Genomic DNA, 143,809 nt, shown 5'->3' on the forward strand with positions numbered 1-143,809 from the left:
CTTCAGATGGCTGGTTTTAGGCTTAATCTATTGGTATTTACAAAATATTTTCAGATTCTTATATAAATATTCTTATGAAACACTTTGCTGTAGTTAAGTATTGGAGGGGTAGCAGTGTTAGTCTGGATCTGTAACAGCAACTAAGGGTCCTGTGGCACCTTATAGACTAACAGAAAAGTTTTGAGCATGAGCTTTCGTGAGTCTGTGCTCAAAACTTTTCTGTTAGTCTATAAGGTGCCACAGGACCCTTCGTTGCTGTTTGCTGTAGTTGAGTTCCCTCGGAATGATGTACAAGGTCCTAACCAGAGAACCACATCAACTTGTCATTATTAATTTCATGGGAGAGAGAAGGACATTGGCCTCATCAGAAACACTTAAAAATCACTCTTAGACATGGAAGCCTGTATAAGGCATGACATTTTAGTGCCATTTGGTAAGACATAGAATCATAGGACTGAAAAGAACCTCAAGATATCATCTAGTCCAGTCTCCTGCACTCATGGCAGGATTAAGTACTGCCTAACTCTTACTCCTTTGACATGTGTTTGACTAACCTGCTCTCCAAAAGGCTGTGTTTAGACTGTGGGGAACTGTTGGCAAAAGATATACAGATTATGCACCACAATTTGCATATTTTTTGCCAACAGTTCTGTAGGGAGAGGCTTTTCCAACATTTGGCCAGTCTAAACATGGCCAAATGCTGGAAACCCCTGCTCTGTTGAGACATCCCTTCTGCCCCATGGAACCAGGTGTACAGGGATGTCAACAGAATTCTCCCGACCAGCAGATCTCTTCCAACAAATCTGCAGTCTGGACATGCACTCTGTCAACAAAACATCTGTTTTGAAGTTTTGTCGATAGAAGCCTGCAGTCTAGACATAGCCCAATAATGGAGATGCCATGATCTCCCCAGGCAATTTAGTCCAATGCTTAACCACCCTGACAACAGATAGGAAGTTTTCCCTAATATCCACCCTAAATCTCCCTTGCTATATTTTAAGCCCATTGCATCATCTCCTATCCTCAGAGGCTAAGACGAACAATTTTTCTCCCTCCTGTTTGTAATAGCCTTTTAGGCACTTGAAAACTCTTATACTCCTTCTCAGTTTTCTCTTTTCCACACTAAACGAATCCAACTTTTTTCAATCTTCCCTCATAAGTCATGTTTTCTAGACCTTTAATCATATTTATTGCTATTCCCTGGACATTCTCCACTTGGTTCACATCTTTCCTACACTGTGGCACTCAGAACTGGACACAGTACTCTGGAGGAGGCCTAATCAGCATGGAGCAGAGTGGAAGAATTGCTTCTTGGGTCTTTCTTACAAGACTCCTGTTAATACATCTCAGAATGATATTTGCTATTTTTTTCAACAGCGTTGCCCTTTTGGCTCATATTTAGTTTGTGGTCCTCTGTGACCTCCGAATGGCTTTCTGCAGTTCTGTTTCCTAGGCATAATGGGCCTACCTGTGGATGCAGCCGTGAATGGACTTAGAAACTTTGACAAACATAGATTTTCAATATCTTCTGCTTCTGTGAGTTGCTACGAAAGTCAGGACATTTTTCTTTTATTACGTCAAGTCCTCAAACAGGAAAACACAAGAATAATGGGAGTACATGTTGGTCATCAAACAATATATAAAGATGCTTTCCATAGTGGCTTAGTTGTTTTCATCTTAAATTACAGAGACATCAGTCCAATGATGATATGTCTGCAGTGAGGCCTGTTAATTAAGATTTGCTCAGCAAAAACTAACTCAGACCAAGTTAATTATTAAAATCTGATATTACTCTTTCTTTTGCTCTACATGATCTGTATGAGCACTACCACCATCCATTCTAGACCAACTTAAATACTGTGCTTGCATCCTCAAAACATTTTTTCCTCATTTTTATAATAGTTTCTGATACTTATTAATGGCAGGCATGGCATTAGGCTCCATAAAAGGACTTAGAAATTGTATCTAACTTCTAGGCATGTGGAAAAATCACTAGAATCCAGAAATCCTGGGGTAGGTGGCCAGGCTCCCTGTACAGTGAACAGAAAGAGATATGCATCTGAGTATGGATACAAAAAAGCCAGTGTATTAGGTGGCGAGTCAGCTAAACCAGCCAATGGGAAATGCTGATGAGAGGGCTATGTCATAAGCCCTGCCGCTTTCCCAGAATAAGGGGCCTAAATTATTTTGTGGATGAAAGTCCAAGTCTGCGGTGCCCAATAGATTCACCACTTGCCACATGTGGTGAACAGAATACCACATTGTGATGAATAAGGCTCTGGAGCTGCATGTGGCTCTTGGAGCCTTTAAATGCAGCTCCTTCTGAGAGCTGCACATGGGGAGTACTGTCTGCTCAGTCCATGCATGCACCCCACCATTTGGTAGGTGCATGGTGGCCCCGGTGGCAGCTGTAGTGAGTCATTGGCATTAAATTAAAAAGGTGGGGTTTGGAAAGCCTGGCTCTGGGGGAGGGCATTCAGTTAGAGTAGGTAGGAAGGGATGTGGCGAATATGGAAAGACGACAACCACAAGTGTGGTGATCTTTGAATTCTTACTGGACACAGCTGGTCTAAGTGTTTGCAAACTTGGAAGAATTAATGTTTGCTGCCTGCTTCAACCTTATTTATAGATTATCAGGTACTTGTTCCTTTTCCCTTCATTATATCCATATCCACGAGAACATTCGTTATTTCTTAGTCCTGTATGGCATATCAGAGAAGACATAGCACTAGGCTGATTAATTGGATAGTCTGTTCCAGAAATCAATGCAGGATCACCCCCATGTCTCAGAAATGTGCTCCAGAAATTAAACTTTCATATATAACATACATATACAACAAAGGTTTCTAACCTTTGTAGTTGCAGAACTGGAGAACAAAGCAGTGATACAGAATTTCAGGCTTTTCAGTTGCCCATTGATTCTCAGTCTTTCTGCATAGTCCAGTATCCTTAGCCCAGTGAGCAAGCTGGCTACTTAAGTCTATGGCTGCTCCTCATCCACTATTCCAAATGGAAAATACATTTTCTTTTTCCCTTTTATTTCTGCACTTGTTATTTTATGCTTTGTTCTTTTGGATGCCATGTGCTATCACTGTTTACCAGTTACCTAAGAACAGCTAATTAACAGTGGAAGTGGGATCCATATTATGCAGACTATTTATATATTTAATTAAATCTCTGTGTCTGATACACAGCAAACATATTAATATTCTGTTGTGGTCATTGCTTTGAACAATCACCATTCACCATTCATCAGAGGGGTAGCCGTGTTAGTCTGGATCTGTAGAGCAACGAAGGGTCCTGTGGCACCTTATAGACTAACAGAAAAGTTTAGAGCATGAGCTTTCGTGAGTTAACTCACTTCTTCAGATGCTGGGCATCTGAAGCATCTGAAGAAGTGAGTTAACTCACGAAAGCTCATGCTCTAAACTTTTCTGTTAGTCTATAAGGTGCCACAGGACCCTTCGTTGCTCTACATTCACCATTGGCATCCCACATCCTCTTCAAATAATAGAACATTTTTATTGTCTTCCTTCTGCCAAGGAATAGGTGATGTCGGGTACATGGAAGTTATTTTTTGTAGGAGCAGAGCTGAACAGAGCATTTATTTTACAGTCACAGCTTGTTTATTTACACTATGTACACCTGTCCCTGAACAGTGATGGCCATAAATGGCATGTAGACAAAACACTCTTTCAGAAATCTCTGCTCAAACACCAATAGCTGCACCCTGTGAGAACGGATTCCAGTTACAGAAAGAGAGGCAGAAAACAAACTCTAGATGTTTGCAACAGCTCCACATAAAATAAATGGATTGTCTCAACTAAAAACAATGCATGATTTCATCAAAGCATAAATGTTAGTCAGTTGCTCAGAAGAGGAACTTTAATAACTATGCATAATAAAGCCATCCCAATAGAACCACATTTTATGCCCTGTATATTTTATATAATATGGGCCAGATGTGGATCCATGCTATGGCCAGAGGAGGGAAAATCCAGTCTCATGCCACCTGATGCAGTCTGCATAATGGTCAGCCAGATTCACAGCACCTACACAGTCACCAACATGCTCCTCCTTGCGAGCAACTCTCCTGAAAGCAGATAGGGAGGAGGCAGGGTCAAGTCTCGGCTGGACTTGTCAATATGATGAGCTCCACAGCCACATATGGGATTATGACGGACCCCTTGAAGGAGCTTTTCTGACTGGGCTTTCCCACAGTGCTATGACAGGACCCTGGAAGGTGCCACTCTACAAAGCTCTTCATTGAGAAGTGTGGGTAATTGCCAAATCCAACCCTGCCTTACCGGGAGCAAGGGGCAGACCAAAGAGGCCATTTTACAATGCAGATCAGCTGATGTTTTCGTCTGAAGAAGTGGGTCTGTCCCACGAAACCTCACCTAATAAACTATTTTGCTAGTCTTTAAAGTGCTACTTGACTGCTTTCTTTTTTTTTTCAGATGTGCAGTTCAACATCAGCAAATTATTTCTGGGGCTATTAAGGGAATAGTCCAGTGCATTTAGAATGTCATAACATGCTTTCACAGTAGCACCACAGTCACCCATTTTTGTTGTGCATTCAGTAAATTAGCCCATTAGCAGTTGAGAGTGTAATAAACTCTAATACATGAATACATACATTAAGCTATAGCCTATCCTGGTAGAGACATGGACCTGATGATCTAAGAGATCTTTTTCAGCTCTGAGCACTACAGTGATATGTATTTCTTCTGGGCAAAGACAGGAAACTGTGGAGAAAATAAACAGAGAAGAGAAATTGGCTTTAATGAGGAGATCAATGAAAGAAGCCAGATCTTGGCCTTGCAAAGCTTCTGGTATGAAACATCTCACTTTATTTATGAGGCTACAGAAGATCACTTTCCCATGACAGAGGGCTGGGGGAAATCAGGTATGAATCTGCCCACAGTGAGGATGCAGAATGGAGCACCAAAATGGGAACGGATGATAAGCTAGTGTGAACTTTGAAGTGGCTGGCATGGATCAGCAATGCTACTTCATTGCTGTAAACAGCTTCCTATGTCTGCCCCACTCCCACCAGGCTCATGCAAAAGAACCCACAACAAAAGAATTTTGTAGAGAGGCAGGATAACACCAGTTTTAATAACCCAAATGATTAGAATCACTGTGCTGCCCTACATTGCAGCCACATACTTGGTTAGTTTGTATAACACCTTATGATTTACTATCAGGGCTGATGAGAGACTTCGCCAGCCCCAAGAAGGGGAGGGGCCTTGTGCAGAAGGGGCAAGGCCTCATGTGGAAGGGGAGGTTAGTCTCCATCAGCCAAGCCTTTGTTGGGGGCTCTGGCTGGTGCTCCCAACTGAGGGAGGTTGCCAGGAGAAACTCTTCAATCAACTTATTCTTTGCAACTGTCTGGAGCACCGGAGTTGACTGGAGGGCCCTCAACATTTGTTTTATTGTGTCCCTACTAGATGCACTAAGTTGAAGCCTTGAAGATCGACCTCCAGCACATCAATCTTCACGTAAATATAGACGCGCCCTCAGTGGGTATGGTCCTTTACACTGTCCCTGCCCATTACTAAGCAGCAGAAGTGTAGCACTTTAAAGACTAATGAAATGATTTATTTGGTGATGGGCTTTCATGGGACAGATCCACTTCTTCAGATCAATTTCATTTCCAATACAGACTGACATATATAAGTACACAGGACCCAAAAAAAAAATTGCAATAAAAACTGCCAAATCAAATAGGATAGAAGGAAGGGGGTGAGAGGTGGGGGGATGTTAATTGTCCTGTCCGAGATAATTACGAGAATCAAAGAAGGGGAAGCAGTCTTCGTAACGCATGAAGTGGTTGATGTGTCTGTTCATACCATGTGTTAGTGTGTCGAATTTGAACATGTGCTCTAACTCAGAAGTCTCACACTCTAATATGTTGTTAAATTGTCTGATGCAGGACACAGATTACTGTGTTACAGTGTAATATAATCTTGCCTTTAGGTAAATACACATCAAAGTTGCCCAGATTCTGCAGCAATAAAGACCTCACTAGCAAGAGTCCAAAAGCCTGAACGTGGCACCCAATTTGTAGCTAAACATACATAACTTCCTTAATATGGCTTAAAGGTTTGACTCAAAGCAGTCAATAGAGTGATTCTTCTCCCACTGTTGACCGAGGGGCCCCCCCCGCACTTCCAGACAGGCTTTTTGTGGACAGAGATCTGTGCACATCTGTCTGACACCAGCGTTCTTCCTCGTGGTGAGTTGACAAGGAAGTGCTGCATTCTGTCAACTTACTGTTGACAGAATGCACTTGGGAATCTGGATGCTCCATGGATTTTGTCGACAAAATGGCCATTTTGCCAACAAAACCCTCTGGTCTAGACATAGCTGGAGGGGTGTGGTTCACTATCCCACATAGTAACACTTAGACCACTTACACAGGGAAAGAGTGAGTCTCCTGTACAGCTTTAGCTGAGGGGGCCCTGATTTTTAGGCAAACGAGGGGGGGGCTCCGGCCTCTTACACTGCTCCACTGGTCCTAGGTTTGAGTCTAGTTACACTGGCTGCTGCTGGATAAGTTTCTGAGAGACCCTGCTTACTGTCTCTTTAAGACAGGGAAAGCGAGCCTACTCTGCTGTTTCCCTCCTCACCCATTCTGTAGTCATGGGATTTGGATGCCCGCGGAGTGTATGTGTGTGCGAGGGAGAGAGCTGGTGGGAGAAATCTTAGAAACAGTGCACTGTCTCTTAAGACAGGTACTCACCTCAGTTACTCCCTATACCTCAGAATGGAGCAGGTCTACAGTGTGTGTCCTGACATCTGCTCTGCAGAGATGGGGTTCAGGGGCAGGTGGATGCTCTGACTTCATCACTCCCCTCTTCTTTCTCTTCCCCTGCTACCAGCAAGTTGGAGGGTCCTGGGAGCAGCTGGGTGGCGGGACACAAGTTGCCAGGAGGCTGTGCTAACTGGCTGTCTATATTATCATTATGAACTACTAGGAGATTAACTGGGTGTTTTTTGGGTCCTTAACTCAATACCTTTTAGATAAAATGAAATGAACACGTCCATGCTACAGTGAAATCATCGCTCTGGGGTGGGGCTGGGAATGAGGGGTTCAATATGCGGGCTGCTCTGGCCCTCTCTCACCATGGCATTTGGGGTCTGGATGATTAGCTGTGTTTCATAGGTTCCCTGGAGACTGACTCTGCTGAAGGCCCTGGTCTCTGAGAAGCAGACCATGGTTGCAGGAATCAGCATCACACTATCAGTGTTGCCAGAATACAGGCTGAACTTGTCTGATAATTCCACTTACGCTGCTAATGTGGGGCCTGGTGATATGAGTCTGGCCTTCGTTAGCAGGGTGGCAAAGGTGGCAGCAGTTATTTCTGTGCACTCCCACTAAGGAGCAGGATTAAAATGAGCACACAGCACGTCTGTTTTGCACTTAGCTGAGCACCACCCGACACTGCAGACAGCAACAGCTCATGGAGATTCCAGGGTGCAGAACAAATCTAGGTATAATCCTTACATGTGGGCTGGGTTTTTGAAGTAAAACATATTTTAGAGTGTTCAGATGCTTTACCTAGGGCTGGCCAGCACCTGGAATTCCTGTTCTGCGGGAAATACAGAAATTTTAAAAAAGTCATTCTATGTCGAAACCAAACCTCGAGGGTTCAAACTGCCAGGCAGCATGGGAGACCCAAAACTGCACATCAGGAAACAAACCACATGGGTGAGTCCCACCTGAAATCTGGCAGCACAGCTTTGAATCTCCCTACTGCACAGCCAGGAGTTTGGCTGCCCTTGAACTCCTGGGACCCCTGAGTTAAGCTGGACTCTTGTGGCTTCTAGACGCTCTGCTTGGGGGAAGCCTGTGTCATCTGTGCTCAACTAGCATTTTCCAACAGAAGACTACTTAGCTGGAAAACTTCTGAACAGCGCCAGTCTGAACACCTCAAAATGCAATTCTGCCAATGAGCTAAGAGGAGGGAAGGGCTAGGAAAGTGGAAGGTTAAAGAAGATACAAAGAGTGGATAGGCAGACGGAGAGAATGAAAAAAACAGCCCAGAGGGATAAATGGCCAATTTGCCATAAATGTTCTGACTGTGCTGTTCACAGGCCCCGTAGGCAAAGTACCCGGGGAACCAATGGTTGAGACCATAAGTTGAGTCTCTTAGGGTACGGCTACACTGTGGTTGCTACTTCAGAATACATTTGTATCTCAAAATAGCAACCCAGAGGCTAAAAACTGTGCTTGAAAGAGGTAGTGAGCACCATTTCCAGAGACTGAGAAATGATGAAGTCAGGAACAGCTGTTATAGGCCCACAAAGCCTGTGTATCGGCATTCCCCTAGCTCAGGGTGGGCAGTAATTTTCTGTTATGGGGCCATGCCAAGATTTTGGTAAGTCTCAAGGGCCACAAATTTCCTTAGGGAGGATATAGGATCTGGGACGGAGGTTGGGTGCTGAAGGGAGCTTGGTGTAGGGATAGGGGTGCAGGAGAGATTGTGGGGTCTGAGAGAGAGTTTGGGTGACGGGGGGGTTATGACCTGGGTTGGGTATTGGGGTGCGGGGTCTGAGAGGCGGTGTGGGTGTAGGAGAGGATTCTGGCCTTGGGGGAGTGTAGGAGGGGGTGCAGACTCTGAGAGGGGGTTGTGACCTGGGGCAGGGGGTGGTGCAGAGGGTTTGAGTGGTGGCCTGGGGTAGGGAGTACGGGGGAGGCAGGGGCTGGGATGCCAGAGGTAGGCTCTGGCCTGGAGGTGTTTACCTAGGCGTCTCTCGCCAGCAGCCCTCTGAGGCTGGCTCCCTGCCTCCTGCAGCTCCGGAACAGTCAAGCCATCTCCATGTGGCTCTCTGCTCCAGATACTGCGGGGAGGGTGAGGCTTCGTGTGCTGTCTCCACCCCTCAGTAAAATCTCTAAGCTCCTACTGGGGCTGAGCGATTTTTGCTGGGGGGGGGGGGGGGGGCGCTTGGGAAGTGCTAAGCCTCCCCTGCCCCTAGGGCCTGGATTAGAGTTCTACATGGAGCAGGAACCTGCTTAAAGCTGCTTCCTTCCTGCTGTATGCCTGAGGGTCCCGGCGCTGAGGCCCATGGGCCAGATCCAGCCCATGGTCCATATCTTGCCACCCCTCCCTTAGCTGTTCCTAAATGTGGCTCTCCAGGGTACAAGGGCAGTAAACAGAACAGTCAGGGCCCACCCTCCATCCCCACTAGGCATCCCCATGTCACCAGGCCACTGCTGCATTGGTGTAGTCGGCTTAGCAGCACGTAAACAAAAGGTTAAACTCTACCACATAGCACAAAAATGCTTGCAGATTAAAAACACACTAAGTATAACTAAAGGGAAGTACAGAGGCTGGGGATAAGGTGCTTATGGTAAGAGGTTGTAAGCACTGAACTCAAGTGAAAAGCAATGAAGAGAAGCAGAACATCTGCTTATTTGTTGTGGCCTCTGTTAAGAACAGCTGCAGCATGTTCCCCAGCAAGTCTCATCTCTATGAAGCAATCACTAGGGAGATTAGTCTGACAAGTAGGGAGAATTCAGCTAACTGGGTTCTAGGTCCAGTCAGTTCCTATGGCTCTTTTCTGCTGGAGGGGATCAGGCCAAAATGTGTACTTTTTGCTTGCTTTCCATCCAGCACTTGCTTTAGAGCAGGGGTCGGCAACCAAAATAGCAAGAAGAGCCATTTTTCAAATTCGACAAAAATTCAATAATTGAAGAGCCACAATGCATGTGAATACGAGATGGTCCTTAATAAATAACCTCAAACTGTACTTTTTGTAACCCCCTATTTTAAGAACAGCCACACACAAGGGCTACGTCCACACTAGGAGAAATCTTTGTAATAGCCGTGCTAATGGCGATTTTGAAGAATATGAATGAGGCACTGAAATGCATATTCAGCACCTCATTAGCATGCTGCTGGCCATGGCACTTCAAAATTGCTGCTTTTTGCTCCCACATGGCTCGTCTGGACAGGGATCTTTTTGAAAGGACCCCGCCAACTTCAAAATCCCCTTATTCCTACCTGCAGTTAGGGACTTGAATTCAGCAACAAATCAGTTAGAAACCGAGTTCCCAGTTCTCCACACAGAAGTTCAGTGAGCCTAGAGCATGCAAGGCCAGCCTCCAGGAATCTATGGGATGTAGGCACATGGGCTCAAGAGAACGGCAAGGGACAGGGAGAAGCTGCATGAGGAAGGAAGTTGAAGGAATAGCAAGGAGTCCAGGGGCAGAAAGAAAGATCTTCCAGCAGAATGGAAACCCCCCCCACATTATGGTGACTCTGGTCCTGCTTTGACCTCAATCCACCCCACAACCATTGCTCACAGCAATTTTTCTGTATATTGCTATAATGTGGTTTGGCAGAAGCGGACATCTTCACTGAAAATTAATTTTCATGGCATTTTTGGATGTGAGAAGGGGACTGGGACTCCACATTCACTCACAGCCACTATTTCTGTCTGCCGAAGACTAGCTGCACACTTGAAAATAACTGAAAAGGACAATACAGATGGCTGCTGGCACTAAATCAACAGGTCTCTTTGGAACAGCCCTGCTGGTCCTTTTTTTCCCTGCCTGTTTTTTTCCTTCCTCTGATTCACAAAGAAGTCTTGGCCCCCAAAGCCATGCTTCTTTCTTTTTCCAGGCAGCTCCCAGCCAGCAGCCCTCTGCTTTTTTTAGCAAAGCCTCAAGTGAGAAATGTCACAGCTCTCTCATTTTCCCCTGCTTTGTTCACAGCCCTTCCTTTTGGGACCCGATGTGCAGAGCGTTCCCAGACACTGCTGTAAGAGAGAGGCACTCAACAGGCCTGACGAGCTGCACCATCCAGGCCAGGCCTTTCAACAGCTGCCCCAAGCAAGCCCAGCCCCTGTGCATGTCTCTTGCCAAACACTTCAAGGTAGGGAATGAATAGGGGCCTGCCTCCTTGCAACACAGGTCAGCTGTTGGAAAGAGCTGCAGAGGCTGCGGTGATGTCACAGGGAGACGCTAGCTCCACCCCTTGCTGGGCTGCCCACGTGGCCCGGGACGTCAGATTTGCATGGCAGCCTCCTGGAAGCCTGGCTGGGGGAATTTCAGGTGAGGCCATTGTGGGGCACAGAGCTCAGTGGCGTCCTTCGCAGGCTGCCCAGTGCGCTGCGCCACGTGCACGGGGAGGGGGAGCTCAGAGGCCTGCAGGGGAGAACCTTAGGGTGCTAAATAGGGCGATGAGCCAGGGAACAATGAAGATACAGTGGAGGGTATGTGTGAGAGAGAGACAGACAGACACATACATGTATGGGGGTGTCTGGGGTTTGCATAGCTGGCTAGCTAAATCCAGCTTCTCCCTCGGTAAGTCCCTTACCCAAGCAGAGCTGACTTCAGACTGCAGGGAAGTGGCAGTGTTTCCTGTGCCTTTGCCCAGGCACTGGAAAGAGGAGCTGAAGCATAACGACTTTCTGTGGGGGAGCTCCCGCCTGGGTTAGGAAAGCACATGCTGTGCCTGGGGAACTCTGGGATACGTCTGTGTTTAGAGGGTTTATGTGGGGGAGGGACAACTTAGCCAGTTTTAGCTCTTACCCCTTTTTTTGTTTTCACAGCCTGTTCTAGAATTGATAAGTGATGTGGCATTTTTTGTGTTTTAAAAGAGATAGTTACACTGATTTTATTAATATCTAGCCCACTTCTGTACCAAAGTTTTGGACTTCACATGTTCATGTGGGTGTGAAAGCAAATTTTAGGCTTAGTTGTGCAATCTGATGCATATACCTCTCCGATATGCATGTTTATATGTTGTAAATTGAGCGATAGGGGTTTTCTTTAAAATCAGTGCAGATCCCAGGTGTGTTCGGCCCACAGGGGATGAACAGCAGCCCTCCATTTGTGATAACGGTGTCCCTGAGGCTCATGGAGATGAATGTGGTGTTAGTTATTATTATGATTTATTTACTATTTGTTTACCTTCATGTGTAGGGGCCCCACTTGTGCAGGGGGGCTATACACAGAACAAAAGGACAGACTATCTAGGACATGGACTACGTACACCATTTGAAGTAATGATAGCGATAGTCCCGGAATTATTGCTTTTTTTTTTAGCCTGTGTCTGCTGTAGAATCTGAATGTCAATGTTTGTGCTCAGGTTATACTGTGTTTTATCAATAATCCTAACCCTCTTCCATGCCCCAGCTACTCACAGCAATTAATTAACTTAATATTGCTACTTATGAAAAAACATATACATTGGTAAGAGTGGAGTGTTTGTCTTATGCCAATGCATATGAAATTAAAAACAATACCAATGTAGGTAGTGTGGGGTGCATTTTCAAAAGTGACTAGTCATTTTGGGGTGCTTACCTTTCTGAGTGCACAACTTGAGATTAGAGGCTGAAACGGTTTTGTTAAAGGGGGTGCTTGGAAGTCCTACATTTTGTTGCTGCTTGAGATGGTCTAAAGCAGGCTGATTTTCAGAGGGCTGGTGACCAGTGCTTTCTGAAAATCTGGCACCTGTAGAGCGGTCTTAAGTAATTCACCACAAAATCACTTCTCATTAGGCCCAGCTATAACCTGTAAGGTGTCTTGTAGACATGTGAGAACTTAGCTTTTGCTCCTACAAGCCAGTGAGTAGTCATTAACTTCAAGGGAGTTACTTGCATGTTTAAAGTGTGGACAAAAGTGTCTATGGGATCAGAACCATAGCAACAGAGCCCCAGCTGTATCATATGCTTTTGTGGAAACAAATAATGTTACACTTTTTTCTTGCACACAGAAGATACTTGGCAAGTCAAGAGTTGCTGAATAGAAATTAAAAACAAATGTTGAGTAATTGCAGATTTATTACGAAACTGATACATTGGGGCTAGACATGCACAACTGGAATTCAAACATTACCTGCTTGATGTGATAGGATAAGTTACTTTTGCACAATAAAACCATTGGGCGATGCCTCTGATTTTATGAAAGGTTTCTGGGGCCTTGTCGTATAAGCTCATTTTGTCATGATACAGAAAGGCTATAGGGACTTGACCAAGGATAATACTACACTAAAATCTTTTATGACAAAAATATGATTTGTCCAAGTTTTCTTCCTTCCTTTTATCCAGAATGAGTTATTTCCAGCGGAAATTGGTATGGCACATCCCTCCCTAGAGAACAAGTGCCTGATCTGCCATTTTCCTACACTGAAACTTGCTTGTATGTTTAAGCTGTCAGTGCATATTCAAGCCACTGACTTACATTCTAAACAACAGTAGGCTTAAAAAAGCAGAAATCTATGGCTGCGCATAGAGACTTGCTTGGTATTTGGACAAAAGAAATGTGAGTCCATTTGGTGATTTAAATTAGAAGAACACATACTGCATTGGGCACTAGGAAGTCCTGAGGTTTAGTCCTGACTGCTACTGGCCCTACTGATGTTACTGCAACTCTGGCTCAGTTTCTCCATTGTGCAACTGGGAAGGAACACTGATCTACCTCACGGGCTTGCTGTGAAGCTTAATGTTTCTAGTATGCAGTGCTTTGAATGTGGAAAGCTATCTGTGAATGGTGAGGATTAAATGATTATAGCTTGGTGACTGAATATATTATCTGTGAGGTCACTGACACACCATGCTGCACCAGCAATTTACACTGTATCCGTCAGCAGATTAACAGGAGAGAAGTGTAAGAGAGACAGCTAGCACAGGGTATGTCATATTTTTCTTAGTGTGGAGACTATCTTAATAGAGCTCTTGTGTTATAGATCTGAACTTCCTACCACTCATAATCACCTAACATCTGTGTAAAAAAACAAACAAACAAAAAAAAACAATTACCTATATGGAAACGGGCTATGAAGAAAGAAAGAGCTGAAGCTGAGACTAAAATTCAGTGGGTGTTGGGTGTCTGTTTCATTGAACAGACACCTTTTAAAATCCTAGATCGGGTCTACACTAGACCTTAAAGTTGATTGTAGATACTCAGTTCCAGCCATCGCAATTGCGTAGCTGGAATCGACTGATCTACAGTCGACTTACCTGACTGTCCTCACTGAGGGAGGTCAACAGGCAAAACTTAAACTCTCCCATTGACCTTGCTTACTCCTCGCGAGATTGAGGCGTACAAGGGTCAACTATTGACCCCCCGATAGTTCTATTTTGCACTTCCCCACTAGGGCTACGTCTATGCTAGCACACTATGTTGAAGCAGCCTATTTTGACATAAGAACATCGAAATAGGCTACTTCAACGTGTATCGTCTACACATCCTCCAGGGCTGGCGCCATCGACATTCATCCTCGAAGCAGCAATGGAGAACGTTGAAAGGAGCCGCCCCAGAAGGAAATGCGGAGTGTCCACACGCACAAGCGCTCCCCATCGAAATAAGGGGCCAGCAAAGCCCCGAGCCGCTCCTTTAAAGGGCCCCTCCCAGATACACTCGACCTGCACAGCACGAGATCCACAGAGCCGACAACCAGTTGCAGACCCTGTGCACGCAGCATGGACCCCCAGCTGCAGCAGCAGCTGCCAGAAGCCCTGGGCTAAGGGCTGCTGCACACGGTGACCATAGAGCCCTGCAGGGGCTGGACAGAGCGTCTCTCAACCCCTCAGCTGATGGCCACCATGGAGGACCCCGCTATTTCATCGTAGGGGGATGCGGATTGTCTACACACGCCCTACTTTGACGTTGAATGTTGAAGTAGGGCGCTATTCCCATCTTCGGGTAGGAATAGCAATTTCGACCTCTCACCGCCTAACAGCGATTTCAACATCAAAATAGCTCACAGCACATGTAGACACGACACGTACTATTTCGACGTTGTGCCAGCTACTTCGAAGTAGCTGGCTAGTGTAGACGCAGCCTAGGTGTGTGAAATTGAACCCCAGAAGATCGACCCTGACCAGGTCAATCTCCCAGGTAGTATAGATGTACCCCCCAGAGTTACTGTACTTTTAGCAGATTTTCTTGCAGTGCATTAGAAGCTAGAGGTAAAGGAGATGCGCTGTGTGAGCTGCCCGTTTCTCCATGGACCACCATCAAGTACTATGCAGACCGCTGGTTGCATGTAACACATGGAGCATCTCTGTTCTAGAATCTTAGGTGGAAGTTTTCTGTGCTGTATCGTTAGTGCCTTTGAAGTTGTGCGTTGTGCAGTATGAAAGTTTATCATGGCCAAAGTCTGGTCGACCATTAATATTTGCCCTTTGCTTCCTCAGGCACGGCTGAACTTGTTAAGGAGAGCAAAGGGCTGACTGGTATTTGTTCCATCAAAAGCAGGAGGAATTAGGACTTGGTGGGGAGCTACAGAGATCAGGTAATGTGGCTGTGGTTATTTGATGGCTTTGAAATGGCAAGGTGCAGGATTTGGGTGCATCTTTCACTACTTGGACAGTTACTTTCAGTGGTTTTTTTGTGTTGCCCCAGGCACAGGATTGGCTGTGTGCGCGCGGGGGGGGAGCTCACTGAGGGCTGGCTCTTCTTTTTTTATTTTTTTAAACAAAAGGAAAATCACTGCTTACTGTAAAACCAAACCCCACTGAAAGTAATCACTGAGTGAGTAAACAATCGCAGAGAAGTGATTTTAACCAAGCACTTGGTTATATTTACTGCTAAGGGGAAAGATCATCTATTCTCTTAAAAATACAAAGGCCAGGCCAAGTGACCCCTGTCTCCCAAGTAAACACAAAAATCAAATCCACTGGAAACCTTAGGGATACTTTAAAACGGTTACTTAGAAAGCAGGAGTTACTGATGGTTGATGGCATCCTTAATACTGGTCTCACTGCTAATAGAGCTCAGAGCTTCTGTTATTGCAGTTGCAGACTTTTTAGGGTCATGTTTGAGGACATTCCTTCCTGCCTTCTTCAATCTTTCACTTGTTGCTTTGGGGAGTCATGGGGGTTAATCAAACCCTTGTTTTTTGCTTTTTGAATCTGTGTCTCAGATCGGTTTCTCTTTCAGGCTCTGGTCCAGGGGGCAAAGCTCTTGCCTAGAGAAAGATTTGTGTCCTTAAGAGTTAAGGAGAGGGCTTTCCTTTCTTTTTCTAACTGACAGTCAGATTGGTTCTGTCTTCTTGTGGGCATTACAGGGAACAGAAGAGAGGAATCTGAGTAAGACTCTGTACACCATGGTGGATAAACAATACACAGGCTTTGAAGCTCGCTGTGGAGCTAGCTCAAAGGTGAAATCCCAGGCCCACTGAAAGTCAATGAGATTTTTGCTGTTGGCTATGTTGGGGGCAGGATTTCATTCTTGGTGCTTGTGAGCATTTGAGGTTTACTTTTTCTTTTTCCCTACCCAAATATATGCATAGAATAAAACTACTGTGGTCTGGTGCAGACAGGCAGAACAATGCAGAAGCAGCACATGTGGCTTGTTCCCACTGGCTCAAAAGGGAAGGATAGTCATGTGGGTAAGGTGTTGTGGTGGGTTCAGAAAATCTTGGGTCATGTCATTACTCTGACACAGACTTCCTGTGTGACTTCTGGCAAATCACTTAATCTACCCCATGACTCAATTCTCCATCTGAAAAATTAGGATAACAACATTTTAATTTCTCCAATCCTTTTCTGTGTCTGTTTACGTAACCTCTAAGCTCTGTAGGGCAGAGACTGTATCCTCATTGCATTTTTGTTTAGTAACAAGCATGGGGCCATGAACTTAGTTGGAGCTTCTAAGTGCTATTTAAGTAGAAATTGCACATTAAAATGATAAGTATTTGGGACTTTAACATATATATAAAGTGTGAGTATCTCTTGTATGCCATGATTTTCCACTTGCTGCATTGGCCCCAGTGAGATGCACCATATGAACTAGGGGAAGTTAGACACACAGATGACAGAAGTCTGTGTGCATTTCATAGGCCAAGTCTTCAGTACCCACTTACCTTGGTGTAACAGGGATGTGAGAAATAGAGTTATGTACTTAATACCAATGATGTAGTTATACCAACATTAGCTCTCCCATGGAGACAGATCTTTGTCAACCAATAATTCCTTCACCAAGCCCATAACTTCTGCCTGAGCTATGTTTATTTTTGCTAACACGTTAAACAGGTAGATAGTAACTGCCTGGCAAATGCTTGTGACACATTGGCAATGGGGCCTTCTGGGCCATAACGGTTGCGTGCCTGTGATGTAAAGACTCCTTGGTGATTATCGGATAATAAAACTTTTAAAAATGTCCTTTAATAGGGAAGCCTGATATAGAATACGAGAGTTGATAATGCACCAATGTGAGTGCTTTGGTGAATAACATTTATATTTGGTGGTCTATATCCTCATCTGCCTCTTACCTGGGGCTGTCAAGATATCATTTCCTCTCCATTGCTCCTGCGTTCTCCATTCGAAACCCTGTTTATAAGTCCATTATGCTTCTGGTTAAGTTAAAACTAGACAGGATTTCCTTCACTGTCCAATGCCACACTCAATCCATTGGGAGAGGCTGAAGACCAGCTCTTCCCACTCTAGGGCTCTAAGTAAATTTCATGTGAATGAACATGCAACAGGCATGTAAGTTTCCCAGGAACTGATTCTCGTCTGCATCCAGGAAAAGTGTCTTCCTCTTTTGTTTGAGCTAGCCCAAGAATCCAGTGATACGAACTGTGATATCACCACTGTGGTGTAGCTGCACTCAGAAAACTGCACCCTTAAGGCTGTGTCTATACTCGCATTCCTCTTTCAAAAGAGGCATGCCAATGAGGGAAATAAAAATGCAAATTAGGTACATATTTTGCATATCTGGCACCTCCTTTGCATATCCTTCTTTTGAAAGAAGAAAAGCAGTGCAGATGCGGCTCTTTCAAAAGTAAACCCTGTCTTTGAAAGAACCTTCTTCCCGTAAAAAAAGCCACGTCTACACTGCTTTTCTTTTTTTTTGAAAGAAGAATATGCAATTAAGGTGCAAATCTGCATTTTTGATTTCCCTCAGTTGCATGCCGCTTTCAAAAGAGGAGTGCAAATGTAGATGTAGCCAAAATGATCCACAAGGGTGCAGCAAATGGAGAGGACAATTCAGTGCTCCTAGAGGGTATAAATAAAAATATCTGTGTACACCAGGGTGAGTTAGGGACTCAGGGCTTTTTCCTGTATATGTAATGAACAGCAGCTGCATGCAGACATCACAGCCCAGAATGAGAATTGTACCTGGAAACTTAGAAATCACAACCAAAGAACTTTACTGCCAGTGCGTGGTGTGGAAGAGGGTATGCAGGAGCTGATGCCAGCCCATAGAAGGAGTGCAGCTCTTACATGTTAGGCTATTGTGTTGCACAATTACACACAAGTAACTTACTGACATGAGCAAAAATTAGCAGAAGTGTTTATGAGATCTGTCCCGAATGGTTTAAGCCTCATCTCTGAGCCCTAATATTGGCCAAAGCACCAGCGTGGAAGAAGACAAGGAAAATCAGAGGGCAAGAAGCTGAACAGCAGAATTATGGGGTCTGATTCTTTCCCTGATGACATCAAAGGGAGTTTTGCCACTGAATATGGTGGGAAATGGAGTAGGCTCTTACAACCCACTGGGGCTGGTGAAGAGGTACTGAGACACAGTGCTTACTTTGTATTGCAGGTGGGAATATGGGTCCTAAGATTACTACAGAGCTGCTCAGGCAGCTGCGACAAGTGATGAAGAGCTCCAAGTACGTCGCGGAGCCCATCCAAGCCTATATTGTGCCATCTGGAGATACACACCAGGTAAAGATTCCAGTATGAAGGAGGTTTCCTTTGAGAGGAACAGTAAGAGCCTGTAGGTGGCCATGGTTGCTTTTTGGTTTGCTCGCTTCGATAATTCCATAGAAGAGCTTTGGTGGGCTGGAGGATGATGCATCTGTGGAAACGGGCTTCTAGAATCTTTTTGCTGATTGTCAGTGTTTATTTTCTGGTATAACATCAGCATTGCTGGTTCTGCTCCCTCCACGGAAGGCCCATGGTCTGCAGAGGGGAGCAAGCCAAAGACATGGTTGCTCCCATCCTGGCCATTGTATTCTGTTTTCCAGAGCTAGAGAGCCCTAACCTGTACTTCTCCTATGGAGGGGCTTCTGGGATGGGCGTGGGTAGAGCAGCATTCTGCACAGATCCAGCTGCCTTTCATCTGTAGACCTGGGACCCCTGCGTCCCCAGTTACTCCTTTCTGTGCCGGTCGGAGGAGGTGGCCATGGGGCCCATTGCTTGTGTATTGGATCACAGTGGTTGTTGTGATACTGGGCTACTGCCGCAATACTAAAATGGTCTTGATCTGCTGTTGTTGTTTAGCTCAAAGTGAAGTTCAAATGCTGAACTTCTTGCATGCCTAAATGTGTATATATGGTATCCGCAGTCTTCACCTGAGCTCTGATTAGAGAACACCAGAGTTCTTGGAAGGCAGGGCAGGATCTTCTTTCCTTAGGCTTAGTCTACACTAGGCAGGTAAGTCAATTGCAGATATGCAATTCTAGCTTCAGCAAATGTGTAGCTGGACTCAGCTTATCTGGAATCGAGTTACCTGGCTGTCTTCACAGAGGGAGGTCAACAGGAGGAGCTCTCTCATTGACCTCCCTTACTCCTCACGATACCCCGGAGTGCAGGGGTCGACTGCCAACCTCAGATAATTCAATCTCGCACATCTCCTCCTGGCACGCAGAATTGAACTCTGGAAAATCGATTCTGACCGGGTTGATGTTCCCGATAATGTAGACGTGCCCTTAGTCACTTTCAGCTGTAGAGCACCCGACTTTTGTCATCTTCCTGCACCTGGGGTTGGCACTTAAACCTCTGCAAAGCAAGTATGAAATGCTGCCGCATCAGAGCGTTTCACAGCCTTTTGGCACAGCTGCACGTGACGATACCAGGTGCAAGGCAGTTGTGAACATAGCTGTGCCCTGGGAATACATGTCACACATTTCCCTTTAAATAGATCAGCGCCTCAGTTTTGTGTGGTGGGTGAAGTGTTACCTGGCACCTCCTGCAGTTTGCTCCTTGCCTGAAGCAACCTCTAACTCCAGATATGTTTTGCTAGATGGGAACTGTGGTCATGTGACTGAAGGAATGTGACCTGAAGGATTCCTGATTTTTTTTCCTTCCCCTTCTCTTTTGGACTTTGCTACAGTGACTGCAGAAGTGCAGTCAGCCCTGCTTCCTGCTGGGCAAGTTCCTCAGGTTTCCACACAGTCTAAATGATTAATGAAAGCTGCTAATTATGCAGCTTCATGGATCACATGTGTCCTGGCGGGTTGCCCCTGTAAGATCTTGTCTGCAGTGGGGAATTGTCCCAAATTTAGACCTTGGTGAGCTTCACCAGTACAAACCTCCAGCGTAGATGCATCCTGGTATGCCGCAGGGGTTCACAGCATCTGTGCAAACTCTACGTTTGCTTGTCTACATTCAGGACCCAGGCTTGCGTGGCACTACCAGAGACTGAAATAGAAGCAAATTCTCACTGCAGGCAAGGGCTAAGATAAGGGGAATTTTATTTCATTTTTTGGTGACTCAAATACCTGCGTTTTTGGTGACGTTTTAGGGCCATGTTATGGTGACATGCTGGGTGCCCTGGCTTTAGTGCAAATGGAGATCACTCAGCAGGTTGCAGTGGCTTGTACATTTCAGCTCTAAAGAGCCCTGCAGTGCTTTTAATGTCAGCTTCCCCAGGTTGGATGGATTTGGCGGCAGCTTTTCCCATGGTATTGTAGATCTGGTCAGATCCCTTAGCTTACCAAGGACAGACTCATAGAAGCATATGAACATAGGGGTAGAAGGAACCACAGGGTCATCTAGTCTATCCACCTGCACTGGTCTTCCCCTCCGATGATCCCGATGTGTGTTTTTCTAACCCCTTCTTAACAACCAGGGATTTCACAACCTCCCTAGGTAACTTGCTCCAGTGCTTAACTATTTTTCAGTTAGAAAGTATATTTATAATACGTAATTTAAATCTCCCTTGCAGCAAACTAAGTTTATTATTCCTTGTCTTGCCCTTGGTGGACATGGTGATCGATTGATAACTATCTTCTTTAAGAGAAATGTTTACATGATTGTGGACTGTTATCTATCTCCCATCAGCTTTCTCTTCTCTGGACTAAACCTGCTCAATTATTTCAGTCTTTCCTCATAAGTCATATTTTCCAAACTAGTTATAATACTAGTTGATCTTTTGGCTTCTCTCCAATTTGTTCATCTCTTTCTTAAAGCGTGATGTCCAAAGCTGGACAGAGACCTCCAGCCACGGCCTCTGCAGTGCTGAATAAAGTACAGTTGTTCCCTGTGTTTTACAGATGATAGGCCTGTTATTACATCCCAGAATGTCATTTGCCTTTTTCACAACAGCATCACATTGCAGTGCTTTTAAACAGAGCCTTCTTTTGCTAGAATCTCCAGACCTAATTTATGTAGTTCCTAGAGACTGCCTGAGTTGTTTCACGTAACCTGTGGCAGGAAGTCAAAGGGAATAGGAGGGCATCTTGTGAACAAGGTAGTGCAGTGGGGTCTGATCTAGAGTTGACTGAAAATCCGCAACAAGATTTCCATTGTCTTGAATCTTAAGGCTGGAGTTTGCAAAGGAGGCAGAGGGCAGGTCTCTGCTAGGCATTAAAATTGACTGCAGATGCATGTAGCTAGAATTGACTTATCTACAGTGGACTTACCTGGATGTCCTCACGGAGGGAGGTTAATGGAAGAAATTCTCTTCTTGACCTCCCGTTGCCCCTTGTGAGATGGAGTAGTGCAGGGGCTGACTACCAACCTGAGTTTGATATTGTGCATCCCTACTCGGCTCACAAAGTCCAACCCCAGAAGATCAACCATGACCAGGTCGATCTTCTGCGTATTGTAGATGTACCGTAAAGAAATGGAACTGGGCACTCAATTCCTCTTGATTCCTTTGAGAATCCCTGTCTAAAATGTCCTGAAGTTCATGTGGCTGGGTGATGAGAGGAGTACAAACCTCTGTGTAGAGCCACAGATTTTACACTGGCCCTTGAGTCAGAGCATGTTCAAGCCAGGTGTTCATATTGTCTCTTCAGCACACTCTGTGGTGCTGGGGATGTTGGGATCTGGGGTTTTGGTACAGACCCCCTCGTGACCTGGTTCTCCAGCTTTTCCTTCACTGCTCTGGCCCTGCCTTAGAGTGAAAGCTGAAATGAGGCTGATCACTTCAGAGAGGCCTCCCACTGCTAGTAGTTGTCTGCCCTACTTGGGGCCACACATTTGGGTGAGCTGGATCACCACCCTCAGCTCGAGACTGGAATAGCTGGGGATGTATTTGCTTAGGACCCAAGAATGGGCAAAATTGTGGAGCAGTGGAAGAGAGGAATTTTATACAGCATCCACCTGACCCATTCCAGCTCTGACCAGAGTGGGTGTTATTGCTGTTGTAGGTCCTGATGCACCTGCTAAGCATGTAGGAGGGCTTGTTTGAAATCTTCAGGGGATCAAGGTCACCCCTGTAAATCAATGAGCTACTCACCTGACTGCTGCAGTATGCTACAGCTGGAATGCACCTTCATTGTTGCCAAATGCACTCAGAACAGTAGATTTGAGTGTTAAGGGGCAAACATTTACTCAGGTGGGTGACACCATTAACTCCAAAGGAGGCTCATGTGATTGAGGGCTGGCAGGATGGGGCCCTGAAATGTCACAGGTTTGGACAGCAGCCCAGTGGATGTGATGGGGAGAAGGTTCAAGTCCAGTTGCAAGAGGAGGCCCAATGAGACGGATTCCTTCAATTGTGCAATGGCTCAGGCGTTGTGCAGCATTCACAGGTGGACAAGGCTAGTTTTAGCACACGTGTGATTGTCACAAAACACTGGGTAAGCTTAGCACAGCAGGGATTGGTGTAAGGAACAACAAGAAGTCCTGTGGCTTAGCCTTACAGACTAATAGATATTTTCAGGCATAAGCTTTCGTAGGCAAAGACAGGTCTTTGCCCACGAAAGCATATGCTTCAAAATACTGTTAGTCTATAAGGTGTCACAGGACTTCTTGTTGCTTTTGAAGATACAGCCTAATTTGGCTATTCCTCTGATACTTGTAAGGAACAGGAGATGAACTGATGCTCAGATACTGTCGTGATGGGGCTCTGTTAGGACCTAAGTAGGCAGGTGGCTACAAAGGGCTTTTGCTTACATCATCTTCTTTCCCATGCTGCTCAGAGCCACTAATTATATAATAATTATTATCTGATGAAGTGAGCCTTTTTGCTCACGAAAGCTCACGCTCAAAACTTTTCTGTTAGTCTATAAGGTGCTACAGGACCCTTTGTTGCTGTACTTATACTTTATGATCTATCTATTCTTTTTTTTAGAGTCAGCCCCTCCTTTACATGTTTTCTGCCTCCTCCTTCTTTCACTGTCAGGGAAGATTTTTCCCCCTCAAATTACGATTTTTATTTTTAAAAAGGTTTTACCAAAGCTAAGACCAATAGATATATTTCCTCAGAGGCAGCAGTTTAGAAAAAAAATCACTGTATTTTTTTAATAAAGCCATTAATTCACCCTGTGCTGTGTTTGTCACCCAGACATTGCAGCACTGTGTTAATGCGGAAGACCCTGAACGTGAAATTAATTAGATGATACTGGCCTATGTACGTGAATTAGACCACTGTCTTTCCTCATCATGGAAGGCTGAGAGCAATAGAGACAAAAGATGTGCTCTTCAGAAGTTTGTGACTTGAAAGCACTTCCAGTTAATGAGACTCATGCTCCTAAATCACTTAGGTAATTTTGGAGTTGCTGTACATAAGTAGAGAGAAAGGTATCCAGATTAAAAAAAAATCTTTTATATGTAGTAACATAGTAAAGGATTTTACATACTGAAACATGGTAAAGGATTTTAAAAATAAGCATATGAGCAGATTTCAAGCAGAGATTGAAAGAGCCACAATCAGCCACTCTGCTGCACGTTCTGGAAGCTGGATGCAATAGAGGATCGGGCCCATCAGCATTTTGACTTTGTTCACAGTGGTTCACTGCTGGAGTAGAATCGAGAAGGCAGACAATAATCCCAGGCAGATCTGTAGACTTTTGGGTTATATGCCTGGTATTCTGTTGAGCCAAGGCTATTAGGGCAGGCCAGAAATAAGCTGATCTGCTGAATTGTGTTGGTAATTAGAGGCATGTTTAGCAATTCTGACCTCCGATCTTGGCTGAACAAGATCCCAGAATAAGATGTGTTGGCCATTTCAAAATGTAGTAACTCCTTGGCTAGCAGTGTTTCTTCCTTTGTTTTAGCAACTGATTTTGCACTTGGCAAGTTTCTGTATTCTCAGTCTGTTCAATTCTTTGGGGTTTTTGCTGAGACTGACACCAAAACAAAGGTGCCAGCTAATGGTGGTTTTATGATGTGGCCACTTCGAGCTTGATGGAAATTACTCTTCTCTCTCCCTTCCCCTCCCGACTTGTTTCACACAGACATATAAGGTCTAATTCAACGTTTCTCAACCTTTTTTATAAAGTGCCCCCAGACTTCTCTTGCATACCCCAAAGGTTACACATACCACAGATTGAGAAACATGGTTCTGTAGTAATCTGAGGTCTTGAAACAAATGCCATTCAACCTTTCCAGATTACTGCAGGGATTACAGTAGTCAGATTTGTTTTGCCCACCACCAAGTTACATCTCATTTAAAAACTACGTACAAAACATGCCAAAAGATCACAGAAGACTCCTACTGAAAACTTGCTGACTTTCTACCCTCTTATTATCAAATAAATGAGTTGGAATAGAAATATTGTAAGTACATTTTAGTATAAGGAATATGAAGCAGTAGAAACAAGTCATTGTCTGAATGAACTTTTAGATTGTACCGACTTTCCTAGTGCTTTTGTGTAGCCTATGGCGAAACTAGGGAAATATCTAGATGAGTTGATGTACCTTCTGGAAGACCTAGGTGTACCCCCAAGGGTACACACATCCCTGGTAGAGAAAAGCTGGTCTAATCCAGTGGTAACCAATAACTTCTGGTTACTTCACCTGGGTTGGATTTAAACAGGTAATATAGAGGTAATAGACTTGATGTCTAATTAATTACAAATCTCCCGAAGGTCTAAAAGTTTTACGGCCTAACAACCTTGACAGTCTCCTTTTAATGGCATCGTTGTAGAGCGGAAATTCTAAAAGGGCTTCTTGTAAACTCTGGGGACATCAATAAATAGAATGGCATTTAGAGATTTAATGGACCGTATACTTCAGTTTCTAAGATCAAGGAATGCTTGTGTGTTCTCCTCTTCTCTCATTTGCAGCTTCAAAGGCAGGATCTGTTTGTTGCCAAATGGAAGGTTGTGTATGAAATAAGTACCAGCAAACTGCAGTACTTCTCTGCTTGCAGAAATTGGTGGGAGAAAAGTGCTGGATGTTTAAAAAAGCAGGCTGATATAAATACAAAGTGATCAGTTACTGTAATGTCCCAAAGGAACACTTTTTAAACACTTGTTAGGACTTCCAAAGGAGCGGTGCCCAATCTTGTAACTTGTTTATTTCTCTTGACAGTGTCCTTCAAGGAAGGCAAAGCTTTTCCGTGTACTTGTCATCAGTGGCTTGTCCATTGCGGATGTCAATAATTAGCTATGTCTTCTGTTTTCCAGAGTGAGTACATCGCACCCTGTGATTGCAGACGGGCTTTCATCTCTGGATTTGATGGCTCTGCAGGTAGATTTCCGGAACCTTTGTGGTTGTCTGAGCCCATATTTCCCCTGAAAGAAGTGGTAATTCACAACATGTATGCTGGATGGACTAAGAAACCCAACCAAAATATTGGGACTGTTCCCTTCCCCTTTCAGCATCTGCAGAATTGTGGTTGGCTACTCGCTGAAAATTATGTCAGTTCCATGCAGTAAGGCACTTTCACAAGAGGCTGACCCTTGAACGAACCCCCATAAAGCAAAATCCTGTTAACTGTTTAATGCAGTGCGCACAGCCTGCTTTCATTTCATCTAACACGAGGCCAGTGTGAACAGATTGTATGCCGCCCAGCAGAGCTGGGATGAACAACAAACAATGTTTGTCAGATGCTTTCAATCGTCTTAGAATGACACTAGCGCCAAAAATACTGAACTGCGATGCTAAGTTTATGGAAAAGTTTGCTTATCTCACAGAGGCACGGGATGTTCTTTTGGCTGAAGCCTAGCTCTGGAAGTTGCGAAGGCAGAGTCCCTGGCTCTGCAGCTTGCTTGCTGTGAAATTGTGGCCGAGTCACTCAACTTCCCTGTGCTTGCCAGCTGGAATTCAGGGTTAATAAAAAATAACTAACATGGGATGGTGTGAAGCTTGGTTGGTCGGATTCTGTAAAGTGCCCTGAGAGCCTTCAGTGGAAAGTGTTCTGTGCAGAAATAGAGAGCAGCGTTATTCTCCATTGCGAATCCTGCATTCAGAAGAGCTGTGCATCCACTGTTACATCTGGGCAGGATTTGCCCAGGCTGAGGCTGAAACAGGATTTGCTGAACGAGAACTGATTTTAAATGGGTTCCGGCTCCAAAGTAAGCATGTGTTTGGCCACTGGAGAGGAGGATGAATTGGAATTTGTGAGCTGTGCGGTAGTAAACTAGACTGGAGTTTCCCATTGTAAGGGAGAAACTAGATCAGGTGATTATGATGCTGGATCAGGACTCAGGAGAGCTGTGCTCAATTCTTGGCTCTGCTACAGATACTCTGCGTGGCCTTGGGCAAGTTGCTAAATCCCTCTGGCCTTGAGTCAGCAAGTCGTGGAAGCACATGCCTAACTGAAGCATGTGACTAGTCCTCTTGAAGTCACTTCCCATTTCTTATGTACTTGGCTGAACCAGGGCTTGGGTGCCTCAGTTTCCCTACTATACAATGGGCATCATCATGCTTCCCTTCTGTCATGTGTTTTCTATTTAGACCATAAGCTTTTTAGGGCAGAGACTGATTTTCTCCATGTTTTTTCATTTCCTTGTGCAATGGGGCTTCTTGGTGTTTTTCTAGGAATGATAATTTGTCAGTCAGGCTTTGGCTCCTCCATGCTAACTGCCTGAGCTGTGTTTAAATTGAATTAGTCTGAGGAGCCTTAAAAGTAATTTCAGCAAACCCTGTTCCTGGTGTAGAATGGCCTGGCCAGAATTGCAAAGGTGTTTGCCTGCTAGTTGGGGGTAACAGTTAGTTTCACCCTAAATACCCAAGTGACATGAGAACCTGAGACTGTCCAGTCTCTGCGTCGATTTCAACCAAGCCTTGTGCAGTCTGTATACCTGTGATGTACCCAATACCTCTGTCTCTGCCCCTTAGCAGTACAATGAACCACAAACCGACTTACCCTTTTTGCTTCCTGACCAGGTACAGCTATTGTAACCGAGCAGAAAGCAGCCATGTGGACAGACGGACGGTACTTCCTTCAGGCAGCACAGCAAATGGATAGCAACTGGATACTCATGAAGATGGGTGGGTGGTTGTCCACTATATTGCTCTGCTGTAATTTAAGGGTCTTCTGTGCTCTGGGAACTACTGTGGACTCCTTTTCCGTTTCCAGGGCTGAAGGATACACCGACTCAGGAGGACTGGCTAGTGAGTGTGCTCCCAGAAGGCTCAAAAGTTGGAGTGGACCCTTTCATCATTCCAGCTGGTAAGTTTATTTGATGCCTGCTGGGTTGGGTTACAAGATTCTGCCTACCCGAATCCTCCCCCAGCTTCAAACGGGCAGAGGATCCTTTCTCACTTCTTTGTTACAGCCTATTACTGCTGCACAGCTGAGAGAGTTCCTTTGCAACGCCAGCATTAGAGGCCTGTGGCTTTGGTGCTGTAGCTTTCCAGTTCATTTTCAACTGGTGACTGTGGTACCCCTTATCTGTTTGTTACCATGGCTTGTTACATCTGGATGTTGCTGCTTCTTCATCTTCTTCCCTAAGTAGATGGTGTGGGGTAGAGACGCAACTTTAGGGCAGGTCTCCACTAGACCTGAAAGTCCATCTTAGATACGCAACTCCAACTACAGCAATTGTGTAGAAGGAATTAACGTATTTGAGATTGATTCATCAGGCTGTCCTCACTCTCCTGTCTACCTCCCTTACTTCTTGTGCTTGTTGAGCCCTGGTGGTTTGATTTAGCGCATCCCCACTAGTCATGTTAAATCAAACCCTGGAAGATCAACCTTGATCTGGGCAATCTCCCGCTAAGTATAACTGTACCCTCAGACTTTCCCAGTATGCTCTAGCACAGAGGGAATGCCTGTGTTTCAAGACATTTGTGGCCATTGTTCTTAGCTCTCTCGCCTTTGGCAGATCAGTGGAAGAGGTTGTCTAAAGCACTGAAAAGTGCTGGCCATGTTCTCGTGCCAGTCAAAGAGAACCTGATAGATGCAATCTGGACAGACTGCCCCCCGCGACCCTGCAAACCTCTGATGACCCTAGGCCTGAGTTACACAGGTGAGTGGGATCCAGTCCTGACTGAGTGAATTCATTTTCACGTCCCTCTTCCTCCTTTTCCCTTATAAAGTGAGAGGCAAAATTTAACTGCAGCCTGATGTGCTTTTGGGTTAAATTAAGGATCTAATTAGGCTTTACAATGATCTTGTTGTTTTGGAAACCAGACGTAAGCATTGGTTGTGCCGAGATACTACAGTGATGAGTTCATAGCAAATACACACGTCTGCTCCTGGAATAAGAAGAAAAGCTTGAAGCTGGTGATGTATATCAGAAAGGAGCAGTAAGGAAGACAAGCCAGAAATTGGGCGTATGGCTTCTAGAAAATTTTAACCTCTTGACAGTAGGGCTTCATGGCTGTAGGTTTCTGCTGTTAGTCTACGAAGCAGGCGGTGGTAGCATTTGTTATTAAAGACCCACACCCACCCACAGCTGGCAAATGTATTGCATTTTGCAGGGCTAGGCTGGAAAGAGAAGATTTCAGCTCTACGTGCAAAAATGGCTGAGAGAAAAGTCCCCTGGCTTGTGGTTACAGCCCTCGATGAGGTATCTTGTAAGTATCCTGGCTGCGTGGGTCGTCAGATCTTCCTGTCCCCACATCACAACTTTTTCTCTTGGCTGGGAAATGGGAGCTTTACCTAGTCCCAAGAGGCACACAGTGCACTAGAGGGATTTGTTAGGAGCTGATTAATCTGAATCAGAAGCAGATATGGGACAGGTTCATGAGCCATCTCCATTCATTACTGCGAGCCAGATTTTGCTTTCATGTACACCTGAAAAAACCCAGTGCAAGAGAGCTAAAGATTCAGTGCTGGTGCATGCAACCAATCACCACACTTGAAACACCACTGAGGGCAAGGAAACGGCAGGTGACATATAAAACTGAGCGCTTGGGAAAGAATTGAGAGACGAAATGTTGTAGCCATAAAATATTCTTATGTCCCCCATGGCGCCCTCCCAGGAAGCCAAAGGCTGTTTTAAGCTGTGAACCCTGGCTACCACTACAGCAGTCCTGTCTGTGACTCTGAGTACATCCATAGAAACCACAGCATTTTGTTTGCAGCATTTGTCTGGATGCGCCCGTGATTTCCACAGGCCTAATTCTGAGTTTTCATACTTACTCCAGGGAGTCCTCTGAGCTTCTTTCTCCTACAGCCTGCAAACGCCTCCTAGCAAAACAAGACATCAGTGGACCTCATCCAAGCCCCTACCCGTTCCCCTTTGTGCAAGAGCTGGCAGTCACAGAGGCACAGAGAGTGAGCCTAAACAACCTGTGGGAGAGTCTCCAAATAGCTTAAAAGCCAATGCAGCCTGCAGTTCAAGGGGCTGACTGTGAGCTAAGGGGTGAGGAGGGGCGAAGGACAGTGAGAGATGCTTCTTGTTGAATGTCCATCTGGTTCCCCTTCCTTTTAGTATAACTGGTAAAACCTATGTAGCTTGTACTTGGCCACTAGATGTTGCTCTGTTAAAATCTGGAGCGGCATCCGAAGGGAGAGTCGAAGACCTGGAGACCCTAATTTCGCTGAGCTGGCAGCAAGCCTGCCAATGGGGAAAGACTGAGGAAACAACTATCCTGGGGCCTGGCAATTCAAAAATGCCTAGGGCTCCTGGCTGCTGCTGGAGCCCTGGGCAGTGCTGAAGAACTGACAGAGGGAGACTAGCCCCGAGCCCCTCCCCTTCCACCTGAGGCCCCTCCCCTTCTGTGAGCACAGCGACTCCCTCACTCCAGTCCTGTCTGCTCCCCTGGTTGGCTGATTTCTACTGTCCCTTCCTGGAGACCTTAGGGGAGTCTCTGCTACCTGAAACCTGGTGCTTGGCTTCACCCTGAGTCGTGACGGACCTGTGTATGTTTGACAAGCAAGGCCGCGTTGTCCGAAGCTAGTCAGCCACGAAGGCCATTTGTAATGTTTTGGTTTTTTCTGTGGCTCCCTTCCCTCCGTGGGCCCCATGGCTGAAACGGGCTCTGTGAGAGCTAAGTGCTATAATGTTAGCAGGCGAGGGGAGCCGGAGGTCTGCTGTCACACTGCACAGGCTGGGTAAGACTTCCTCTCCCTTCTGGTCTCTCTGCTGTAGTCTCTAGCTACTGAGGCCAGGTCTACACTAGGCCTGAAAGTTGATCCTAGATATGCAGTTTCAGCTATGACAATTGCACAGCTGGAACTGACTTATCTAGGATTGACTTATCTGGCTGTCCTCACTGAGGGAGGTCAATGGGAGAAGCTCTCCTCGCGATAATGAGGAGTGCAGGAGTTGACTGCCGAGCCCCGATCGTTTGATTTTTGTGCATCCCCACGAGGCCTGCGAAATCGAAAACTGGTAGATCGACCCTGTAGCTGCACCATGAGACAGAGCCCAAAGAGATTTTTCTTGTGTTATAAGTACTCGTAGTTTGGGTGCCATCTTGTGGAGAAAGCAAATTACTGCCAGGGAAGCTCTGGGAAAATTGCAACAGCTGGTCTCTGGCTCCAAGCCCTGGTGTGGTGCTGGAACATTACTTTCGAGCTGACTGAGTTTTGTTTTGTTTTCCTTCTCTAATGCAGTTGAAATTGAAATGATGAAACAAGACCGTGATTCTGGGTTTTCTTTTATTTCCTAGGGCTCTTTAACCTCCGAGGCTCAGACGTTGAATACAATCCAGTGTTTTTTGCTTATGCTATCATAGGGACCGACACAATCAGGTCTTTACCTCGTTCCTTCTTTATCTTTTCCAAGTGTTGCACTGCAGTTCTAGGCGTGTTTCAGAGACTGGCTCTCATGTCCTGTGTCCCCTTTGAAACTACCTCTGCCATATTAATGTCCCTTTCTAGTGGTTTTATATTCCATGATAATCCATTTGTCTGCCTCTGCTCGCTTGTCAACATAGTGGTGATGGAGTCAAGGGTCCTCGGTTTCTTCCAAGTCCTGTTACTCTGTGACTTTGTGCAGTTCCTTTTACCTCTCTGTACTTCGGTTTTCCTCTGTAAAATTAAGGTGATGTGAAATGTTTGGAGATCTTTGCAGAATGGGTGCTATAAGGAATTAATATTGCTGCCGCCCGGCCCCCCGGCAGGGTGGCAGATGCTGGAGAACTTTATCCAGAGAGGGACTTTCAAGGGGTTAACTTAGCTGATGAGTCACTTCAAACCCACAAGTTGCTGCTGTGCTCTTGGATTTTCCTGCCTTGGGTGCCAAAGATTCTTCTCTTTTGTCCTGTGCAACAAGCTTCAATGGGACACAAGAAGCGAGGCACATAAAGGTGCCAGCCGAGTGTCTATGCTCTAGTGGGTGGCACATTGGCCTGGGAGTTCTTTTCCCAGCTGTGTGATGACATGCTGTATGCAAGCTCTGTACCCTCGTTGTATAACTGAGGATAACCACCTCCCTGGGGGACTGTGTGGCTTAATTTCAATGCGGGGTGCAAAGTGCATGGGGATCCTTGTGTAATAGGATCTGGATAGGTGCACAGTATTATTCTTAATAATATCCTCTCTCCGTTAAACGTGATTAGGACAGTGTGAGTCCTGCCTCCATCAGGCTGCAGCAAAATTCACACTCACGTGCTCTTTGCTGATATATTTCTCCAGGCTGTTTATCAATGGCGACCGCATGGCAGACCCATCCACGAGGGAACATCTGCTACTTGATTCTGCTCAGGAGGCCGAGTTTAAAATCCAGGTGTTGCCATATGAAACTGTTCTGACGGAGCTGCAGGCCATCTGTGGGGGTCTTTCCCCAAAGGAGAAAGTGTGGCTCAGTGACAAAGCCAGCTATGCTCTGACTGAGGCTGTTCCCAAGGTTGGTGTGTCCCGGCAGGCAAAAGGATTCTTCCATCAAACCCTGTCCTGTGATGAGTGTTTTTAATTAAGGCACCTGCTCTCAGCTTCCCATCAAGGCTGGTGCTGCAGATCTCATTCTCTGCCGGAGGGTAGCTTTGAAGCGAATGCCAGACTCTGAGTGTTGTGTAATGCAGAGGTAACTGTCCCCAGTGCAGACATTCCCGCTTGTTAAGCCAATTTACTGTAAGAAGTCTCAAATTCAGAGTAAGACAAGAGTCAGAGGGTTGTGGGGATTTGGGTGAATTAGGGTCAGTATGCACAGATTTTAAGATTATCCCAGCCATGGCACAGGTTAAATACACCCAACTATTAAGGTTTAGCTAGAACCCTAGACCATGTGGAGGGCTGTGCTTGTTTGGAGGATCTAGAGATGACTTCCCTTATTTAAAAAGCACAGAGTCTGACAGATAGCCAGGAGATGGAAGACCCAAGGTAGATGAACTTTGTATCCATTTGGTGAGGATGCAGATTGCCTGAAATGTCCTTGTGATGGGTTAGCGTGACTGTGTAGGGACATTATTGGTATCAGAATTGTATTATTTCCTTAGTACCTAAGATGCCTTAATATTGTGCTTGTAACTGTGTATTCTGGTACTCCTGGAGAAGACCCTGTCTCACATTGCTCATAGTTACGATACATAGTATAGCCATCCTTTTTAAACAGAAGGTGCTTATTCAAAGGAAACCTACTTAAGATGCTCTATGAATTATTTTGCAGAAGTTGTATGGCTAGAATAACTGAAAAAATGATTACAGTGGTTCCTTGTGGCCTTGGAATCTATGAAAAAAATAAAGCTACAACTATAGGCAAATAAATAGGCTTCCACACATCTTGAATTCCAGCGGTGTCTCTCTTGTTTACCAAATACTATACACTGCGCACATCAGAGAGAGGCATTAATGGCTATATAATATATTGCCAGTAAACGTTACACTTAGCACTATTGCTGAGAGCAAAGATTTTTGGGTAATTTCCAAATATGAGACACTGCAACATGAGGTGGGGTCAGGAGGACCAGATGTATTAGTGCAGTCACAATGCTTCTGGCTCCTTGCTCACAGAGAAGTGGTTGCACTCTTCCCCAGTTCAGCTGGACCTGAGTTGAAGACTTTGTCACAGGTTTCACAACCAATCAATACAGAGGATGTTTGTAAAAAGCTTGGGAGAACACAAGAACCAGGGCTAGAATGGGAGGATAAGGCTCTTTTCTATAGATTTGCTCAGCTGGATTCATGACAGCAAGACACCTGTGGGGCCTAAACTACTGGGCAAAGATTTAAAGAAGAGTAATTTTCATGATAGTAGAAGGTACCACTATAGGACCTGGATCCTCCCAGACTGAGCACCATAGAACTAGGGCAGCTTCCTCTGTACCACCCTGTGGAGGGGGTTCAAACCTGTTCTGAAGGGACATGTCAGAGGGTGCTTCAGTCCTCTTCAGGCCCACCAAATCCTCTGCTCCTTTTCTGAGGGTACATCTACACTTACTGGAAGATCAACTTGTCAGGGTCAATCTGCTAGGATTCAATTTAACATGCCTAGTGGGGACATGCGAAATTAAACTATCAGGGCCCGACAGACAACCCTGGTACTCCTCATGCTCGCAAGGAGTGAGGGAGGTAGACCGGAGAGTTTCTCCTTTAGACCTCTTGCTGCGAGAACGGCCAGGTAAGTCGATCTCAGGTACATCAATTCCAGCTACGCAGTTGTCGTAGCTGGAATTGCATATCTAGGATCAACTTTCAGGTCTAGTTTAGGCCTGGCCTCAGGCTCCAAGCAAGGGTTCTTATGGGGATGGTGATTTCCCATGTAGCCTCTTGCCCATCAGTACGAGAAGAGAAGACACCCTCAGCTTACTGCATGTAGGCCACCAAACGGTGACAAATGGCAACGGTTAGGGGCCACTATGGATTTGTCTAGTGATTAAGAGGGGAAGGGTTTCCATGGCCCATCCAGTCAGCCATCCCATCCCAGCTTTTGCGTTCTTTTAAAGTGACTGTTCTCATGCTTCACTTATTAAGCCTGTCACTTGGACAGTCTGTGGCCCTGTCTGGGTTAGATTAAGAGGTGCTGAAAGAAACAGTTGGCTGGATAGCTCCCTCGTGGAGGGCCAGGGTAAAACCTTGGGTGGGATTTTTGGAGGTATTCAGTGGTGACCTGTCTCTGCTCCCATTGAAGTCAATGGTAAAAGTCCCCTCTTCCCTTAATTCTTGTCCTGCAGCCACTCGCTGCTGTGGGTAGTTCCCACTGACTACTGGGACTGCCCACTGAAGGTTGCATTTGCAGGGTTGGGCCTTAATGTTGTATATTGGCAGAGACACCAGGGTTTATGGCCCTTCTCTTGCAGAAAGCACCAAGAGATTTTTTAAGAACCACATAGGTTTTATGTCTCCTGAAACAAACCTCTTGAGCCACAACAGCTGTTTGTATATCCCTCTGTTGTCTGTTCAATCATATACACTAGCTAAAATCGGCCCTTTCAAACACACCACTTATTGTGGCCAAGAATGTAGGTTTGGTGGATTATTTTTCTCTGGTGATATACATTGGCTGCATCTCTGCTTTGTGCAATATTACAGGTGTGGTGATTGTAAAGCTTTATCATTTACGCAGCTACAAGTCTCTTTGACAGATGATAGCACTCTTTATATGTTTCTGTCAGCACTTAGGAAAGGTGTGCTTTGCCTGATACAAAAACAAATCATTATGATGTAGAACATGTGTAACCCAGGTAAATCTCACGGTCTCTTTCCTTATTCAAACCTGCCCCCCTCCCTCCCCCTACAACATCAGGTACATTGTTGTGTGCTGGTGCCATGAAAAATGGCAGCACACTTGTAAAATTCTCTGCAATGCCTCTTTTTAGACTTGCTGGTTGATAATTTGGAGCATGAGAAGCCAGGGGTCAACTCGTCATCCGATGGGAGCCAGTGTAGCTCTGTTGCTTTCAGTGCAAACGCCCTCTGGCAGAGTAGTAACAGAGAGAAAGCTGGAAAGAATCTTGAGCAAGTGGTTCCTCAGTTTCTTAGAGAGCGTGTTGCATGGATGCTCGCTGTTGTATTGAGTCTGTTCTGGTATGGCCATGGTCTGAAGAAGTGGGTCTGTCCCATGAAAGCTCACCACCTAATAAATTATTTTGTTAGTCTTTAAAGTGCTACTGCACTGCTTTTTTGCTCTGGCAGAGTAGTGGAACTCAATGGACCAGAGCCTTGGCTTGGGTCAACTGAAAGAGCCCAGGTGAAATCTGCAGTAGGGCACCAGCCTAGAGTACCTCCCTGTGGCCTGGTGTGGTTCTGTAGGCACCTTGCCCTCGGTTTCCCCATTCTGTTCTTTGAAATGATTGAGACTCAGCTCTTTTTGTGGGGCCTTCATTTGCTCCCTGCCAAACTGTCTTTTAACCCCTTTGGAGCCATCCCTCTTCTCCTTTGATTGGGAGTCCCAGAGCCCTCCTTCCTGAGGCCTGTGTGGGCATTCTGTCAGGCTTCTTCCCCTGGGCTGAGGAGTCCCGCAGCCTCCTTCACAGAGCTGTGCTTGTCCCAGTGAGCTGCAGCCTTAAATCAGCTTCTGTCAGTTGGCCCCTCTGTAGCTTGCCCTTTCCCTTGCTGGGATGGGAGCAGTCAGCTGGCAGTACTCATTCTGCTGCTATCAGAGTAGAGCCTTACTCCGTCATGCACAGTAAAGGTCTTGGTCCTGTAAAGAAGCAGTACTGTGGGTTTTGTTCCCAACTGTTACCTGTTCTCCTAGGACAAAGTGTTTTCTTCCAGTATCTCCCTCACCTTTGTCCATTCCAAAATCCCCAAGCCCTTAAAGGGCCATCCCTGGACTAGGAATTGATGGAACCGTCATTTGTACTACACTTAAAGGGGACGAACTCCCTGTTACAAAGGCAGTGTAAGTGTATCTGGTTATACAGCTGAGGAGTGGGCCCATAAAAATTTAGGATTATTATTATTTATTTTTAATTTACATTACTTTAGCACCTAGATGCCTCAGCTGAGATCAGACGCCAATTGTGCTAGGCACAGTGCGAACACATAGACATCCCCTGAAGAGCTTAGGGACAAAACAAGACAAAGGACATGAGGGGAAAAGGAGTTCAGTGACTCAAGATCAGTCTTCTGGCAGAGCTGGGAATAGATCCCAGGCCTCTTGAGTCCCAGTCCTATGCAGCTTATATCAGCTGGACATCTAAGAGCAGGTACTCTATAGCTCAACCGACTGACTGTAGCTTTCCCATGCTACTCTATCAAAGCCACATACTGCTGGGGTAGGCAGGAGTCCAGCATAGTTTATCGCACAGACCCTGCAAGCCCCATATACATTTAGTTGCAAATGTGCATAAATAAACTTTTTTTCAGAAGATAAATTATATCCTGGCAACATAAACATGTCAATCTATGTACTGCGCAGGTTGGAGTCTGCCCTGAGTCTCATAAGTATAATTTCCTATGGCTGTTCAGAATTCTCCTGCTACTGTGAGGCATGTGGCATTGAGAAGTCATCTAATGGTCAGAGCAGTGGGCTGGGGATCAGGAGACCTGAGTTTTATTCTTAGCTCTGCCTTTCACTTGCTGTCAGACTCCAGGGCAATCACTTCGACCAGAATTTTTTAAAGGCTCCGTTTGTCCCAGCTGCCCAGTGAGGCCCTTATTTTGTACTATGTGCAAACATATGTCAGACAGAGTGGGAGGAAACCATCTGTGGATCCCTGATTCAGAGCCATCTGGCCCTGGCACCAGTGAGATCTGCCGAGGGGCAGCTTTTACTTGGCGTTGGTGCGAAGTTCCTTGGGGAGCTTGTGTCAGTGCAGGATTGATCAAAATAGAGCTCTCCCCTCTGGGGTTGCCTGTCTTCCAGGAGTGTCCTAGAGTCCAAAGATTAGTTTTTAATTAAAGATGATGTCATGTGATGAAACCCCCACAAATACGTGCAACCCTAGCTCCATCCCTCTGCTATTCTCCCTCAACATGCTTCTATCTACTGCTCCTCTGAGGTCGGGTGACAGTGGGGATAGGAGCTGATGGAACCCTCTCCATCAGATCGACGCCAGCAGAATGTTCTGCATAAGGGGGGTTTTCCACTGGCCACCTCTGTCTGTCTAAGGCCACTGAATGGCACAGTCCAGAGAGTTGAACTCCTGGGGCCTGATTTTGAGGGAGGTGACCCACCAGATACTTCAGCTAGAGCAGTAAGTGCTGAGCTCCTCAGTGAATCACATACTGCCAATCTGAGCTGGCATGCCCATGATTGTAGCCCATCATTGAAAATAAACCTCTTGGTGCCTTAATTTTCCCGCGTGTCACTTGAGGCTGACGGTTCTGAGGTGCTGCGTGTGGCTGTTGTGGCACTTAATTCTCACTCTGAGTTATAATGAAGACTGAATAAGCTCGTTAGAGCAAGGACTGTTCCTCTGCCATGGTCTTACTGGTGCTTGGCAAACTGTCAGCAACTGGCAGAGAACAAGACTGTTAGCTGAAGGCTATTGTAGAAATACAAACTGCAGTTATGCTGAAGTCCTGGAGAATCAGCATGTGAGATTGTGTGGTGTGTCTAATCAGGATGTAATCCCTATTCTTGTACCCTAGGCTCACCGCTACCTCACCCCGTATACCCCCATATGCCTCGCGAAAGCTGTGAAGAACGCAGCCGAAACAGAAGGCATGAGAAGAGCCCACGTAAGTGAAAATGCTGAGTGCGATCCCTGCAGATCATCTCTCAAAGCCGGCGATTATGTTTCCCTTTCAGGGCAGGGGGAGGGTTTCACGTGGATTCATGCCTTGGATTAAGAAGCAAATAATGCTTTGGATAACGTGATCAGATATTTTTCTTTCCTAATCTTCTCCCACAGATGTTAACAGGGTTTTCTGCCTAGCTGTTTGGTGCTCCCTTTCAGGTTTTCTGAGTCCTTTCTGTGCTGTCGTACATTGCTCGGGACACAAACGAGGATCTGCCATCCCTTCCCATCATGCTCTGTGTTGCAAGGCGCCTTGGTGCATTTCTATACCCTCGCTTGTTACCAGGACCAGATGCTGGCTGATGGCCCAACCCCCGGTCAGGAAGGGCAGTGGGTTGCTTTGTGCCCAGTCTCTTCCCTTTGATGTATTTGGCTTTGGGGAGACCTACCAGGTGTTTTAATCCCTGCTGGCATAGATCTCAGGGTCATTGGACAAGTCTTCCCCCACATTTAAGGCCCTAGTGAAGGCCTTAAAGTGTTGAACAGCATGGGTAGCAACGCTCCTCTCCTTACCTGTTCTTAGTCATAATTGTACAGCGTTCCAAACCCACATATAGCTGGTGAGCCCTGCAATGCAGGGACTCTCCCTTTGCTAGTTCTATACAATGTCTACAGCTATGAGGCCCTACACTGTACTTGTCCCTTAAGGCGCTACTCCTGTGCAACCATAAAATACTAATATGATGGGATTGAAATAAGGCACCAAAAGCATACCCTCTAAACCAGCAATGGGTGATAATTGGCCCATAGACCACATGTGGTTCACCAGGGTAGCCCTTATTGGGCCACCAGTGCTTCATTTACCTGCTTGCCTCCCTTATCACATTGTTACCACTGATTCCTCTTGCCAGACTTAGATATATCATACCAGCCCTCTGTGCCTCAGTTTACATATCAGAAAATGGGGATAATTTTACTCAGTCTCATAGTTTGTAGCAAACATGTTGCAAGGCATAGGTAATGTTTTCCAAAGGCTTTGTAGTCATTGGCAATGAGACCCTGCCCAGCTGCAAAGTTTTATTAACATTTATTAGTATTTATCTAGTACATTTAATCAGGAGAATTTAGTCAGAAAAGTGTGAATGATAATTATGAATTGTTTTAAGAACACTTTATTAGATGACCCAAAAGCTATAATCAAGGGAGAAGGTTGTATTGTTTAAAAATTGACCTGGTTTATAGAGGTGGTGAAGGCAGCCATAGAAAAAAATAACGTAAAACAAGTAGAAGTTGGGGAAGTTGATAAAATGATTATAAGTCAGCAGCTAGGAACTGAAGAAAATTGATAAGGGACACAAAGATGGTCGGTGGAGCTAAGGACAGCAAAAGTGAGTTGAATTAAAGTAGAAATAAAGATACCCCTAACAACTGAGTTGGTCAAGTAGTAGAGGAAATGGTAAGTTTATTAATAATAATGCTGAGAAATTACAAGTGTTGAATAAATATTTATGTTATACTTGGAGAAAAATGATAATATAGAAATATTCTATGATAACACGTTTCCATTCCACTCATTCCTCAGGAGGCTGTTAAACAGCAGCTGATACAGTTAGGTATTTTGAAATCAGCAGGTCTGGCTAACTAGCATCCAAGAGTTTCAAGAAGGTTGCCTGAGGAGCTCAGGGGATCATTGTTCTAATGGGATCATAATTTTAAATAAGTCTTGGAACTCTGGGAAAGTTCCAGAAGACTTCAAGAAAGCTAATGTGTCAATATTTTAAAGCCTCTGTAATTATAGGTCTGTCAGTCTGACCTCAGTCCTGAGCAAGATACTGGAGTGGCTGATATGGTACTTGATTAATAAGGAAAGGAGGCTGACATAAGCAATGTCAATCAACATACATTTATAGAAAATAGGTCCTGTTAACTTGATATCTTTTTTCATTAGATCACAATTTTGCTTGTTTAAAAATAATAGCATAGATGTAATGTACTCAGACGCCTGTAAGATGTTTGACTCAGTACCACATGATATTTTGATTAAAAGACTAGAAAAAGATACAGTTAATATAGCACTTATTGGCCGTGTCTACACTAGCCCCAAACTTCGAAATGGCCACGCAAATGGCCATTTCGAAGTTTACTAATGAGGTGCTGAAATGCATATTTAGCGCTTCATTAGCATGCGGGTGGCTGTGGCACTTCGAAATTGACGCGCCTCGCCGCCACGCGTCTTGTCCCGATGGGGCTCCTTTTCGAAAGGACCCTGCCTACTTCGAAGTCCCCATATTCTCATCAGCTGATGCGTGGCCATTTCGAAGTTTGGGGCTAGTGTAGACACGGCCAATAAGTGCTATATTAACTGTATCTTTTTCTAGTCTTTTAATCAAAATATCATGTGGTACTGAGTCAAACATCTTACAGGCGTCTGAGTACATTACATCTATGCTATTATTTTTAAACAAGCAAAATTGTGATCTAATGAAAAAAGATATCAAGTTAACAGGACCTATCAGCTGATGAGAATAAGGGGACTTCGAAGTAGGCGGGGTCCTTTCGAAAAGGAGCCCCGTCGGGACGAGACGCGTGGCGGCGAGGCGCGTCAATTTCGAAGTGCCGCGGCCACCTGCATGCTAATGATGCACTGAATATGCATTTCAGCACCTCATTAGTAAACTTCGACATGGCCATTTGCGTGGCCATTTCGAAGTTTGGGGCTTGTACAGATGTAGCCATTGAAAGGTTTAGAAGCTGGCTAACTGATTGGTCTCAATATGATAGGATTACAAATCTTGTGGTTAAGAGAGAAGCAGTGGATGCGGTATACTTAGACTTCAGTAAGACATTTGAAATGGTCTTGCATGATCTTATCAATAAACTGAGCAAATTCAACGTAGATGGGGCTACTAAAAGGTGGGTGTGTAACTGACTGGATGACCATTCTCAGAGAGTAGTTATTAATGTTTCAAAATCATACTGGAAGGGCATAACAAATTTTGGGACTGGTTCTATTCAATATCTTCATCAACGAGTTAGGTATTGGCATAGAGAGTGTGCTTATTAAGTTTGCAGATGATACCACGCTGGGAGGGGTTGCAACTGCTTTGGAGGATAGGGTCATAATTCCAAATTATCTGGATAAACTGGGGAAAGGGTCTGAGGCAAATCTATGGCCCCTTTTTGTCTCAAGAGACGGTGGTTAGCGGCTTTGGTGGGGTTTTATGGTCAGTGTTTGAGTCCGCATCTTCTCACGTGGCTTATCCGTCCAATATTGGATTCGCACGGTCGATTGCAATAATCGCATGTCAGTCTATTTCCGAATTCTGGAGTCTGAGAGTTTTCCCTTCTAAGAAGAAGTTCTTTTGCGTGGCTTGCACATACACTATCGAAGAATGATGTGTCCTGTTGTAGCAGTCATCACCAGGTATTTCGATCTGATGCTGTAGATTCCCAGGATTTTTGGATCCTGAGATGAATAGGAATAAGTTTAATAAGGGCAAATGCAAAGTACTCTACTGGGAAGAGACTGTCTAGCAAGGAGTGCTGTAGAAGGGGATCTAGGGGTCAGAGTGGACCACAAGCTAAATATGAGTCAACAGTGTGATGCTGTTGCAAAAAACAAACATGATTCTGGGATGCATTAACTAGTGTGTTGTGAACAAGACACAAGAAGTCATTCTTCTGCTCTACTCTGCGCTGGTTAGGCCTCAGTTGGAGTATTGTGTCCAGTTCTGGGCACTGCATTTCAAGAAAGATGTGGAGAATCATAGAATACTAGGACTGCAAGGGACCTTGAGAGGTCATCGAGTCCAGCCCCCTGCCCTCATGACAGGACCAAGTACTGTCTAAATGATCCCTGATAGATATTTATCTAACCTGTTCTTAAATATCTCCAGAGATGGAGATTCCACAACCTCCCTAGGCAATTTATTCCAGTGTTTGACCACCCTGACAGTTAGGAACTTTTTCCTAATGTCCAGCCTAAAGCTTCCTTACTGCAGTTTAAGCCCATTGCTTCTTGTTTTATCCTCAGAGGCCAAGAAGAACAAGTTTTCAACCTCCTCCTTTTGACACCGTTTTAGATACCTGAAAACCGCTATAGTGTCCCCCCATCAACCTTCTTTCTTACTAACTAAACAAGCCCAATTCTTTCAGCCTTTCTTCATAGGTCATGTTCTCTAGACCTTTGATCATTCTTGTTGCTCTTTTCTGGACCCTTTCCAATTTCTCCACATCTTTCTTGAAATGCAGTGCCCAGAACGGGACACAGTACTCCAACTGAGGCCTAACCAGCGCAGAATAGAGCAGAAGAATGACTTCTTGTGTCTTGTTCACAACACACCTGTTAATGCATCCCAGAATCATGTTTGTGTTTTTTGCAACAGCATCACACTGTTGACTCATATTTAGCTTGTGGTCCACTACAACCCCTAGATCCCTTTCTGCCATACTCCTTCCGAGACAGTCGCTTCCCATTCTGTATGTGTGAAACTGATTGTTCCTTCCTAACTGGAGCACTTTGCATTTGTCTTTATTAAACTTCATCTTGTTTACCTCCAACCATTTCTCCAATTTGTCGAGATCATTTTGAATTTTGACCCAATCATCCAAAGCAGTTGCAACCCCTCCTAGCTTGGTGTCAGCTGAAAACTTAATAAGTGTACTTTCTCTGCTAATAGCTAAATCGTTGATAAAGATATTGAACAGAACCAATTCTAAAACAGACCCCTGCAGAACCCCAGTTGTTATGGTTTTCCAGCAGTATTGAGAACCATTAATAACTACTCTCTGAGTATGGTTATCCAGCCAGTTTTGCACCCACCTTATAGTAGCCCCATCTAAGTTGTATTTGCCTAGTTTGTTGATAAGAATAGCGTGTGAGACCATATCAAATGCCTTACTAAAGTCTACGTATACCTCATCTACCGTGATAGACGGAAATTGGAGAAGGTCCTGAGAAGAGCAACAAGAATGATTAAATGCCTAGAGAACATGAGCTCTGAGGGAAGACTGAAAGAACTGGCCTTGTTTAGTTTAGAAAAGAGAAGACTTAGAGGAGACATGATAGTGGTTTCAATTACCTAAAAGTTCGTTACAAGAAGGAGGGAGAAAATTGGTCTCCTTGGACTCTGAGGATAGGACAAGGAGCAATGGGCTTAAACTGCAGCAAGGGAGGTTTAGGTTGGACATTAGCAAAAACTTGCTAACTGTCAGGGTGGTTAAACACTGGACTGAATTGCCTAGGGAGGTTGTGGAATCTCCATTACTGAAGATATTTAAGAGCAGGGTAGATAGACACTTACCAGGGATGGTATAGCCAATGATTGGTCCTGCCATGAGGGCAGGGGACTGGACTCGATGACCTCGCAAGGTCTTGGCCACTTCCAGTGTTCTGTGATTGAATATAACCATTATCCAAGGGGTGTGTTTCTAGTGGGGTTCTGCAGCTATCCGTTCTAAGCCCTGTGCAATTTAAAATTTTTAATGGCTTTGAAGAAAACATAGAATCTTCACTGGTAACTTTTGCAGAGAACTAGTAAACTGGGGGCATGGTAATTAATGAGGAAGGTGGGTCACTGGTATAAAGTGATCTGGATCACTTGGTAAACTGGGCACAAGCAAGCAATATGCAATGTAATGTGGTTTAATGTAAAGATGTACATCTAGTAGTTGGGGGGTGAGGCGGGGAGATGGGAGGAAAGGTGGAAGTTGTGCTGGGTCCCAGCATTTCAGAGTTGGCCTGGACCTCTGACCGCCTCCGCTGCTACTTCAGTAGCCAGAGTGGCTGGCCCCTTTGAACAGCCATGGCACTGGTCTTCATGGTTCTGAACAATGTTAAGGTCAGACTGTCCTAGGGCCCACCTCTTCTGCCTTTGGATCTGCCCCTTCTGGGTGTGTGAAACCAGGCCCCCTCCCACCTTGTTCTGGGACATGCGGTGGCTATCAGCCCTGCTGTCAAATAAAATAAACTGTATCCTAGGAACAAATGACTCTGTAAAATATTTTGGGGTTGTGGTAGGTAATTAGCTGAACATAAGCGCCCAGTGCAGCTCTGTGGCCAAAAGGGGTAATGTGATCCCGGGATACATCAACAGGGAATCTCAGGTGGGAGTGGAGAGGTTATTGTCCCTCTGCATTTGATACTAGTGTGATTGCTGCTGGAATACTGTGTCCAGTTCTGGTGTCCAGAGTTCAAGAGGGATGTTGGGAAATTGGAGAGGATTTAGAGAAGAGCCAGGAGATTAAGTGAAGGATTAGAAAACATGACTTTTTGTGGTAGACTGAAAAAGTATGTCTGTTTAGCTCAGCACCAATACCTGAACAGGGAGCAAATATTTAATAATGGGCTCTTCAGTTTGCAAGAGAAAGATATAACACCAGCCAATAGTTTTAAAATTCAGACTGGAAATAAGGCATACGTTTTTAACGGCGGGAGAAATTAACGATTGGAACAGTTTTCCAAAGGTCGTGGTGGAGTCTCCATTTGCTGACAATTTTCAAATCAACACCGGGGGGGGGCTTTCTAAAAGATCTGCTCTAGCAAATTTTTGTTTGGGTGGGGAAGGAGTTATGTGGCTTGTTACACAGGAGGGCAGACTAGATGACCACAGTGGCCTCTTCTTGCCTTGGACTCTATAAAAAAAAATTTTCTGGTGCTAACATTAATCACGGAAGTAAGAGGTTGGAAAGGCTGCTTTGGTCACTCACCTCGTCTCCCGGCCAGCGTACCTGGTCTTAATGTCAAATTGTCTTTTCGTAAAAAAGACAGCTTCCATTGCAGCTTTATAAATCTTATGTGCACCCAATTACTTTTTCATGTTTCCCCCTTTTAATGCAGATTAAGGACGCTGTCGCGCTATGCGAGCTCTTCAACTGGCTAGAGAAAGAGGTATAGTGTTAATTTTTCATGTTTTTAACTTAGGGATTTTATTGCATAATAAAGTTTTTCATTTGCATAAGCTTCTCAAAAACATGAATATTCATTGGAGCAGTTCCACTAGGAGCGGAAGGAAAAGCGCCTGTTTTTTTCTGGTTGATTTAGAGGCTATGGATTTGATTCTGGTTTCCATCTAAGGTGGAATGAGCTTTTGGCACATGCTCAAAAGGCAGGTTAGGCAAATTTGCCTGAGTGGGTGAAGAAAGATCTGCCCATATCCAACAGGAGATATTATTTTCCTGCTGACTTTGTGTCGTAGACAGTTGAATAGCATTGCATGATATAGTACAGGATGAACCTCTGTTGTCCGACACCTTTGGGACCTGACCAGTGCTGGACAAATGAATTTGCCAGACCATGGGAGATCAATATTGTCTGGCAGCATTACCAACACTTCCACTGCTTAGTGGTCTCTAAGGAGACATTTGGGAATATATTACAGCAAAATAACAGCACAGAACACTGAGAGCCAGGAAGGCAGTCTGTAAACAAACTTTATGGGACCGTGGGAAACTTGGCCATACCCATGATAAGTAGTTGTCTGGCTAGCGAAAACCAGCATTGCTCACTGACTAGGGCAGTTTAGATGCCTAAGTCTCACTGTCTTAACCAGTGTGGGTGCTTGTGTGAATTCTATTGAGTGCCTACCTGCATCCCAAGCACCTTTGCAAACCTGGTCCTAGGCCATATGACCAGTTTTTTGCTCTGCCCGTTGCCGACTGTGTGATCTTCTGTAAATCAACTGCATCTGTCTCTCCATTTTCCCCTCACCAAAATGATTAAAATTACTTTAAGGTTTGTGTAGTATTTTGAGATCTGTGGCTTAATTCACTCTCTGAGCATAGCTAGCTTTTACATGTAAGTATTAGAGGTTTAATAATATTTCCATAAGCGTGTTACAGGTTAACCCTCTCTAATCTGGCAACTTTCGTTCCTGACTGGTCTTGAACCACGGGCGTTCAATATTGTGTAGCAGCATTACCAACACTTCCTCTGCTTACTTGGCTCTTAGAAGACATTTAAGGGTAAATTAGAGCTAAATAACAGCAAAGAGCACAGAGCCAGCACAGGTGGCTGTAAACAAACTTTATGGGACTGCAGGAAACTTGGTTGCACCCATAAGTGGCCATCTGGCTAACTAAAATCATGCTGAACAATGGATGTTGTCGGACCAGAGAGTGATGGACTATATAGGTCCAACCTGTATCAGCACCTTAGACATTACAGCAAATTTGTTTTAGTGCTAAAATGATAGGTGAGTGAACTGGAAAGAACTGGTTTTATCCAGTGCATTTTCACTATTGTTCTTGATGGGTACATTTCCGCTCATTGCCTGATCCCAGGAACAGGTGCTGCTATGGGTGATGTTACTCCTCTGGGCAATCTCATTAAAATCAAGATATGTTCTAGCAGCAGCTTCGCACCTGGGGCCTAACATACTGACGCTGCACTGGTCAGTTTCACTTCCTGGCTCCAGCACACTTAGTGCAATACCATTGCGTCAAGTGTGTGTTTCCATCACTGCAGGGGGAGAGGATGAAATAAACACCTAAATGCCTCTTTGAAGAGTAGGCTGTGAGAAAGGCCAAATATAAAGCCTCTTCCATAGTGTGCTTGTTTCCTTAGGTAGGTGGCTTGATAATTTTGTGCACCTCTTTCCCACTAGGTTCCAAAGGGGTCTGTTACGGAAATATCAGCTGCGGACAAAGCAGAGGAGTTTCGCAGGTAAAAACCAACTCGTCAAAAACCTGCAATCCGGGCGTTTTCTGGTGGGCTTTTTGATTCTTTGTTAATTTGCCCTTTCCCTCCTATATGTTGTCTGAGGACAAGCTGCTTTCCTAAGGTTTTAATTGGGCAACTCCTGTCTTGCTGGGCCCTGCTGTCCTCTACAATTGGTTGCTTGCGCCCCCTGCCAGCCGGCAGAGAGAGAGAGAGACGGCAGGACCCAGCTCCTTGGAAGATCAGGAGCCAGACTTGCTTGGCTCCTCCCTTGCACTAGAGCAGTGGTTACCAAACTTTTCAGCGTCATGCCCCCCTTTTGATTTTTGAGAAACCCTCACGCCCCCGCCACTTCTTCTTTGCCATCATCCAACCCCCATTTTAAACAAAAATTCAATTTGTAATTTAAAATAAACACAAACTTGATATAAAAATGTTCTTTAAAAATAAAAATAAGCACAAATAGTTCTTCTTGGCTCCTTGCGGGGGCCTGGTGCAGCCCCAGCTGGCCAGGTGCCAGCTGCTGGAGCTGCCTGCACAAGCCACCCACCCACCCGAGATCTGCACTGCCAGAGCCTCCTGCCTGAGCTGCACACTTGCCCCACCACCTGATCCCTGCACTAACGGGACCAGCTGCCTGCCCACCAGTCACCCACCCCAGCTATGTGCTAGTCCCCCGATCCCCACACTGCTGGGTCCAGCTTCTTGCCTGTCTGCCAGCCCAAGCCTTGCAAGCCACCCACGTGAGCCCCTCCACTCTCAAAAAGCCAGGCACCACTAGCCCCCCCCCCTTACCTCATTCCCAGCCCCCCATCTAACCCCCTCTTCTTCCTCCTCCCCACCTCCAACTCTAATCCACATTCAGTCACCTTTGCAGGAGGCAGCTAGCTCCACGTGGGTCTTTGCTGGTTGCCTGGTTCTTGTAGCAGCTGTGCCGGGTCATCCATGTAAAATGGCAGGGGCTGAGAGCCAGAAGCAAAAGCCCCCTTTTTCTTTGGGCGGGGGAAACAATAGGGGGGTGTGGGTCGCCTCACGCCCCCCAGTTTGGGAAACCATGCGCTAGAGCAACCTCTAAGCTTGCCCTGATAGCTGGTGTACTGAACTGATCTTTATGGAGGGGATGGGTTTGGGATGAGGTGGAATGGAGGAGGCCAGGAGGAGGTTGAGAGGCTGGCTAGAGATTGTTTTATTATCTGAGTGGTGTTGGTGACACTCACTTGCTCTGGGGCAGGTCTCTCACTTGTGGTGTTTCCTTTCAGCCAACAGAAGGGTTTTGTTGACTTGAGCTTTGCTACGATTTCGAGCACGGGCCCGAACGGCGCCATCATTCACTACAAGTAAGAGAAATGCAGCCCCTGTGCGCTTCAGCAAATGTGTCTGCAATAGCCTGCATTGCTTCTCCATGGAGCGATGGCCCAGTAGAAGAGAGTGAGTCTCTTTGATCAAGGCAAGGAGGAATACATCCCAGTGGCTCACCTTTTGGTTGGTATTGGCACAGCTTCCTTTCCCAGGAGATAGGGATCCCAGCACGCCAATGCTGATGCTGTGATGCCAGCATTGTACTAGGACTTCATGGCCAAGAAGGGACCATCCCAGCTGGTGGTTGGCTCAGCCTATGCAACTGGCTGCACTCCTGTTACCTGTGAAAATCCAGGGCACATCACCTGTAGCCTATCAAGGGTTGAAGGTAGTGAGCCAGTCAGTTTTGGCACCTGCCCTTTCCCTTTTGAGGACTCAGGATGAGAAGGGCACCTATGCTTGTCCACAGTGCTTGGGAAGATACCTGGTCAGTATGAACGTCCCTTTCCTTCAGGGCTCTACAGGTTTGTGAAACCTAATGAAGGAAGCTTATACCCTTGTGTTGCTCATAAATACATGCTTACAGCACACACGTACTTATCCCAAGTAAGTCTTGTCTGCTCACCACTCCCAATCTTCAGACAGGTTTCACCCAGTGGCCAGTCAGGAGTTATTCTTCTGGGGGTTCCCAGCAATACCTCTGCATGCCACAGTTGTGCAAAGGGGCCAGAGGTAAAGCTGCGTGATGTTGGACTGCAGGCTGTAAATGGCCCCCAAAGAGTATTACTTTTCATGTACATCGTATAGCTAAAACTAGCCGCCTCCTTCAGGTTTACTAAACCTAGCCCATTCTCCTGCACTCCTAAATAACACAAATTTAACCAGTTACCAAGGTGCCCTCCTTTTCCTGCCGGAGCTTTTACATTTTATCTTTCATGCTCAAAATGTAATTTAGGCTTGTTCTACGCTAGGCAGGTAAGTCAATTACAGATACGCAATTCTAGCTATGGCAGTTAAGTAGCTAGAATTGACTTACCTGGCCATCTTCACAGAGGCAGGTCAATGGGAGAAACTCTCCTATCCATCTCCTTTACTCTTTGTGATATTGAGCAGTACAGAGGTTGACTTCTGACCCCAGATAGTTTGATTTCATGCATCTCTACCAAGTGCGCAAACTCAAATTCCAGAAAATCAACCCTGACCGGGTTGATCTTGCATGTAATGTAGATATACCCTGAGTTGTGACCCTTTCTGCTGATGCAGGGGGCCAGCATTCAAACCCTGATCAGAGCTTATCTTACCATTTGTTGAGCCTCTTTCTGTATCCTCTGTAGTTGACCTGCACTGAGAGGGCCTCTGCTTTACTACCTTAGTAGTTACAGTTCTCAGTAGGGACAGTCCTGTGGAGGGGGTGAGTTATTACCAGCAGAACATTCTTTTTTTCAGTGTTAGTGGTGAACCCTGAAGTTGCACCCCAGGCTGGTTTAATTTGGGGTGGGGGATTTGATCAGGCCTTCATGCCAGTGTCTGAGTTGGAACTGGAGGTGAGGGCAATCGATAGTGTAATCCGAAGCATGGGTCAGTGGTTATGGACACGCAGGGTCAACAAAAGAGTTGTCTACGTCCACCACAGCATCGGCCAAACCTGGGTTGCCAAAATGGTTTCTGAGGGGAAGGTGCATTGGCCAGTCCTGGCTGCCGTCTCTTGGCGGCTGATCTGGATTCCTGGTGTTGTGAGGAAATTGCTAGTTATTTTGCAGACTGAGGTGGCTGCTGCTGATAGACTGAGAAGAAGGCATGTGGAGGTGGGAGGGTAATTCTGACTGCTGAGGAGTGTGGGGAGATGGGTTACCTGCAGTGACAAGCAGATTGCTCCTTCTGAGGAGATGAAGGAAGAGGTGAGGACCTGTGCTGAAGTGAGGTCAGGGGGTGCCTGGTGAAGAGTGGGCCAGGAGGCACAAGTACCATTCGCTCAGTGGAATACACTCATATCCACGGGCCAGTCGCTGGGCACATCCCACCTTTCCGAGGCGAAGTAGGAGCTGCCCAATGTAAACTTACACGTGATGTGGTCATTCAGCTGCTGCCTTGGGTCATAGATGTCAAAACTGTGGAACAAACATTTTTTTCCTTTCATTTAATAGGCCAGTTCCTGAGACCAACAGGACTTTGTCAGTGAACGAGATCTACCTCCTGGATTCTGGAGCTCAGTACAAGTAAGTGGAGGAGGGGCTGCTGTAGCTCATTTCAGTTAGGGTCAAGACCCTTTGAGCGCGTAATCTGCAGGACCAGGCTCTCCATTGGTTTGGTGAACGTTGCAAAAGGCTAGATTTGGTGCTGACTAAATGACCTGAGGATCTGTCATTTTTTAAAGCATACCAGCAAGGCGGGCGTTGGCTCCCTGTCCTGAGCGTAGCAGTTGATGGGAAACTGCATGCTAATGTTAAAAAAGACAAGAGTTTCTAGGTCACTGCTTTGACTTGAGCGGGGGCCACCGGGCTGTGAAAAGAATCGGTGGCTTTGCTGGCGTTCGTAAAGGGGCAAAGGATGGAATGGGCTGTTACTGTGGACAGGACTGTTATCAGGTCGCCATGCCTAGGCACTGCCTCACAGCAGGGCACAGTCCTGCTGTTTATCTGCTTCCACAGTCCTGATGCTCTAGTGACTTACGGCTCAGCCTTCTGGCTGGTTACTGTGAAAATTTCACTCTCCTCCTCCTTTTTCGGGACCTCCCTTCCCCTCAGATGGAACACCCCTGGCCTCGCTTACCAGCCATTGGCAGGTCCCTGTGGCACCCAGACAGTGGGATGACTGGCCTACCTTCTCTCCAGGAAGCCTCTGACTGGACGCATTCCCACTCCATTCCCAGCTTCAGCCAGGATCCTGTCCCCAAGTGAGAGCAGCTGCTCTGTGCTCGTTCCTAGCCAGCAGCAATCCCACAAGCTTTCACCTTTCCTGTAGCCCCTCCCTGCAGCCCAGATGCCACTACAGATTGAACCTCTCTAGTCCCCTTGAGATGCTAGTGGTGCCGAATGAGAAAATTTGCTGCGTCATGGGAGGTCAATAGAGGTCTAGAGAACATGAGCTATGAGAGAAGACTGAAAGAACTGGGCTTGTTTAGTTTAGAAAAGAGAAGACTTAGAGGGGACATGATGGCAGTTTTCAAGTACCTCAGAGAGTGTTACAAGGAGGGAGAGAAATTGTTCTCCTTGGCCACTGAGGATAGGACAAGAAGCAATGGGCTTAAACTGCAGGAAGGGAGGTTTTGGTTGGACATTAGGTATGTATGTAGGTAGTCCGTCATGTCTGGCGATGACGTCTTGAGCTTGCACAGGCTCATCAGTTGTGGACTCGCATGTGGCTGAGAAGTCCAAGCTTTGAACAGTATGGGCATTCACAGTGAGCGGAAGGGAATTGTCCTGGCTGTGTTGGTGCAGCTGCTGCTGTTGCTTTCTTCCTCTCACAAGCATCAATGAGGTGTATGCGTTGCTGCTCTTCAAAGTTGTCAAACGCGTGTTGTACGAAAGCACACCAGCCTGTTTGGTCTTTTGTATGCTGCTCTAGCTGATCTGATTTTAAACCAGCATGAGCAATGTTGGCCTTCACACAGTCTTTATATCTCTTGCGGGGCCTACCTTGATTCTTTTTGCTTTGGGAGAGTTCACCGTAGAGGAGTTGCTTAGGGATTCTTGACTCCTCCATTCATATGACATACCCTGTCCAGTGAAGCTGGGCTTTCAGAATTATGGCTTCGATGCTCGTGGTTCCTGCTCTGTCCAAGTCTTCCAGGTTTGTAACTCTGTCCTGCCATCCAATGTGCAGTATTGACCTCAGGTTTTGTGTGTGGAAGTGCTCCAGCAGTTTTATATGTTCTCTGTACAAGGTCCAGGTTTCACAGCCATACAGGAGACTGGTCAGGACTACAGCCTTGTACGCTTTCAGTTTAGTGGAGTGTCAGATATTGTGCTGATTCAACACTCACACTCTCAGACGTCCTATTGCCCGGCTGGCCTGGCAGATTCTGGCATTGATTTCTATGTCAAAGGAGCCATCATTGGCTATCACACTGCCAAGGTACTTGAACTCCTCTACTGTTTTTAACTCTGTTCCTTCAATAAAGAGTGTAGCGGGGAGAGCAGCAGATCCTGGAGAAGGTTGAAACAGTACCTCGGTTTTTCCTAGGCTGATGGTCAAACCGAAGAGGCGAGTGGCATCAGCAAACTCGTTGACAATGAGCTGGAGATCAGACTCCTTGTGTGCCATAAGTGCACAGTTGTCAGCAAAAAGGGCTTCAAGGATAAGCCTCTCATGCGTCTTGGTTTTAGCATTCAGACAACCAAGGTCAAAAAGTGACCCATCAAGTCTGTATTTTATGTAGACTCCATGGTCCAGGTCCCTAACTGTGTGGCTGAGGATGCACATGAAAAAGAGATTGAATAACACTGGGGCCAGCACGCACCCTTGCTTCACAGCACTGGATATCTCAAATGGATCTGAGGACTCGCCATTTGAAAGAACAAAGCCAGTCATGTTATCGTGGAACAGGTGTATGAGGTTAATGAATCTTCTGGGACAGCCAAGTTTTGACAGGATAATCCACAGGGCTTCTCTGATGGTGTCAAACGCCTTGGTCAGGTCAATAAAGACAGTGTACAGATCCAAGTTCTGCTCTATGCACTTTCCCTGGACCTGATGAACAGCAAAGATCATGTCAGTGGTGCTGTGGCCTGGGCGAAAACCACACTGTACCTCTGGTAGGTTCTCTGAGATGCTGGTGATCAGATGGTTGAGGATGACTCGAGCCAAGATCTTCCCAGCAGTACAGAGAAGGGAGATGCCCCGGTACTTTGTACAGTCAGCTTTGTTGCTCTTGTTCTCGAAGAGCGAGATGATTGTGGCATCCTTAAAGTCTTTGGGCATGTCTTCTTCTTCCCAGATACTGATCAAGATGTTGTGAAAGGCTTCAAGTGACACTGATCCTGCCGCTTTGAAAATTTCAGCAGGGATACTGTCCATCCCAGGGGCTTTGCCAGATCCCTCAGAAACCCACAATAGAAAGTTTTGACCTGCCCCCTACAATGGATGAGGTCAAAAAGGCAATGAGCCAGACCAGCTCTGACAAAGCCCCTGGGATGGATGGTATCCCTGCTGTTGGACATTAGGACAAACTTCCTAACTTCAGGGTGGTTAAACATTGAAATAAATTGCCAAGGGAGGTTGTGGAATTTCAATCAATGGAAATATTTAAGAACAGGTTAGACAGACGCCTATCAGGAATGTCTAGCCGGTGCTTGGTCCTGCCATGAGGGCAGGGGACTGGACTTGATGACCTCTTGTGATCCCTTCCAGTTCTAGTGTTCTTTGGTTCTGTGAATATTGTGTGGCAGCATTACTAACACTGCCACTGCTTATTGGGCTCTCAGAAGACATTTGGGGGCAAATTACTGCTAAATAACAGCACAGAACACTGAGGATCAGGACTGATGGCTGTAAACAAACTTTATGGGACCATGGGAAGCTTTGCCACACCCGCGATAAGTAGTTGTCTGGCTAACTAAAATCATGCCGGATTATGGATGTTGCCAGACCAGAGAGTGCCAGACTAGAGAGGTCTGATTGTGCTTACCACTGCTTGCAAACCCTTCCTAGCCCTTGCGGGATTTGTATACTGCATTGTAAGAATGTACAAAGTAGGATTGCCTTCCCAGATGACTTTGCAATAGAAAGGCTAGATGTGCCAGGCTGGCTGGGTGGTGCGGCTGTGTCTGCTTCGGAACAGACAAAGGAGGGATGTCACAACTGATCTTAGGTAGCCTATCTGCTAATGCTCCTGCTCAGCGACAGGTTACTTCACCCTCCAAGCCTTCGCAGTTCTGCTAGCTGGTGCCTGGGGCGGGGCTGAATCTAAGCTCTGTTCATTCCCAACCACCTGCATGCCGGGGGGGTGGGGGAGTTACACCTCCTCTGACCTGCCCCTACAGGTAGCCTGAACAACATAGTAAGGGCATGTTGGGTAAGTGACCATATTGCCCGATGTTAAGATGGTGTCAACAGAGGGATGCCATGTCAGGGATGAGGGCAGTACCATTGTGCCTTCACTCTGAAAACTAGTGTTTGCCTGTTGATGAGCTATGGAGACTGAATTCCTGTCTGATCCCTGGAGAGAACTCAGCTGTGAGCCATATTGCTGGGAAAGTCTGTTACCCTAGTGTGTGCTGTGTTTGTTTCATAGATCAAATTGGTGGCCTGTGGCTCTGCATCTGTTACACTGGGACCTTTCACAAATGCTAACTCAATAGGTTAAAGATGTTTTGTTGATCAAAGGAGCAGGGTGAACTCGATCTGTCCTTTGAGAAGAATTGTCTCTTTGAAGCTGCAGCTATTGTAAGCAATCATCTATAAAGAACCTTGAAAAGTAGGCACGTGAACATACTTTGATATGATTTTTACAATGAGTTCTTTTCTCTCCGGCGGATTAATTAATGATTCCTTCAGTGTCACAGGGAAAAGCAGCTGCTTGAATAAAATATGAGTCAGACATCGATGGTATTTAGCACAGTGCTGGGGCTGAGAAGTTGAGTTTGCTGCTGCTGAGAAGTTAAATCCTGAATGTTTTTGGAGTATGACCTGTGTGGGTCAGGGTAAAATGAATGTGTGTATGGACTGTCATTTCAAAAGCAGCTGCTGATTTGAAGTTGATTGCCAAACTCGAGATCCCTTATGGGGTCTCATTTTTTCAGAGTGCAGTCTTTAGTGCTTTCTTTAAGAGGGTTTCAAACTGGGCAGCCCCAGTCATTACTTGCTTCTAAGTATTTATCCCAAAGTCAAAGTAGGTATTAAAACCATTTACATGTCGTGTTGCAGCCAAATAGCTATCATTTATGCATCCGCTTTTCTTAAAGAATGCAGCTGTGGATTCCATCTGCTTCAGCAATCACCCTGGACACACACAAAGTATAATGATTCCTTCCCGGTGCTATTCTGCAGCATTCTGTGCATGAGTTGTCCACTCTAGAATTGGTTGCATTTTAGTGGCACTCTAGATGTGTAATTTGGGAAGTGCTCTGGGATGGCAGATAACATTCAAATGTCAAACTATACTGCTACATACGGGGCATCAGTGTGTTCAGGAGCTCATAGATCAAGTCAGATGGGACCACTCTAATTATCTAGCATGACTTCCTAGAATGTCACCTATCAACACCTGCTTTGATTCAGTTACTGGAAATGATAGCCCCATTGCTGTACTCTTGGGTCTGAATGTATTCTCTCCATTTGAGCTTGCATTCTGTGACTGACTTTGCTCCTGTTTCAAAGGGACGGCACGACAGATGTGACTCGGACAATGCATTTCGGCACCCCGTCGGCATATGAAAAGGTAATTTGACATACTGTGTTTTGAGAGCAGGCCCACAGCATTAGAGAGCTATTTAAATGCTCATTTAGTGCTAGGCACGTTTTTGATGGGAAAAAATTGTTGAGTGGTAGAAAGCTACCTAGAAACTATGGAGTCCAAGTGGCTCATTTTGTACCACCCATTAACGTCATGGATGATTCTTAGATTCTGAGGCCAGAAGGGACCCCTGAGATCATTCAGTCTGGCCTCTTGTACAGGCCAGAGGACTTGCTTGAAAGAATTCCTGATTAAAAATGCAGATGTTCAACTCAAAGCTCCAAAATGTAACCAAAGAAAATACAAAGAATAGCACCTCCCCCATCTCGGAATTCACACTTCCCACCAGGAGAAGGATCTGCCTTTCACCATGGAAAACTTCAGTGGCCATGTGCTGACCACTCAAACCACCTTGCTGGGAAACTGACCTTATGATAACCACGCTCAGGGGGTGAGGCTCTGCAGCAAGACTTTGTCTAGCAAAGGAATTGCACTGGTTTGACTTAAATGCTGCTTCAGTTTCCCTGGTGGTCTTCCCCTGCTCTACCCAACCTCCAGCGCCTTCTGGGGTTCTGAGATTTAGACCTGGTCTACGTGAAAAAATTAGATTGATTTAATGACTTATTCCTGAGCGGTGTCGTTAAGCCAGCTGAAGTCCCCATGGAGACAGCTTCTGTATCCCATATTTGCTCTTTCTCTGCCTGTTTCTTCCCCAGCTGAGCAGGGTTCTAAACCCTTTCATGGGAACCCTGACTCCTTCCCACTTTTTTCTATGTGGATTGACTAGCTTTTTGGAAGCCTATTAACCCCCTTCCTGTTGTCCATGGCGGCTTGTGTCCCACACTGAAGAGACTCTCAATTAAAATTGGTCTATACTATTAAAGCCAGTCTTAAACTGATATCAAACAATTCAGACTGGGATTTTGGCAAGCTTGATTTTAGCAAGGCTTTTGATACTGTCTCATATGACCTTCTCATAAACAAATGGGGGAATGCAATCTATATGGAGCCATCATAAAATGGGCGCATAACCGGTTGGAAAACCATTCCCAGAGATTAGTTATCAGTGGTTCTCAGTCATGCTGGAAGGGCGCAATGAGTGGGGTCCTGCTGGAATCGGCTGCAAGTCCAATTTCATAACTACATCAATGATTTAGATGATGGCATAGAGAGTACACTAATAACTCTTGTAGATGATACCTAGCTGGGAGGGTTTGCAAGTGCTTTGGAGGACAGGATTAAAATTCAAAATGCTTTGGACAAACTGGGGAAATGCTCTGAGATAATAGGAGGAGTTTCAATAAGTACAAATGCAAAGTGCTCTATTTAAGAAGTAACAACTGGTTGCACACATACAAAATGGGAAATGGCTGTCTAGAAAGGAGTATTGCAGAAAGAGATCTAGGGGTCATAGTGCGCCACAAGCTAAATATGAGTCAGCAATGTGACACCATTGCAAAAAAAAAATAAAAAGCAAACATCATACTGACGTATTAGCAGGAGTGTTTAAGTAAGATACAAGATGTAATTTTCATCTATAGTCTGCACTGATTCGGCCTTAACTGGAGTCATGCTTTCAGGTCTGGGCACCACATTTCAGGAAAGAGGTGGACAAATTGGAGAGGGTCCAGAGAAGAGCAACAGCAATGAGTAAAGGTCTATAAACTGTGACCTATGAGGGAGAATTAAAAGAATTGGCTTTGTTTAGGCTGGAAAAGGAAAGATTAAGAGGGGACATGATAACAGTTTTCAGGTACCTAAAAAGTTGTTACAAGGAGGAGGGAGACGAACTGTTCTTCTAAATCTCTGATGATGGGAGAAATAATGGGCTTAAATTGCAGCAATGGAGGTTTAGGTTGGACATTAGGAAAAACTTCCAAACTGTTATCGGGGTGGTTAAGCACTGGACTAAATTGCCTAGGGAGTTTGTGGAGTCGCCATCATTGTCTAACTTGCTCTTAGAAGTCTCCAAACAGCTGTCAGGGATCGTCTAGATGGTGTTTGGTCCTGCCATGAGTGTAGGGGACTGGATTTGATGACCTCTTGAGGTCAATCTCAATTTTAGTTAAAATGAATGCACCTTAGCATTTATACCAGGACTATCTGTCTCTCCAGGTACTTACAGTTGATCCTCTGTTTTGCAAACTGTTTTATGAACTATTGAAGCTCTCCTATAATCAAAAAGTTCATAAAATAGAACATCTTAAAATTACAGTGGACATGGTATGTACATTGCCATATGGGTGCAATACATCACTTTCTCCTTGTCTTTCAAATCATGGGAGAGCTATTTCCAATACACTGAAGGCATAGGATTGGAAGGGATGTCTCCTTGTTCTTTGCCACTGTATCCGGTTAAAAGTTTTTTTTTTTTTTTTTCGGTCTACTATTGGAAAAAAATGGTGTTGAGATGGGGATCTACCACAACCTGTTCGGAAGGATTTAGTTCAGTCACTTTGAAGTCTCTTGCTCTGAGTCTTTGTCCTCCTACTTTGCTTTAGCGTCACCTATGTTAAGGCTTTTAGCTGATGACCTAGAATATGAAATCCTATTTTCAGAGGGAGAATGGAGGTTGCTCTTTTATCTTCATGTTACTCATGGGGTGCTTTTCATTGTCAGGAGTGCTTCACCTACGTCCTGAAGGGTCACATAGCTGTGAGTGCGGCCATCTTCCCTAATGGAACCAAAGGTTGGTCCCTTGATTTGTTGCACTGAGTTCTTCAGCTGCAGGTTGTTCGGAGTCCCCCGGGCGCCCATCACATGAGGTGTTTGGAGAATCCTGACCTTTCCAAAGAATGGTGTGTGTGACAAACACAAATGTAGTTGGCAGACACAGAAATCTCGACTTCAGTTGTGACTCTGTGTAACCGTTAACATTGCATCATATTCATCCAACCAGCTCCTTTAACACCACTTGGCAATCAAACTCTTTGGAGACCAGTAAAGGGAATTTGTATCTACAGGTGTAATATTTTCACTGCTGAGTGGCATTATAACAAAGCACTGGCCACCTAGGACTTTACAGTTGTCTGGGTACTGAATAATGTGACCACAGGCTTAGGAAGCAGAGATCTCTGGTCACCAGTATCAAAGGCAGTAGTGTTCATTTCAGGCTAAAAGAGAATCTCATTGGGTTGGCAGTATAGGACCTCTGGCTAATAAATAAGATACTCTTATTCCATCCAGTAGAGGGGAGTGGCTGCGCGCACGTGCACACACACACGCACACACACAGAGCAGCCAGTTCCTTGCAGTTTTACTCTGTGCCAGGTAAGATACCCAACAAAGATGCTTCTTTTCCAGTTGGGCTCTGTTTGCATTTCTGATGCATTGCAGATAGAGGTCAGATTGTTGCTCGGATGCTGTCATATTGCAGTTAAGCCCCCATATGGTGTTCTGTGGAATGATTAGGTGTGTGTACCCTGGTGAGGGAAGGCTGTTTTGTCCTCTTAATCCCACTCCCTGTTCTTCTGTGTCCACTGTACCTAGAACGCCTGCCTCTGAATCCATGCATGCTCCAGGGGCCAGTCAGCCTCTAGATACTCTGGGACTGCTGGGGGTTGTTTGCCTGAGACAGAACCAGTTCTGAAAGCCTAGGGGACCTCAAGTCATGAATTCTGGAGCTGAGAAGAGGCTTGGCGTGCTGCCCATGATGGAGTTTGTGGTGGTCTCACTGCCCTGAGACGTTCGGTCTCCAGCAGGCCCTTTATAGTTACCTGGTCCAGCTCCCGCTAGGTTGGCCACAAAGATCTGTCACAATGAAATTACCTCCCATGCAAACATGCTGATAACCAAAGTCCTTCCAGTGTTCTTCTGGGGGGTCAGGGTGTTTCTGTATCTTCTCCAGTGTGGGAAAAGGGTGCTCTGCCTCAGTCCTTTTCCTCCCAGCATAGAAGCTGTAGTGGCAGACATCTCCTTTGCATTGCCACCTCTACAGAATGAGAACGAGGAGCATTTTATCCCCCCTACAGGGCTTTTGTCTTGAATGATTGGGTGATTGATTGATGGGGAGGAGAGGGGAGCCTTACCTCCCCACCCACAAAACCTCTGACCTCAGACACTTAAAGAAACAGTCATCCTTCCTCCCCAAGAATCAGTCTTCCTCCAGGACCACTTCTGTTCTTCCTGCATCTGCTTTTGCTGTCCCACAGAGCCTTTCAGTGAGACTTTGGAAGCCATTCCTCTTTTCCTTAAAGAGCCAGCATACCCCATGACAGGTCTGTTTGATAACTTGTACTTAGCTGTGGACTTGGTTCTCTTTCATGCACACTCCAGTATCCCGTGGTAAGATCTGCAGGCATAAATGTCAAAGACTGACATTGTCCAGCTGGTGGCCTGCTGTAAACATCTCTCTTGCTGGCTTGCAGGTCACCTTCTTGATTCCTTTGCCCGCTCTGCATTATGGGACAGTGGTTTGGATTACCTGCATGGCACAGGACACGGCGTTGGGTGTTTCCTAAATGTCCACGAGGGTCCATGCGGCATCAGCTACAAAACCTTTGCCGATGAACCGCTGGAAGCTGGCATGATCCTGTCTGATGGTATTTAGTGTCCTTGACTCTATTCTGTAGTTAGATGAAGACAGCTAGGTTAACAAGCTGCTTAGGGTGCAACTCTGAAAAAGAGTGGGGTTGTGGGGATGTTTCCTGCTTTCCACTTGCCAAATAATTTCTTGTTTAAGATACCTAGAGGGAGACCCCGTCTGGTTATACCTGCGCCCGGGTGTCTGAAGACTCCATCTTTCTAGTGTGATATTATAGGCCTGATTCTGCTCTTAGTTCCTCCTGGTTTACACCAATGTAATTGTTAAAGTCAGTGGAGCTATTGCTGGCAAACCATGAGAAGTAAACCAGAACCTAGGACATATTTTCCCCATCCTTTAGGGAAAGGATGATCTTACGGTGATTGCATAGGAATAACGAATAGTCCTGTGGCACCTTATAGGCTAACAGATTTATCAGAGCATAAGCTTCTGTGGGCAAAGACCCACTTTGTCAGGTGCGTGTCATGATATACGTGACATGCATCTGACCAAATGGGTCTTTGCCCTTGAAAGCTTATTCTCTGATAAATCTGTTCATCTATAAATTGCCCCAGGACCTTGCATTGTTTTTACGGATGCAGACTAACATGGCTCCCCCTCTGATACTTGCATAGGAACGAGCAGCAGGACTTGCAGGGCCTCTGACCTTGGAGCAGTTGTTTAACCTTTGTGTGTCTTTTCCCCCAGTGGCAAAATATGGGGCTAATAACATTTAGCGGGGGACTACATTCATCCAAGTTCGTTATGTTGAGATCCTTAAATGGATGGCTCTGTAGACAAAGGCGGTGGGATTTTTTTGCTTGGATCACTAGAGTATTTGCAATATTCTGGTGATTCGAATAGATGTGACACACACTTTGTGCTCTTCTCTGGAGGGTGGAAGGTGATGGCCTAAGCTGTGAGAACTCAGCCTGTCCCCTGACGTGGACTGTGTTTACAGATTAGGCAGAATGGGAAATTTGCTCGTCTCTGTGGGTGCCAGATGTCTAGACAATTTAGCTCTGTAGAGGAATGAAAGCCCCAGTAGGAAATTCGTCTGTTGTGATAAATGTGCTGCGTGGCTGCGGTGGGCTGATTATTGTCTGTCTCTGCAGAGCCTGGGTATTATGAAGATGAGTCTTTTGGGATCCGAATAGAAAATGTGGTTCTTGTGATTCCTGTCAAAACCAAGGTGAGCGACTTCTGAGCGTGCTCAGGAAGCACCTTAGCACTTTTCTGTGAGTCGGTGGTTGTACAAACATGAGTGTGTCGTGGGTTTTGAATGAAAAGCCTGGAGCTGGAAGCAGGCCAGCGGTGCAGGCAGTTGTACCCACTGCTCTCATTTTCTCATGGGACTGGGTAACTGCACCTACAAGTGCTCCACTCTGCGAAAATGTACAAGGACTTAATGACGGACTGAGTGCTATTATGGTCCTGTAAATATAAAGAGGACGATGCTGCTGCTGTGATCTGCACAGCTCACTAGAAAAGGTCAGGCAAGGTTAAAGTCTGTGCAGAAGAATCCTCTTAAATATCCTCTCTCTGCCCCAGAGACTCTGCATTCCTGCCCCTTTGGGTCACTGCAAGGTGCAGGACAGCTGTAAAGCTCCTGGGTCTCCCCAGCTGTAGAATCCTAGACATGGTAAAGGCTTCAGCTGGGGCAGAACCAACATAGTCTGCTTGGAAACCGAAACCTGCCTGGTTGGGTGGATTATGCTCTCATTAAACAGAAGTGATTTTTAAAAAGGATCTTTTAATTGTATGCCACATTTCTCAGGACAAACTGTCACTAGAAATGCAAAACTGAGCAACACCAGGGAGCTGCCCCTGTACAAGTCGGTCTCAGGTTTGGGTTTGTAGGGTCTGGTCTAAAGCCCATTGGAGCCCACAAGAAGACGTCCATTGATGTCAGTGAGCTTTGCCTTAGGCTCTGCTGTATTTGGAACGTGCCAGACAAATGTTTTCCCTTCTCTGCTACACGTGAGCTGCTCCAAACGCAGGTTGGACATGTTGTACAGAACATTCCTCCCCGGCTGGTGCAGTTTGCAGTGACTAAGGATGTCTTGCCTCATTCCTTTGCAGTACAACTTCAATAACAGAGGGAGCCTGACTTTTGAGCCATTGACGCTGGTTCCGATCCAGACTAAAATGATCAGTGTCTCTTTGCTGACACAAAAAGAGGTAAGGGAAGTGGTAGATGGCGGGGGGCAGACCCATTCTCAAGGGCCAAAAGTTCCTGGACTTCCCTTTGTCTCTCAGTTGCTGCCTTTCTTCTGACGGGGATGTGACTTTGGTAACTCACCTAAACTGATCTCTGTTTTCCTCTCTTCTTACTCCCTAGTCTACCTGCAGCCCTATCACGGCCCTAACCACTTTGTTTCCTTTGATTCAGCTCTTCTATCGTGTTGTCTCTCCAAACTTAGACCACCCCCTCTCCACTTTCCAATATCATTTCCAATTTTCCTGCTGACCTTACCTTTTCCTGACCAGTAGCCCTGCCCTCATTCCCTTCCTGAATGCGTGTTCCATGTGGTATCTTCATCAGCCTGTGTCCAAAAGGATCACCCATACCTACTCCTGTTCAAGGTGTGTGTGTAATGAGTGTAGGGCTTGCAGGCCCAAGTATTAGAAAGTGGCCACTGAGTTTTGGGGTGCCCTGTTGGAGGCACTCATCTTTAGAGATGCTAAAGTAGCCATAGATCCAACTGAAGGCAAAGGGAGGAGCCTCAGCACCTGTAAAAATTTGGTCCTAGATGCCCCAGGTTTGACACTCCAGATTACACCATTGCTGAATAAGTGGGCCTGGCCCTTTTCCCCTTTGCTCTGGTGAACTGATTACTTCTGGGGCAATTTTATACCAAGCCAACAATAATTCTGCAGCAAAAACTTAAAAATTCTGCCCATAATATTTTCAAATTCATTAAAGTTCTTCTTTATTTCTTTTCCTTCTCAAAATAACACAACACAAGCACCCCAGTTTCGATTATTTTTGGTTACTTATTGGAAAAGGCTTTCAGCGACTAGGTCTGAAACAGACGACAAAAAGATTCAGAAAATGTTTTTTGACAAATAGATTCTTTACTAAGCTAATTCATACAGAACTCTTGAATAATTAATTTAAACAACAGCACAACCTCAATCACCTGACCTCTGCTTATCCAACATTCCATTTTATCTGACACTGCCCGGAGCAGTGTAGGATAATACGAAATGTTGGATAACTGGAGGTTGGACAGTTGCAAGCCAGCTATGGGGAGCTGGCAGTCCACTGCGGTGAGCTGGCAGCCGGCCTGGGGAAACAGCTCCAGACAGCAGGCAGACGCCCTGGGGAGCTGTCCCTGCAGCAGCTGGCTGCCCACCCTGAGCAGCCAGCCTGTGCCAGCCAGCAGCCTGCTCCGTGGAAGCCAGCCCAGGTATCGAAGAGGCTGCCCCCAGCCTGAAACTCCCCACCCCAATTATCCAACATTGTGGGTTATCCGACCATCCGTCGGTCTCACTTATATCAGATAATAGGTGTTTTACTGTACAATATAGAACCATATTTCCAGCACCTCCAGAAACAGTGTGAAGGCTGGGAGGGGAGCGGTCAGGAATAACAGAGGAGCTGAGGGAGAGGGAAGTAATTGTTGGGAAGGAGGGTTGTTGGGTGTGTGTGGGGAAAAATATGGAATGGTTTTTTGGGGGAGGGCTGGGGAGGGACTGTTAGGGAGCTTTCCTTTTGCAGACCTTGGCTGATGCCCTAGTCTCTCCCATTCAGTCAGGCACATCTTCCCCATCCATGTGTCCCCCTCCACTTCTACTGCGACACCGAATCCCTAAATTCCCTTGTGGCCCTGCACACCCTCCCTCTTTACCATGTGGCCTTGCACCCCCTGTGCCTTGTGGCCCTGCACCTCCACTCCCATTCAGCCCCTGCCCCAATGTGTGTTCTCCTCACTAGCCTTTATCAATCCCGTCTGACTTACAACCCTTTACAATCTGTCTCCCCATAACCCCTGTCCCTTAACCTGGCCTGGCAGATGCTGTGAAGAAGGCAGACTCTGCCTTGCTGTCTTCCCTATCCTGGCTGAGGTTCACCAGGAATAGCTGCTGTGGTCTATCACCACAGAAGCCTCTGGTGGACAAAAGATGGAAGTGCAGAAACCTTTCTGCAGAAGCCTTTTTCTCAGGAATAAATGAAAAATATGTGCAGCTCATTTATCATGCGCCAGAGTAGAATTCCCCCCAGGAGTACCTGGTCAGTTCCCCACTGAGAACTGGTGATGTTGCCCATGCAAAGTGCAGGAAGAATTGATTAACTTTTGCTCCTCCTCTTCTTGTTTTGCATCAAACATTGCCCCACCCCTTTCTCCAGTGCGACTGGGTGAACGATTACCATCGGAAATGCAGAGAGGTGGTCGGGGCAGAACTGAAGAGCCAGGGACGACACGAGGCTCTCCGGTGGCTGATCAGGGAGACGGAGCCCATCACGAGAATGTGTTAAGACCAATTTTTTTTTTAATAGTTACAGTTAGAATCATCCAACCTTAACATGCTCCCTCCCCCACTCCCATTTTGAAAAACAGACACGGCTTGAGGAAGAGCCTTCGATATCCATTTGGGAATAGTGGCAGGAAGGGGGCTTTGTCTTTAGCTTTTGTTTTCCTTTGGGGGTGACGGGACAGGAGCATTCTGTCTGGGACCAATTTTTCTGATAACGTGCAGAATGTCAGGTATGAAATCTTCTGCTTTTCAAATCTGGACCTTCCCGTAACAGTAATTTGAGGAGACAATACAGGAGTGTTTTATATATTTGGGTTGACGACTGTGAAGATACGGTGGTTTTAAATTCTTGGGTTCCAGTTGCCAATACACTGCTGATGTTAACTGTTATGCCATTGAGCCTATGTTTCTGATCAGCTAATAAAATCTTCAGCATTCTGATTTGTTCCATTGCCTCCAGTTCCTTTGGTCTCTGTCAGTGGTGTAACTGATTTGATTAGCCTTTAAATTCAGAGCCATGCCCCATCCTCACCCACCCTGGACAAACCTTGCTTGAAATATGTAAATACACCTTTTCCTGTACTTGGAGGTGGGACAGATGTTAAGAAAGATGATAGGAGTGCTCTGCTCTGTGGCAGATTTCTGCACAGGATTACAGACAAAATCATATGGAGGTTTGTGTCAGCCGAGCCATGGCTGATACAAATACTATAGCCTGTGGGAAGGTATATGTCTACTGATATGGTGTCCATTTGTGCAGTATATGAGAATACAGTTAATAGAAACATAGCCCTCTTATACTAGGTGTTTAAGGAAGACAGCTAAACAGGTGGACGCATACCAAAAAGGTTTGCACATAGCTCAAATTCCAGCTCAATCTCTTTGTTTACCAGAGAATTGCTCTGTTTGGGCCTCAGTACAACGCACAGAGCCATCTCGTGGCTAAACAATAGGCTGCAGATAATCATTATGCACAAGTACCCTGTCCCCAAGATGGAGAAAAAAAATGCCATCCTCCACAACCCATTTGTACATTGCCTCATGTAAAATCCTATTGCTCAACATTTATTGCAGTGAAGTCAGAGTTGGGCAGATAATGCGTAAGGATAGTCTGCTAATGTATTCACTAAAGCGCTTGAAGTAATGTTCCAGCCTCTTTATGGAAACAAAAATTCTTAAATCTCCCTTAAAAACTGCATGAACACTGCAGGTTTTTCCATCCAGATGATGGAATTGACGGTGACGAGTTGCTGCTAACTGATTGTAGTTCAAATGTATTTCTGTAATTTTTTTTAAAGTGAAAACAGTCACTAAGCCAAGTTTAATGGCATAAAGTTTGTTTAAATATCCCTCAGCAGTGCAGGTGCTTGAGAACCTGCAAATGAAACTGAGTAGAAAGAGACAATGAAACTGACTGGTCACCTCTTTACACAATCCAAGCTGAGGAAAAAGCCAAAATGGAAAAACAAACAGTAACAAAGCCAGCCACCGAGATTTTTAAATTGTCTTTATACAAGGGATAAAAACTCAGAAGAGTGTTTTTTTCCAAGTATAACTTTTATCTTGATTGTGTCCCCGTAAGGTTGAGATAATATTTCAGGGTAAATCATTGTTGGGTTTGGTTTTTTTTATTCCTTGTGTGCACAGTTTTAGTGCTGTTATAATCCTGGGTGAGAAATGTTTTGCTTCCCTTTTCTGAGTGCTGCTGTTCCAAGTAACTGACCAATGATATGATAGGCCCAAAGGCTGTACAACCGCTTTCTCAACAAATTATCGCGTGGAGACGAATCTGTGTTAACTGTCATCCGAAGTAACTTGTGAACAGCTGGGAATAAATGATCAGATTGGTACAAGTTCCATGCCTGCAGCCACATGGCCTCAGGTTGAGAGAGCTTGGCTGATCTCAGAAACTAAGCCAGATCAACAGCGGGATGAGACACTTTTAGGGGAAACCCTGCAGGGGAAAGCAATGATCTTGGGAGCTGAAGTAGGCAGCATGCTTTCTCCTGATCAGCGCTATGCCAGTTCAGAGCCAGCTGCTCCTGAAAGACTAAAGACTGAGATGTAAAATGAAGATCCTAGGCACTGGTAATTGCTACACTGTCCCAAAATAAGGTTCCTAGGGGAGCCCTGCTTGGATTCTAATCTGCATTAGCTAGTTCCTGCCAACTCCTTGGCTTCAGTTGATCAAATGCTGCTTCTTTACCTTCTCTCTTAAGTTCCATTAGTAGGAAGACAGACAAGGAGCCTTCTCACTGATAGAAGTCTACCAAAGGTTAAATACTATGGCCAAGAATGAGGTGCGTCTCTTGTCCTGCACTGATGGGAATTCATCCCTCTTGCATGGCCAAAATATCCTTTTGCTTCCCTTATACCACCCAATATCTCTGCATCAAGAGTCAGGAAAGCTTCCTCGGGTGCTGATTATTTCTGCCGGTGTGAGCGTTAAACTGCCTTTGCTGTAGTCTATAGGTATAGACAGGTAAGGCACATGTATGGATTAAGGTAATAATGCAAAAGGGCTACGGTCGCAACCTTGAGAAGACAATATCTTAGCCATCCTAAGGACAAGGGCCTGACAACTTGACAGGAGTTACTCATATGGGACTATAGCAGGGGTGGGCGATAATTTTTGATAGGGAGCCACTCCAAGAATGTGGTAAGTGGTCAGGGGGCCACACTCTTCTATGATGCTAATGGAGGAGGTGTGGTGGGGTTTGGGATGGTGGGTGGGTGCAGAAGGGAGCTCAGGGTCGGGGCTGGGCTGCAGGATAGGGTGTGGGGTCTGAGAGGGAGTTTGGGTGAAAGAGAGGGTTGTGACCTGGGGCTTAGGTTTGGGGTGTGGGGGGTACAGGGTCTGCCTAGGGATTGTGACCAGGGCAGAGGTATAGGAGGAGGCGCAGAGAGTTTGGGTTGTGACCTGAGCAGGTGCTTGAGGTACGGGAGGGGGTGCAGCATCTGGGAGGGGGTTGTGACCTGGGGCAGGAGTGCAGGGACAGGTACGGCGGTTTGGGCTGTGATCTGGGGAAGGGAATTTGAGGGGGTCAGGGTGGGCTTCCGGGTAGAGGTTCTACCCAGTGGCCCCTGGCCAGCAGCCCCCTTGGGCAGGCTCCCTTCCTGCCACGCCTTCTGCTTGTTCAAAGAGGCTAGCTGTTGTGGCCATGTGTGTGTCTGTACTGCGCATCCTTGGGCGGGGTGGGAACCCTCCACATAGTGCCTGTTCTGCAGGCACAGCTCAGGCAGTGCCCGTTGGTCAGTTTCTGACCAATGGGGTCTGCCAGGTTGTGCTGGGGGTCGGGGGGAGCACGTGAAGCCCACGCCAAGGGGCACGCAGTGTGCAGAGGCACACATGGCCTAGGCAGCCAGGTGCTTTGAGCAGCGTGTGGATGACGTAGCGGGCAGGGAGCCAGCCCCAGGGTTTTGTTGGGCTGCGGGATGGTGGCGGGCAAGATTCAAAAGTTTGGTGGGCTGAATTTAGCCCCACAGGCTGTATTTGCCTACCCTGCTCCAAAGCACAGGGTGAGGTTGTCAGTCAGTGTTGCTACACTGCTGAGGGTTAACTACAAGCTGCCACTGGGTATCAGCTTTAGCTGTTTTCCACTAGGAGCATCAGGAGGTGTCTGCTCACAAGAATGCCAGCGACACTAACTGCTGAATGTGCTGATAAGCCTGAGATGAGAGGCCCAGTAAGCTGTGGGTGTGGCTGAGAGTCTGCCCTGGCTATTTTTAGTAAAAGGGACAGGTCGTGGGCATTGAACAAAACTTCCTGTAAGTCCACAACCTGTTCCTCGTGTTTACTAAAAATACCCTGAAGGGATCGGAGGAACAGACAGAGCTTGCCGAGGGCTTGGACCTGCTCCAGCCCGAGGTGTGCTCACCCCATCAGAGCCGCTGCTTTCATTCAGGCTGACAGCTGCTCCTGCCCCACCCCAGAAAACACCACCAAGATACTGGAAAGTCTCAGAGTCTGTGACTAGGACAGAATCATATCCTTCCCTATGGGAGAAGGTCAGTGCGACCCTTGTCGAGAGGTAAACTAGAAGGAATAGTCCACAGGGACTTCAACAATCTGCACCCCACCATCAACTTATGCCTCAAATACTCCACGTGAGAGATACATTTCCTGGACACTACAGTACAAATCACTGAAGGTCTGATAAATACCACTCTCTAGTGGAAACCCACTGACTGCTACACTTACCTACATGCTTCTAGCTTCCATCCTGCATGCACAACATGATCCATCGTTTACGGTCAAGTCTTGAGATACATTCTCATTTGCTCTGATCCTACTGACAGAGACCAAAAACTACAAGATCCTTACCAAATATTCATAAACCTGAATTACCCACCAGGAGGAATAATAAAGCAACTCTACAGGGCCAGATGAATACCTAGAGACCAGCTACTCCAAGATAGGCCCAAAAAAGCCAAGAACAGAACACCACTGATCATTACCTACAGCCCCCAACTCAAACCAGTGCAATGCATTATTAAAGACCTACAACCTATCCTTAATCAGGATGCCACACTCCAGAAGGCCCTAGGTGACAGGCCTGTTCTCTCCTACAGACAACCTCCTGATCTTATGAGGATTCTCACCAACAGCCACAGTCTATACCGCAGGAACACCAGTCCTGGGACTCTTCCTTGCAACAAAGCCCGCTGCCAGCTTTGTCCACATTATCTATTCTGGAGATACCATCACTGGACCTAACCAGGTTAGTCACAGAATCACGGGCACATTCTCATGTTCCTCAACGAACATCATATATGCCATCATGTGCCGACAATGCCCAGATGCTTTGTATATTGGACAGACTTCATACTCTCTCAGACGAAGAGTTAATGGGCACAAAACAGACATCAAAACACTCCTGATCCACAAACCAGTTAGTCAACATTTTAATGGAGTGGGCCTTTCTGTTAATGACTTAAGAGTTTGTGTCTTACTGAAGAAGAATTTTCACACTGCTTTGGAAAGAGAGGCTGCTGAACTCTGTTTCATATTCAAATTCGACACATTATCACGTGGTTTGAACCGGGATGTGAATTTTCTGGGACACTATAAGGGCTCTTTTGCATACTTTGCTTAATCTAATTCTTGAATCCCCCCTGAGCCCCTCTGCTCTCTGATTTGCTCACCTTGGTAATTTTTTTCTGATTTGTCAACCTTGGTTACTATTTTTGGTTCTCTGTGCCTTAAATATTGAGTCTGTTCTGGTCTGGCTATGGTCTGAAAAAGTGGGTCTGTCCCACGAAAGCTCATCTAATAAATTATTTTGTTAGTCTTTAAAGTGCTACTTTACTGCTTTTTTGTTTTGATAGTATATAGACTAGCATGGCTTTCTCTCTGTTAGAAGGAACAGGGACTGAACCCGAATGGACTCTGCATTAGACATAGCAGGAGTCAGCACAACCCAATCTAAAAGCTGTCCCTCAGCCTACATGTCTGAGACAAAACCAAGGTGACAACAAACGCATCAGGCTTTTCCCACATGGATGGTGGGACTGCCCCAATGTGGGACATTTTGACTATTCTCTCTCATCTCTGGCTACTTCATTGTGTTTGCATATTTGTACGTTTGCTGCCTGTGCTAATAACAATATTAGAGCACCTTTCCTAAGTGGGACGGTCTCTGCCGTGTACGCTTGGGCCCTCATCCTAACTGGCTGGGTCTGGTCATGAGGCAGAGCCCCGCCGAGCTATGGAGTGTCGATGGGCTTTTCTAGTTCATCACTGTGACTTATACACAAGCATTGGTGAGGCAGCATCTCCTCCACTTCAGCTCGATGGCTCTCTGTAAATGCGCTTGCATTGTCCTCTGGCGGTCCTCAAGCTGGTCAGACGGGTGAATACACGTTCCTTTGTCCAGGGCTGGTGGGCTTTATGCATTGCTGCCCAGAGGCATTTTACAGATGTACTTCCAGCATGCAGCCATGGTGCTCTGTACACAGCCTGTCCATGCAGCACTTGATGTCTGGGACCCGCCTTTCACCAGTTACATGTGGTACCTTACCGCACAACACCTTAGGACAGGGGTCAGCAACCTGTGGCCCAGGTGCCAAGAGTGGCACACAGGAGCTCAGCCCCTCCTCTACTGCCCCATACAACTGCGAACGTGCTCACAGCTACGCTGCCCGTGGATTAACAAAAGGTGAGCTAAGGCCACCGACCACCACCGAAATGGTAAAGCTCTGCCTCTTAATTTATTTATTAATGCAGCTGTTGCAAGGAGGATGATTAGTGACTTGAAAAAGTATCACCGGCACTGGGACCATACATAGAGGTCAAAAGGTCAGATTTCGGCATTCTGCCTTGGAAAGGTTGCTGACCCCTGCCTGAGGACATCTGTGTGTTGGGGCACTGAGAATGTGGGGCCCGACGTGTGTTACAATATGGTGGGGGGAGGGGACACCTCTCTCAGTTGCCCCTGAAGGGATCCCAATGTCATACCTGTTGAAATTAAGGGGTAGTTTTGCTTAGCCCCCAATAGCAGCATATGGTGCAAGCTGGGACAATGCCATCTCATTGGCACAATGCCAATTTACCTCAGCGCTGGCACTGGCTCAGTGTTGATAGCAAGTAAGGGGCCTCGCAAGCTGGAGGCGTTCTCTGACTAGCTGTCAAGTTTTCTGTTGCCCTTCCTGTTAAAATATCCCACGAGGTGCCAGTGCTTAATTTTCACCGAGAAAAATTCCCCTGAGGCAGCGCTGTTCAGTCAAGAACCATGACCTGAGCTTGGCACTGAAGAGTGGCAGCAGGCCCGTCACTAGCTAAGCTTTTCCGGACAAATAGACCGTTTGTCCTTGGGTCGAAAGCCTCCTATTCATTTGTCACAGGCCCAGAGTGCTCCAACTGTCGGTAAGTGGTTTGAACGGTTGTCTCCTATGAAGTCCTACCCTCTGCCCACTCTTACTCTACTGTAAGTGTCCCTGGCGGGAGGTGGAGAGGTGGAATTCAGTTGTTTTGGAGCTTAAATAACTCATAATTCACCTGCAGGGGAAACGCCAAGATTTTCTCAGGCAACTGTTAAATGTGTCACTTCCCAAGGCAACAACTGGCCCGAGACTCCATTTCATCAGACCAGGCCTCAAGAAAGCAAACGTGCCCAGGAATGCAGGGATTTAGGAGTGCCCTGGCAACCTGCCTCTGGCAGTTAGGCTGCAAAAGAGAAATGAGCTGAGAACACATGACGCAGATGGAGAGTCAGCACTGGGAAAAGATGGAGCCACAGGCTATAAAATAGGCAGAGAAACTGAGCGGGGAAAACTCTCACAGGGGCTAGCCTGAAAGCAAGCAATACTTGGTGCCTTTGTACGGGGTAAATTCGCTCTAAATTAGCCACAGCTGTCAGAGGCATCCTGTATACAGAGCGTGCCACAGGGACTGGTTTTGAATTGCACACTTCTTGTCACTTATTAGTGAGGTTTGAAGGAGGAGCTGTTGGTGCACAGAGTGTCCTTGGAGCTGGGAGAGGGGGGTGCTAGCGGCTCATCGGGGAGCTGTAGATGCAAGTGGGATGGTTTTGGTTTGTTTTATTTCACTGCGCTAATGAACTGAGGCTGAGTCTACACTGCAGGGTTTTTCAGAATGACTTACTGTAATGTCCCAATGTTGAAATAAGTTATTTTTGAAAAGCACGTTCACGCTAGAGGGCCCAATTTTAAAATAAGAGCAATCGGGGCGTTTTTTTGGCAAAAAAAGAGAAGCCAGTATCCAGCTGGCTTCTCCCTACCCCTGCCCCCTCACTGAGGCAGTTCTGCTGCTGGGGCTGCCAAGATGCCAGTACTCAGTACCAGCAAGTACTGGCACAAAAAAAGCACTGAGAGCAATGATGGGATGCTTCCTGGAGGCCATAATTACCTCTGCTTCGTACACACAAAGTCCATTTCGAGATTGGAAGCGGGGTGTGCGTGGCAAAAGTCATTCCTTTTGGTGGTGTAACTATTTTGAGTTAAGTGCTCTGTAATAAGCTCTGCAGTGTGGGCACAAAAGTGTTTTCCTCTGGAAAAAGGGACTTTTCCACAAGCCAGCCTACCAACCACACACAAAACAAACAAACAAGCCCCAGTGCAGACAAGTACTCAGGGTAAGGAGGAATAAGGATCACATTCTGACTTGGTGCTACTATGGCCCCATTTTCTTCATGAGCATCTCGTAACATTGAATAGAATTTTTTTGTCCATGCAGTTCCCCCGCCCATGAGTACTATCTTCATCCTACAAACAGGGAACCAGATGACTGGGAGACATGACCAGGGCCATCCAGTGAGTCTGTGGCTGAGCCAGAAGTTGTGCCTAACTCTCTTGAGGCCTAGATCAGGGCTCTTGCTTCAAGCTCAGCCTTCTTATGCCAAGATAATTTCCGCTACTGCCCTTCTATGCAGATGGCAGCAGATGGGTGTGATGGGGCTTTGTGGTGGGTGTGGCCAATGGCAACAGTGTTGTGCTGTGGTGCAGATCAAGCACAGTTCCTTGCTCCCAGGACCGGAAGAGGCTGGGGTAGCTGCTGAGGTTGTTCAGTGAAGAAGCCCAGTGGTTGTTCCTAGGTATATTTTCCATGATGAGGCCAAAGCTCCTCCAGCTTAGGTTTTAATAGAAGTTACGGTGGCAATAAGAGAAAAATGAAACAAGAGCCTATAGGGAGCCTAAAAATAAACTGGGTTGATATTTAATTAAGTTGCTTATTAACAGTTGTGTATTGGCCTGGAAGGATTTTAATGCACCAATTAAAATAAGGCGCTATCGTCTCAGCTTTTTGTCTTCTCTGGGGAGGCCTGCAAGAACTGCTCAGATCAACAGCCATTTGTTTTCTTCTCTTCAGCCTGTGGAGCTTATTCTAAATCTGGCATGCAGCAGACACAGACAGATAAACAACAGCTAACACATTTCTCTCTTGCAAATCTTAGTGTAAAAAAACCAAGGACTCATTTTATACTAGCCTAGGAGGCAGGAGTTTAGTGCAATCCTGGCTCTTTCAGCTTCCTTCTGTTTTACAAGAACTTGGCATTATCCAGGGGAAATCACCCTGCCAAATGGAAGGAATTTTAAAGGGCCAGGACTGTAAGTGTCAGAGTGAAGAATGGGAGGGAAAAGCGTTAAAGATTTTGGAGAAAAAAAACAATCAACCACAACATACTAGATGGGAGAAATCAAGGTCATGGCACATGTACGCTAATGAAGAATTGAGAGATTTTCATAGATTAGTGATGAGATATGGCTATACCTAGGATGTTGGACTGATCGCTCTCTCTTTGTGGGGGGGGGCATGTGTGTGAGAGAGAGAGAGAGAGAGAGAGACATCGCGAGGTGTACACCTCTTGCCTCTGTTGGACAGAATGTCCAAAGTGTAGCTTTGCTGTGTAGTTGTATCTGTGTTGGTTCCAGGACGTTAGAATGACGAGGTGGGGGAAGTAATATCTATTTGTGGGCCAATGTCTGTTGAAGAGTGCGACAAGCTTTCAAGCTTACACAGAGCTCATTTGTGGGCTCTCCGCACCCCCCTTAAAATGGAGTGGTGTGGTGTGGAGCTGCATCTTTACCACGTTTGGTTAAAGGAGTGCGGTCAATTTTGATTTTTATTATTTTGAAGCACCCAGGAGCCCCAGTCATGGACCAGGATCCCATGGCACTAGGTGCTGTACAAACATAAGACACTCACTAAGTGCTATAATATTACATTTATACAGTTAGTTGATGTGCTTAGCTACAAGGCTGTGGATTATAATGGACTGTGGCTGCAGAGACATGAGTAACGATCATCTGCATTATCTAGGTTTAGCCAGGCACTTGTCAAGCACTATGAGACCAAGATGCTGATCAAGTAACTTTTGAAAGATGGTCCCGCGCCACCTCATCCACTGAATGGAACCAAAAGTGTGGCCTGGCCCAGGCCTGTAGCTCCGATTTCAGCAGCTGGGGCTCTGCAAAGGGGTGCAAGCCAAGCGTAGACAAGGAAGGCTGTGGTTGCAGTGGTGGAGCTCACCCTCAGGCAGGGGTGGGCAAGGGGTGGCCTGTGGGCTGGATCTGGTCCACCAGGCCTTTTGGTTCAGCCCACAGCCTACACCTTGCCCCAGGCTACTCAGAATGGCTGGAGGCTCTCCCTAGGTGCTGCATACCCCTTGTGGCAATGGAAGGGAGACTTCATATGCTGCTCCCGCACCCAGCCCAACCACTGCAGCTTCTACTGGCTGGTTTCTGGCCAAGGGGAGCTGCGATGATTGGGCTAGGGGTAGGGAACACATGCAAAGTCCTGTCCTGCAAGAGGCATGTGGCACAGAGAGGCACATGAAGGAATCCTCCACCTGTTTTGAGCAGCCTGGAGCTGCAGTAGGCAGGGAGCGGCCTTGGGTCCTGCTGGACTGCTAGCTGGGAGCCATCTAAGTAAGCGCCTCCCAGCCAGAGGCTACCTCTGGCACCCCCGCCCCTTTCCTCTCCCAGGTCACTACCCAAACCCTCTGCACCCCCTGGCCCCTGGGTCACAACTCCCTCCCAGATCTTGCACCCCCTACACCCCACCCCTAGGCCAGACTCCTTTCCTGCACCCCTACCCCTTCCCTGACTCTGCTCCCCAATTCCCTGCCAAGTCACAGCCTCCTCCTTCACCCAAACTCCCTCTCAGATCCCACATCCTCCCCTGCGCTCCAGTGCCCTGCCCCAAGCTCCCTTTGGTACCCAACCTCCGTTCTAGTCCCTGCATGCCCCCACAGCAAAGTGCAGCCCTTGGCCACTTCCCAAAATCTTGGAATGACCCCTCACAAGTATTAGTGCCCACCCTGCCCCGGAGTCTGATAGAGGAGACTTACCCTTACAGATGGGTTTTGAACTGGTAAGTCTCTGGTTACTGATGGCTGGCATCAGGATTAAACCGCAGAATAGACAAGGCATGAGCCTGCAGATTGTTTTCTTCTGTTACAGCCACACACATCTAAAACACACAAAGTGGTAGCGTTATGACCAACACTCACCTCTGTCATGGTACAGAAGAAGAACAAAACACTAAAATACAAACAAACAAACAAAACACACACACAAAAACCCAAAACTTGATTTTGGAAGAACCTGCTTATTTGAATTTCTGAGTTAGTTTTGGACTTTGCAATCTTACTACATTAACAAATACGAGGTACTTCCCGCGGGAGTTCTGCATAAAATGAACACAGAAACCACACACTTATTCTCAACAAAAGAGAGAAAAATACCTGTACTCTCAATTCACTCATCCGTGATCCATGCCTTTGTAGATGCCTTGCCCTCGTAAGCAAATAAAAACTGAAACTCCTTAAAATATTCTAGAGCGAAAGATCCCTCTGATGTTTGAATTATTACAGAAATGAAATGAGTGAATGGGATTTTTTTTTAAAAACTGAAATTAGAGAGCGTTGATTTCTGACGTGTGCTTTAGATATAACCAGAACTCTCTCTCCTCTATCTGAACTAGGATAATAAACAAAAAATCAGACATTTAGCACTTTAAAAATTTACAAAATAATTTATTAAGTGATGAGCTTTCATGGGGCAGACCCTTTTTTTCTGCCCCACGAAAGCTCATCACCTCATAAATTATTTTGTTAGTCTTTGAAGTGCTACAGGACCTCTGTTTTGTTTTGTGAAGATACAGACTAAAACAGCTACCTTTCTGTGACTAGGACAGTAAAGTAGTTTAGTCGGCAGATGGCACTGTTTATTTCAATGTTAACTGCCGCTACCGCAGATGGGCTTTGTTAAGAAAGTGGGTCAGCTGTTGAAGTGTGTTTTACTACTGCTCTTAAATACTTCAGCACAAATTATGCAGCTTGCAGGGGATTTGGGGGCAGCCATTACTACCAAGTGAACACTGAGACTTGCTGCCTCTCCATGGGCTCAGGCCTGCAAGTGTGGCCTGCTTTGTACTGTGCCACTGAGGTTTCATGGCAAATGTGCTGGGGGGGGGGCAGTTTGTGGGACTGGGTCCACAGAGTATACATGGACCATGATGCTCTAACCTACCAGCACGCTACAAAGCAGTTTCCCTTCATGGCCACTGCACATGGCAGTAAACAGTGGCTGGCATGACACACTGTCTCAGTTGTCCCTATTCAGGGTTCCTTCAATAAATTCCATCAGTTCAGAGCCCTTAAAATATTCTCCACCTGCATCAAACATATTTGGAGGCTTCAGACCAAAAGCTGTCCTGGGGTCCAGGACCCAGCCCGACCTGGCTGGGATGTTTTGGTCTGTGAACCTCTCCTGCAGCTTTCTGTAGCTCCCTCTGTCCCAGGCTCCCCTCTGGTGCTTTACAGCAATCATCTGGCCCCATCACAGGGCAATGAATGAGACACAGGTGGGCTGGACCATTCCTACTTCAAAGGAATGGACCATTCCACTCTCTGACGAGCAGGATACTAACACCTTGACATTGCATCTGGGGTGATGTTAATCTTTGGAAGCCCGGAGTCTCGTCATGGGCTGGATCCAAGTTAACCTAGGGCCAAATCCAACCTGTGCTCCTTAGGTTTTCTATCCCTGCTTTAATGTCTCAGAAGTGCTTCCTGCAGGATAATGGAAATGCCTTACCCAAAGGAGGTGCAAAGGAGAAGGTGATTCAGCCTTTGGAAAAAGTGTATGGTCCAGCTAAGGAGAATTCTGTATGTACAATACATACTGAGGAAACAGCACATGGCGAGGAAGTCTCTTCCCAAGTGTGTGCGCACACACATGCATTTGCGTGTACATAACACACAAACTGCCCTAAATAACCAGGCAAGGGCCCAACAAACTCGATTGCTCAATCGGAATGGTCTTTTAAAAGCAAGGGAGCAGATAAGAAAAGAATGTGGATGGGGATATTTTAGGATGGACTCAAGGCAGTGTCATGCCTGATAGAACCACTTCCATGTGCTCACTTTCTATAGTTGTGCTTCTGCTAGTAAATAGATGTCATGTTCCACCACAGAAGTGGCTGGTTCTCAGAGCTGAATGAAATGTAACTAGTACATAGCTGTCAAGCGTCTAAGATTTGTCATGGAAGAGGCTGGTTAGCTGAATAAAAGCCTTATACAAAATGGATAGCACATGGCTGTAAAACTAATGAGTGGCATGCCAACCAGTCTGTAAACTGACTACATGGGAAATGTTATTGGGGTGTCATGGGAAAACGAGTGTGGGCACCAACCTAGTTCTTGCCTCCTGAGGTTGCCAACTCTCCTGATTTTTATCACAACACTTATGATATTTCGTTTTCCTTCGTGTCACAGGGCAGAAATCAAGACTGGGAGTGAAGATCACCTCAGTGTCTGTTTGATGAAAGCTAATTTTCCAGCCCTGATTGCAGAAACACACTTGAAAATTTGAAATAAGTGCAAACTAATGGCTCAGAAAGTGGGAGGCAAATAAACAGAGCCTAATTTTCATGATTTGAAAAATAATCTCGTGATTGCCGGAGACCTGATTCATGATTTTCAAGGGTTGGCAGTACTGCTTATGAGTATGTGATTCACTGAAAACATTGTAGTTACAAATAAGGTGCTGCTTTGAGCCTTGAATTAGCTTTGTGGTAGAAGAAATGTAGCATGGGTCTATAGTTATGTTCAACTGTTAGTGAACAGATGGGAGCTGATGCTTTGATTTGGAGGAACCCTGCTAACCAAATCTCAACCAGAATCCTCCAGGACACCAAAGCTCAGCAGTAGCATCTCCTGCGGGGAGTGCAGTGAAGGCGGGTTAGCCAAGCCTCATCAATCTGTGGAGCTAGGATTTTGAAGCCGTGCACCAAAAGCATTCCCCTCCCAGGAGCCAGTTTTTGGCTATTGTAGACGTAGCCCATGAGAGGTGTAGAGTCAATATTGATGTAGGGAGATCAACTCAGCATCAGCATAGCCACCGCTTCTTTTGACAGCATTCAGAAGCTGCCCCATAATACCCCCCATTACAATTCAAACAATGCAAGTGCTCTTGGTGCGGACATATACTGCTGATACCTGCAGCATAGCATAGACATACACAAGCAATGTAATTGCAGCAGCAGCTGTATGCCAATGTAAGGTAGGATGACTTAATTTTGTAGTACAGGCCTGCCCTAAGGGACTTGCCCAAGGTCACATGAGAAAGTCTAACACAGAGTGGGGAAGTGAACCCAGCTATTCTATGTCCTAGGCCAGTGCTGCAACCACAAGGCAGTGATTGTTGCATAGAGGTGTGTGTGGTATGTTAGGCTAGTGAGGAAGAGAAGAAGGAGGAGGGTCCCAGTTTGCCTGAACACTGACATGATCCCTACCCACTGCGGGAAGGGTGCCGGCCCACAAAGGGCCCTCTCCATCAAGTCCGCGAGTGCCCCGTTGATCAGAAGGAGGAGCAAGGCCCCGCACCCAGCTGACCATCCCTGCAGATGCTAGCTAAACTGCCTGGTCAAGGCCCCTCGAACACGCTTTGGATCGGGCCCTGGTGTCTCCCAGTGCAGAGGATTGGGCCCTGGATGGGGAACCCGGGCCCGGCATGCCTCTCCACGGAAGCCAGACTTGCGCCCCAGTTGAGGCTGCCCCCTGGCGGGTGCGTTGGATCACACCCACACTCTGGAGGATTGGGCCCAGGGTGGGACCCCAGACCTGCCCGACATTCCCGTGGACAAGCTGCCTCCTTGAACCCCCTGGAATGGGCTTTGGATCGATCCCTCAAGGTCTCTGTCTCCGGAGGCTCGGTACCGAGACACGACCCCAGACCTGCTAGATGTCCCTGCAGACGGCCACCAAAGTCCCTTGTCGAAGTCCCTGGAAGAGCCTTTGGGTTGGTCTCCCTTAGGTCTCAATCCCTGGAGCCGAGGGCCCAAAAACCTGTTCTCAGAAATCTCCGTGGAACTGTCAAAGACCCGGACGCCCAAAGACCCCGCCCCCCCACTGGCGGCGGGCGGGAATGACGCTGAGTCCAACCCACCCCCACACAGGGGGGCCCTTCACCCACCTCACTCAAACTCACTTCCACAACCACTAACAATCACAAGAGCCCAAACAGCCTCACTAGCCTAACACACCGCACACACCTCTACGCAACAACACGCAGCCTCACCACGGGGGGTGGCTCACGCAAATGCAAACGCAAACAAACAAGGCGCCTTCAGCCTTCTCCCCACTCTTCTGCTGCTGCCACCATCAACCTCCTATGTGCACGCTTGCCTCCCCACTCCTCCTGCCCGCCTGCCTGCCCCACACGGCCTCACAGCACCACCAGGGACCACACACTTTCTTCCATCTCCCTGCCACATCACACTGGGGGGAGGCCTAAGCTTCGTCGCCTGCCTTTCCTCACAGACAGCGAAAGCCCTCAGTTCTCCCCCAACAGCGCTGCGTTGCCTGGGGCTCATGCCATCTGTGCTCCCAGCCAACACACACGTGCCCCATTCAGCCCCCGGGATGGGCAAAAGCTGCCTACGGCACCTGGGATTCCCAGGCGGTCACCCATCCAGGTACTAGCCAGGCCTGGGATGGTTTACCTTCTGAAATCAGACGAGATCGGGGGCATTCGGTCCGGTCTGGCCATAGGCCTCTGGCCCCCTGCTGAACCCTGTGCTCTGATCTTGGGGAGGGTTAGCATCACTAGCCTACCTTCCCTAAGCCAGGCCCTAGCAGTAAGCCAGAGCCCCAGTGAAGGGAAAACTTTCTCCAAGTACACCCAAGGGGAAGGGAGGACGAGGCTGCCGGCCCCAGGACATGCCAGGACATGCAAGTCAGACACGGGAAGCTCTGGCCCCCAGGTCAACCCTGGCTGAGGGGCGGGGAAAATTTTCCTGTGCCTGGCAGTGGCAACCAGGTTAACCCCGGCCAGGTGGGGCAAACATGAGCCCAAGTCTGGCCGCAGATACCAGGTCAACCTCGGGGAACTCCAGGCGGCAGGACATGCCTGGCAGCAGGGAGGTGAAACCCACCCAGAAGAGCCCAAGTTGGGCCGCAGACACCATTTCAACCCTGGGGAACTCCAGCCGGCAGGTTGTCAACCCCAGCGCAGGGCAGCGAAAGATTTGTTTTGCCCAGTTGGGCAGCAGATGCCAGGTCAACGCTGGGGAACTCCGGCCTACAGGTCAACTCCGGCCCAGGGCAGCGAAAGATTATTTTTTCCAAGTCTGGCCGCAGACACCAGGTCTACCCCGGGAAGCCCCGGCCAGGTGGGGAGAGAGAGAGCCTAACTCCAGATGCTGACATCAGGTGAACTCTGGGGAACTCTGGCCAGCAGGTCATCAACTCTGGCCCGGGGCAGTGAAAGGTTTCTTTTTCCAAGTCCAGCGGCGGACTCCATCTGAACGCTGGGGAATAGCAGCCCACAGGTCAATCCTGGCCCAGGGCGGCGAAAGATTATTTTTTTCTTCCAAGTGCGGCCGGAGACACCAGATCTACCCTGGGAAGCCACGGCCAGGCGGTGGCTTTAAACGGTGTACCCCTGAGTCCAGATTCATTGACTCTGGCTATTCATAGTACTTACACTTGGTCATCAGATGAAACACTTGGCTCCGTTTCCCTCTGGACAAATAGGCGCTGGCTGTTTCTGGAGACATGATACGGCCTCAGAGTGCCATTGTCTAACCCAAAAGAGCAATTGTTGGCCAAAGACGCATGCCTGCCGGCTGCCATTCAGGACTCCTTACCTATGCTCGGAGCTGCAGGACATCCAAGTAAAGCATCATCCAGCATCTCTGATTGGCTAGGAGGCTGCATCCCATCCTGCTCCTGCTGACCTAGTTGCAATAACGTGTGCTTTTCTCACCTCTTGTTGGGATCATGCCAAAATGCCACATAATGGGCTACTGTCTGGGTTGGAAATGTCTGGGGATGTTACCATCTTTGGCTGATCTTCAAGGGTGATGAGAACAACCTTCCACTTGATAATACAAATGCCCCTGGGCTCTGAAACTCTTCATTCTCATTACTTTCTGGCCATGGATGATCGCACCTGACTGTCTTACAGTCCACGTGCTGGGATAGAGTTGTCTTCTTGGGTTAGGTGTGTGCACTTGCTGATTAGCTGAACTGAATTGCCCCCATTTTGTACAAGAGCTGAGCTGACAACTATTGGTGTCAGGCAGGGTACCCTAAAACTTTGTCCATCTGTGGGTGGAATACATTTTGTTGTGTTTACCCAGAGAAACAGCTGCTGCCAGCTCTGGGTGTTCTGCTAATCAGCTGGGTAACACATGGATCTCTCCTGGGTGGCTGCCCAAGTGCTCAGCTTACAGGGAACACTGGTGGCAGGGCCTTTGCTGAAAACCCAGCTCCCCTCCAACTTTGTGTCTGCTTCAGGGAGGTTATTATTTATTCCCCAACCACAAAAATAACTGCTCCTTGAATCCTGCTTGGTCCTTCTGTGTGCCATCCTGGGCCATGCGAGACAGCCAAGCAGCTCTGTGGGGGGGAGGAGGGGTGCATTAACAGTCCTGTAATATGGGCAGCTGCTTCCTGAGACAGAGGTCAATGTGCCGCCCCATGTTGCTGTCTCCCCCTCTTTAGAGCCCTTTCAGACCTTATCCAATTCAAAAGAAGTTCAAGGCAATCCCCACAAAGGATCCCCTTTTCCTTTGTCTTCCGGGTGCATGCTGGCCCCAGATCCCATCCTGTCCCTCAGCTCATGGTCCAACATAACACAAGGACATTGACCCAAGACCAGAGCTCAGACAGTCAATCCCAGTTTCAGCCAGGCACAGCTCTCTCCTCTCTGAGGGACCATCTGTCAGAATTTGCTCTTCTTCTTGGAGAAGGGTCTCTTCCAGGACCCCCTGCTTGGAGAGTTTGCTCTGGCTTATTGTCAGGCTTCCTGCCTCTGGCAGTCTCACATACCCCTTCAGCCAGCTACCTGCTGCCTTTTATAGGAATTTCCATTCTCAGGTGGAGCTTATCCTGTAATCAGGGCTGATGTAATGCCAGGCTGGGAAGCCACTCCATAACAAGCCCCATTTTGTAGATGGGGAAAGTGAGGCACAAAGCAGTGAAATTACTTCCTTTCAGTCACGTGATGAATCAGTGGTAGATCTGGGAACAGACCACCCCCCGCTACCTTACTTCCCATCCTGGGCTCTCACCATCAGGTCAGAGTTCCTCCTCTGCACTAGAAGTCAGAGAGCTCTGAATTTCCATCCAGTCTGCCTAGATCCCCTCCCACCTCCTGAGCCTTTCTGTTGCCTCTTTACTACACTTTGTTCAACTTCTTAACATCCTTCTGGTAACAAGGTACTTAGTGGAGCTGGGTGACATTTTTGGGACCAATAATGTATTTGACAAAAATGCAGTTTTGGTCGATGTTAATTTGCCGTGAATAATTTTGGCCATTCACAAAATGACCACAGCAGGAGGACATGGATGAGATGGAGGCATTCCCACCCATTCCTCCTCACCCCAACCAACAGCCCAGAAGTTATGTCACCTCCTGGGGTGTGGGAGACTCATGTACAAATCCTTGTTATAGAAGAGACCCAAACTATCTTGCATCACCAAAAATGCTGAACAATTCCAGACATTGTTTCAGCTGACCTGAACTGAATCTTTCCTTATGAATTTTTCAGAACTGCCACCAAATGCCACCTCTACAAAACAGAATTATTCCCTAGAATTGCTACAGATAGGGAAACTGAGCCCCAGAGCACTCGAACAGAGGTGGAGCAATGGTAGCCTGACCCATTTTTCTATACCTTATTCACAAGACCATCCTTACCCAACAGAGAGGCTTTGTCTGCGGGATTGTTGTTAGTCATATTACAGTTGTGCTCAATGACAGGCCATGAAAACGGTTCTCTGCTGAGAAAGGCAGTTTCACAGAAGGAAAAAATGGTTGACAAATTTTCAGTTGCAAAAAAGTGAAAAGAGATCGCCTCGACCATTTTGTTTTGTTGGAAAAATGTCGAAAGATTTCAATGGAGAAAAAATGTGTCATTATAAAGACCCAGGAGGATCTGGGCTTGCTTGGAGAACATAACATGACTCCATTGCATTCTTGTCACTGAAGAAGAAATCTTAGTTAACTTAGCTTGTAGTGAAGTGTAAGTTTAGATGAGGCTAAATAAGCATTCGGGCCATCTGTTTTTTTAAAATCCCTGCGTCTCTTATGCTTTATTCCAGCTGTTTGAAGTACTTGTTTTAAGATGCCTGTTGCTCAGTAGCTCTCAAGGTCTTGAATGGAGGAAATGCAGTGCCTAAAACCCAGTGAGAAACTGCAGAGTGACAAGCTGTTGGTCATGTCTTTCAGAGTGAGCAAATAATGAAGGCTCACCCTGGGACAGGAAGTGAAAGAGCTCAAACCTTAGTGGAGGAGGAGCTCGGAAATATAGCAGCACAACCCTAGATCACCCCAGGGCCAGGTTAAATACCATTTTAGACATAATCAGGCAAGGCTCTGGATTGCTGTGTTCTTAAGAACTGTCACGGGAGACTACATTTCATAATCATATAGTCTAGAGCATGAGTACTGATGTTACTACAGGTTGAACTTCTCTAATCAGGAGCTCTCTTGACTGGCAAACTCTGTAATCCAGCATGATATTAGTTAGCCAAAACACCATGTATTATGGGTGTGGACAAGTTTTCTGTCACCCCATAAAATTTGTTTACAGCCACCAGTCCTGACTGTCAGAGTTCTGTGCTGTTATTTAGCTGTAATTTACCCCTAATGTCTTCTTAGGGCCCAGTAAGTGTTAGTAATGCTGCTAGACAATATTGACTTCCCATTGTCTGGCAAATTCTCTTGTCTGGCACCAGTCAGCTCCCCAGGGTGCTGGAGAGAGGGTCAACCTGTAGTAATCAGTCAGACTTTAAAAAGTGGTAGGCAGGTGCACAGTACCAATTTTGAAATGGCAGAAAGTGCAGCTTGAATATCTGGTTGGACTGGAAATAGTCACTCTACATTAATGTTTTATTGCTACATGTGCTCATCTGAAAAATCAACATAAACTGATGCACAATGATTAATTCAAGCAGGAGTATTCACACGCAGAGGCCGGGTGAAAGCATGAAAACAATGCAGTGCAAGTGTATGGCTAGCCTCCTTGGGGCTGCAATAAACAGGTGCTACAATCAAAGTTTTACAGTGCACTGTTCAAATGAAAGAGTCTGCAGAGCCATGGGATCATCAGCTTACAGTCACAAGCAAGTGCAGAATGATGGAAAATAAAATGAGATAAAGGGTCCTGAAGTTCAGGTGCAAAGAAACCAGGTGCTAGTGATAATCCTAAGCATTTATACGGTGTTTTTCCTTAGCAGATCTCAAAGTGCTTTACAAAAGATGTCGCTATCCTTAACACTATGTTAAGGAAGAGAAACTGAGGCAACGTGCTCAGTGTCACAGATAGAACCCAGCTCTCTCCAGGTCCAGGCTAATGCCATGCTTGTTAGGTAGCACGACCATCCGTCTTGTATTGGTGGGACGGTCCTGTATTTGGGACTCTCGAAAGGCATCCCAACTTATTTTTTTAAAAAGGACTCATTGTCCTGTATTTGGGCTGTTCCCCTGCTACCTTTTTCACCAGCAGGAGTCACTTCCCTGAGCCTCCGGAAAGTGGGGAGTGGGGAGCGTGTGCAGCTGCCACTTCCCCAGAGCTCCAGGGGATGGTCGGCAGCTGACGCTTCCTTCCTGGCTCCCCAGGGCTGGGAGGAGCTGCCCCTCCCCTGATATCTCCCTGTCCCGTATTTGGCACAGGGAGATACAGTCATCCTTTTGCTAGGTTGCACTGTTATCCTAGCGTGCAGGAGTAGAGTAGAGTTGGTTTTATCAAGGGCCCAGTGGACAGAAAGGAGAAATCTGGCTGGTAAAGAGACCAAAAGTGACAGAAGACATGAGGTGGCTGCAACAAAGGCCAAAACTATTTTGGGTTTCATGCCCAAGTGCCCTGAGACAAACTCCAGTGACATCAACTGAAGTCACTCCCTCAGGTGTAGTTCATACAGGTTGCAGGAGACCAGGCATCTTGAGAAGCAAGTGGGTGGGACAGGATCTCCATCCTGAAAGCTTGTTAAAGTGCCTGGTGTGGTGGGCCTAGTGCTGGATTATGGATTTAAGAGACACTGATGCCAATTTTTTTGCCAGGTAGCAGAACAGAGTGAAGCTTGGTTTCTTGTGTTCTTGTCTACTAAACGATTGCAAATTCTGTATAAAGGAATGTAAAGAGAAGTTGCCAGGTCAAGAAATCAGGAAATAATTGAACTAAGATGGCACAAGCAGTCCTTAGCTATAGGATCACTTATTACTTCTCAAATAATCAAGTATAACACTGTACATTTCCCTTATGACCTTAGACACACATACACAGAGTCTTCTAGCAGGACTTTAGGTTTGACATCTAAGCAGACTCTCTGAAAATCTTTCAAGTGCAACATGCTCTACACATTGGGTCTGATTCTCAGTTACACAGGAAGCTTTTGTCCCATTCTGGCAGTGTATAAATGCCGTCAATGGAAGAAAACAGAGCTTTGAGGAAAGGCAGTGCTTATGGGCCTTCCTACCTATTCTTCACAGTACTCCTGGCTGACTGGGGAGAATCGGGGCAGAGCATAAGTGAGAGCAGCCCCAATACTGCTCTACCACATATCAGAGACTTTCCCAGAATAAGGGAAATGCAAAGATAGTTTAGGTCTGCGGTGTCCAGTACACTTGCCACTCACACTTGTGGTGAACTGGACACCGTCGTGCAGCAAAATGTGGCTCCACGGAGCTGCACATGTGGAGCACCCTCTGTTTGCTCTGTGCATGCACCCCCCCCCCAGTTGGTGGGACAAACATGTGGTGGCAGCAGTGGTGGTTCCTCCTGTGGCTCTTGCCCTGGCATGGCTCCTGCACCTCTGGCAAGATCCCAGTGGCTGTCACCTGGTGCAGCTTGCACAGCTTCTGCTGCAGCACAGCTCCAAGGATAGCAATGGCTCTAGTGAGTCGCTGGCAGTTTGCATGATGGGCACGGGTGCCTGGCTCTGGGGGTGCTGTCTGTGGGAGGGGGAGGGCATTTATTTTGAGTGGCAGGAGCTGGGGTTGTGGCGATTTTGGAAGGACGAAAACAGCAAGTGTGGCAATCCTTGAATTTCTATTGGACACAACTGGTTTAGCTCATCGCTGTGAGGAAAGTTTTCAAAGTAGCAAGATGATAACCTATCATATAAAAGCTCCCAAATGCCAAGTAAACTAGCTCATTAAGACAATGAAAAAGGTGGGAAAGAAAAAAATGCCACAAGATCCTACACATTTATCTAAAGTTGTTGATGCCCCTGCACGCCAAATTCCATTATTTGAGAAACAGTTTGCTAATTCAGTTAAAGACTGTGTCAAGGGACGCATGCACAAGGGGACAGAGCTAAAGTTGTGTACCAAGCCCTGATTTTGTTGTGCTTACACTGTGCCACCTCATTGTGCTCTTAGTGTATTTGTTTTGTTTGGTATGATTATTATTTTACCATTGAGATGATCCTGGTTAAATTCATCGCTTGGCTCTGACTCTGGAGTGTGATGTCAAAGACATTGCGGGCATGCTATGGAATGGTGTTTCTGCTGGGAACTTGCTGATGGGATTTAAGGTGTGTCCAAACTAGGTCATAATTTGGGTGAGGAGCTTATTTAAAAATCTGACCATAAATGTTGCCACTGTTGAGATCAGGCTGTCCCCTGGGCGCCTGAATGGGAGCTGGGCTCTTTTGAGAATTTGGCTCTGCAAGGGAAAGGATGCTTGCCGGTCTGGGGATTGTGCTGGCTAGCAGAGTGAATGAATAGACGGAGCCAAGCAGCCATCCAACTGTCAGCTATTTACAACTCTCACCAGTTTGTCTTCCAACAGACCCCTTATCATCACAAGAAATCCCAAGGGACATGGCATCCTCGCAGATCCAGTGCCATCTAGATTTATCCTTTAAGAAAGCCACGTCTCTGACAAGTTATTATATTGCTTTGGGGCATGGAGCAGAGTGCACATTGAGCTCCTCATTAGTACTGGCCCAGGTGGGGGCACTAATGACCCAACAAATGGATCAAATTTGGTGATGAATACAGGTGACCTGCTACCTGAGGCACGTTGTGCATATGCTAAGAGAAAGATTATAATATTTGTATTATGGCATGGCAACTGACAGACTTGCCAGGCCCCTGGGCAAGATGGGGGTGTGGCTTTGGCCCCAGAAGGGGCAGGGTCTCAGGCAGGAAGGGGTGGGGCTGCGGGGGGGCTAGCTTTCCCCTGCCAGCCCTTCAACCCCACCTCAAGTACACTACTTGGAGCTCTACCAGTGAGTTAAAGGCATGAAGATCTTTTAGCAGCAGGAAAGGGAGTTGGGAGCCCTGAACCCTTTTAAAACAGTGAGCCCTGGGGCAGTTGCCCTCTCTACTTCTCCCCCATATGCAGTCCTGATTACAGTAAAGCCTACAGGCCATAGGCAAGGTGCTGGACCTCATTGTGTTGGGTGCTGTACACACATATAAAGCAAAGATGGTTCCTGCTCCAAATCTTACCTGAAGAGATAACTAACTTCTGTGTTCACTGACATGAAAGAGTTAACAACAGAGTTTCATTACTCTCCCCACACCTCAGAAACCTTTCTGCTCATCCCAGAAATCACAAAGTCTTCCATTTCCTTCCTCCCATCTTAACCACCAACAGAAATTCACATCTGTGACCAGAGGTGTTTCACGTCTGTGAACAGCCTCCCTCCGTGTGAGGCCTTCTCTGTCCCCCAGTGGGAAGATGTTTCTTCCTGACAGGCCCAATCTATTTGCTCCTTCTTTCAAGGGGAGAAAAAGTTGGCATCTTTGAGTCTTGCTTTTAAGTGCCTCTCTTTCCTGTTGATATGCACGAGTATTTCATGCAGCCTGGGAGCGGTGTTCCACAGAGTGGGTTGGATGGTATTCAGAAGTAATTGGCGAAACAACAACTGACAGGAAGGCTTTTTGAATATCATATTTCCTTTGTGTTCAGTGCTGCCTGTCAGAAGGGCTCCATTAACCCCTGAACGGTAGAAACGGAGCATTTTTCATAGACTTTGGTCTGCATGTACATTTTCCGTTCCAATGCCCTCTTCCATTTGTGAGCTGTTCTGGGGATGCTGCATCATTTCTCAAGGGCTTCTCAGAGGTGTTTTTCTCATCCTGGGTCTAATCTTGGCTTGCATATCCCTAACAATCCTGATCTCTGTAGGTTCTTCAGGCTAGGAGCAAATATCCCAACCCCTTATGTGCTTGTCTGGTGTGAAGCCTGGGATGGATGCTTAGCAGTCTGGCTCTAGGCTCAGTGCAAGTAAATGGGCTCATTTCCATGGTTTTCAACTTGTGTTTGGCTCAGAGTCTTCACTCTAATTGTTCCAGAGCTCAAGGCCCTGATTCAGGGAAGGGCTTTAGCTCACCACTGCATTGGAATATGCCTTTAACTTTAAGCGACAGCTTAAGTTCCACTGCCTCTTGGCTTAAGTGCCAAGTGGGGAGACTTTCCTGAGTCAGGTTCCAAATCAGGAGTGGTAAAGGCCTCTGCATCACCTCAGCATAGTGGCAGCAGCAATACAACTCAGATCCTCCTGCTCCAAAAGCACATGCCCCTGCCACTTGCGCATTGACAGTATTGGGTCTCTGAATCACAGCCAAGCAGTTCTGGTTCCATATGGCCCAGCTGGGCTGTGACTGGACCATGAAGAACATGGGCTTGCTAAGTAAAGAGAAACCAGTGACTGGCCCTAGTGCTAGGTTTGAACTGGTTATCTCTTTAAGGCTCCTTGCAAGGAAAAGGGCCAGAGGAGTGTTTAGGATTTTAATGGAAGCTTCTCCTTGGTTCCAAAATCTACATGAGGGGTTGCAGTCCTAGAAGGACCACAGAGACCAAGTCTCTTCTCAGTAGGGACTGAATTTACCCTAACGGAGTCTTTCCCTTGACTTCAATGGGCTGTAAGCTTGTATAGGAACAACTCTGAGGCATTAGGACTGGCTCTCTGTACATGGGCAAAGCTGGGTTCTGACTTCACAATAACCAAGTTGTCAAGTGGAACTCTGATGGTTGGAGCTGTAATGGGGTTGACTCAATGCAATAGTGCCGCTCGCTGGTCAATCTAGGAATTAGCTTGGTTTATGGACTACACCGCCTTCCGGCTCGTGTCTCACAGTTTGTCATGCTGCTCCACCATTTCCCCGAAAGCCCATGTCACTCCCTGACCTGTGGCATCCTCTTCAGGACACAGCCCTCCCCACGTTCATACCATGGCCTTCTTGTCCCCTTTGCGGGGTGTCAACAGCCTTCAGTGCTTACATTTGCCTCCATGGCTTGTTGCAGTCTCAAAGTCTAGCCTTAGCCTTAGGGGCAAACTGAAGCCTGTAAAGGCCAGGCTCCGTGGGGGCAAGCTATGGTACAAAAAGCAAGCTGGGGGACCCAGGCCTTCCCACTACTCTAGGTCCTGGTCCAGAGACCCTCTGGTGGCAGCTTTGTCCTGCCCACCGTCATTCTCTTCGTCTACACCCGTTCCCTGAACCACTTCCTGTGGCTTCTTGCACCATCTTGGGCCTTGTATTATGGCCACAGCCTGTCAGGTAACAGGCTGGATCTTCTTTCTTTCTGCTCCCTTGAGCCTTCCCAGCAATGCTCCACCCAAGGTATTCTTCCTGGGAACCAGTCCTTAACCCTTGCTGGTCGGGCCCCAAATGCCCTCTGCTCTGCTGAGCAGCTCCTTATAACAGGGCTGCCCCAGCAAGGTGCCCTTTGATTGGCTCCCTGTGAGCCTCTTTCCCATTCCCTCTCGTTCCTTTCTGCTGAGTTATAACCTCTCCCTTGCCACAATGGGGCAGCCACCCCACTAGATAAGCTTTCAGGACAGACAAGAGTGGTTGCCTTAATGTAAAGGAAGGGAAAGGAAAGAGGAACAAATAACAGTCTAGATTTAAAAAAAAATGTTTCTTTTTCTGCCTGAGAAAGAGAGGGAGCAGGGCAGAAATGCGCCACTGCTCAGTTCACTGTTACACCATCTTCTGCTTATGTAGCTACGCATGCACTCTTTTAACAACAAATAAGAGAGGGGAAAAAAGTTCCTGGTGTGGACCTGTGATTCATCATTATTAAATGTTTCATTTGTACAGAGAGTGTATAAGGCACTTCACAAGTGAAAACCACTCAGGTCCCTTTCCTATGGAGCGCCCAGCCAAGGAGAGAACAGACTCACAACATGGGCTGCCTTGGAATACAGGCTTTTTTTTTTCAATGTGCACAGAGAACTGGAGGAAAATAGAAAAACCCGCCTCTGTTTCTGGGGTAAAGATGTTGTTTCGACAGTGACTAACATGGATTGCCAGCGCTGTGCCCTCAAACAGCAGGAACAAGAACAGATGGACTACAAAACATATGAGAGATTTTAATGTGCCTGAAATGGTTGTTGCCTGAGGGCCTGCAGATATGGATTTCCTTTAAAGCCTTGCTGCTGGCTGATATCATTTGCAAATCTGAGATCAGCTATCATCTCTTGGCCGAGGATGCACAGATCTACCTCGGTCCGTCCACACTCGTCTCCTTCTGTTCAGATGAGAATCCCTGCCGGTTTCTCTGACATCTCCTTGTGGCTGTCCAGCTGCAACAGGGACAAAACACAGCTCTGAATTCCACCCCCGCATCCTCACCCCATGAGTCTTCCCCCATCTCGGATACTGCCACCACCCTGCCTGTTATTTCAGCCTGTAATCTGGGCATCATTTTGGACTCCACCCTCTTCCTAGGTCCTCAGATCCAGGCTGTCTCTCAATCCTCCTCTTCTTTCTGCAGACCGTCTCTAAGAGTTGACCTTTCCTTGCCGTCCACCCAGCCAAATCTCTCATCCAGGCTCTCATTGCCTCCCACCTTGACTCCTCTCCAGTCCTGACAAATGCCCCTATGTATATCCATGCAGCACGACGCAGCAAAGTTCATTTTCCTGGCTCATTGGGGCAGATCGCTTACAGTCTTCTCACTCATTTTTAGATAGAAAAACAGGCTCTGCCTCCCTTCTCAGTTGTGCCAGGTGTATCTGTTATAATGCCATAGGGCTCAATGGAATTGCTCCTGATTTTACGTCAGCGGGAGCGAACATAAGAATGGCCAGACTGGATCGGACCAAAGGTCCATCTAGCTCAGAATCCTGTCTTCTGACATTGCCCAGTGCCAAATGCCTCAGAGGGAGTGAACAGAACAGGTAGTCATTGAGTGATCCCTCTCCTCTCATCCGTTCCTAGCCTCTGAAACAGGCTATGGATACCATTTCTACTCATCCTGGCTAATAGCCATTGATGGACCTAACCTCCCTGAATCAATGGAGAATCATGCCCAAGATACGCCTTGCACATCTGGTTGAATTGCTGGGTTCTGTCTTTAGAAAGGCATGATCTCTACGGGGGAAGCTATACTGGGTCAGCTCCATCCATTCTATAGTATAGGACAGGTCGGTACATGAAGTGAAACAAATACACCCTCAATCTAAGACACTGGTGCCAATTGAAACCAATCTGGTGGCCGGATTTTCTTCTCAAAGGGGCGATGAAGTATATTTCATAACTGCTGCGCTCCAGATGCTGAAATCCCATTAACTGATGACCTGCAGTGGACAGGATATGACTTTGCCTTCTCTTCTCCCTCTACCCCTCAGGGACCACAGACCAGCCATACTGGCACTAGGACACTGGAGGGATATCTGGGCTGAGAGTCAGCCAATGTGGAATCCTACATTGACATCCTACCTGAATGAATCTCACTCTTGACTATTACGTCTGGGCACACCTGTACAGCCCAGCCTTTGGAGGCCCAGTGTAGTCTACATGCCCCCTGAGGATGCTTGACCATGGTGGGGGTGGGATCCTCAGCTGCTATTTTATGACAGCTCTCTGGCTCAACCCTCATGTTCTCACTGCACGACCATGGGGACCTGCCATGTTAAACCCTCAGGGATGTTTCTGCGGTGGAAGTATTGGGAATAGCAAGGGCTGGATGTGACTCCAACTCGGGGCTTTCCAGAGCTGATGATCTGGTTTCTCCCTATCCAATCAAATCAATCCTTTTCCAATATGTCCATCCCCACAACAGCCAATCAGAGCAGTCAGGAAAAGACAAAAAGATGATAGTATCCCTGTCACATTCTGTTCTGCTCCTTATGCTGCTTCAGCTGCTGTAACATAAAGGATCTCCTCTTCCTAAGCAATAACACCGGTCATGCTGCAGCTTTCATTACTGTGTGGTGCAAGATGTCTTTCACCTCTGCTCAGTAGTGAAGCAAGCCCAAGCTGTATCTGGGCCTCTAGGGCATGTGGCAGGGTCAGTAGCCTTCCTGGGCCACAGACCTCTGTTCAGTCCACAGTCCTATGGTATGGGGCCCGCTTGCCCTTGCGAGGGGTTCACGCTTCAGTCCCTTTGTTCACAGGGCAGCGGATAGGGGCCCCCTGGTCCACCTGGGCCGAGTCCTTCCCAGCCACCAGCCGAGCCCTGAGATTACCAGGGGCAGGGAGCCTTACAAATTCCCTGTGGGAGCTCCTCCTCTCCCCTTCTGTCTTTGATGCTGTTGGTATTCTCCTGTGCTACTCTCTACTGCTTGCCTTGGCTGCTTCAATCCCCTCACCTCCCTCCTCTAACTGCCTCTTCTTCTCCTCTCTAGTCAGGGAAGGCTTTCAAAAGGCCCGTGGCAGCCTCAAGTGGGACCAGCTGGCCCTAATTGATGTACAGCCGCCTCTCTTCCCCGCTGCTCCTCCCTACCTGCACTAAGACCTGAGTAGCCAGGCCTATTTCTGCTTTTTAGAGCTGCCTCTCTCCCCTGGCCAGTCAGCCTTCTGGCCTGTCACGGATGGCACTCCAGTAGTTAATAACAGGGTGGTGGGAATCCTCTCTCGGCTCCAGCTTGTATATAGCGAGGAGTTTTCTAGAGAAAGTGGAAACACTTTCTAGCACTTCTCAGATGCATTTATTTTACCTATGACCACAAGGGGACCTCCGTGCACCAGCCATCTGCTCCTTCCTGCACATCAGCATTCCACCGGCACTGCATTCCTGATTAGACATGGGATGTGGTTCCGATGGAGGGGCCTTTACAAATCTGAGAGCAAATCCATTATGCACCTTGGAAAATCCCACCTCATGTTTTAAAAGCATAAGGGGAGCAACACGTGAGCAGCTGGAAGACCCTAGATGAGCAGGAAACTGTCAGCAGAGCAACAAATAGTCTTGTGGCACCTTATAGACTAACGGATATTTTGGAGCATAAAGTCTTGTGGGCAACGACCTGCTTCATCAGATGCAGGAGTGGCGGGGGTGGTGGTTTCAGAGGGACATTTAAAGAGTGGGGTTCCAGTAAAGGGGGAGGGCCAGAGCTGACAAGGTCCATTCAGCAAGGTGGAAATAACCCAGTATCAACAGTACTTATCAAAAGAGGAAAAAACAAATCAGATCAGACAGGGGGATGTGAGCCATTTTTTCCTCTTCTAATAAGTACTGTTGATACTGGGCCATTTCCACCTTGCTGAATAGACCTTGTCAGTTCTGGCCCTCCCTCTTACTGGGACCCCACTCTTTAAATACCCCTCTGGAAACCGCCCCCCCACTCATGTATCAGATGAAGCAGGTCTTTGCCCATGAAAGCTTATGCTCCAAAATATCTGTTAGTCTATAAGGTGCCACAAGACTTTTTGTTGCTCTCGAAGCTACACACTAACACGGCTCCCTCTCTGATACTTGTCCACAGAGCGTAATCCACATGCCTAATGGGTGTGGTTCGCTTTCCCATGTAGTAGCACCTAGCCAATTACAGAGGGAAAGAATGAGTCTTCTGTATAGCCTGAGCTGAGGGCCAGCTGGCTTGTAGCTCTAACAGTAGATTCCACAATCTCCTAGGCAATTTATTCCAATGTTTAACCACCCTGGCAGTGAGGAAGTTTTTCCAAATGTCCAACCTAATGCCACAACGAAAAGCTGCAGCAATGGGGAGGCAGCCCAATGCTATAATGTTTAAAATGGCACATAGCTGGGCACCACTCGGACACATAGGCCGCGTCTACACTACAGCGATCTTTCAAAGTAAGTTCTTCAGGAAGATCTCTTCTGAAAAAACTTCTTTCAAAAGAGCAGGTCCACACACAAAAAAGTGGTTTGAAAGAATGACCTGCTCTTTTAATAGATTGTGGCCACTTTCAGAAGAACAGATCAGGGATCAAAAAATCAAGCGCCATGAGGACTGCTCTTTCGAAAGGAGGGCCCACAGAACATCTACATATCCTTTTTTCTGAAAGAATCTTTAAAAAAAAAGGCGCTGTTCCTCCCTCCAGAAAAAATGCCGTGTTCTTTCAATTTAATTTTGAAAGAGCAAATCCTGTGTGTAGATTCTTCCCAAGCAGTTTTGAAAAAGGCCTGGCTGTTTCAAAATATCTTGCTAGTGTAGATGCAGCCATAAGGAATGTCTCCGCTACAGAGTTATTCCGGAATAGTTTATTCGGGAGTTATTTTTCCAAAATAAGTTATTCCAGAATAACGCATCTACGCTACAGGGAAGCCCCAAAATAAGGCAAACCTGTTCTGAAACAGTGTCCACACATAATAGAGTCTATTTTGGATTAAAGCCCCCTGGGAGCACTGCTCATGTAGTTCTGGTCTCTTGTGTGGGGTGACCCTGTGTGTGTGCTGTTGGCTGATATTTGAAGTCACGAAGGCAGTGGATGTGGGAAAAGAAAACTCTAGATGATTCCAATATTGCACTGCAGTCACCCATTCCATCCAGCAATATCCATAAGTCTTACAAACATTAAATCCTTAAGCCTCCCAGTCAATGTTCCCTCTAATCTTCTTCATCTGTGTGTGGATTTTTTCCATGCCTGTGCGGAATAAATGCTTTTACGTGCAGCGAAGCATGTACAAATGTGCACCATCAGTAAACACACAAAATCCAGCCGTGGGTGTGCTTCTAATCTGCTGGGTGGTGTCTGAATCTCTCCTGAGTGGCTGCACAAGTGCCCAGCTTAAAGGGAATGCTACTCAGGAGCCCATCTTACAACCAATACATTTTGAAAAGTTGTGGCCTGTGTTTGTAAACACTTTTGAAGTGGCAACAACCATAAACTCCCAAGGCCCAGTTCCAACTGTAGAACAAGATCTACTTAGGAGGTTCAGCTCCGTCGCTGATCCTCTAACAGACCCGCTCAGGTAGGGAGTGAGAGAGCTGAACTCAGCTCTTTGTTGCTCTTTTGTCCTTGGGAAGTTTACACTTCACTCCTGGAAAATTTGACCGGACTTTTGCTTTCAGTTCTCAGAGCCCATTTCCAAAGGCGCTGTGCCAGGATGCCACCTGGTGGCCAGAGACAGTGATGCAGTAACTGCCTTGGTAGATTGCCCTCTGGTGGCCAGTGGTAGTGCAGCAACTCTGCCTCAGCTTCCCCCAGGCCCTGGCATAGATGTGACCTGACCATCTAGTCAATAAGCAGAGTCTAGCCCCTTCTACAATCATAGCCCTTTATCCAAAGCCCAACAGAAATGTATTTTACACAATCAAACCCACCTGGGCTCATCTAGCCATCCCTTGTCCCAGTTGTGCCTGTACTGCTATGGACTATCCTGCTGTCTCACCACTGGTGTCTGTGTTTCAATCAAGCCCACAGGCTCAGGAGCTGGTGCACTGTTCTCCTCATTCAGAGGCTCAGGCAGGCTCTGGCTCCTCAAGGCTTCTGCCTCTAATTTATTAGAGTTCATCTCTGGAGAAGTCCGTCCTCTCTTCTTCCCTTCCTCCACCCAACTGCTGGGCTTCCTCTTTTAAAAATCCTGCACCCAGGCCAAACCACCAGTACAGGGGCGACCAGGGAGGAGCACTGGACCCTCTGGCTCCAAGTTAAGCCCCTCCAGACTCGGGTAGGGTTTATACCCCATGCCCCATCGGGATGAAAAAGAGTCAAACACAGCATTTGACAGAAGGGTAATGCAGGATTCTAGCCTGAGGACAACCCTCCCCTTATTGTTCAGAGGGGTGGAACGATTGCAATGGGCTGGATACATCTGTGCTGATTGTTCTCCACGTCGAGAGGTTCCATGGATACACAGGAGAAATGAATGTGAAGAAGTGCTAGGTTTATAAGGGAATGTTCTGGCTGTTAGGTCAAAGCCATCAGGGGACAAGTGGAGAATGTGATGGGACAAATCAGGGCTCCTGTGCACCGATCAGCTCTCTTTGGAGGCTCGCCTGTTCCGTCAGGTTAACTTTTCGACGGCTGTCCTTTCACGTAGATCATTCATGTGTCAGTTTCAGGGCTATTCAACCAATTTGCCAAGCTCAGCTTCCTGCTAAATGAGGCCCCATCTTCCAATGCAGGCAGCTTCTTCAAGGGGAAAAGAAAAACCAAACTAAAAACCAAACAAAAATAACTGATGGTGGTTTTTGGGAAGCAAAATCCAACATTCATGGCCTGGCTTTACTTTACACGCAAAACTCTCACTTATTGCTTTGCATGTGATCCTGGGAAACTTACTTAAAAAGCCATCTGCTTGCTCAGCTGGTGGTTTTCCTTCAAGTGCTCCGAGCAGCTATGGGATGGACCGGTTACTCTTGGAAGAAGCCAGAGCTCCCCTTTTGCAAAGCTAATGGAGACCCCTCCTACTGTGATGCCGTGAATGCCTACGCTGTCCCTCTGCGTATAATGATTCTCTGCTCCCCTTGGTGAGACTTTCAATTATTAGAAATGAACCACAGCAGCAGCTACAATTTAAAGAAAGCCTCATTTTTCTTTTTTTTGAATACACAGAGACAAAGGTGACAATAAGTTAGTAAAAGCAAAAGGAAGGAAGCCGTTCAACTAAACAGCATTGGTTGCAATTATGAACGTATCAGACAGCAGCGGGTCTGAATCCAAAGCCCAGTGAAATCAACTGAAGTGTTTCCATTGACTTCAGTGGACTTTAGATCAGGCCCTACCTGGTTTCTTACCACACGTTTAGTCCCTTGATGTGAGTAAGAACTTTCACTCCCAAAACATTGGTTCTCTAAAAATGTTCCATTGCAGACATGGCCTGTCATGGAATTTTAGTTTCTTTCTCATTCTGTCCCCCTGGTCTGTAGATGGCCTGTTGCACCTTGAGTTCAGAGCACAGGGGCCAACATAACAATTTAAAACTCTACAAATGTATTTCCATTTCCTTCTGCAAGATGCACAGCACACTGGGCAAACTGACAGAGTTACACGATGGATTACCCAATATACAGACCAGGCATTTTCTGGGAAGAGGAGAATCATAGAATCATAGGCCTGGAAGGGACCTCAGGAGGTCATCTAGTCCAGCCCCCTGCTTCAGGCAGGATCAACCCTCACCAAGTCATCACAGCCAGGACCTTGTCAAGCTGGAACTTAAAAACCTTGAGGGATGAAGAATCCACCACCTCTCTAGGTGACGTATTCCAGTGCTTCACCACCCTCCTGGTGAAGTAGTTCTTCCTAATATCTAACCTACACCTCTCCCTCTATATCTTCAGACCATTACTCCTTGTTCTGCCATCTGACACCACTGAGAACACTTTCTCACCCTCCTCTTTACAGCTCCTCTTCAGGAAGTTGAAGGCTGCTATTAAATCACCCCTAAGTCTTCTTGTCTGTAAACTAGGCCCAAATCCCTCAGCCTATCCTCATAGGTCTTGTGCTCCAGCCCCTTAATCATTTTTGTTGCCTTCCGCTGAACCTGCTCTAGTACAATCACATTCTTTTTATACTGGGGGGGCCCAGAACTGGACACAATATTCCAGATGTGGCCTCACCAGTGCCGAATAGAGGGGAACAACCACTTCTCTAGATCTGCTCAAAATGCTCCTCCTAATGATTTGATCGCTTTTGTATGCTTCACTTATTTTGTTCCACACAGTCCCACTGGTGCAAGGTGCTGTACACCCATCTGGTTATAAGACTTTATTCATAATTTATTCATTAATTCCTCCAGTAAAACAATCTTATGTCTTGCATAGGACTACGTGAATAACTCATAATACTTTATCTGGTGAATTTCACCTCTTTGCATGCTGCTAGCTGGCCCTTAGCAGTATATTGCTGATCAAAGCTAAGTACCCTCTGTGTGATGGAGTGGTCTGTCTCCTTAAGGGCACTGTGGAATTCCAACCCCATTTCAAAGCATGGAGGAGAGGTAGAGCCAGTGAAGTGGCAATGCCCCAGGACTGCACCCTGCAGCAGGCATTAGGTGGATACGGCTTCTGATGAGTTTCCTGCGCTTGTGGTTTGCAGTCAGTCTGGCAATACTGAAAGATCCCCTCTTTTGCTTGTGATGCTGGCTGGGATTCAGATATGCTGACCTGTGGATGAGGTGACAGCTGGGACCCGCATGTTTTATATCTCAGTGAGGGTTCAACATTTAAGTTTGAGTTTGGGGCCAAGTTTCTGCAGGTCGCCAAGTTGTTGAACAATCTTTTCTACCAATGGACCCAAAATGGAACACGAAAGCGAAACATTGAGGGCCCAGTCCCCCCTCCAACCCCTTTGTGCCATTCTGCTAGGACAATGGGTTCAGAAAGCTGGAAGCTATCCCCAGGTGGCAATCCTCAGTTGGTGGAGGGCCCTTAGGAACCTACCCAGCTTGGAGTTCTTTAGAGCAGCCCTGGTTGTGCTGTAGTATTCTGAGAGCTGACTAGATGCCAGGTTCACAGAGCTGCAGACTGCTTCTCCTTAGGTATGCCCAGTGCTTCCCAGGTACTATGCAGAATGGAAAGGTTCAGATCCAGGTCCAGATCCAATCCAAATGTCCCAACTCTGGCTCAAATCAAACACCACCTCAGCTCCAACCAGCCCTAAACTGTGGTGTGACTTTCATTTGGGTCAGGATCTAGAACCGAACATTGCAACTCAAATATATGAGTAATTTCATCCCTTCTGGTTCTCTTCTCCCTGGCTTGGGTTTGATTTTGATCTGCAGGTTCACACTGATTTTGAGGGCTTTGCACCAGACTGGCTCAGAGGCCCACAACTCTATGCTGAGGATCACAGGCTGGATGAGAGGCTGGATATAAGTCAACAGTGTGCCCTTGTATCCAAGATTGCTAACAGTATATTGGGGTGCATTAGGAGGAGCACTGTGAACAGATCTACACAAGTTATTATGTCCCTCTATCTGGGACTGGTGAGGCCACATCTGGAGTATTGCATCCAGTTCTGGGCCCCCCAGTATAGAAAGGATGTGGATGCATTGATGCAGGCCCAGTGGAGGGCGACAAAAATGATTAAGGGGGTTGGAGCACATGACCTATGAGAAGAGGCTGAGGGATCTGAGCTTATTTAGTTGCAGAAGAGAAGACTGAGGGGTGTTTTAATAGCAGCCTTCAACTTCCTGAAAGGGGGCTCTAAAGAGGATGGAGAGAGACTGTACTCAGTGATGACAGAAGGCAGAACAAGGAGCAATAGCCTGAAGTTGCAGAGTGGGAGGTACAGGATGGACATTTGGATAAACTATTTCAACAGGAGGGTGGTGAAGCACTGGAATGTGTTGCCTAGAGAGGCGGTGGAATTGCCATCTCTAGAGGTTTTTAAGTCCTGGCTTGACCAAGTCCTGGCTGGGATGATTAGTTGGGGTTGGTCCTGCTTTAGGCAGGGGGCTGGACTCAGTGACCTCCTGAGGTCCCTTCCAGCCCTAGGATTCTATGATTCCAGGAGGAAGCTGCAGGCCAGCTGTGTTCTAGACTGCAGGGAGGCTGCCTCCCTGGGCTACATAGTCGGGTAAAGTTTGATTCATCCACACAGTTTGACCTTTCCTTCAGAAGTGTAGCTCAGTGAAAATTAAGCCTGTTGTCCGAGCGGTTGCTATGACACTTTATGGATCTGCTTAACTGATGCAATTGATGCAAGAAAAGCCTAAGTTTTGCCGTGTGAGACGTTCAAGCTTTCCAACGAGAAAGGTTTGTGTTGGGCATATGTATGCTGTTCACCAGCTAGAGCTCTATTCAGCCAGTGGCAGTGGAGGCTCAGAGGACTCCTTCCAGATGACCCTGAGATCACTGTTGCCTTTAAAGCCAGAGTTTAAAAACACAAAAGCTATCTGGTAGCCCGCTGTGCATGTGCTACCTATAGCAATGATAATACCTTGCATTTACATTACAGCTTAGAGATGTGAAGTAGGTAGGTGACAACTGACGTACAGGTTGAACCTGTCTAGTCCAGCACTCTCTTGTCTGGTAGCATTCATAAGCTGGCATGATTTTAACTAGCCGGACAACCACATCATGTATGTGGCCAAGTTTCCAGTTTGCCATAAAGTTTGTTTCCAGCCACCAGTCTTGGCTCTCTCTGTTCCGTGCTGTTCAATTTAACTGTAATTGACCCCTAAACATTTTCTAAGAGCCCAGTAAGCAGTGGAAGTGTTGGTAATGCTGCTAAACAATATTGACCTTCCATAGTCAGGCAGATTGTCTTGTTCGGCACCTGTCAGGTACTGAGAGTGCCAGATGAGAGAGGTTCAGTCTGTAGTTAGTTTGGAAATTAAGAGAAACCTTTCTTACTAGGAGCCAAATGATTTCTCCAGCACAACAGGAAGTCTGCATTAGCTTCCCCCTCCCCTGTAAAGAGGCCAAGCTGGGCAAAATCAGAAAGGTTGAGGGCAGGATCAGGTCCCTCTTACTGACATATGAAGGCGTGTTGGGGTGGGGGTGGCTGCAAAGTTGCCATTATCAAATGCTCTTCTTCAGTGTCCTTCAAGCACTAGTGTGCCCTGTCAGCTGAGCACTTGGGCGGCGACCCAGAAGAGATTCAGGTGCTGCCCAGCTGATTAGCAGGGCGCCCACTGCCAGCAGCCTATGTTTGTCTTCCTGGAGCACCTCTGCACAGAACAAAATTTACTCTGCTTATAAATGGAAAAAAATTAAATGGAACACCGTGAAGCACTCCTAGAAGCAATCTGTGCCCTCGCTGAGATGCAAAACACGGGGGGGTCTTATTTGTCACCTCTCCCATGGCTTGTCTGCCTGCCTGCCAGCCACCTCTCCACCCTCTAGGATGTGAGTGGCAGGCTTGGGAACCTGGAGGACAGATCCTTGGCTGGTGTGAATGGTCATACTGCCATCTCTCCAGCTGAGAGTGTATCCTGGGAATGTTTATTATAATGACTTGCATTGCAGTAGTGGCTGGAAGTCCCACTCAAGGATCAGCCCATTGTGCTAGGTACTACTCTAAACAAAGCTGTACTGAAAAGATGGCTGTAATGGGGTGACTTTGCCTGGGCTGTGGAGTCAATTTTGATTACAGGGTACAACCCACCTAAGCCTAGAAAATTCCTTCAGAAGGCCAGCAGGCAGCTGCATTGAGCGGGGACTGACCTGAAAGACAGATTCATGGACAGATGAAACTGCAGGTAATAAGAGAGGCTCCTACAGGGAAGAGCTTGATACAGAGAATTTGGAGAGGAGCCAGAAACCTGGGAGTAGCTGGGCCTGGGAGTAGGGTGAACTGGAACTTGCTGGAGGCAAGCAGGATCCAGCAGAAGGAACTGGGATGAGGGAGGAAAAGTCTGGGAGTGACCTGAGAAAAGGATCCTGAGACTCTGCCTTGTGCTTTTGTACAGTAAACTCTTTGCTGTCTGGCATCCTGGGGACTGGGAGGTTGCCAGTTAATCCAATATTCTGGATAATCAAGAGTACTCATGCTGAGTGGGAGAGCAGGGGATCCTGCGGCTGCACTGAGATGGGGCTGTTCCCCTGCATGAGTGGGAGTTGCTCTCATGCTCTGTACAAACTCCAGCCCGGCACCACTTCTCCTGCTGGCTGCACTCAGATGTAGCACGGAGGGACACAGGGCAGCAGTGAGAGGAGGGCGGCCCACCCCAGCGGGGGGGGCATTGCTCTCACACTCTGTACAAAGCACAGCCCTGGTGCCACTTCTCTGTGCTCCTGCCCCGTGTCGGCCGTCCCGATCTGCCTGGCTGTGAGTCATAGTGGTTGTTCGAGTGTGCCGGTCAATCAAATCGAGGTTAAACAAGAGTTTGCTGAATTTTATTTTGGTGACTGAACTTGGACCTCTGAGAAGGGGTGAGGAATGGATGAGAAAAGTTAATGACTTTTCTGGACTTGAACAGGGTTCAAAAAAGAACTAGGTAAATTCACGTAGATTAGGTCCATCAATGGCTGTCAGGAATGGTGTCCCCAGCCTCGGCTTGTCAGAGGATGGAAATGGATGACAGCAGAGGGAACACCTGAGGATTACCTGTTCTGTTCAGTCCCTCTGGGGCATCTGGCATTGGCCACTGCCAGAAGACAGGACACTGGGCTAGATGGACCTTTGATCTGACCCAGTGTGGCCATTCTTATGTTCTTATGAGTTTGTGTGTGAAGCCCTCTGAGACAGAGACCATTAGCTGGGCATTGCAGTATGACCCCTAGCCCCTACGTGGTGCTCAGGAGACGTCTGCCCCAACTAAAATGGCCCTTGCTCCAAAGAGCTTACAGTCTAAGTCATGGGAGCGGGAAGGGATCCAAAATGTGGCTAGTTCAACAGCTGGGAGATCTGAGGGGAGATGTTTATGACCAGTGTAAGAAGCAGAGCTTGTACCGGCTGCTTAGCCATTGTCCAGTGCCTTGCAGGTGTCATGGCAGAAAACAAGCTGTACAGAGTGCGTTTTGAACTGCGTCTGGCTTTGGTGGAGAAAGGGAGGGGCCTTGGGAGGAAACAGGGATGCCATTGTTGGAAAACATGACTAGCGCCCAAGAAAGTCAGGAGTGGAGGTGGGCAGCATCTGCTGTGTACCACTGTGGGCAAAGCTGAGGACATTTGGAGTGGGTCACTCATGTTACTCCCACTTTAAGGCCTCTCTGCATTGGCAGAGCTCTGTAAAGGATGATGGAACAATGAGAATCCAAGCCCCTCTCTGCCATGGGAGTGAGGATGACCTGTTTGGGTTTGCTGCACTGGCGAATGGGGAGCCACGGGAGGGCTGGTATACTCGGAACAATGAGCCAGGAATGTGCGTTGCAGCTGCATTTTTGGATATATTTAGGGGGCTCAAGGAAGGAAGGTGTTCCTTTTAGAGTTCCTGTAAGGAACTCGTGAATATCCTACAGACACCCCACTTGGATTTGCATTGGTTGACAGCCCCATTTACACTATTCTGCCAATGTAAAGGGGCCATAAATTGAGCGTAGTTTGTTAGACACCCTTTAAATCTCCTTATCATTGCTAGAGTGGTGGAAATGGGTCTCAGGCGCTCTCTGTTTGTTGTCATAGAAACTCGTGTGTAATAGGTAGAAATTGAATTACTTAATGTTTACCTTGCTCCTGGTTTGAACTATTGGCTTATCTAGTCTGGCTTCACTTCTCTTGTATTAGTTCAATAGTAATTTAAATATGATACCCCATAGCAATAGGTCATGGTCTTTTCCATGATGTTCCCTGAATGGCTCTTGGTGCCAAGACTACATTTTGCAGGGTCTTCTGTTAAAAACTATCTCAATGGAGTCAGTGACGTAACACAATTCAATTACTTTCCACAGCTGTTGCTACCTGGCTTTGATTTAGCATTTGAACTATATTGACTGCTGGCAATACGAGTCAGTGCACAGGCTGACAGCCTTGGTCACACAAGTCTCAGGACCTTGAGAAACGATGAAGTACAGTTTCCTGTGCTGAGGCAGGACTAAAACCTTAAACCATGCCTGGCAAGTGTTTGTCCAACTTGTTGTTAAGAACTTCCATTGATGTAGATTCCACAGTCTTCTTTGGGAGCCTGTTCCAGAACATAATCCTTATAGTGAGCAAGTTTATCCTAGTATCTAACACAAATCTTTCTGCAGATTAATCCCATTACTTCTTATCCTACTTTAAGTAGATATGGAGAAGAGTTTATCACCACCCTATATAGTACAGTTCTGAAGGCTATTATCTGAAGGCTATTATCAGGTTCCCCCCTCCCCTCTCTTCTTTTCTCAGGACTAACCAGGTCTACTTTTCTTAAAATTGCTTCATAGGTCAGGTTTTCTAAATCTTTTATCATATTTGTTTGTTTCCTCTGGACTTTCCCCAATTTATCCACATTTTTCCTAAATTAAGCTACCCAGAACTGGACATAGTACACCACCTACAACAAGAAGTCCGGTGGCACCACCTGAAGCCTCACCAGTGTAGAGTAGGAGAATCCCTTCCTGTGTCTTACATAGAATATTTCTTTTAATGCATTCCACAATATTCTCTTCTTTTGGTGACTGCATCACACTTTTGCTTCACAGTAAGTTTGTGATCCACTATAACCACCCGATACCTTTCAGCAGTTCTACCACCTAGTTAGCTATCCCCCATTTTGTAGTTTTGCTTTTGTTTTTGCCTCCCTAAGTGTAATATTTTGCATTTGTTTTTACTGCATTTCATTTTGTAGATTACAGACCAACTCTCTAATTTATCAAAGTTGTTTTGATTTCTAAATCTTATATTTCAAAGTGCTAGAAACCCCTCCCAGTGTGGTGTCACCTGCATGCTGTCTTCTTCATTAGCCATGTCATTAATGAAAATTTTGATTGGTAACAGGTCTAAGACTGATTCTTCTGGGATACCACTAAATAGTAAAGAGTACAGTCTTTCAATCTGGCACTTCACACCCACTAGAGTAATTTCACCTAAATCATATACTCTTGGCTTGCCTAACAGAAAGTCACAAGGGACTGTACCAAAATGCTTCCTAAAATCCAGATATATCAAGTACTCTTCCCCCTGTCCACTAGGTCAGTAAGCTGCTTTGGCATGATTTGCTCTTGACAGATCTATGCTGGCTAATTCTCATACCACTGTTATCCTCCAGGAGTTTACAGATTATTTAATCATTTGTTCCAGTATCTGCACTGGTCTCCAATTCCCCTGGTCCTTCTTCTCCTTTTAAAAGAAAGAAATTGAAGCCACTAGTGCAAGAGCAGAGAGAGGATCTGATTCGCAGAGGATGAGTCAGTTTAAGCATTAGTTATCTGTAACATTCAAAGTGTGTTAGTGTCGGTTGAGTAAATTATAGCTACATACTTCCATACTTCTTGGTCATCAACAGTAGTGGAACCTGGGACAGTCAGGATCACAAGCAGAAGGCCTGCAACTTCACGAAAGAAGCAACTCAGCAAGCCACCAGCAAGCAAGAGACACATATTCCCTCGGGCCAGCCACTAGAAGAAGACACGATTACATGTGATAAACCTTGTAGAAGACATCCCGTACCCCAAGAAGCATGCATACTAATGGAGACATGATGCAGCAAGCAATTAAAAATGATAAAGGTGGTAGGTGAAGGAAGAGAGTAAGGGAATTAATATAAGAAATATGTGTGGTTACTTATATCAGCATTTCTCAAGTGGGGGATTCCTGATCCAAAATAGGTTTGAAAGGCAGGTGGAGGGGACGTTGTGAGATTGGTGGCTGCTGGCCAGGCAGCAAGAACTGAAGGCAGCACTGCCACTGGCAGCAGTGCAGAAATAGGAGTGGCATGGTATGGTATTGTTCCACATACTTCTGCACTGCTGCTGGTGGTGGCACTGCCTTCAGAGCCAAGCGGTGGGAGAGCAACTCTGGAGGATGGGTCAAGGGTCTAACTCAGTTCCCCAGAGCCCCAGTTGAAAGAACCAGGTGCTTCCAAAGATTCTCATCCCTCACTGTAAGAGTCTGGATATTTGTTTCTATATAGTTGTGTATAAAGCCACAACCCTTGGCCAATGATTCATTATCATTACCACAGACTGGACAATGCCACACTCACCGAATAAGACGTCCAGCTCCCCAGACCGAAACTGGCTGTCTATTGCCCTCCCTCCAAAAGTGTTTCTTAAATGTCCACATATTTACTCCTGAAACTGTGGCCTTGCACTTTTTGAAAGCCTCCAGCAACTTTGACCACAGGGATGATGATAACATGCTTCAGTTAGTGCTCCTATGTGTACGTACAGTAATTTGTCATGTTCACAGCCTGAAATGTTTTTCAAAGGGGAGCTGAGCAAACAAAGGCGTGATCCCCAGGCTTAGACAGCTACGCCTGCACCTTAGTGGGATTTTATACTGGGTATTTTATAGCAGGTGAGGGATCTTTAGGGCTTTCTCTAGTTCCTGAGTCTTCCTTCAGTGACAAGTCCTCTTGCAGCTTCTTCTTCTTTCCCTATAGAGCTATTATTACCATTATTGTAGTAACAGATTCACAGAGTCTAAGGACCGAAGGGACCCCTGTGAGCATGCAGTCTGACCTCCAGTCTGACACCTCCTGTAGAATTTCCCCTGAAATAATTCCTGTTTGAACTACAGCAGGTGTTTTAAAAGATACATTTAAAAAGTGGGTGAGATGGAGACTCTGGCAGCACTTGGTAAGTAGCTCCAACGGTTAATTCCCCTGCCTGTTAAAACTATACAACTAATTTCCATTCTGAATTTGTCTTGCTTCCTCTTTCAGCCGTTGGCTTCACTAGGTCAGGACACCACATGACTGGACACGGTGTCAGTGGAGAATGGGAATCAGGGTCATAGTCTCATTGTAGTGGGGAGCTACTGCCCAAGACAGGTAAAAGGAGAGAGGCAGAGAGAGATGAGGTGACTTCCTCCAGGCCACAGGCTCAGCGGGGACTTGAATCCAGATCTGCTGACTCAGTCCTCATCCTCTAGTCTAGCACATGCAGCTTTTTAATACCAAGGCTGAGTGAACAGTGCGGTTACTCAGGGCTGGCATTGCGTACTGTTAGTTTGTACTGAGCCCAGCACTGGCCTTCTTCCCTTGCTGCTATAAATGCCCTCTGATGTGTCAGTCCTGCCTACTGAGCTTTAGATGCCACCAGTGTCAGGCTGAGCAACTGCCACTGCACTCTTCCTCCTGGTCAGGTCCTGAGGACGTGACGGGAGTAGTGCGTATATGGATAACTTCCCTTGTGCTGGGGCCGTCTCTAGGGCTGTTCAGACAACATCTCCTACCGCTGCCAATGAAATTCGTTTCAACACAAAAGTCCCCTCTCTGAAGTTTCCACTGATGCTGGCCCTGCTGTAAGCTGAGGCCACGCTTCACACTGATCAGTAGCAGGCCTGTCATAGTTCCTGGGTCCAGCTGTGCAGCCTCAGTTACTCTCAGGCTTGTTTTCCTTTTGATGTCTCTCCAATGCATCTGATTATTACATCTGAGTGAACCTACAGCCATCAACTGTTGTCATTTGCTCCTCCTTCATCTCCCGTGACAGCAGCTGCAGTGAGGGCACCATTTGGAGCTGATTTCTAATAGCTTCGTTGCAGCCTTTTGCTGATTGAAGGCAGAGACAGGCAGGCATGGATAAGTAGGAGGAAAAATGTGGTTTGTTAGAGATAACTAGAAATGTCTGTCAGATAAAAGACTATGGAATCTAATAGATAGCAGGATCGATGCTGCAATTCTCTATAGCAACTTCTAATCAGGTTCTTGTTAAAAAAAAAAAAAACAACCTAACTATAAAGGGCTAATTCTTGGATTTCTACCAAAAAAAGTAATGTGCTGTACTAACTGCTCCAACCTTAATGAGAAATTATAGTCATGTAAGGGAACATGGTCTTCATATGCTCTTAATGAAGGATTATCAGAATTCAGGAACATTTCTTACAGAAAAGGTCTGTAGAACTGAATATTAAATTGATTATTAAACCAATAGCATGTTGTAGGAATTACTCAACTAACACCCTCCCTCTATAACAGGAGAAAGAAAGTTCTCCTTTCCAAACGCCTTTAAATTAGACCATAAAGTTTAAGAGGGAATTATGTTATCTGATACACAATTGTCTAGGTTGGGTGGAAAAAATCCTGTTGACTAGTGACTCACTATGAAAGTTTGCAGGACTATTCCCTAATGGGATGGACTTCCCATAGCCTAACAGGTTAGCAAAGCCAGTGCATTAAAAAACTGGAAAAGGGAAGTGATCAAGAGTTGAAAAACGGATGAATCCTACAAGTACGTTGAGGAGGCCATGAGTTTGTTGCCCTGTCTCGCCAGCCCGGGATGGATTCCACACCAAACCTCGTGTCTGCTCTGGCATGTCTATTTACAAGGTAACAGCAAAAAAAACCCTCCAGTACGACCTTCCTGGACCTAGGCAGGCTCCATGAGTGTTGACTTTTGCTGTGGCCTTTCCCATCCCTTCACAGCTTGTCACAATAGCCACGTTGCTTCTGGCAACTCTCCTCTGACAGAGCTCTCTCAGCTTTTTATAGGCACTACCTGACCCGTTCCCAGCGGGGCTGACAGAACCATGGGCCGGACTGCTCTGTCACAGGGGCCATCAAAAGATGCAGTCTTTCCCCTACTGGTTGTGGTTTTAGCTGGTTGCATAAAATTACTTTTCAATTCTCCACATTGTTCCCCCCTACTTTTTAAAACAAATTGCAAGATTTTGAACAGATTTCTGGTCTATTGACAACCCTGGACAAAATATGTGTAATCTGTTTTCCAAATTCCCTACCCCCAATTTTTTTCTCCTAATTGCATTGAGATTTCAAAATCCAGCCCTATTTTGACCAGCTCAGGCCTATTAGCCTGTGAATTCTCTGCCACCGGCCAACATCTCATATTTCAGAGCAAAGAGACCACCCTCATCGCATATATGATCTAGTGTTGTGCCTGTGGATATCAAAGGGAAAACTTCTGTTGATGTCAGTGGGGCAAGATCATGCTCATAACACATTGGCTGATTATACAATGGTATTTGAGTTTGGGAGGCCTTGATCTTCTTAGGGTTATTCCACAAAGCATCAGAATGATTGCTGATAGATACCTTAAAAGCCAATTTTATGGCCTGAACCTGTGTTTGGGATGACACTGGCAAACACCAAGAGACAATCTTTCACTTCTGTCCTTTACCAAAAGCCTCAAGGAGTTTTTAATCATCTTGCCATAGAGGGGTTACTGTACTTGGCTGATGTTTTATTTAATACAACCCAACTCCACTTCCACCCCTAAGCCCAGGGGAATAAGACAGAGGGAGTCCTGTGCAGTCAGTGCTAGACAGGCCCATGTTGCCGCTCAACAACCTGCTGCTCCTCAGTTCTAGCCACTAGACTGCAAAAGCTGCTGTAGAGACAGGTTGGCCGGCTTGAGAGTATTTACATTATGCATGACACCCTTTCTGGAGGTGCTGTAACCATCTGAGGCTTAGCTTACAGCAGCTCAGATTTTTCTTTCGTGTTGTGCACAGGTTGGCACATTGCACCCTAGAGTCAAAATCTTTAACTGGCAGTGAAACTTATCGTGGCTCATGGAGCTTTAAGGGATCATTCCAAGTCATTACTCCAAAATATTAATATCCACCTGGTGCTTCTTAAATTATTTAGGTAAGGAGTCAGCATACCAACTGCACCTGTGACATCTGGTAGCCAGGCACAAAATCTCTCCCTCTGATCTCTAACCTGGAGTTTAAAAGAAAAAAAAAAGTGCTCCCTTGTTAAAAATTGAGCTCATCCTGAAGTCTTTTCACTCTGTCTCTCAAGGGGTCAATTAAGGCATCTCTGTCTTTCCTGCCACCCTGGCAAAAAGAGACCTTCCGCTCCCCTTGTTTTGATTAACTATGTCATAAACAGACGATGCAGCACCAGTGAGGGAATCTAATCTGCTTTCTCCCCTTGCTGAAGCCCTTGTAAATGAGTCAATTAATTTGAACCAGTTCACGCTTGTGCTGGAAAAGGTGCAATGCCTGCACATCTCTTGAATCCTACTGAGGCTTCCAGATAGAGAATGGAATCAAATGCAGGGGAAACACAACCATATACTTACCCATAAATCCCTACACATTCTCAGGCAAAGGGCTTGCAAAGGCTGTTAGAATCCAGTAGAGATCCCTGTCTTAAGAGCTTTCCCTGGCTTCTTATTTCCATGTAAAGGATGCACCATAGCAGGCATTTAAATGTTTATGAAGTGTCTGCATTATTATCTTAATAAATCTTCATTTGGTTTGCTGAATGCATCCCCACTGATGATACATTTATGTGAAAATTAAACAGGCAGTACATCTTCTTAATCAGACTAACATGCATAGGCAAAGCGAAACAAATGTCAGCTGGAAACGGAGATTTGCTATGAAGAGCGCTTCTCCTAACGTTGTCTTAAAAAGGTGAATTTGGCGCTACACATATGCAAAGGATGAGTAACATCATACTTTATCATTAGTTCAAACCAGGGATGGCTCACACTGCTGTGTTTTGCATCTCATTCCTGTTGAATTATTTATACCTGAAAATGAGTTGCATAATTATCACCACATAAAAGTTAAGCTGATTTCATATTTCATAGGGGAACAGCTGAGGCTGGGTCCGTCGGATCTTTGAACTGGCCTCTCCTTTAGGGTGCTCTCATTTACCGGCTTAATTGGTGGTGGACTTAGAAGATGGCAGGGGAATGCTGATGAATGAATTTTTGATTCAGAACAGCTTTTGGGTTGCAAAAGCAAGATGTTTTCCTGGGAGGATTTTTTTTTCGGCCATATCATGGCTTCAAAGCAAGGTGGGGGTAGGGAAGTGGATCGGGGTCCTTTGATATGCTCTATAAAGGAAAACTAAAAGAATCATTCCAAGGGCTGGGAAGAAAAGTGTAGCTCGACCTGTTGGAATGTTCTCGGGACACAGTGTCCAACCAGTTCTGAAGCAAGTCATTATAGGGGCCATGGCTATAGCAAACTAGCCACGTTATTCTGTACGTTTATTTATTCTTCGAGCCAACTAGCCACGCTCAACCAAATAGCCTCATGTGGCTAGTGGCTGGCATGTTGGACACCATGGCTCTAGTGAGAGGCAGCATGTTGTAATGCAGGGGTCGGAAATCTCCAGCCCCGCCCCTCCTCTTCCGATGCGGGAGGGGGCTGGAGCATGGGGCTGGGGCCAGAGCCCTGTCACATAGGCCCCTGTCATGAAGGACCCCACCATGGCGCAGGGCTGGGGTCGGAGTTCCTGCTGCAAAGGCCCCTGTGTCCTGTGGGGTGGCAGACCCCCACCCCCTGGTGCCCTGTCTGTAGGAAAACCATCTGTCCTGCTTTTGGCAGGACAGTCCTGTATTTGGGCCACCAAAAAGGCATCCCTACTTATTTTAGAAAAGGGACTAATTGTCCCATATTTTCCACCAGTGCAGCTGCTGGCCAGAGAGCAGGGAGGCCACAGGTTAGTCACCTCCTTCCCAGATCCCCGGGACTTGAAGGAGCCAGGAGGAGCTGCCTCTCCCCCCATATCTCCCTGTTCCGTATTTTGGACATGGAGCTATGGTTGCCCTACCTGTCTCTGATGTGGTGCTGGAGCTGGAGCACCAAGCAGAGCCCCGGCTACAGGAGGGGGTTGGGGCCAGAGCCAGAGCCTCCACCAGTGCCCCATCTGCAGCGTGGGGCTGGACCCAGAGCCTCCACCAGAGCACGGGTGCCAGGAGGTTTGTGTTCAAAGGCAAATTAATATTTAGTTGTTGTTGATATTTTTATTAAAAACAGGTGACTTACAAAGAAATGAAATATTTGTGGTTTTGTATAAAGGCATTCCAGGGCAAAGACAGCCTAAAGAGCACAGTGAAAGACTCCTTTCGGTGCCATTTCCTCCAAGAATAAGCTTACATTTCCACTAACAAAACTAAATTCATTTGACCTCATTGTCCTGAAGCCCTAATTATAACAGTGTATTTTACAGTGTTATTCATAAGAATTATAGAGCAAACTGACAGGCATGTCATTGATGGGCTTTATTTATTTTTAATGAAGGTGCTGTAAGTGGGACTATTAGTAACTTTAAAAAGTATCACCGGCACTGGGGCCATATAGAGGTCAAAAGGTCAAATTTCAGCGCTCCGACTAGGAAAGGTTGCATACTCCTGCTGCAATGGATAGGCCACATGAGTGCCCTCCTTGTTTACTGTTTTTGGTTCTCTGTGCCTTAACTATTGCGTCTGTTCTGGTATGGCTATGGTCTGAGGAAGTGGGTCTGTCCCACGAAAGCTCATCACCTAATAAATTATTTTGTTAGCCTTTACAGTGCTACCGGACCGCTTTTCTGTTTCAGACTGTACAAGGCTTTCTCCTTTGCTGTTTTAATCTACTGCACCACACAGCAAGTTTACATCCAGTTGGTTACTCTGCAGATCCTGAAGCACCTCGCCGAGTAAACTTTTTCCAGACTAGCCTTCCCCATCCTGTAGATGTGGCCAACATTCTGGGTTCTAAATGTATGCCCTTGCATGTCACTATATTTATGCACAGCTTAACACTTAGTCCTCGTTGCTCTACACCACTGACTGTCCTTGTATCACCTACTGACTCCATACCACAGTCACTTCCAAAATTTACCCAAAATGCGGATATTCATGCCTAGGCCCTGGTGGGCAGACAGCAGCTGTCAGACCCATTATACCACTGGCCTTAGACAGGGTCAAGGGGTGGGACATCCTCTCAGCCCTCATGTTGGGGAAGAGTGGCATTGAGACCCACCAATCCTGACATGAGTGGTGGGTTGAGAGATGGTCCCCAGTAGTGAGATGTGATGATGGCGCCTTGGTTTGCAAGGGTTCTGTCTAGTGTTCCCTCTAACCTTTTCCATTCATGGGTGGAATAAGTTTTATGTACACAAAGACGTGCAGATGTTCACTGCCAATAGAAACACATGCTGCCCTGGCTGTGGGTGTTCTGCTTATCAGCTGGGCAGCACCCGTATCTCTTCTGGGTGGCTGCCCAAGGGCTCAGCTTACAGGGACCACTGGTTCTGACCTGTAGAACACAGGTTGTGGAATTTCAACCACCTGTTCCTGTAATGCAGTGGTTCTTAACCTTCCCTGCAGCCTGCACCTCTTTGGTTCTCAAAATAGGTCTCACACCCCTTATCAAAAATAGAGATGGGGGCCGAAATGCATATTAAATATATGTAAAATAGATGTATGTTATTTATTCACCACAAATAATAGCACAGAAGGCATACAAAAATATGCAAGTACTACCCAGAGATGTTGCAGAGTTTTGCTGTGGAAGTGAACTATAACTGACAAGCTACCAGTTAATGGCTAACCGAATTCAAACAAAGCCGCTGTGCTGCCACATCATCGTCTGTGTGTGTGTCAAGAAATACCCCACAATGTGGTGGTACTCTGTATTTTGTAGTGAGATAATTTCACTACAATTAGCTTAAAAACTTGAAAATAATTTTTTTGTTTGTGTTATTACAGTAATCTTTAAAACTTGTATAATGTTAATAAATACACAGGTTTGATGAAACAAAGTAGTTGTACTTACGTGGCTGTGCTTAATCTGTGTTTTCGATGATTTACCTTCTAAAAAAATCTGGCATGTCTTACACCCCCAGAAAGGACATCACTCACCCCCAGGGGGTGCCCGCCAGGTTAAGAATCACTGCTGGAGTGGAATACATCCCTTCTGCTGGGTATGAAGGTTTGCTGCTGCTGGGTCCAATTTAGCAGATGGGCACATAAGCCTAGAATTACTTTCTTGGGCTTGGAGAGCTTCAGCATAGCAAAACTGGAGAATTCACTGAGGAAATCACGCCTTGGACAGATTAATATTGGTTTTGCTTAGATGTGATCTTTATCAAACCCCACCCTTCCTTTCTGGACCTGAGGTGCACAGCAGGCTGATTAGAAAGCACAGCGCATCCTGAGTGAGAGCTTAGCATGACAAAACCTTAGGTGTGCTATTTTAAATTGTTATTGTAGCACAGAGCCTCAGAAACACTCCTCCACACCCTTGCCTTTTTGTAACAGGCCAGTGCATGTGAGAAAGTGCTGGCTTGGCATTTGCAAGAAAAATATTGGCTATGAAAACATTCCCTGAAATAAGACAAAGGGTGTGTGTCTACACTAGGAACTAACTTTGAAGTTAACTTCCAAGTTAGGCACTACATCGAAGTAGCCAGCAGAGAGTCTACACACATTTTCCCTTACTTCAAAGTTAACTTCGAAGTAGGGAGCCCAACTTTGAAGTCCTTACTCCATTCCCGGGAATGGAGTAGTGCCCTACTTTGAAGTTTAACTTCGAAATACAGTGTGTGTAGATTCTCAGCTTCCAAGTAAGAAACTTTGAAGTTATTTTTGTAGTGTAGACACAGCCAGGGAGTCCTTGCAGAGCCAGAAACTGGGGGAAAGAAAAACTGGAGTGCTAGGAAGTCTAAACGTTTGTCTCTTCTCAAGGCTGAGCTGTGAGCACAGGAGGCTCTCCATTTCCCAGAGAGCTGATGGCACTATTCCAACGAGCACTGCCTAATGGCTTTTCACTGGAGGCCCTATACAGCTGGCTGCACTACGTATTTATCAGGACACCAGTGTTGCTCTTAACAGGAACGCGGCACACTTGAGAGGACTCACAGATGGAATGACTGCAAACAAGGACAAAATACTTGCCAGGGCAGTGGCATCAGGGATAGCTATGTGTCTGGATGTCTGTGCCAGGTGGTTCAAGGCAGCTTCTTCTGTAGAAAGACCTGTGCCAATCCCCAATCCCCTTCCTCCTCCAACCTGAGCTTGCACACACTTTGCTGTATGAAGGGATGTGCTGGGGAACTTGACAGCAGCCTGTAAGCCTTGAACTAACTTCTAAATACTGTTGCATTACTGGCTGGCCAGCAATCCAAATGAGGCATCCTGTATTTCACTGGCCCCTGCATGGATAAAAATTTCAACTGATGCAGAACGCCTAGTTGATCAAAGCCGTCCTTTGCGCAGCTGTGAACTGGCAAATATTCTCACTGACTTCAACAGTGCTACAGCCATGGACACTAACTGAGGAAGAGGCCTGTAGTTTTATTCTTGCAAGTTCAGGCAAGTTCTGCTTGCTCCTGCCCAGAAAACTGGACAGCGGCCCGACACCACACCCTGACATCAGGCTTTCTTAAGCTACTCTTTGGAACTCTTATTAAAAGAACAATCCTACCGCTTAAGGCAGCTATATTATCACAGCTGACCCCTACCCATTGCCCTAATGGAAGTGCATGCTGGGTGCGGGAAGGGGAAGGCAGGCTGGAGAATTCTAGTGTGCATTCAGCTCCTAAGCTACTAGGACTCCCCTAAGGGGAACAAGATTGGGAATTTACTGCGTTCCGATCAGGGTTCCCTCTCTTTTTTGACCTTCCATGGGAGGAATAAATTTTGTTAGGTGTGCCAAGGCACATGCAGTTGTGCACCACCAATGGAAACACGAGCTGCCAGCTGTGGGAGGCTGAGGACATTGTGCTAATCAGCTGGGCAGCACCTGAATCTCTCCTGGTTGGCTGCCCAAGCACTCAGCCTACAGGGAACATGGGTCCCAATGCTTTTTGCAACCAACTCCCAACTTCTGGCCCCTTTAGCTACGTCTACATGTGAAGCCTACATCAAAGTAGCTTATTTCGATGTAGCGACATCGAAATAGGCTATTTCGATGAATAACGTCTACACGTCCTCCAGGGCTGGCAACATCGACGTTCAACATCGACGTTGCGCAGCACCACATCGAAATAGGCGCTGCGAGGGAACGTCTACATGCCAAAGTAGCACACATCAAAATAAGGGTGCCAGGCACAGCTGCAGACAGGGTCACAGGGTGGACTCAACAGCAAGCCGCTCCCTTAAAGGGCCCCTCCCAAACACAGTTGCACTAAACAACACAAGATCCATAGAGCTGACAACTGGTTGCAGACCCTGTGCATGCAGCATGGATCCCCAGCTTCCGCAGCAGCAGCCAGAAGCCCTGGGCTAAGGGCTGCTGCACACGGTGACCATACAGCCCCGCAGGGGCTGGAGAGAGCGTCTCTCAACCCCTCAGCTGATGGCCACCATGGCGGACCCCGCTATTTCGATGTTGCGGGACGCGGATCGTCTACACGTGCCCTACTTCGACGTTCAACTTCGAAGTAGGGCGCTATTCCCATCCCCGCAGCCGTGTCTACACGTGCATGCTACTTCGAAGTAGCGGCACTAACTTGGAAATAGCACCCGTCACGGCTACACGTGTTGGGCGCTATTTCGATGTTAACATCGACGTTAGGCGGCGAGACGTCGAAGCCACTAACCCCATGAGGGGATGGGAATAGCGTGCTACTTCGAAGTTGAACATTGAAGTAGGGCATGTGTAGCCGATCCGCATCCCGCAACATCGAAATAGCGGGGTCCGCCATGGTGGCCATCAGCTGAGGGGTTGAGAGACGCTCTCTCCAGCCCCTGCGGGGCTCTATGGTCACCGTGTGCAGCAGCCCTTAGCCCAGGGCTTTTGGCTGCTGCTGCGGCAGCTGGGGATCCATGCTGCATGCACAGGGTCTGCAACCAGTTGTCGGCTCTGTGGATCTTGTGTTGTTTAGTGCAACTGTGTCTGGGAGGGGCCCTTTAAGGGAGCGGCTTGCTGTTGAGTCCACCCTGTGACCCTGTCTGCAGCTGTGCCTGGCACCCTTATTTCGATGTGTGCTACTTTGGCATGTAGATGTTCCCTCGCAGCACCTATTTTGATGTGGTGCTGTGCAACGTCAATGTTGAACGTCGACGTTGCCAGCCCTGGAGGACGTGTAGACGTTATTCATCGAAATAGCCTATTTCGATGTCGCTACCTCGAAATAAGCTACTTCAATGTAGGCTTCACGTGTAGATGTAGCTCTCATGGGGTTAGCGGCTTCGACATCTCGCCGCCTAACGTCGATGTTAACATCGAAATAGCGCCCAACACGTGTAGCTGTGACAGGCGCTATTTCGAAGTTAGTGCTGCTACTTCGAAGTAGTGTGCACGTGTAGACACGGCTTTTGTGAGTTTGCTGTAGTATAAAGCTATGGAGGGTGTTTGAATGACCCCTCTCACCACAGTTAGCCTATCTCAGGGATTCTAGCTCATCTAATTATCTTTCTCTAGCGTTACCAAAAGCACTGGGGGAAAAACTAAAACAAAAAGGACTAAAATAATACAGGTAAAGCACAGCAGAAAACTGCTGTGATCATCCAGTTTAAGTCCTTGCTTTCCCCACTTTCCGAGGCTTTGTGTTTGAAAACTATTCTTTGCCTGTGAACTATAGCAACTTTTTATTTGATCCATTTTCTATCGAGGAATCCCAGCTCCCGCTGCTTCAGTTCGCTGTGCCTGCAAGCAAACATGATCTAAGGCAGAGAGGGCTTTGAAAGAAAATTATGCATCAATGTGCTCAATAAAGCTCTTGAGAGGGAGGCCCAAAGGAGATCCCCAAGCTCACAGGGGAACAACTCCCATCAAGCCTTATAGGGGAAAAAGTGATGCTGATTAAAGGGACTGATGACTTGGAGTGCTGAGCAGTTAGTGTCATTGACTACAAGGGGTGCAGGACTTGGAGCCCATCATACAGGTCTTGGGTAGTTGTACTGGAGAATTCACTTTCAATGAACTTGGGGTTGGGGAGCAGGAGTTCATTAGCCGTCACCATGAAACTTCCTCACTGTCAGGGTGGTCAAACACAGGAATAAATTGCCAAAGGAAGTTGTGAAATTTCCATCCCTGGAGATATTTAAAAGCAGGTTAGATCGACACTCAGCAGGGATGGTCTAGAGCAGGGGTCAGCAGCCTTTCTGAGGTGGAGTGCCGAAATTTGACCTTTTGACCTCCATGTATGGTCCCAGTGCTGGTGATACTTTTTAGAGTCATGAATAGTCCTACCTATAACAGCTTCATTAATTAGTAAATTAAGATGCAGAACTTTACCGCTTAGGTGGTGGTTGGTAGCATTAGCTGGTCGTTTGTTAATCCACAGGCGGTCTGGCTTTGAGCAACCTCCCAGCTGCATGGGGGAGGAGGGGCAGGGCTGAGCTCATGGCTTACATACAGATGAAAACTGGCTCACACACCACTCTTGGCACCCGTACCTGGGGGTTGCTGACCGCTGGGGTCTAGAGGCACTAGACAGTGTCGTGAGGCCAGAGGACTGGACTTGATGACCTCTTGAGGTCCCTTCCAGTTCCAGTGTTCTATGATTCTGTGAGGAGAGCTTTTACTGAGACAATTCCCTTCTTGTGTGCACAGATTGCCACCAGTACCAATTCTGTTCCTAGCATCTCTGGCACACGCAGAAATTAATTCTGACTATTTTATAGCTTAAATACATTACCTTGAGGGTGCAGCTGGGGAAGTGATTATTTGCCTCAGGGATATTTGTTTCATAGAATCATAGAAATGTAGGCCCGGAAGGGATCTTGCTAAGTTATCAAGTCCAGTCCCCTGCACAGAGGCAAGACTAATTATTATCTAGACCAAACCTGACAGGTGTTTGTCGAACCTGTTCTAAAAAAGCTCCAGTGACAAAGATTCTACAGCCTCCGTAGGTAATTTGTTCCAGTGCTTTACCACCCTGCCAGTTAGGAGTCTAACCTAAATCACCCTTGCTGCATTTAAGCTTATTACTTCTTGTCCTGTCTGTGATGTCCTGTCCTTTCCTTTCAGGAAGGTTTTTTTCCCCCTGCTCTTTCCCTGCTTTGCATGGCAGAATTTTCTGTAGAAGAGGCCATTGCAGCTCTTTGGTGAATCAGCACTTACTGTCCTTTCCAACACAGACTCTGAAGCTGGATGGCCTTTCTCAGTGACTCAGTTAGCAGCAGCTGGTAGGTTTTATAAAGCAGGAAGGAAGAGGGTATTATTCTTCATGGGAGAGAAAAGAGCATGGCCATTTGGTATGTCCATTTCTGGCAGTGCTGTCAATTCAGGGCAGCTCCCTCGATCCCTGTGCTTCAAAAGGACCTACGGTGGCCACGTCAACTGCCTTAGGGGTGGCTCAAGGGATTCTGGAGGTCCTGGTGTGGGGTGGCTCCTGGAGTAGACCTGCTCTCACACTCACCACAGTGGCAGGAGCCAGAGCAAGCTGGCGGTCTGGTCTGCTCCGTCTAGCCCCACTGCCTTCTGTCAGTGCGCTGCACTTCACTTCACCACAGCAGCAGGAGCAGAGCACCTGGTGCCAGCCGCAGGGCTATCTGCTTCCCACCACGTGGAGCAGACTAATGGGTTGCTCTGGCTTCCATCACTGGGGTGAATGAGAGGGGAGGGGCAACTCCTGCTGCCAGCCCTCCCCAGGCCCACAGTAATGCCTCACCTCTCATTACTCAGGGCAGAGGGCTTTGGGCAAGGGAGCAGAGCAGAGGAGAGAAGGGGCAGGGTAGGGTGGAGCAGAGGTGTGGCCTGGCGGAGGGGTGGATCCAGGGTAGAGGTGGAAGAGAGGCAGGGTGGGGTGGGGCTTTCGGTGGGCGGGGGTTGCCTTGCGCCATGCATCTGGGATGCTGGTGTTGTGGGGAAGTGGCCTCAGGCCCTGCACCCTTCTAGGGCTGGCCCTGGCTTCTGGTACATCTAAATAACTGCATTTACGCTCTGATCTCAGCCCATTGAAATCGAGGCCCTCAGCACCTCAATAGGCTCCTGAGGTGGGTTCTAGAAGTAGGTTAACTCTGGCAGGTGCTGGTGTTGTATCCCTTTCCAGGTGTGGTACACCTAAGGGATAAAAGCTTACTCACACCGATTGCTATCAAACCTACTCCTTTAGCGCAAGTGATAATGGCTTGTTGTACCTTGGAGATGAGTGTCTGGGGTTCAGACTGTGCTGATGAAGTAGCATGGGAATTATTACAACCACCAGAGATGGATGGAGTTTAATTAAATAGTGGCGGAGATTAGAATTCCTGTTGAAATCTATTCTTGTCATTTAGGTTGACCTAAATTTCCTACACAGGTAAGATAGCTGCATCACTTGTGTCTCATAAACACAGCAAGGACAGCAACAGCAAAAATCAAAGCCCTGTGGCAGAGTAAGCTTGTGGCTTCTAAACTGGCCTTTTTCCACAGCGCTGTATCTGTTACCAATATCGATCCTCTGAAGTCACCTGTTCAGACAATTCTGTGGAGTGACATGATAGAGCAGGTGTCCTCTGTTCTAGGGATCAATGTCTTCAGAAGTTTTGCTTCTCGTATTTGGCTGTGAGACCTTGGGCTCTGATCCCATCAGATTTCACAAACTAAACAGGACTGAACCAGCTCAGCCTGGGAAGCACACAGGTGCTGCAGGCAGTGGGGCTGGTGATTGAATGAGACGTATGCTTCCTTCCAAATCTGTATTCCATGTCCCAGCTGGGTAAGCTGTGCTAGGGAGATGTCACCTTTAGTTTGCATTTTGTCTAACACTTGGGGTCATTAAAACCCCCACATCTCTTTTTTGCAAGACCAGGGGACGTTAATATCCTGGCTAGATTCCATCTGGGGAAGATGATTTTCTGTCTCTTTGAAGACCAGCATTGGGTACTACTTTCTGCCCAGGTGACAGTAACAGAGGGAGACCCATGTTAGTTTGTATCCAGAGAAACAACAAGAAGTCCTGTGGTACCTTATAGACTAACATTTTTTGGAGCATAAGCTTTTGTGGGCAAAGTGAGTGCCATGAAAGCTTATGCTCCAAAAAATCTGTTAGTCTATAAGGTGCCACAGGACTTCTCATTGTTTCTGCCTTGAACGGTTTGGCACCATTGCAACTATGCTGTTTAAAGGAAGCCACCTTGCACCACAGAGGGGGCTGCATTGCAGAGAAAAGTGACTTGAAATGTATAAAGGGGCCTGTTGAATTCAATAGGAGTTGAAGTTGCTCTGAATCTGTCCAGATCAGCCCTATAATTTGTGAATGGAATGGAGCTACATAAATGTCAGTCATTATTATTTCTCTCTTAGGACCCAGTCTCAAACCCAGTGAAATAAGTAAGTCTCTTCATTGACTTGAATGGGCTTTGGATCAGTTGCTTAGTCACCCTCTGGTTTTGTAAATGCATATTGGTCTCTCTATATAATGAAATCCTATTAAATGAGTAATCCTATTACACCAACATTTTATTCTTCTAAATGGTCTATATCCCTTTTAAGGGTCTCCATTTCCCAGGGCCCAGCTGGCTCATGAAAAGCATTTTGATAGAGTGCAAAAAAAATATCTTCATTGAATAGATCTATTCTTTTCCAAATGTGATTCTCAATTGCATTTTACACTTCCCTCAGTGCATTAGAAGGCTTAACACCTCCTCCCACAGCCCTTGAGCGGGTTTTATAGTGTGATGCAAGGAGAATGCACCTTTTTAACTACTCCATATCCCTATGATGGGGATTTATTCCAAGTGCTGGGCTCCCCCCCTTCTCCCCTTCGTTGTTAATCCTCTACAAACCTTCTCAAATAACCAGTACAAACCAACAACTTTTTATTTGCTTCTTAAATTTGCATCTTCTTTCAAATGGTCTTTTCATTAGAGCCTGACACACTCTGAAAATTCACCCTGTCTTCTGACGGAGCACAGAAAAAAAGAATTCGGCTAATAAATCACAAAAAACTGATCTGAGAGCCCATTGCAGTAACTCTGTGTGAGTGTGGCAGCCAGCAAAAGGCCAGGTAATATGCCAAAATGTGCCCACCATCCCTCCCCTGACCTCAACAGACCTGAGTTTTAGAAGTATTCTCTGTTACATCAGTAGGAGACCCACAATGCTCACAAGAACCCTGCAAAGTGACTATAACTATGGCCCCTTTTCATCTTGAGAGACGGTGGTTAGCAGCGACAGGGAAGGTCTATGGGCAGTGTTTGAGTCTGCAGCTTCTCTCATGGCTTATCCATCCAATTCTGCATTTGCACAGTCTACCGCAATAACTGCATGTGAGTCTATTTCTGAGTTCTGGAGTCTGAGAGTTTTTCCTTCTAAGACAAAGTTCTTCCGTGTGGTTTGCACATATACTATCGAAGGATGATGTGCCCTGTCGTAGCAATTGTCACCAGGTATTTTGCTCTGATGATGTAGATTCCTAGGATTTTGGATTGATATTGAATTTTTCATGGAGTTTTTGCATGTATCCTTAAATTTTGGCTTTGGTCTTCCTCTTGTTCTCGACCCATGACAGTTCACCAAGAAGATTTCTTTGGGAAGACATTCATCAGCCAATCTTCTCACATGACCAAGCCATCGTAGTCTTCTTCTGTTGAGGATTGCTATGAGGCTGGGTATGTCAGATCTTGACAGGACATCTGCATTTGAACCTTTATCTTGCCAGTTGATATTCATAATTCTGCAGAGGCAGCGAAGATGGCAGCTGTTCGGTTTTTTCTCCTGGCATGGTGGTCCATGCCTCAGAACCATATTGTAGGATACTCAATACATATGCCTCGTAGATTAATATCTTTGTTTTCACTGTCAGTTTAAGATTGTTCTGTGCTCTTTTCATGTCTGCCAAAAATAGTAGCTGCCTTACCGATTCTGATGTTCAGTTCATTGTTCATGGGTGGGTTTGTGGTGACACTAGATCCAAGGAAACAGAATTTGTTGAACCACATCTAATGGGCTGTTATCCAGAATGACATGGGGTCACTGAGGTATACCTTGAGTGAACACAACAGTTTTCTTCATGCTTATGTCATGAAAACAACTTGCAGGCTCTGGACAGAGAATCCATCAGTGACTATAGCATGTATTCATTATGAGCAACGAGAGCTGCATCATCTGCGAAGAGGAGTTCCCTGTTGAGGAATTTCCTGACCTTAGTCTTGGCCTTGAGTCTTGCCAGGTTGTACAGAGAGCCATCTAATCTTGTGTGGAGAAACACATTGCTGCATGAATTCTGACACGCACAATTTAGTAGAACTAAGAAGAAGATGCCAAAGAAGGTAAGGGCAAGAACACTCCCTTGTTTGGCTCTGCTGTTCCTTGGATATGGTTCTGATGTAGATCCACCATATTGCACTGTTGCTTTCATGTTTTCATGTTTATGGAAACTGAGGCAGGGAGTTAACAGACAGCTGCACAGGGCACAGCTGCAGTTAGGACTCAGGAATTTCTGACTCCCACACCTATGCTTTCCTCCTTCCACGTATTACTCTAGCATGGTGGCAGAGCAGTGGGAGACCCCCACTTTGATGTGAGCGTATCTAGATTCATGGTGTCTAACCAGTTCTGAAGCAGTAGCCTCTATAGCAAGCTAGCCACATTATTCTGAAAATATATTTATTAGTCAAGCCAACTAACCACACTCAACCAGCCAAATAGCCACATGCAGCTGGTAGCTAGGGTGCTAGACTTCACAGATCTAGATCATCATTTCATATCCAACATACTATTTAATCCTTGGCTTGAAGATTTTTCTTGCCCCAGCCTGGAAGGTCCATTTTCTTTCATCACAGCCACACTCCCTGGTACATTTTCATTAAGGCTTCACAATGCTTATCTTGCAGTAGTTTAGGGCAACCTATGTGTGTAATAATAAATGTACTGTCATATCTGCACGGTGGGTCTGAAAGGAGAACAAAGGAGGAAAGATAAGTAACAGTGTTGCCATGGCATCAGAATTAAGGTTTTTAGAAACTTCACTATGCATTGTTATCCCTTTATAAGTTTGTGATCCTTACAAATATAATTTTAATTCTGAATTTCCTGGATCTTAATGGCTATTTTTATTGTTTGTTCTTGGCGTTCACTCTTACTTTACTTGTATGTACTTTTATCTTAATATTTTTTTGGCTAGGAATTTTATTTAGACTATTACCAGTCGGGTTTTCCTATTGCATTTAGAATGAAAATCACATTTAAAGCACTCCTACTTTTAAAAGATGAATCTATCAAAAATGAATGTATTGGTGTTAGCCATCCTGTAAACACAGACTAAAATAATTGCTAGGAAACTGTAACCTAGATCAGGGGTTGGCAACCTTTCCGAGGCAGAGTGCCGAAATTTGACTTTTTGACCTCTGGGTATGCGTGGAGTACCGGTGATACTGTTAAAAGTCACTAATAGTCTTACTTACAACAGCTGCATTAATAAATAAGTAAAGATGCAGAGCTTTACCATTTAGGTGGTGGTTGGTAGCATTAGCTGGTCTTTCATTAATTCACAGGCAGCATGGCTTTGAGCAAGCTCCCAGCTGCATGCGGGACCAGGAGCAGGGCTGAGCTCCTGCCTTGTGTGCAGATGAAAACTGGTTCACGTGCCAGCTTTGACACGTGTGCTGGGGGTTGCTGACCTCTGCCCTAGTGTGATGGAGTGGGGGAGGTGCATGTGAGACTCAGGCTGGATGTGTTCATGACAGGCAGAGCAGCTCAGAGCGGCTAAGGATGACCGTCTGGGGCTGTAACCTAAGCTGGCAGGTAACACCTCTGACCTGAACAAAGAGCAGGGAGGAGCCGAGCTGGGTTTGAATGGGAGGTGGCAGTTAGAAGCTGTGGGGAGAGAGAGTTGGAAGGCAGCCAGCCTGGCTAGGGGGAAAGCTACACCCCAAAGGGGCACCCCTCGGGCTCCTCTCCCCAGGATGGGTTGGAATGACTGTCTCTGCCAGCCGTACTGACACCTCTGTGCTGAGCTGTGCCTCTGACGACTAATAAACTTCCCATGCTACCTGCTGAGTGAGAGTCACTTCTGCCTGCGGACGGGGTGCAGTGCTTGGGGACCCCCTGGACCCCATCACACCTAGATACAGCTGACAACTATATCTCATACTCAGAAGGGCTGACAGCCACCACCGACCCTGGGCAAGGTGTGTGTGAGGGCCCTGCTCTGCACCCCAGAAGCAGTAGGGCCTGGGGCAGAAGGGATGGGACCAAGGGCAGTCAGCCCTTAGTATTGCTCAGAGCACAGCACTGGGCCCCACCCCACAGGTCTCAAAAGCTGCAGAGAGTGGCAGAGTGACACACCTATGGTGGGCCTGCTTGTGCTAACCATGACCATTAGACCTGCTCGTATGACTGGCTCAGTTATGAGTAGCACTGTGTGTTCACAAGCTTCATAAACATGATGGTTAAGATTAGAAAGAGCATTTCACAGCTAGATAAAGCTCTAAGGTGGCTATCCACCCCATCTGGACTTGTGTAAGAGACTCAAAAGGCTGTTAAATATGAGTTGTCCTGATTTATGCGATTTTATATATGCATCTTTCTGTTCCAAGAGGCCTGCTTCTCAATTTGCATTGAAACAAACATTTTGCTGCTAAGGAAAGGAGAAACTGTGACAGCTAATGGAAAAATAAATCTGTATCACATTAGCTGTGTCTACACGTGCATGCTACTTCGAAGTAGCGGCACTAACCTCGAAATAGCGCCCGTTGCGGCTACACGCGTCGGGCGCTATTTCGAAGTTAACTTCGACGTTAGGCGGCGAGACGTCGAAGTCCCTAACCTCATGAGGGGATCGGAATAGCGCCCTACTTCGATGTTCAACGTCGAAGTAGGGACCGTGTAGACGATCCGCGTCCCGCAACGTCGAAATTGCCGGGTCCTCCATGGCGGCCATCAGCTGGGGGGTTGAGAGACGCTCTCTCCAGCCCCTCAGCTCACTGGTGGCCGCATGGAGCGGCCCCTTAAAGGTCCCCTCCCCCTCCCTTCCTCTGCAGGAAGCTGAGGGAACGTGCAGGCTGCAGCCTGCACACGCGGCCAGCCTGCACCACCCTCAGCCCCACAGACCTGCGATGGTTGCCCGGCAGCGCCCCCAGCTCCCCCAGGGGACCCCCCCCAAGGGGAGCCAGGGCAGCCAGCCCAGCCAGAAGGGCAGCCAGGCTGGGAAGCGGCAGCGGGGCCCCTCCTGGACGGAGGCCAAGCTGCGGGACCTGCTGGGGCTCTGGAGCGAGGAGGAGGTGCTCCAGGTAATGGGGAGCAAGAGGCGGAATGCGGATGCGTTCGCTCGGCTGGCCGACGGCCTGGCTGCCCGGGGTCACCCTGCCCACACTCCTGACCACGTCAGGAGTAAGGTCAAGGAGCTGCGGCAGGGTTACTCCTGGGCCCAGGATGCAGCCAGCCGATCTGGGGCCGCCCCCATCACTTGCCCCTTTTACAGGGAGCTCAGGGACATCCTGGGCTCCCGGCACACCTCCTCCCCTCCGGCCACCCTTGACACCTCGGCTGACGAGCCCCAGCAGGCCCTGCAGATGGAGTCTGTCCCGGAGGCAAGCCCCGCACCCCGGGGGCCCCCCCCGGAGGCCACCCCCGGGACATCGCGGCAGGAGGAGGAGGAGGAGGAGGAGGGGGGGGGCTCCTCCTCCGCAGAATCCAGCCTGCAGATCCTCCTCCTGCCATCCCGGAGCAGCAGCAGGGCCTCCGCCCCCCGGGGATCTCCGGACCGTGGGAGCGGACCGACAGGTAGGTACCCGCCTCTGGTGGACACCCCTGGGCTTGAGGGGCGGGGGTAAGAGATATGTGTCCAGGGCCTCCCACACGCTCACATGGCCATGGCCCCAAGGACACCAGGGCCATGGCCCTCACAGCACTGCATCCATCAGCCCCTACCCGCCCCCACCCTGCATGACAGTGCCATGCCCCATCCCCGGGCCAGGGGGGAGTGGAACCTCGAGGGGCCCCCGGGAGGAGGGGGTGGGACACCCCGCAGCAGCAGCATGTGATGGAGTGGGGGGAGTGCCAAAGGGAGACTCAGGCTACATATGAGCCACAAGAGCGGAATAGCTCCCAGGGGCAAAGGAGGATCCTGGGGCTACAGCTGGCAGGTGACACCTCTGCCCTGAACAAACAGGAGGGAGGAGCCAAGCTGGCTTGGAATTGGGGGGGCGAGGGCGGGGGCCACAGGTAGAGGCTAGGGGAAGGGAGAGCTGGAAGGCAGCCAGCCTGAGGAGGGGGAAAGCTGCATCCCAGAGGGGCACCCCTTGGGGTCTTCTCCCCACGACGGGTTGGAAGGACTGTCTCTTCCGACAGCTGGTGCTGTCACTCCTGGGAGAAACTGGGCATCTGTGGCCTAAGAAACCTCTCCTGCTGTCAGACCCTGCGGGGTGAAGTGAGAGTCGCTCCCACCAGGGGACGGGGTGCAGGGCAGGGGGACCCCTGAACCCCATCCATCACAGCAGCATCTCCCAGGGACGGGGATGGGGAACCTGCAGCACAGGGCTGGGGGGACAAAGGCCACAGCTCGGGGCCCACACTAATGCCTGTCTCCATTCTTCTTCCCCCCCTCCTCTCCTGTGTCCTGCACCTGCACCATCAGAAGGACCGGAAGAGAGCACTGGCGAGGCGTCAGTCGTCCCGGAGAGCCCTCCGGGACCATCGCTCCAGGGCAGCCCTTCGGCCGAGGACCGACCGGCCCCACGGCGGGCTAGACGGCGGACCCCGCGCCTCCAACCGCCGACGGCGACAGACCCCCAGCTGCTGGCCATCCACCGTCGGCAGCTGGAGGTCGCGGAGCAGCACCTCCAGCTGCAGGAGCGGGTGCTGGCCTGGCGCCAGGAGGCATGGGGGGCCTACATGGACACATTTAATCGCCTGGTGGACTACCTGGCCCCCCATGCCGCGCCGGCCGAAACATCGCCCGCCCTGCCTGCTCCTGCAGCCCCACCACCAGCTGCTCTGCCCGTCGCCGTCCCGTCCGCCGTCGCCCTGCCACCCACCGGCGAGGGCCGGAGCGCCGAGGGACCCCTGGAGCCACCTGACACTCGCCGGCCACCATACCTTCCGGTCCAGCCCGCTCTCACCCAGCCACGGACCAGGCTGTGAGCGGGGCTCCCGGCCGGCCACGCCCACTGCCGGGCTATAGGGGCGAGGGGCCCGGGACGTGGCCTCCCCCGTATATAGTTGGACCCTGTTTTTTTCGGCCCCCCGTTTGCCCCGTCCCCCCATGTAAATAGTTCTCCCCTTTATCCTCCCTGGTTTTCTTTTTATTATGGCAGACAGTTGTTTCTTTGTATTGTTTTATTTTTGTACATATTGCTCTTGTTGAACGTTTGTACCTAGTTTTCTGTTTGTGGTTCACATATTTATTTACATAAAAAAAAAAGTTTCGGAAAGAAAAACAAAAGTTTACGTTCAGCCACAAGTGCGTGCTGTCATTTGTCCAGGACAAGCGGGGTGGGGGGGCGGTGGGGTGCTCCATGGTGTGGGCGTTGGGGCAGGAGTGTGGGGGAGGAAGGGGTGGGCAGTAGGGGACCTGGGCAGAGTTCACTCCGCGGCCTGTTCATCGAAGTGGGCCCGCAGGGCCTCCCGGACCCGGGTCCCCTCGGGGTCCACCTGCCGACTGGGGGCAGCAGGTGGCTGGACGTGTGCCCTGGCGGCCTCCGCAGCCCAGCCCTGGAAAAAGGTCTCCCCCTTGCTCTCAACCAAATTGTGCAGGGCGCAGCAGGTACCCACAATCTGGGGGATGTTGTTGGGGCCCGCATCCAGGCGGGTCAGGAGACATCTCCAGCGTCCTTTCAGGCAGCCAAATGAGCGCTCCACCACCTGGCGCGCGTGGTTCAGGCGCTCGTTGAAGCGCTCCTGGCTAGCGGAGAGATGGCCCGTGTACGGGTGCATGAACCACGGCCGGAGGGGGTAGGCCGCATCTGCGATGACGCAGAAGGGCATGGTGGTGTTCCCCAGACGGATCTCCCGCTGGGGGATGTAGGTCCCCGCCTCCAGCCGGCGGCACAGGCCCGAGTTGCGGAAAACCCGGGCGTCGTGGGTGCTGCCAGGCCAGCCCACGTAAATGTCCTGGAAACGTCCCTGGCTGTCCACCAAGGCCTGGAGGACGACAGAATGGTAGCCCTTTCGATTGAGGTATCGTCCTCCACTGTGATGTGGGGCACGGATGGGGATGTGACTCCCATCCAGAGCCCCGAAGCAGTTGGGGAAGCCCAGGGTGGCAAAGGCGGCGATGGTGGCATCTGGGTCCCCCAGCCTCACGAGCCTGTGCAGGAGCATGGCGTTGATGGCACGCACAACCTGCAGAGAAAGCACATGGGACAGCCGCAATGAGGGGTGAGCAGGGTGTGCGTGGCCCTGCCCTGCCCTGCCCTGCTCTGGCCCCCCTGCCCTGGCCCCCCTGCCCTGCCCTGCCCTGGCCTCCCCTCCCCTGCTCTGGCCCCCCTGCCCTGCCCTGCCCTGGCCTCCCCTCCCCTGCCCTGCCCTCCCCCTGTGGGTTTGCTTACCTCCATGAAGACAGCCCCGACGCTGGCCTTGCCGACACCAAACTGCTGGCCCACGGATCGGTAGCTGTCTGGAGTGGCCAGCTTCCAGACAGCGATGCCGACCCGTTTCTGCACTGTGAGGGCACGCCGCATGGCAGTGTCCTGGTGCCTGAGTGCGGGGATGAGCCACTGGCACAGCTCCAGGAATGTCTGCCGGGTCATCCTGAAGTTCCTGAGCCAGTGGTCGTAGTCCCACTCCCCAAGCACCAGCCGCTCCCACCAGTCGGTGCTGGTGGGGTAGCTCCACAGCCGCTGGCGTGTGAGGCGGGCGGTGGGGCGGGGTGCTGCAGGGGTAGGGGTTGAGCCCTGCTGCCTTGGGGGCATCTCCTCCCCTGGGGCAAGGAGGTGCTCAGCTGCCTCCCGCATGGCATGGGTCAGGGCAAGCCCTGCTCCTGCCGGGAGGGCTGGGTGGACCTCCAGCTGCTGCTGCTGCTGCTGCTGCTGCTGCTGCTGCTGCTGCTGGGGGTCCATGACTGCGGCGCCCGGGGTCTGTGTGCCTATGGCTCCTCAGACTGCGTGCTGTGCAGGCTGAGTGTGCCTGGGAGGGGCCCTTTAAGGGAGCGGCTAGCTGTTGCCCCGGAAGCGCTAGTCCGCCCTGTGACCCTGTCTGCAGCTGTGCCTGGCATCCCTATTTCGATGTGTGCTACTTGGGCGTGTAGACGTTCCCTCGCTGCGTCTATTTCGATGTTGGGCTGCGCAACTTCGAAGTTGAACATCGACGTTGCCGGCCCTGGAGGACGTGTAGACGCTATTCATCGAAATAGCCTATTTCGATGTCGCCACATCGAAATAGGCTACTTCGATGTAGGCTTCACGTGTAGACGTAGCCATTGAGTTTTTAAATCAAGACTGGGTGTCCTTCTTAAAGGAACAGTTCAGTTTATCTGGGCAGGAATTACTGAATTAATGTCTTTGGGAGGTCAGCCTAGATGGTCATCATGGTCCCTTTTGGCCTTAAAGTTCGATGAGTATGTGAGTGAAAAGTGCTGTGCTTTGGGCTCAGTCTTGCTTGATCCTCAGAGCTCTTGCCTCCCACAGAGGGTGCTAACCACCTCCAGAGGAATGCTTGACATCTGGGAGAACTGGGCTAGTACAGGCTGGGATCTTTATGGATCACGGAACTGATAGAGGTTTTCACTCCAAACGTTCAGATGCTTTGTTGTCCTGCTTGCAGCAAATTCTCTAGAGCTTGCAGTTACTTAAAATACACATTTTGTCCCTCATTAAAGTCTTTTCTGTGGATCATGTTGCCTGTGTGCTCTCCCTTATTTCTCACCATCACCTGTTTTGTGAGACGTTTTCCCCACACTCTCCTAGTATTTCTTAGGGGATGTGGACCATACAGTTAATACCAAAATACTTTACAAGGCACCTATATGGGTCAAGGCCCAATGGAAATTCCAGTCACCCTCCAACCCCTGGCAAAAACCTAAATCAGTTCCAGTCTTTCCTGGGATTACAGAACCACTCTGAATCCTCTGTTCTCCATCTGCCTATAGTAATGAATGCATTTCCTAATCTAAATCAAGGAAAAACCTGGATTTAGACAGATCAATATGACAAAGCTCTTCAAAAGGCTAAGGTCTTCTACTTAATGTAGCCTTGTAGGGATTAACCCACCTTGATCTTGATTTGCCTGCATGATGCTGTACTGTTTGGGGTAGGATGTGTTCCCTCTCCTGGTATGTCCAAAAGAGGAGAGAAGCCAATTGACTTTGCTTCAAATGAAGCAGAAAACAAATGTGTGTGAACTGAAAAGGAAGGATCAAGAATTATTTTTGAGGTTTCTTCTTTTGACCTAGCTACATATACTCCAGGGCCTCATTCGGCTTGGCTTCAGTGCTCTGGATGTGACTATTTCATACCCCTATGCAATAGATGTAGCCTAAGCTTTAAAGTTAGTAGTATTCCTATCAGCAGTCCCACAGTCTGTTGTTCTCTTAACAAAATCTTCCCAGTCTCATGTAGTACAGGAGGAAGCACTCAACGCTCTAGCTGCGTAACCTATCAGCCATGCTTTATGAAATTCAACAATGCTGCTGTCTAAGAAAGTTGCTTAAAAGACAAAGACATCTCAGTAGAAGTTGTAAACGTAAATTGTCATCAGAGCCGATAGTAAGCAGAGCGCGCAGCTCCAGCAAGGACTGATTGAATTGCAGCAAAAGCCAGCGGGGAGCAATTTAAATAGCTGGCCGGGTTATGGGTTGCAATAAGATAGCACCCAGAAGAAAGTTTAAGTTACTTTCTCCCCCGATTGTCATGAGTTGTATTTTGTTAAGTATCGTGGTTAAGCATGGATTAAATCACACATAGATCGAGTGCCTGCTGATTTATCTCCAGTGGGTGTCTTCATGTTGCTTCATTTTTAAGGAGTGGGTTTAGGGACAGACCTTCCCTTTCTTGGCTCCTGTCTAACCTGCTACACTGCAGAGGGTTAAAATAAAAGCTGACAGGCCAAAGGGAGGCAGTGGCTATATGTGAATCGTTCGGCCTTTGATATTAAAATGCTATTGCTTTAATGTGAGTGATCTGAAAAAGTCAAAGGACTCTATGGTTCATTAAAGAGAGACATCACTGACCGGAGGCTTAATTATTGAGCTGACTTTGACATTTCACTTCTCTGATCCCCCTCAGCTTTCTAAACACAAACACCTTTCATTGCTGCAATGAGATAGTCCTTCATAAAGGGCTTTTTTTCTCTCTCACGCACAGAGTCTTTCTCTGTGTACGTTGAAATTCTCTGTCCAGTAGGTGTTTTCACTTTGCTCTTTTTAAGTTTTGGGCAGCAGGCATTTTGAATTCCATTTCACCTAGGGGCTGTTGTCATCGCCCTCATAATGAGCAACAGCCCGTTACAGTTACTTTGGGGCAATTTTGTAGACTTCCTGTATCCCAGCAAGGACAGTCTCATACATTCATATCTTATTTTAAGGATATGACCTTCCGGCAAAGAATTTGAAACCTGCCTTCTACACTCAGAGCCTTTGGTTCCAAGCCCTGGAAATTCGCTCGCTTTAATGCCATCGGATTTTTACAAAAATGAGATTGTAAATTCTTTGGGGTAGATGCCAGCTTTGCACTCTGTGTTTGTCCAGTGCCTAGCACAGTAGAGCTCCAAGCCCAATAAGGCCCTACTGCGTTAACTTGAATGGAATAAAGGGGCTCTTCATCTACTCTGTGGTCACCACTGTCTAGTCCAGTGGTTCCCAACCTTATCACTAGTGCAGACCCTAATAAACACCGCCAGCTGTTCACTGGCCCCCATGAAAGCCAATTCTATTTTACACAATCATTTTTATTTATTTATTTTTTTTCTATGGACTTCCTGCAAAACCCTTACGGACCCCCACGGGTCCCCAGGCCCTGAACTGGGAACTACTGGCTTAGTCTCTTTCTGTGGTGCCCTAGCAACAGAGGCAGGTAGGCCTTCCCTTTTCGCCATGTCTGCATTTAATCTTCAGTTTCAAAGAGTAACAGGGGAAACCATAAATAAGTGGCAGGAGGAGACGTCCACACACCTTCCTTTTCTCTCCCAACTCCCTTATTATCCAATTCCTGCCAAATATATCCTCCCAATTACTGAACCAAATGCCTAATTAGCTCTGCAATCACCACCCCACTGGCAGAACTTCCCACTGAAATGATTTAATTCTCTGCAGTAAAATCTGCTTGTCTTCCCAGTGCTGCAGGGAGTTACCCTGGACTGTCCAGTTTGGAGTTTGGTATATAAGACCGCAGCCTGCCTTTGCAAACATACCATTAAAAGCCATTCATCTTTTATAAGGGACACAGGAAAACCAATGAAAGCATTTAATAAGGGGTTTAATTGTAACAACATCCTTTGTTAAAAACACACACACAGAAAAAAGAACACCAGAGATAACGCAGCTGCTGCCTTTGGTGTCACTCTCACTGCTGGGAAAACAGAGGCGTTGTCTTGTCAGCCATGTGGAGATGTGGCGAGCTTGTCCCAATGGTGGGGCATCACTTTGCTTTTAGTTGTCTCTTTGCATGCAGGTTTACTGCAGCTAAGCCAGACTCTGACTAAACAGAAGATAAAAGGAGAGCGAGGGTGGAGAAGATACCAGGAAAGCAAAAGAGCACGAAAGGGATGGAGCAGTGACACAGTGTCATGTCCCAGAGGGAGGTCGGGAATTCGCCCGACCCATGGAGGTGGCAATGTTATTTGGGGCCCTCCATTTGGCTAAGGCTTGGACTACACTAAGCAGGTAAGCCAATTGCCAACCCACAATTCTAGCTTCGAAAACAACATGAAGTCTTGTGGCACCTTATAGACTAACAGATATTTTGGAGCATGAGCTTTCATGGGAAAAGCGGGTCTTTGCCCACGAAAGCTTATGCTCCAAAATGTCTGTTGGTCTATAAGGTGCCACAAGACTTCTTGTTGCTCTCGAAGCTACAGACTAACATGGCTACCTCTCTGATACTTGTCACAATCCACGCACTAGGCTAGCTGGTCACAGTGGTGCCATCTGGCTGTGGAATCTGTGAGTCCTGAGCTACTCTATACGGTCCCTTCCTTCCTGAGCTGTGGGGAGACCAGAATTGCCTGTATTGCTCTCAACATGCTCCTAATACTAGCAGCTCTGCATTCAGACAATGCCTATTATCAAAACTTGTGCCTCAGGGCGTCAGCAGGTTGCCTTCAAGGGCCTCAGGAAGCAATATTCCCCTATTCAGATACTGGTCCCAGCAGAGGAAGGGTCTCTGTGTAGGCAGACCAGGGCTCTGTGATGGTACTGAGAATGTCTGGTTGGTGTGCCTGGCTCACATGTTTAGGGTCAGGTTGGTTACCCGATTTTGGGGCAGGAAGGAATTTTTCCCCCAGGCCAGATTTCAGGGACATTGGACATATTTTTTTGCCATTCTGCGTAGCACCCAGTGTGATGTGTTTGGTGGGATCATGATTCCCTTGGGCATTGGTAGCACTTCAGTCTCTCCTATTCTTTGCCTGTGGTACAAAGTCTGGATGCTTGAGGGCTGAAATGCCTTGGTCTAATTAAAGTTTTTGGGTTCAATATTCAGTATCAGGGTTCAATTTAACAGCCTGTGACACAGAGAAGGTCAGAGTAGATGATCTAAGGCCGGGTCTACATTACAGAGTTTTGTCGACAGAAGGGGCATTCTGTCGATATAACCCAGGGAGCGCCTACACACTGAAAGCATTCTGTCAACAGATCCTCGAGGCACAACAAACTGTCAGCAGAAGTGCAGTGTAGAACTCGTCTGTTGACAGAGAGGGCTTCAGGTTGCTGGGCAGCCCTTTTAGCAAAGCGGCCATTCTGCTTTCTGGCACCAGAAGCCAGTGCAGTCTGGCAGTTCTCTGTTGACAGAGCAAGTTGTGTGTAGAAGCAATCTGTCGATAGAGGTTGGGTTGAGATTTCCCTGTCGACAGTAACTTGTATCAACAGATGCTTCTAGCGTAAACATAGCCTAATTGTCCCTAATAGACTTAAACTCTATAAAACTATGAAAAAAATAACCAAGTACCCATGGATACATTGGAGATCACCTGTTTCACCCAAACTTATTTTGAAGACTCAGTTTCTATGTAAACCAATTAGTTGGCACATAGAATACCCAAGTTTGTTGAGACAAGCTACATATTTTCCCCCATCAGCTTTCTCTTGATTTCCACAGGTTTTAGCATCCACTTTTGGGATGTTACCACTGACTTCAATGGAAGCAGAGTTAGACCAGTGCTGAAATCTTTCGAAAAGTCCACAGGTAATGTACCAGCCTGTGTTGGTATACACCAGTTCCTTCTACTGGATGGAACTAGGATTGCTCGGCTGTACACCAGAAGCGTCTATGAAGACTTCCTTTAAAGTAGGAGAAAGCAGAAAAACGGAAGTCTTGATTGGTCAGAAGGTGATCATGGAGTGGTAAGGGGCCATAAATCTGGTACCAAATGTGCAAATACATTTTAGACTTGGAGGAGGAGGAGGATAATTTAAATGAGAAAACGAATCCCATGGAACTGATGTGAAGCAGCAAGATGATAACTCCATTGTTCACGTGATACTGGTACAGACACAATATGAGAACGGTAGCTAGATTTCAAAAGAGGCCGACAAGTTTCCTACGCTTGGATAAAACAGCCATTTCTTAAGGTACAAATATGCCCAGTGCTTGCTGACAGCTGAAGAAATATCACCTGGCCCTCCAGGCAGGTGTGAAATGAAACTTTTCTTGTAGCAGATGATACATTTTCCTTATTAGTTACAGCCCAGTGGCCATTGTTCACTATGTATTAATTATTCCCATTTTTTTTTTCTGTTTAGCACCTGTGAGAAGCTTTTGCTTTTAGTAAACAGCTCTTTATTGAGAAATGGTAATACTATAGATTTCTGCGTTCAATAAGAAGTGCAGTGAAAGGGGACATTAAATTACTCTAGAGCTTTACTTAAAAAAGAAAAGAAAAGAAAAGAAAAGAAAAAGAGGACCTCAAGCTGTGTTTTGTTAAGATACAGTATGTGACGTCCTCCATGTTTCAAAGGAAAAGCAAATCTGGGGTAAAAATGATGAAGGTGATGAGAAATAGTTAAGGACATAAATGTGAAAGGTAAAAATAAAACATGAATTTACAAAAGGCAGAGCTTGCCAGTCCAACCCCATCTCTTCTGAGAAAGTAACTGATTCTTTAGACAAACAGCAGATCTAGTCGTAGATCACAGTATTACTAAACATGAATAAGGCTATTGTAATGAGGCCCCAAATGAATTTAATTTGGGTGTACTATAGAGCGGAGGGATTTGCACCACTTAGTGGACATATTGCTTTCTGCATAGCGGGCCCCTTCTATATAGTCCCTCCAACCCTGTCCTAAAAATCAACTAATGCAAGTGTGTGCACACAGATCAAATGTTGCAAAAGAGAGGCAACTAGAACAGGGGTTCCAGCAGAGGGCACTGGCCATGTGATTCTGTCTCACCCCTCCCCACTGTCTCCCTGCCCGTGCTCCTCTGGTCCCACCTCTGCATCACTCATGCTCGCTGGAAGAAGCACAGCAGCAGTGCAGCGGGCAGGGGGTGTGGCCAGACACTGTGGGTGCATGAGACCCACTGAAGACCAGCCTGACTGAAAAATTTCTCGCACAACAGCCCATCAGTGACCTCACCTAAGAACCCTTCCTTCTCCCTGTATCCTGAGAGGTAGATGAGTATTATACCTCCCCCCGCTCACTTTACAACTGGAAAACAGAGACGGTGCTGTCCTTGGGGCTTCCCCTTAATGTGAGTTATGGAGAGTTCAGATTGGATTTGTTCTATTTAAAGTGGAATTAGGCTATGGTTGTGTTGGGTTTTCCGAAGGATTTTTGTATCCCTTTCAGGAAGGGAACTGAAAATTAGGCCAGCTAATGTAAATGGAACCAAACAAACTTGATCAATGGGGGAAGTCAGCTGCAGAAGGCATGAAGGTCATTTGGGCCCCTGGAAGCTTCTATGTATGTATGCCACCAATGCTTCTGGGCTGCGGAAAAGAAAGTTCTGCTTGCTTGTCTGCTCCGTTGGTTCCCTTTTGTGAGATTATAATAAATACACATGCAGCTTCTCTATCTGTGTGGGAGAGGAGACTACCAGAGTAAGTCGGGGGTTAGATCAAGTGTATAAATGAGAATCAAGTCCTATCTTCCCATGCTTTCTTTTCTGTCTTCTGTCTTCTTTCGTTGTTGTGAAAAGTTCCAGACACTGATATTACTAATAATGTCGGTTTCTGGGCTTACCAGAACAGTGGGACTTACAGAAGCTCTTGTGAGCAGCTAGCTTTTTGGGGTGGGCTATGGAATAAGAATCTTCTGGGTCACTTAGCCTTGCTGCTGTTGTTTGGCTGTTGACTGGGAGAACCAGCACTATGGTTCTTACAACTTAGCAAGTAGGTTGCCACCCAACAGCATGTGATTCTGATAGGAAACAAATGTGGTGCCTCTTCATCTGTCCATTACTTCATGCAAAGGGTATATAGATGTTCAGGATCAAATCCTCATGTTTACATCAGGTGGACTCAGAGCAAGACTTGCGGGGGAAGAAGGAAAGGGGGGATTTCATCCCCCCCAAAAGAGAACAAAGAACAAAGCAGACTGTGAAGCATTTCAAAAAGATCTCACAAAACTAAGTGATTGGGCTACAAAATGGCAAATGATTTTTAATGTTGATGAATGTAAAGTAATGCACATTGGAAAAAATATTCCCAACTATACATACAAAGTGATGGGCACTAATTTAGCTATAGCTACTCAAGAGGGAGATCTTGGAATCATTCTGGATAGTTCTCAGAAAACATCCCCTGAATGTTGCAGTAGCAGTCAAAATAGCAAACAATGTCTCTTTATTCATTTGTGGTATTCCCACATCTTGAATATTGCATACAGATGTAGTTGCCACGTGTCAAAAAAGATGCCTTGGCAATGGAAAAGGTTCAGAAAAAGACAGCAAAAATTATTAGGGTTTTGGAACAGGTGCCATATGAAGAAAGTGGGAGGGATGGCTCAGTGGTTTGAGTGCTGGCCTGCTAAATCCAGGGCTATGAACTCAATTCTTGAGGAGGCTATTTAGGGGCCTGGGACAAGCAAATTAAAAAAAAAGTCTGTCAAGGATGGTGCTTGGTCCAGCCAAGAGAGCAGGGGACTGGACTTGATGACCTCCTGAGGTTCCCTTCCAGCTCTATGAGATGTATATCTCTCCCTACCTATTTTTAAAAATTAAAAAGACTGTTACTTTGCATCTTAGAAAAAAAGGGGATTAAAGTGGGATATGATAGAGGTCTATAAAATTGTGACTGCTGTGGAAAAAGTGGATAAGAAAAAGTCATTTACTTGTTTCCATGACGTAAGAACTAATGGTCACCAAATGAAATTAATGGATAGCAGCTTTAAAACTAACAAAAGAACGTTTTCCTTTACACAGCGCATAGCAGGCCTGTGGAACGCCTTGTGAAGATCGGAGGGGTAGCCGTGTTAGTCTGGATCTATAACAGCAACAAAGGGTCCTGTGGCACCTTATAGACTAAAAGAAAAGTTTTGAGCATGAGCTTTCATGAGCACAGACTCACTTCATCAGATGCTGGTCTTGGAAATCTGCAGGGCCAGGTATAAATAAGCCAGAGCAAGGGTGGGGATAACAAGGTTAGCTCAGTCAGCAAGGGTGAGGCTTACTACCAGCAGTTGATCTGGAGGTGTGAACACCAAGGGAGGGGAAGCTGCTTCTGTATTTAGCCAGCCATTTGCAGTCTTTGTTTAAGCCTGAGCTGAGGGCGTCGAATTTGCAGATGAATTGTAGCTCAGAAATTTCTCTTTGGAGTCTGGTCCTGAAATTTCTTTGCTGTAGGATAGCTACTTTTAAGTCTGCTACTGTGTGGCCTGGGAGATTGAAGTGGTCGCCTACGGGTTTTTGTATATTGCCATTTCTGATGTCTGATTTGTGTGCGTTTATTCTTTTACGTAGAGACTGTCCAGTTTGTCCGATGTATATAGCAGAGGGGCATTGCTGGCACATGATGGCATAAATTATATTGGTAGATGTGCAGCTGAATGAACCCATGATGGTGTGGCTGATCTGGTTAGGTCCTGTAATGGTGTTGCTAGTGTTGCTTGTGAAGATCAAGATTTTAACAGGGTTCAAAAAAGAACTAGATAAATTCATGGAGGTTCGGTCATCAATGGGTATCAGCCAGGATGGGTACGAATAGTGTCCCTAGCCTCTGTTTGTCAGATGCTGGGAATGGATGACTGGAGAAAGATCACTCAGTGACTACCTGTTCTGTTCACTCCCTCTGGGGCATCTGGCACTGGCCTCTGTCGGAAGACAGCACACTGGGCTAGATGGACCGTTGGTCTGACTCTGTATGGCTGTTCTTGTGTACAATCCTGGTGCGCAGAGCACCCTCAGAAAAACATACACAGTGTTTATCTTTGAGGAATCATCTGGAGCCTTGAGTCTTTGAGAATGTTAATGGGGCACTTTTAAGAGCACTACAATTCACTTCAAATCTCACATCATCTCACTGCATCCATTTAGCTGATGGCTGCATTCTTCTGGTTTTCTTTGGTGGATACATAATTAGTAGCTCTCCCTTTAAAAAAAAAGTGTGGAAAGAATTCAAGACACAGGTGGCTGGAAAGCCAGGACATTCTGAAGCTTAGGAAGGTTCTCTGCCCCTGGGCTCTGACCCAGCAATTTAAATTAAGAGATTGACAGCGCAGATTTCTGGTGTGTGTGTCTGCATTAAAATTAGCTAAATGTGTCTTCCTCTTTTGCAGTTCATTATATTGCAATGATTGTGCTTAGCTATGGGCAGAACTGCTCTGTCTATAATACATGCACTCAGGTAATTGCCTAGGCTGTTTAAAGTGACTGTATGTCATCCTGAATCTTCCCTTTTTTTAATTTGAGGGGGTAGAAGGAGAGCTACAGTGAAGAATAAATGGGTCCTAAAGAGGGTGTATTTCACATGCACCTCCTTCTTGGGTCTGGCTCATTCAGACATAATCCAGGCATGTCCAGTTCTATCATCCATGCCTATAGCTGCTCCATCTTCCACTGTGGTAACAGCAAAATCTTTCCATGGCCTATGCTCAGTGCCTTCCTGCCATGAGTCCCTCTGGGTCCAGTTGGTCCCCACTCACAACGCTCTGTTTTACAGCTGTCAGATGCCTGGGGTAAGGAAGGCTCGCACTGGCTTTTCTCTAAGGTAGCAAAACAATTTGTTTCTCTCTCTCTTTTCCTCTTGCCTAAGAACACGGGACCACCAGAATGGATCAGCTGCATGGTGCAGATGACGTGAAACAGAGCAATGTAAAAGGCTTCTGGGTACATCTCCACTTCCACTGAATGTGACAGGACTAAAGGGAATCAGGTTTGCAGAAATCTCTGGGTTCGGGTGACCCTGGGTAGCTTTGTAAACAACCTGGCACACTATTGCACGCCTCACATTGTAGTGGGATGTAAGAGTTTTGGATGAGTCTTCAGCAGGAGCTAGCTGTCCTATTGCCTCTGAAAAGTTCATGGGAACCTAGTGTCTAATTCTCTGAGCTTTCCTTCAGAAATCCCAGCCTTTATCACTATGAATTTGGGAATGGTCATAATACATATTCAAACTACATATTTGAGACAAGCGCTGAGGAAACCTTTTGACTTCACAACACCATCCTGAAATCTGGGTGTAACACATATATCATCCCTCTGCCTGTAGGACTTTTAGTACCCTAACTAAGCAGGCTGCAGAAAAGAGAGAATCCATTTTAAAGACCTTTAAGCATTATATTTTTTCCCTACATATAACAGTGTGACAAATGTAAGGCCTGATATCCGGGAACCTTCTAAGTGTTAAAGCATCTGGCATCAGCCTCTGTTGGAAGACAGGATGCTGGGCTAGATGGTTCATTGGTCTAACCCAGTATGGCCATTTGTATGTAAAGGGAACCCTGGAAGCTAAATCCATTCCATTCTGGAATTACTCCAAGGCTGAATTTAGCCCCAGAAATCTCAATGTACAACCCCAAAAGGTTCTGGACTTTGGGGACAAAGTCAACCCATTGAGCTGAATCAAAATGAAACATAAAAGGAAGGATGGTCTTGTGGTTAGGACACTGGACAGAGATTCAGGAGATCACCTTTTGTATGTGCTAGTGATTCTTTGGTGTTACCTTGGGTAATTTATTTGAACTGAGTCATGGAGAATTTTCCATTGGTAAAAGAGGGACATTCAGGTACCATTATATATCCTGTCTATTAGAATGCAAGCTCTTGGGGCCAGAGACTGTCCGTACTATTCATCTTTGCAGTTTCCAGCCTAATGGGGCCCAGTTACATTTGAGGTGGCTAGGGGCTACGGTAACAAACACCCCCTTTAGTCTCCAAATCCCCTTGCAACTTCCCCCTGCACAACCAAACACCTCTGCCCGAAGCAGAATTTTGACTCAGAAAAGAGCAGGCGCCACATGAAATCCAATAGGGACTTTGCCATTGCTGTTGAAACCCCCAGGTTTTGGCTTTAGCCTCAGTGCCAAAAGTGGGGAACCTATGGATCTGGCCTGTGGCTTGTCTTGATCTAGCTGGCCAGAATAGGGGTTACCCTCCTCCCCTTAGCCAGGCAAACTGGCACTGGTGCTCCAGCCATATGGGGAGGGTGCACTATGACAGAAGGGCCAGCACTGGCTCCCCACTGTGGCGGGGATCCCAGAGCCTTGCTGTCCTGATCAGGGCCCGATCAGGGCAAATGGCCCAGGGGCTCTGCCTGGCAGGGTTAGGGGGTGTCTCTGCGCTTTGCAGGGAAGCACCCCCTCCCGCTCTCAATGGCCAGGAATTGTGGAGCTCCCTGTGTCACTCTCCCCACCCACCAGAGCTGTGCCATGTGGGAGCTTCTATCCTCTGCCGCCTTCTGCCCAGACCCCTTTACATCACTGTTGGAGGGCTCCATGGTGTGCTCCCTGCAGTGCTGAGAGCTACTAGAGGAAGGCCAGAGCAGCGCTGGGGGCTGGCTGCCCTAGCCTCCCCTCCCGCCCTGCCTGAGACCCAGCCCCTTCCGGGAGCGCAGAACTGTCCCCTCATCCCCATTTGCCTGGGGGTCCGGCAAGTCTGTTAGGTCCCCTTCGGACAGATGTTCCAGCCAGGCAGCTGAGAGCCCTCTTCCAGGGTCCTCCCCGCCCTGGTGTAACTTGTTCCTCCCACTAGTCAAAGAAAGCTCAGCTAGAACCTCTGTTATTTTAGATGCTGAAACAGCGCTAAATTGCGGTGGGGCTGTATTTCTGCCCAGCCTGCACAGAGCAAAAATCAGTCAGAGACAGACTGGCAGAGGCCACGGCAGAGGGCAGGCTTGGCCAGTGAATGCAGTGAGCAGTTGACCAGCGGAGGCAGCCTGTAGGAGCCTGGATAGCAGAGGGAGCACGGTGTCTTTAACCACTGCTTGTTAACAGCAGGAGGAAGATTCATGCAGAGGCAGCACTGAAATCAGGCTCTGTGCTGACAAGGGACAACAATTATGTCTGGGGTGTTAAGGGGGGGGAGGAGGGTAGGCGAAGAGAGAGAGACCCGCTACAAGACCCTGGGTGTCGGACTCAAGAACCTGAAGGAAAGGACACTTCCGAGTACAGGTTGAGCCTCTCTAGTCTGACACGCTGTCATCCAGCAACCTCTGTAATCCTGCATGATTTTAATTAGCCAGATGGCCGCTTATTGTGGCTGTGCCCAAGCTTCCCGTGGTCCCATAAAGTTTGTTTACAGCCCCAGTCCTTGTTCTCAGTGTTCTGTGCTGTTATTTAGCTGTAATTTACCCCCTAAACGTCTCCCAAGCACTCAGTAAGCAGTGGAAGTGTTGGTAATGCAGCTAGATAACACTGACCTTCTGTGGTCCAGCAAATTTTCTCATTTGGCACCAGTCAGGTCACGAGGGTGCCAGACTAGAGAGGGTCAAACTGTGTAATCTGAGGAGGGTGCCTTGCCCATGCTTATGAATACTACTTGTGCTGTTTTCTCAGATTAATGCGAGGATACTTTTATTTAAGCAACTCTTTCTACCTCAGGCTCAGTGACAGGGGAAGAATTGCTTCTTAGAGGTGCCCAGAGGGTAGAGTGAAATTTTCTCAAGTTACTGGATGGGTCCTCAAACCGATTATGGTTCTACTGTCGAAAAGAAGCCCTTAAATATTGAACCCAGCCTATCTTGCTGCCCCCTTCAACTGGCAAAATGGTTACATTTGTATCTAACTTTCCCGTGTGAATGTATGCCTAGTATACAGGATTGCTTTAATCCAGTCCTGGCAGGGGTTGTTTACACCTGGGCTCTGAAGTGTTAAAGCCCATCCGAGGGAAATTGACAATTCTTTTCTGATAGCTCAGTCTGAATTGCTTTGGCAGCTTTATTTGGTTCTGCCACGGAAGCTAACTTGTTGCTCTCCAGCTTACTGATTGCCGTGCTTGTGATGCAGAAGTCAAAGGCTGAGGCACTGGACCATTAGCCAAAGTCAATTAGTCAGACAAGACCAGCAGCCCAGGGGGAAATCTGCAGTGCTAAATACAACAGAGGGAAACTACTTAGACAACTTGCTGAGCCTGCACTCATTAACACACAGCAGAACTGCTTAAGAGGAAGTTTAGTCACGCTATGTTAGAGTGGCTTTAGAAACCTAGCAGGACACAGGGTTCTCTCACTCAAACAGAGAGAACCATTAATACATCCAACATGCAATAGCAATTAACTCTATTTGTTGCTAGTTTGGTTTGTAGTAGCGGAGCCATTTCTGAGGATGAGAGAGAGATTTCAGCAACTTTTGTTTTCTGGTTTTCATAGCTCACAGGGTAGACATCCGTTGTCCAAGATGAGGTTTGCCTTTGAAGAAAAGGAGATAGACCCGTGTCGAAGATTCATCTTTGCCCATCTGGCAAACAGCCCTGAGATGTTCTGACAGAGGTTTCCTCAGGAATACCCGCACAGAGCCTGAGTGCTAACCCACTGTCTGTTGGACCAGTGCTGGTGCTGGCCAAACCACAAGAGATAGACCAGGGTGCAGGGAGCAGAGAGGATTGTGTTTGAACAATTCACCCGTATGCTCCAATTTGGTGGTTGTTGATCCTTTCAGAAGCAGTGTCACTTAAGGAGGACTGCATGGCAAGCAAAGAGCTGGTCAGCTGAGACCAGAAAGCCTCTGAAGTAAGGCCTGGAACTCCAGCTGAGGCTGGGTGAGGAGGGACAACTGGGGACCTGTGATCTGATCGACGCTGAGGGAAGTATCCCTAGCTAAAAGGAAGAACCTGAGTACCAACACAGTATGAAGGGGAGATCAAGAACCCCAGGGAAAGAATTCATACCATAGAAGTCCCATCATCCCAGGAAGGAGTCTGCTGACAGGACTCTGATAGGCCAGTCCTATGAGTGTGAACAGGAAAGGCATTTCTGAAGGGAGTACCCCTTATGGACTGTGAGTATTGCCA

General features: G+C 47.1%; 1 protein-coding gene and 1 pseudogene across 2 annotated transcripts; one reads left to right on the forward strand and one right to left on the reverse strand.

Moving 5' to 3' along the window:
- The first annotated feature begins 11,018 nt into the window (after positions 1 to 11,018).
- XPNPEP1 (X-prolyl aminopeptidase 1) lies at positions 11,019 to 69,372 on the forward strand. 2 transcript variants are annotated; one of them, XM_074999208.1, is made up of 22 exons: positions 11,019 to 11,065; positions 15,157 to 15,254; positions 18,512 to 18,636; positions 25,494 to 25,557; positions 27,199 to 27,303; positions 27,392 to 27,484; positions 28,140 to 28,283; positions 28,738 to 28,833; positions 30,877 to 30,958; positions 31,844 to 32,054; positions 37,682 to 37,771; positions 44,609 to 44,659; positions 46,374 to 46,432; positions 47,686 to 47,763; positions 49,870 to 49,941; positions 55,043 to 55,103; positions 57,738 to 57,807; positions 59,486 to 59,659; positions 60,756 to 60,832; positions 61,723 to 61,821; positions 63,995 to 64,118; positions 68,695 to 69,372. In XM_074999208.1, exons 3-22 carry the CDS (start codon positions 18,520 to 18,522, stop codon positions 68,712 to 68,714), a joined length of 1,887 nt encoding a protein of 628 aa, XP_074855309.1. In that variant the 5' UTR covers positions 11,019 to 11,065; positions 15,157 to 15,254; positions 18,512 to 18,519; the 3' UTR covers positions 68,715 to 69,372. The 2 variants fall into 2 exon arrangements, with proteins under 2 accessions (XP_074855309.1, XP_074855310.1); XM_074999209.1 differs by lacking the exons at positions 11,019 to 11,065; positions 15,157 to 15,254; positions 18,512 to 18,636; positions 25,494 to 25,557 and adding an exon at positions 26,248 to 26,384.
- A 10,148-nt stretch (positions 69,373 to 79,520) lies between these two features.
- On the reverse strand, positions 79,521 to 79,639 carry LOC142016208 (5S ribosomal RNA; annotated as a pseudogene).
- Between the last annotated feature and the right edge of the window lie 64,170 nt (positions 79,640 to 143,809).

Source organism: Carettochelys insculpta, chromosome 7, assembly GCF_033958435.1.
Source record: "Carettochelys insculpta isolate YL-2023 chromosome 7, ASM3395843v1, whole genome shotgun sequence".
NCBI lineage: Eukaryota > Metazoa > Chordata > Testudines > Carettochelyidae > Carettochelys > Carettochelys insculpta.

What these genes read in the sequence shown, in the direction of transcription:
- XPNPEP1 (XM_074999208.1), top strand. Translation starts at nt 18,520, where the DNA reads ATGGGTCCTAAGATTACTACAGAGCTGCTCAGGCAGCTGCGACAAGTG. An exon ending in AGCCCTCGATGAGGTATCTT is followed by an intron (nt 28,834 to 30,876) that starts GTAAGTATCCTG and finishes TTTATTTCCTAG; the next exon opens with GGCTCTTTAACCTCCGAGGC. An exon ending in CTTCCCTAATGGAACCAAAG is followed by an intron (nt 57,808 to 59,485) that starts GTTGGTCCCTTG and finishes GCTGGCTTGCAG; the next exon opens with GTCACCTTCTTGATTCCTTT.